Here is a 144,179-nt window from a genome sequence, read left to right on the forward strand (position 1 = left end):
CCTGAAGGCATGTTATTTTCTTTTTGTCATTTGGTACCAACTGGTGAACTACATAACTTTGAGATAGATGGAAACATTATTTTTTAACATGGTTGGCTTCAAGTCTTGATATATTAAATGAGAAGGGAACATGGAAAATGGTGGTCCCTTCCAAAGACCATCAAATCATTCTTTTAAGGGACTTTGTAGCTAAAACTTTCACTTTTTTTTTTTTTTTTCCATTTCTTTGTGAGAAACTGTCCACACACAGCTCCTTTAATCTAACGAAAGGTGATTCATCAGGGGAAAGTTCTAGGGTACTGGTGAGATACCATCTTTAAAGGATACGTTAGGACTTGCCCTCTGAGAGAAAGAACCAGAAGGAAGTTAACTGCTGAACTGCATGTCTAAGCCGGAAGACTTGTTTTCAGCTCAGAGAGTTGTGTTGGTTCAACGAAAGTATTATTCACAGGGAATGAGACTGGAAGATCCAAAAATAGTTGACTTAAGTCATTGCCTTTTTAAGTCTGAAGTCACAGATACATAATTGTATTAATTAGTGTATGGGGAAACCTTTTCTTCTCAACATGTAAAAAATTGTAGTCCTTATAGTTGTTTATAAGATTTCTAGACTTCTCCAAAGGGGAAATCTGAAAAAAAAATTACATTATAAATTATTTGGAAGTTTCTCTTTGTAGAACTAAGCCACATGTCAAACATTTCATATGTCTTATAACTCAGGCACCTACTCAAAACTTTCTCCTCTTATGTTTGATTATAAAAGAGTCCTTGAATAAGAAAATGAAGACATTTGCTGGTTTTCCCTGGGACTTTAATCAGTTGATATCTGACAGGTGCTTTTATTTTCCTGGCCTTGAAATCTTTCTGGATGAGATGTGGGAGAAATATTTGTGAATGCCCTCTTGGTTAGCAAATAAATCTTTCCTCTTTTCATTTTCTTTTCTGTATTCTTAGCTCATCATCCTCCCTTCAACACACACTCACATGCATGCCTCCAAAGTTCTTATTCCTTTTCTTCCAGTCCAGAGCAGAAAAACGCTTTCAGAGTTGGCTGACTGACTTGCAGCTGCTTATCCATGACATTGCTGAGGACACAACCTGAATGTCCTCAGGTTCCATAGCCTATGAGTACAAATGAGGTATATAGCATTAACACTTGGATTCTGCTGCTCAAAATATTTTACACTTGACTCCTGTTAGGCCCAGCAAGGCTTCCATAGGCATTCCTGGCAGTTTCCTGGGCTGTCTTGCATTTTGCTAGATTGCATCAGTGCATCTGGATATGACACCCTCTGGGGGGTCTCTAGGTCAGGGGTCCCCAATCTCTGGGTCAAGGACCAGTACTAGGAACTGGGCTGCACAGCGGGAGGTGAGTGGCAGACCAGTGAGTGAAGCTTCATCTGTATTTACAGCCACTCCCCATCACTTGCATTCCCGCCTGAGCTCAGCTTCCTGTCAGATTAATGGCAGCATTAGACCCACTCCAGTGTTCTTGCCTGGAGAATCCCAGGGATGGGGCATCCTGGTGGGCTGCCGTCTATGGGGTCGCACAGACTCGGACACAACTGAAGTGACTCAGCAGCAGCAGCAGCAGATTCTCATAGGATCATGAACCCTAACCCTAAAGTCCAGGCGGAATATCCCAAGACTGCCGCAAAACAGAAATAAAGTGCATAATAGATGTAATGAGCTTGAATTATCCCCAAACCCCTGTCCTGGTCCGTGGAAAAATTGTCTCCTGTGAAACCCAATTCTGGTGCAGAAAAGCCCGAGTACCATTGCTCTAGGCAGTTGACTTGGGCACTTCCTATGCTCAGCTGGACTGTGCTCCGCTGTTGCCTTTACCATTTCTCTCTGCCAGGCATAGCTCTACCCTAGTCCGGGGGCTGTCTCTCAATTTTCTTCTGGCTTTCCCCTCCAATCCCCTCTTTTCAGAGCAGATCAAAAAGCCAGGTTAACAAGGTTGGGTGGAAAGCCAGATGCAAGTCACCAGAACCTTTTCTTCCTTTTTAGTCTAATGTAAAAGTCCTCAGGCAAAGTCACTCACAAGAGCAGAATCTCAGATGTGTTAACAGTGGGCTTTGATCCAGTAAGGTCTCAGCCTCCAATGGGGCAATGGGATTTTGAAACTAAACAAACATTTTCTTGAGCATCTATTTTGTGCTCTACTGTGTGCTAAATACTTATCTTTGCTGTTTCATTTAATTCTCATAGTCCTCTGTATAATGCTTTTTATTGTTATTTGCATGTTAGAGATGAGAAAACTGAGGCTCAGAGAGGATAAGGAATTCACTCACCCAAGATCATAGAGCTGATGAGGGTGGAGTTAGGGTCTGGTTACAGGGTACACGCTTACTGTCTTATATGCATGCGTGTAGTGTGCTAAGTTGCTTCAGTTGGGTTGGACTCTTTGCAGGCCAGGCTCCTCTGTCCATGGGATTCTCCAGGCAAGAATACTGGAGTGGGTTGCCATGTCCTCCACCAGGACTGTCTTATACACATTGTCTTCACTCTGGATAAGAAGTTACTTTCATCGCAGTAAAATACACCTTAGCTTCTAAGAAGAAAAACTGCTCTAAAAAAAGGATGCAAACAACTTAATTTTTCTGTCACCCTAAAATCAATCAGAGTAAAGTCTATTAATTAAAAAGAAAAGATATAAATACTCCTGGCTAAAGCAGGTTAAGTGGGGTGTTTATATATCTTCATCATTATCACTACTATTTTCAACATTCACAAGAATAAATGACATAATTCATGTGAAAGTACTTAGAAAGCACCACATTATGTGAAGATTCCAATATGAGAATGAGTAAGAAATTACTTTTTTGCATGGAATTTACATGAAATTTACCTTATCCTAGTCTTGTAAATCAGTGGGCTATTTGTACAGTATTGTGAGTCGTTACCTATTAGATGAATAAACATAAACTCAGACTTTGTGGCTGCTAATCTGACACTTATGACTGACACGAAATTGTTTTAAAAGATTCTGTCCAAGGAACTTAATATTTTGCAGAAAATCTTTCCGTCTTGTTCCAGGAGCCCAAAGCCTTGAGTTGCTATTCTGTTGAATGAAATGTAATGCAAGAGAGTTAATCTTGCAATAGTTCCTGTAACTGCGACTCGGGAAAAGGAAGGGAGTGGAGCTTCAGAGACAGCCTCCGACCACAGAGAATGTGTGTGTGAGGAGGGAGGCGGGGGGCTGTGCTGAAACCGAGGTCCGGGGAGGACAGTGGCGGGGGGAGGACAGTGGGGGTGGGGGAGGACAGCGGGAGGCAGCCTCTGGCCAGACAGGCTGCTTTCCTGAGAAGGCCTTTTGTGTTGAGACCCAATATTGATAGTTTGGTTCCATTACTAACTGGTCGTTGTTAGAAAGGACGTTGTTTTCGCCTTTCCGTGCAAAATATTCTATAACAGTTTTACTTTCTTTTTAACTTCCATTGGAATGAGGAGGGATGTGTAACTTCCATTACACATTAGAGCCTGCAAGGGGCTTTCCAAAGCCGTCTCCTTTCTAGTTCTTAAACCAAGGTAAGAAACTAGGTAGTTATTCATCCTCTCTTTGGCAGAAAGAAAATACCACTGTAAGAATAAGTGACTCAGAGCAGCTGCCAGGACCTGTACATCTGTAGCTGAATCCCATCCCACCCCCACTCCCCCCCATCTCCTCTAACCCAGAGCTCTTTCACAAATTTGGGAGTACTTCCTCTGCTCCGTACACCCTGGGTTCAGTGGGTGCGGAAATGCCATGTTGAATGCTATTACAGAAAAGTGTTCATATTTTTCAGATGGCATTTAGGAAGATGGCTAACAAAAAGGAACACCGAGAGCACTAAAAATGGCGTACCTTTCCACTCTCTCAAGCTTCCTCCAGTGGTGGCTCCACCATTCTCCTAATCTCCCAGTTCAGAAAGTCATCTTTGACTACATCCCGGCCTTACCTTGCCCTATATCACGGGTCCCAACTGGTGTCATGGAGAGAATGTGGCAGATATGAATGCTGTCATGGGCATTCAGTTCAATTATTACCAAAATGGTAAAGGCTATCTGTTACTGTTACTACTTCACGCTCCTTTTTGACTGTTTTTTAAAGTCAGAGCAGACATAAACAGTGTTAGAACAAATGTGCCTGGCTTGGACATTCCTTGACTAAGGAAGGGCAGGTAGATGACAGATACTCTATGGAAATTTGAATTCATAGCACAGCTGCAGACTTCCCTTCTCTAAAGAAAAACCTGTTTTGGTCACTCACATTGACATATCTGGGCTTCCCTGGTGGCGCAGTGGTAAAGAATCTGCCTGTCAATGCAGGAGATGTAGAAGACCCGGGTTTGATCCCTGGCTTGGGAAGATCCCCTGGAGAAGGAAATGGCAACCCACTCCAGTATTCTTGCCTGGAAATTTCTATGGACAGAGGAGCCTAGCAGGCTATAGTTCATGGAGTGGCAAAGAGTCGGATATGACTGAACACGCGTGCGTGTTTTTGATGTATCTGCAAAGATGGTAGGAATAAAATTACTTCTGACACTGTAGTGTCCCCTCCCTTGGTTCTGGTTTAGAACCAACACAATGAGAGAAATGTTGAATGTCCAACCAAGTAACAATTCAAATGAATCCCACAAGAACAGGAAACCAAGTGGAAATCAAAATATAAGCTGTTTGCTAAAGTTGACATCAATAATCCCTGAAGTGAAAACAATGAAATTAGAATATTGTTTGGGTTTCCCTCCAACCTGATAACTGAACAAGAAATCAGCCTATTTTCATCATTTCCGGTTTAAGAGTTAATGAGGTGGAGAAAGTCCAACAGAAACTGGGCAGTGACGTTTGCCCCTTTGTCAATGACAAAATCATGGAGCAATTTCCTGGTCTGCAAAAACATCCCAATAAATCTCCCCTGTATACCATTAGGAAGAAGTTGTGTGGCGCTGGGTGGACTTCAGAAGGCTGCTAACCTTGGGCGGCTGGGCTGTTATCCCGCTCTTATTGCTCAGTGGAAAATTCAGCAGAATTGCTAAGTAACAGGAGACTAGGTTCAGGGCCATAAATCTGCGAGGGATGCTTGCCGACATCCCCGGTGCTTTGCAGAGTGAATTTACCAAGGTCACTCTTGCTGAGCTTCCTTTGAGTTGGAGGTTACAGCTTACTGTCAGGCCCAGAGCCAGGCTCTTAATCATCGAGGGAACCAGAAGGTGAGGGGTGGGGAGTCCGTGAATGGTACCTTGAGGCCTGGTCCCAGTGTCAAAGGGAGCCTGGGAAGAAGCCCCCTACAGAATGACAGCCCCTGGGGAGCCTTCCCACCATAGCTGAGAGCCTGCCCTGCACCTGCTGCTTTAGCTCTGTTACTCAGTCATCTGGGGACTTCCCCCGCCCATTTATTGAATCAGGTAGAAACTTCTGCCCACTGTCTTCAAAATCTTCTCATTATGCTTTAAACATCTGTACATATCTCCTAATCATTCTTGGATTTAGCCACAGCAGTCTTCACTATCTTCATTTGGGTTTCTCCCTTCTAAAGCTTAGTCACCCACTGATGAATGTCTGAGTTTCCTTCCTTTGAATTTGTTTTGGCGACAGAAATACCAAAGGGCAGGAGAGGTTGGCAGAGTGTAAAGGCGTATTTGGAGGCCCTTTGGAGGCAGCAGTGGGAGAGGGGAGGAGAGTCCAACCAAGGTAAGAAATCCAGCCAGCAGCAAGAGGGAGCTCAGTCTACCTGGGGAGGGAGGAAGGTGTCTTAGAACAGCAGCACAGCTGCAATGGAAAGGTGAGGGAGTCTGGGACTCCAGAGCCCTACATTTAATGTTTATAAATATGTGTTATTTCATTCGCTCCTCACTGAAGTGTTGCCAAATGGACAAGGCAGGCGTTAAGCATTTTTGAGGTGATAAACTGAGATTCTGAGCGATAATAAGACCTTGACCAGTAAGTCTGAACCTGTCTTACAATCATAAATTATGTTTATTTTATGCCAGGCGTGAGTAATTTCTTTGGTAAAGGCCCAGGTTAAAATATTTTAGGCCTTGCGGGCCACAGGGTCTCTGTCACAACCGCTCAACCCTGCTGTTGTAGCACAGAAGCCTCTGTAAACATCCATAGACAACACACAACATAATGCACGCAGCTGTGTTCCTGCTGAGCCTTATTAACAAAAACAGACAGGAGGTCAGATTTTGCCCATGGGCTGTAGTTGGCAGATCCTTGTTCTACGTCATAAAGTTGTAACTGACCATATGTCAAGGGTGAGGGTTCATAGACTACTAAACACTTTCTTAAGTCTGAATTCTCAAAATGCAGATAGTAAGTAATAGAGTATAAAGGAATATGACTTCACCTCAAGTGATTCAACAAGGAAAGAACCCGGGGAAGCTAGTCAATGGGCAGGTTACTGGATAGTGAGGCGACAGGAACTCAGGAGATGCCCACAGCAGATAGGGAAGGTGAGAGATGCCAACGAGCTGATTTTCTAGGTGCCTCTGCAGTGGGAGTGCCATGGGAACCTCGTGGTTCTCTCCTCAACTCTCTCCTGGGTATGCCTACATTTTCTACTCCAAGCACTTCTCCCAGAAGCTGTCACTCCCCTTTCTGATATGACACATATCCTGGAATTTGCTTCCTGGAGCCAAAATACAGGCTCTTCTCTGAGGTCAAAGCCAGATGCCTTGATGGGGAGAGGAGCTGGGTGACTTAATAGCAAAAGGTCTTTGCCTTTTGTCTACCCACTTCTGGCTCTAGTTGGGTGACCTTATTGTTTGGTGACTTTAAAAGTGGATAGATCCACTTGTCTGCCCACCTGACTGGCTAGATCTGCTAATAAGGCTAGGAGGGTACAAAGGAGAAACTCTCAGGCTAGAACTCACTCTTTGAATGTTGTACATTTCTGTTTATACTCAGAAAATGGACTTATTCTCAGGTGCCACGAGTCTCCAATTCCTTCCGTGGTCTTCAGTGTACATTTCCAGCCACATCCCATGCTCCCTGCTCCCTGCAGTTTCTGTCACCTAGCATGGCTCTCCTTTACTTCCATCCCTTCCTCTCCACTTGGCCAACCCTTGTCCCTCTTTAAGGTCCACCTCATGGCAGATTTGCTGCCTCCTTCACGGCACTTTCTCCCTTTAGCCCCTTACTGCCTGTACCTGTCGTTTAACATTTTATTTTAAGCTGCTTTATGATCCTCAGGGTTAATTAATTTTTCATGTGTATCTTGTTCTGCAATGAAAATTGAGCTACTTGGAGGCGTTGTCTGGGTTTGATCTGTGTCAACCAGCACACTGCTCTGCTTATAGTACAAACTCAGCAAACACCTGTCAGGTGGGATAAACCCACAGCTATGATCCTCTAACATGGACGGTCTCTTCGAGTTTCTCACGGCCTCTTGAGTGTCAGAACTCCTATTTAGCCAGCTCCTTTGAATTGTTGTTGTTCCTTTCTCTCTCAGAACGTGACACTAGTTCTCCCAAGCGTAGGTTGGAAGGCATGAGTGACAGCACATGAGAAATGACCCCGTGGAAACGTCGACCCTCACCTTGTCCAGGTCTAGTCAGTGTTCCGTGAAATCCATGAGAGCAGAGGCTGTGGGTCATCACTGGACCATTTCTCACCATCGTATTTCCTCCAGCTAGCAAGTGCCCGGCACATAGTAGATGCTTAATAATTATTGATGGAGTTAATAATTATTGGTTAAAGGAAAGAATGAAGGAGCGAATGTTATCTTGATCTGGTTTTGGGTCACTTTCTTGCCTTACGGGAAGGGAAGTGCTCATCATTCAGTCATGTCCGACTCTTTTTGCCACCCTGTGGACTGTAGCCCTCCAGGCTCCTCTGGAGGAGGATTTCCCAGGCAAGAATACGGTTGCCATTTCCTTCTCCAGGGGATCTTCCTGAGCCAGGGATTGAACTCATGTCTCCTACATTGTCAGGCAGGTTTTCTACCTGCTGAGCCATTGGGGAAGCCATGGGAATGGGACTGATTGTCACTGAGTGGGAGAGCTTAGCTGTCTTTCCTCTAAGAACAGCTCAGCCCTAAGTATTTTGCTCTCACATGAGGCCCATCAGACCACATGCAAGCAGAATGTTAGCTGGCAGATGCCAACCTACCAGATCCCCATGGACCAGATTAGCACTGTTCTTGAAGCTGGTAATGTACAGAGATCCAACAACTAAAGTGGCTTTCTGAGGCCACACCTCCTTATATAACCCACTAGAGCTTGCTTCGTACCTCACTGACACGTGCTCCTATGTTTATCCACTGCTGCTGTGTTCGATTCTCGTGTGCGACCCCACAGACGGCAGCCCACCAGGCTCCCCCGTCCCTGGGATTCTCCAGGCAAGAACACTGGAGTGGGTTGCCATTTCCTTCTCCAATGCAGGAAAGTGGAAAGTGAAAGCAAAGTCGCTCAGTCGTGTCCGACTCTTAGCAACCCCATGGACTGCAGCCTACCAGGCTCCTCCGCCCAGCGGATTTTCCAGGCAAGAGGACTGGAGTGGGGTGCCATTGCTTTCTCCATGTTTATCCACTAGAAGTTTGGAAATTCCTCCACAGAGTGGGTGGGTCACACATACAGTAAATGCTCAGGGGTGATGATTTGCTGTTTGACTATTAAGCAAAACTTGCTTTAAAGGCCCAAATAATATAGCAATATTATTAATGATAATATTAATTAATGGTAATTAATTAATTACCACTTAATGGTAAAATATTTCCTTTTCCTGAGTAACGCTTTCATACAAGTATTTTCCTCCTTGGGTCGTTATGTAACAATGTACTCAGAAAAAGGGTCAGCTGTATTGATTTAGTTGGCTCATGGATGCGTACATGAGCTTATCCGGTGGCTCAGACCGTGAAGAATCTGCCTGCCAAAGCAGAAGAAGCAAGAGATGTGGGTTCGATACCTGGGTCAGGAAGATCCCTGGAGAAGGGAATGGCAACCCATTCCTGAATTCTTGCCTGGAGAATTCAATGCGCAGAGGGGCCTGGCAGGCTATAGTCTATTAAGTGGCAGAGTCAGACAGGACTGAGCGAATGACATTTTCACTTTCACTTATGCATACTTACCACAAGGTGGCAGCATAGCAGCCCTTACTTGCTCATTAGGGTGACCTATCTCTCTCTCTCTCTTTTTTTTTTTTTTTTTTTGATGTATCTCTTTTAAACTGAGATAGTGAGAGTCCTCCCACCTTAAGTTTCCAAAACCTAAAAGTATATCCATATGACCTAGCTTTTAGTTAGGCAGATTTTATAATTAAACACATACTCTCATAAGTCCAAGTACTTGCACAAATATTCTCACATACACCCTCTCCCATATTCTCACATTCAAGTCTTTCCCATACTGAGAGGCTGGATATTCTGTATATTCCATCCAGCACTTAATCATGTGCAAATCATGTGTATCAATAATTATGCAACCTCTTGTGTAAGTAGGCAAAATCAATTAAATGAAACGTCTAAAGCAGTATACCAAGACTAATCCATTTCAGAGGTATTATTATTGTTATTACAAACAAGATGTGTCATGATTCTCGGCTGGAACAGGGATGGTTGCTATAGAAGGAAGGTCTGTATGAGGCTGGAGGAAAGGTGCATCGGGAAGCTGTCATCATCTTTTGGTTATAAATATCTACTGAGCACAAATTGTCCATTATTTCATTGTCTCAACAGTTGGTCCTTGCCATGTAAGAGCTTAGGATTCAATGTTATATGAATAACAGAGAAAAAAAAAAGCAGCGAGTAGGTGAAAAGGTAAGTACCATAACCATTATCTGAGAGCAAGGAGGGAAGCAAAGAAGAGAGAAGATAGTAGAAACAGCAGTATGAAATGGTCTGGTCAAAAGATCATGGGAATAATAAGAAGGAGACCCAGTCTTGTCTTGGCTCTGCCCTTCCCTGTTCTTGGCCACCTCAGTTTCCCCACGTGTAGAAGGAAGAATTGGGACTTGGGTCTGGGAAGCTTTACAGGAATTTGTTTTGTTGCTAACAGTTGATGTTAGCGATACACTTCAAAAAGAATTGTGTTGAAATAAGTTAGAGGATGCAAATTATTATTTTGCATCTCATCCTCTCCCTGTGCCCTTCAGAGAGTCACATGTATGTTAGCATATTGAAAGTCTGGAGTGAGGAAACTGGCTTAGCTTTGTCTAACCTGTCATTTCAAAGTTATTATAATTTAACCATTGAACACTTTTTTTCCCTTCACTGCACTCAAGACACAGCAGTTAACATCACATCGAATATTAATGATCTTTGATAAATAGTTTGGGAAGCAGTGACTTAGGAAGTCTTTTAAAACCTGTCCAGCTCTAGAATCTGAATCAGAAGCTCCAGAAGGGTGGAACCAAGTCTGACTTACTTACTCTTTAGCTCTACTGCTTGGTGTAAGTGACCAATAACATTTTCAAAATCAATGAAAGAATTGTGGCAAGATAGGTTTTTCCCTCTTTCTCCTAGAAAGCAAGGGCTATGTCCACCGCTCTTCTGAAGTTAGGGACATATCAAATTAGAGCAACTTCAGCTAGGGAAAGGAGACAAAGACTTCGTTTAGCATAAAAACACAGGGGGGAATTATTCTGTCTTTCTTGGTGATGTAAGTGTGATTGCCTTGAAGGTATTTGCCTCTAATTGGATTGGTTTTCCATTTCTTCCTCTGTTGTCGTGTGTGTGTGTATGTGTTAGTCACTCAGTCATATCCAACTCTTTGTGACCCCATGGACTGTAGTCCACCAGACTCCTCTGTCTTGGAATTCTCCAGGCAAGAATACTGGAGTGGGTTGCCGTGCCCTTCTCCAGGGGATCTTCCTAACCCAGGGGTTGAACCTGGATTTCCTGCATTAGCAGGCAGATTCTTTACTGCGAGTGGTAGTCTTACCTGGAACTATCTAGAAAAAAGTAAAATCAGATGGAAGGAAATGACTGACAACCCCATTCTGAAGATCACAGTGAAGAAAGGATTCCCAGGGTGGGGAAGAATTTTAAGAGACCTAGAGGCTCCCATAGTGGAAGATAAAAGAAGAGAGATTCTGGAGAAGGGAGAGCTCCCTAAAGGAGGATGACATGGTGACAGAGTGATTGCCCCCGGCAAATTAAAGAAGTTTGAGCAGCTGGTAGAATGAGCTGAATAAGACAGAGGAACTGCTCCACATGCTAATGAAATTCTGTGTGGGTTACGGTGGGTGTCCTGAGTCAGGAGTAAAGAACACAAATGTGGATTCTACCGGATTCTGAGTATGTGCGTGTTTGAAGTTAAACATTTCTCAGGGACTAGACCATTATGGTATTAAAGGCATAATAAGGGAAGGGACAAAGTGCTACAAAGCCAACTCTACTGATAGGAAAAGTACTATAGCGTGAGATTTCAGGCTGGACCCAACTAAAGACATCTGCTTCTTCCCGTGAACTCAGACACACTCTGGAAAGTGCCTGTTAAAATGCATTTTGTGGCCAGAGGAGAAATAATCCATTGATCCAGTAGTGATCATATTCACTACATTTGCTACTACTTTTGCTAGGAAGCAAAAGAGTCCTCGGTAAATTCTGTTGGGGAAAGAAAAGCTGTGAGGAGGAGGCAGTGCTGCAGGGTTGTACTGTCGAGGTCCTGGGAGTCAGGAGTCAAGGTTCAAAGGTTGGGGGGGGACTCCAAATATAAGACGTGGGAGACATCAAAATTATGTTTCATCTACTTTTACAGTTTTGTTCAGAGCAGACATAAAAAAAGATGATGTCAGGTAGAAAACAAAAGGTCTTAGAAGGCAGCCCAGGCCTCCCCATTTCTGCTTTGTATCAAATGTCCTGACCTTATTAAGTAACTTTCTTCTAATAATAAAGTATCAATGTTTGTAATGATTAAATATTTATACACATGTTTATATATTTATGTTAATTGTCCATACAAATAACAATTACTATTTTAAAAAGCTTTTTTTGATGTGTACCATTTTAAAGTCTTTACTGAATTTATTATAGTATTGATTCTGTTTTATGTGTTGTTTTTTTGGCCATGAGGCATGTAGGATCTTAGCGCCCTGACCAGGGATGGAACCCGCATCTCTTGCACTGGAAGTGAAGTCTTAACCACTGGACCACCAGGGAAGTCACTATAATTACTTTTTAAAGTTAATTAAATCAAATTCAAGGTTTAAGGTTATTCTTGTAGTTCTTCATTACTTCCTCACTTTTATTCCACCATGCTTTTTTAATAAGGAGAAAAAGGAACAGGGTAGCAATCGGCACTCTGGAATTGCATATAACTTATGCTGTTGGCATTGCTTAGTTGCTAAGTCATGTCTGACTCTTTGTGACCCCATGGACTGCAGCATGCCAGGCTTCCCTGTCCTTCCCTACCTCTGGGAGTTTGCTCAAACTTATGTCCAGTGAGTTGATGATACCATTCAACCATCTCATCCTCTGTCATCCCCTTCTCTTGCCCTCAATCTTTTCCAGCATCAGGGTCTTTTCCAGTGAGTCAGCTCTTCAAATCAGGTGGCCAAAATATTGGAGCTTCAGCTTCGCATCAGTTTTTCTAATGAATATTCAGGATTGATTTCCTTTAGGATTGACTGGTTTGATCTCCTTGCAGTCTAAGGGGCTCTCAAGAGTCTTCTCCAGCACCACAATTCAAAAGCATCAATTCTTTGGCATTCAGCCTACTTTATGATCCAACTCTCCTATCTGTACATGACCTACTATAGCATGTAATAGCTTGTAGCTTGTACTATTTCCATCAAAAGCTAGTGGACTCTGTCTAGTAATGATCTAGATTAGTAAATGTAGTGATAGACAAATCTATAGCTTACTTCCTTCTCAGTTATTTTGAGTTTTGTTACCACTTGTGTGCTCTATGGAGATAAGTCATGTACGTGAATGTCACTTAGCACCCAGTACCTGTAATACTGCAAGAAGGTTGACACTGTAAATCAAGTTCATCTTTCTAGCTGTGAAGACAGAAGATCGAATGGGAAGAATCCCTGACTGCACAGCAGTTTCAAGAAAGTTTTTGCCAGGCTGGCAGGGTTGGGGTGGGGTTGTAAAGCCCAAGGTACCTATTAGAGGGGTCCTGACTCTCACAGGAACAGGCCGGCACTAGTTCCCTGCTTCTTGGCCATCGACTGGGAGCAGCCTGCTGGAAGCGTGGTCTAGGTTTGACCGTGGCAGTGGGTCCAAGTGTCAATCAGTAAGCTATTCTCTCTGCAGCAGGAGAGCTGAGCCAGACACTTTCCTGTGTTCACACCATATACACTTATGCATATAAAAACGTACAGGAATTCCCTGGTGGTCCAATGGTTAGGACTCAGCACTTTCAATGGCATGGTCACTGGTTCGATCCCTGGTTGGGGGACTAGGATCCTGCAAGCCACAAAGAGCGGGTCAAAAATACCAACAAAAAAATCACAGATGTGTGTGTCAACTGTGGTCCATTCCTGGGGTCCCCTGTTGCCATATCCCTTGCCAAATTCTCACATTGAGATGCTTTCAGTCACCATTTAGGGTTTTCCCACCAGACTTGGTCCTGGGCTGTGGATTCTCTGGGGAAAAAGCAAGCCCCTGATGTGCTGGTTCTGTTGGGATTTTTAGGACAAGGGTCTGGTTTCCCCAGTGTGCGGAAAGGGGAGAAGGGCTGAGAGAGCACGCTGGAGTCCTGGATTAGAGGGAGGGATTTGGTAGACTCAGAGTCATGTTGGGAGAGAGTTGTGGTTGGAAGGGGCAGATGGAGCATTTGCCAGAATCAGGCCACCAACAGTCACAGAGGGTGGGCTTGTCCTTCCAGATGGAATATGGGCAAACGGAGATGGGGATGTCAGTCCATCTATCTTGATCCCTGCCAGGCACCCTTACACAACCAGGGGGCTCTCCTTTGGTGACCACTCTGTCACCAAAGAACTCCTCAGCTGCCAGCTCATATCCAAAACTCCTTTAGCTGCCATAAAGCCTTTTATTCCACAATTAGAAAAGTTTTAAAGCAGTCCTCTAGTTTACTACACTACAGTCAGTTGCCTCAGAGCTAGGTGGGTCTGTCCCTCTTTAGACCTGAAGTTATTTGGGTGTAGAAACTGTGTCTTTTTCTCATTGGTTTCCAGCACCTACAAAATGGCACAAAATTGATACCCAATAAGTTTTCTGTTGAATTGAATGGCACCAAATAGACGCAGATACTTCTGGGAGAAGTACCATAGCAACCAAGATGGAATCACACCAGAGTGGATAAATACCTGGGTGTGTAACACGGTGAATTCAAGTCTCAACTGTAGGACCTTCCACCTCTAAGACTGTGGATGGATGCTTTACCCTCTCTGAATGGTCATTTCCTTCTTATAAAATGAAGCCAAAGCTCCTTTCCCTAATAAACTCAGTATTCCTATGAGTATTAAATGATAAAGGACTTTGAAATGTAAAATTAATGGATAAAGTTACATTACTTTTTGTTTGTTTGTTTTGGGGAGTACTTGTGCTCAGCTGCATTCAACTCTTGTGACCCTATGGACTGTAGCCCATCAGGCTCCTCTGTCCATGGAATTCTCCAGGCAAGAGTACTGGAATGGGTTGCCATTTCCTACTCCAGGGATCTTCCAGACGCAGGGATTGAACCCACGTCTGCTGGGTCTCCTGAATTGGCAGGCAGGCTCTTTACCGGCTGAGCAACGAGGGAAGCCTGGGCAGGGGGAGTACTTAGGACTTAGTTCAAAGGTAGCCGGTGCTTGGAGCCAGGAGAGCACATGGAGAGAGTGGTTTTAAGGATACTCAAGTCCTCCTGGGGACCGAGGCATTTTAGGCCTTGCAACACTGTAATTGCCAGTTGCAGGAAATTCTAGATTAAAAAAAAAAGTAACTTTATTATACAAAGCATGAAGTAATCCATGGCTCACATCTTAATAGGCAGTTTCCCTGGTAGCTTTTATGCTTTTTATAAACAGGAATGAATGCTATTGACTCAATATACTTGCTTTAATAATAAATCCTATAAACAACATAGCCGCCCTTTATTGCTGGAGAATGGTGTTTGACTGAAGTAACCTACTGTTGTTTGGCTCTTTATAGTTTACAAAGTGTTTTAATGTACATTACCATTTCTATTCCTCACAATTACTCTGAAAAAGGAACAGTTTTCATGACATTAGTACTTCGTAGATGTTAAAGGAATTTGATAAGAAAAAAATCAGATGGTGGTTAAAAGTTTGAGATCAGATAGACCTGGTTTAATCCAGGGTTTTGCAACATGCTAACTGTATGACCTTGGAAAATAAATAACTTATCTCAGGCCCAGTTTCTTTTTCTGCAAAATGGAGGCTTAACTATAACGCAGATATTTTTGAGGTAAGCACAATAGCTTCCCATTCAGATTTCAGAGGACAAAGGATCTTGATTTGGGGATGAGCGTCAAGGACTTTCCCAAGTAGCGGTGCTGACATTAGATTAGCTGACATTAGATGAGGCATGTGAAGTTCTTAGCACAGAGACTGTCACATACTAAGCACTCAATAAATATTCAATATTAGCTTTACAAATAGCTTACAAAGTGTTTCACATACTTCACCCACTCCTCCCAATAACCTCATAGAGCTTCTCTTCACAAATGAAGAAACTAACACTCAGGGAGCTTATCATTTGCCCCGGTCACATACCAGTCCAGTGTCACAGCCGGATCTTACACCCAGCTCAGCTAGTTCTCTAGCTGTGACCACTGTGTGTCCCAGTCACAGAAGCTCGTCATCAGCTGTAGTTATTTTTAAGAAAGTAGACCATGGGGGAAGGGTATCAAGCAGTATGATGAGCCTACTAAAGAACGAGAAGATCCTTTGCAAAGGATGAGTAAAGGTAAATGGAGAAGACTCTAGTTTCTATCATCTCTTTTCTTCAGCTTCCATGAGCAGATCTATGATCTGAGAGTATTACTAAGACTTTTATAAATTCCTTCAACCCAGGTACTTGATCATTTGTGGCACATATGAGAATTTAGAGAAAATGAATCCTTTTGGTCAGTTGATATTTTGAGCAGCATTTAATTACATTTCTTTTCTGTCATAGAAGTTTTTTTATTACTAAAAATTTTAAAAACGACATAGAAAACCTCTAAGACAGGTAACAATATAAGTGATGTTCTTTTCTGGACCCAAGCTCTATTATCGTCTCAATGTCTTTGAGCATTCCTTTCCTTTTTCGACTGTGTGCAATTCTATCCTGGTTTGAAATCCAGCTTTACACTTTTGGGAGGTGTTTTTGTATAGCAGTGACTGGGAGATTATCTTTGTTGGTTCGGGTGGAGTTTTAAGGGTCACGTTAACATAATGATATGTGCAGATATCCAGGGCAAGTTAACTCAGGTGTGGGAGACTCACAGTGCATCCCGAACACAGGGAGAGGAGGCTGCCATGAAGAGAGGAGCTGTGGAAGGGGCTTCCCTGTGAGTGTGGCTCAGGGTCCCTGGGAAAGACAGGTCACGTTGTTCCCACGTGGGGTGACAACATGGTGAGGGGAAACACCATGAACCCCGACTACTAAGTAAGATTGGGAAGGTGAGGTGAACAGAAAGAACATGAGGACAAAGAAGCTGTAGAATTTGCTTTGACTCCCTAAAGAGAAAAAGATGTGCGATAAGCCTTTAAGTCAAGGAACTCCTTAGCAGACAATCAGATAAGACTTACTGTTAGAGAGGACAAGAAGGTAGGAAAAGAAGGTCATCCACTGTCCCACTCACCTCATCATTCATTCCTTCCTTCTCGTGCCCAGAAAGAATGTTTAAATACCTGCTCTAGACGCAACCTGTCCCCAGGTGGTTCTTTTTAGGAGGAAATGATGACACAGTCCCCATCCGTAGAGAAGGTATAACAAACCTGCTCAGGGATTGGAGAGCATGTAGACAGCAATAAACCTGGTGTCATTTTTGCTGAGGAGCCATAAAGTCAAAAGAAGGATGACAGTCAGGGGAGGGTAAACTTCAAATATGCTTGCAGTTTGCCTAAGGTGTCTGTGTGTGGAACTTTCATAAGTTTAATGCTCAGGAAAATGCCTGGTCCACAGCCCTGGGGAGGGAGTCTCACGTTAGTGTCCCTCAGTGATGTCCTTCAGTTGATTGGGTTTTGCCCTTGCCTGGGCTCCGTGGTGATTTGTGACCTACTAAATCCTATGTGTAGACAGTTCTGGCAAACCTAAATTCACTACAGGAAGAATCCTCATTCCTGAAAAGGCCTGCTCATGATGACTTAATGGACACAGCAGTAGCAGGAGGCCAGAAGTCGTTAGGATGCTTGGACTATGGTGCTAAGAGCTCAGAACTTTGAGGGCCATTTGGAGCTCCCCATATTTCACTTCAGCAAGAGGTGCTTACCTACGTTTTGCCTGAAAGGTCCTTTGTCAGCATTAGCTTGTGGTGTGGAGAAGTCCATACACTTGGAACCGTGTATTGTTCAACTCAACAGACACCTGATGGATTGAATAGAGGCCGAACAGAAGGGCTTCCAGCTGTCTTCTCCTCTCCAATGACTTTCTGTGCCTCAAACCGAATACTTGAGTTGACATCATGCCCAGGTTTAACTGTTAGCCATATATTTTCTAGATAAGTGACATTAGCTCCCCTTTTGGATTTCAAAGACAGAAAAGGATCTTGAATTCAGGATGAGGCCCTGAGGACCTTCTTAAGTAGTGCTGACAGGTCTCCGGATGAGTTAAGGGTATTCCTGATATTAGGGGCTGAGCAGTCTAGCCTCACAAGTGTGTGCACTCACTACCAAATCTTACGAGGCCTTTTGGTAACGATAATATTTTGTTATGTTTTTAAGATGTCTTCTTGGGTGGCCAGAATATTAGCCATCAGCCTGGGCCTGTATAATTACAAACTCCAAGGCTTTCATGTTAAAACAGAAATCAAAGTCAAAACAGGATCTATTTCCTATAGTCCCATTCCCTTCTTCAGTCTCCTGCTTACCTATTTCCATTGCACTCAGTCACTAGTGCTACTTAAATCATGAAGACCAGTGAGATTTGAAGGCCACTGAGATCTGTGCCCACCTATATTCTGTATTTTGGCACGAGCGATTCCAGGAGCTTATGTTAGATTCGGATCTCCTTATAATTAGGCCACTGTCTCTATGTCTGCAAGGCTTTTTACAGGATTTAGGGGAAAAAAAGGAATGAGTATGCTATGAAGATTATTCAGCTCCCTTCACCACTCACATGCAAGTCCCCACCTAGTGACCAAATGATTTGCAAGTGAGCTATGAAGAGACCTGCCCTGTTAGAGGTTTGAAAGTATGTATAAGGATATTTTGCAAGAGCAGCAGAACAGAAACAAGTTCAAAAGGACAGAGGAAACACGCTCCAAATCTGTGGCAAACAAGATTTCGCTGAAATTTACAGGATTCCTTGGATATGTCTTTGATTCATGCACTGATTTCCCAACACTTTGAAACTATTTCAAGTCCTGTTTAAAGAAACAAAAACTTTTTTTCTGGAATAAAAAGTAAATTATTCTACTTTTATAGACAAACTGAAAAATGACTATTGCTTAAGTTTGTTTTCTTAAGTCGAGTGCTTCTTTTTTCTTTTAGTTGTGGGGGGGGAGGATGATTAAAAGAAACTACATCTTTTTCTTTCTCTTTTTCTTTCTCTGCCACCTCCCACGCCCTTTTATTTTAACTGAAAATGGAAAACATACTTTGTGATTTAGCCAAAGGAAGTTAGGGACGAGTCTTTGGGGAGAGGAAGCAGTGCAACCGGTTACCATGTTAATCTTCCGTTATAGAGGTCGGGCTGGGAGCCAGATTTGCTGCTTATAGCAGATGAACAGAATGGGAATGGTTAAAAAAAAATCCCCCCAATTCTCAGATCTGTTTCTATAGGCCAGCTTAATATGTTTTCTAGCATCGTCCTTCTCCTTCACACATATTAAATACCTAAAGCAACTGGAGATGAATGTCAGAGTATTAGATACGATAATCCTCCTCCTTTTCTCTCCTTCAGTAACTGTCTCTGTGTTAGGAGAAGCACACTGACTGAAACCGCCCACCCTGGCCAGGCATCATAGTAACCATTTGCATGAGTTATTTTATGACAGGAGGTCCTAGCAAGGAACACAGACCTAACAAGCCACCACCAGCCGGAAGAGTTCAGGAAAGGTCAAAAGGAGATGCCACGTGTCCTACCACCTCCCAGAATCCTTCTTGCTGCCATCCATCTCAGCTGAGCAATGTGTGTGCCACCAGGAAGGACCCTGAGTCAAATGATTGGCCAGAGAAAACCTGGAAACTAATCCCATCACCATAAAACCCGAGACTGTGAGCCCCATGGCAAAGCAGTCCTCCTGGGTTCCCTTACCCTCCTGCTTTCTACCAGAGCAAGTGAAAGTCGCTCGGTCTTGTCTGATGCTTTGCGATCCCATGGACTATACAGTCCATGGAATTCTCCAGGCCAGAATACTGTGGGTAGCCTTTCCCTATTCCAGGGGATCTTCCAAACCCAGGGATCAAACCCAGGTCTCCTGCATTGCAGGCGATTCTTTACCAGCTGAGCCACAAAGGAAGCCCCTTCCCAGTCAAGTCTCTTGCTTTGTCAGCATGTGTCTCCTTGGACAATTCATTTCCGAGTGTTAGACAAGAGGTCGTTTTGGGGCCCTGGAAGAGGCTCCCCTTCTTGTATCATCTGTGTAATCATGGCCGTGAGCCACCTCAAAATTGTACATCTTTGTTAATGTTTCTGCACAGTTCTCTCCACTTGGTCTCTGCCTTGATTTTCCTATCTGTTAATGGGAACAATAAAAGGCTCTTAAGGGAGTATTAAGAATACAATATAATGAAGATATTAGTGTGACATGGAAGTTAGGATTTGGGTTAATTATGGGGAAAGGTGCTTCCCATTTTTCATTTGATTCTAGGCTCAGTTATTGGTTTTACTGTCTTTGAAATTCCTCTTTTCATCAGACTTTGATGCATATATTCCTTTGATTGTTCAGTAGCTCAGTCGTGTCCATCTCTTTGTGACCCCGTGGACTGCATCACACCAGGCTTCACTGTCCTTCATTATCTCCTGGAGTTTGTGCAAACTCATGTCCATTGAGTCAGTGATGCCATCCAACCATCTCATCCTCTGTTGCCTGTTTCTCCTTCTGCCCTCAATCTTTTCCTGCATCAGTGTCTTTTCCAATGAGTTGGCTTTTTGCATCAGGTGGTCAAAGTATTGGGGCTTCAGCTTCACTGTCAGTCTTTCTAATGAATATTCAGAGTTGATGTCCTTTGCTGCTGCTGCTGCTAAGTCGCTTCAGTCGTGTCCGACTCTTAGCGACCCCATGGACTGCGGGCTACCAGGCTCCTCCATCCATGGGATTTTCCAGGCAACAGTACTGGAGTGGGTTGCCATTGCCTGACTTATTTGATCTCCTTGCAGTCCGAGGGACTCTTGAGTCTTCTTCAGGACCACAATTCAAACGCATCAATCCTTTGGCACTCAGCCTTTTTTATGGTCTGACTCTCAGCTTCATACATGGCTACTGGAAAAGCCATAGCTTTGACTCTATGGATCTTTGTCATCAGAGTGACAAAGGTTTTTGTCTTTGATTTTTAATACACTGTCTAGGTTTGTCATAGCTTTCCTTCCAAGCAGAAAGCATCTTTTATGTATAAGTCTCTGTGTGTATATATTTATATATCATATGGATATGATTAATGACTATTTTGGAATTTCCATTGTATTGATATTATTTAAAACCATGAGGCTGGATGAGATCACGTAGGGCCCAGGCCAATAGTTCTTAACCTTGACGGTCCATGAGAATCACTGCGAGAGCTTGAAGCATGTGTGGATGACTGGGCCTCATCCTAGATCAACTGTGGTCTTAGATTATAAGGCTGGGGCTCAGCCCCAGCACTGGGAATTTTTAAAAGCTCTCCAAGGTATTCTAACATAAACCAGGGTTGAAAATCACTGACCTTGAGAGTGAGTGTAGATGGAGAAAGGAAGAGACCTGCTTCCTGCTGCCCTTCAGTGTTTAGAGATCAGGAAGTTGGGAGGAACCAGCAAAGGAGACTGAGTAGGAGCTGACAGGGAGGTAAGGAGAATGTTGTGTCCTGGAAGTTAAATGAAGAAACTGATTCCGGAAGGAGACAGTGATCAACTGTGGAATGTGCTGCTCAGAGATTAAGATAAAGAATGAGCAAGGATCACTGGACTAGGTAACGAGGAGGTCACTGGTGACTGACAGGGGCATTTTGATGCGGTGGGACTGAAGCCTGATTCTCTTGTTCTAGAGCACACGAGGGGAGTGGAGTTGGAAGCAGTGAATGGGGTAGAGAGGAGTGAGGTGGAAGCTGGGACTGGGACTGAAGGCTCAAGGGACAGAGTTTTGAGAGATATGCGATTTTCCCGGTGGTTAAGACTGTGCCCTTCCAACAGCAGGGGCTTGGGTTTGATCCCTTGTTGGATAAATAAGATCCCCCTTGCTGTGCAGCCAAAAAAAAAGACGCATTACAACATATTTGAAGGTGATTATAGGAGGGAGAAAAACTGTTGATGCTAGAGAGAGACGTGATGGCTGTAAGAGTGAAGTCCCTGAGAAGTCCCGAGAGGGTGGGGTACATGGCACAAGGGGTGGGGCTCCAGTCCTAGTTCACTCCGTGTGTGCGCAAAGAAGGCAGAGTACATGTATACCCGTGAGGATGCCCTGGCAGACTTTGGAAGTGGGAGTGTGTAGAAGGTAATTTTATTCTCGGTGTTGGAACTTTTGGAGATTTGGAACATACTAGATTGGTAAATTCTTGGAGGAGGTCATGGCAACCCACTCCAGGATTCTTGCCTGGAGCATCTCATGGACAGAGGAGCCTGGCGGGCTACAGTCCATAGGGTCGCAAGAGTTGGACACCACTGAAGCAATTTAGCATAGCATAGATTAGTAAACTACATAGTCTGACAATCTGCAAACTTGTAGCCTTTAGAGGCACACAAATAGCATGGTAGAGAAACAGAATGTAACAAGACACTATGTTAATATAATCAAATATCTTACAGATATTTAAAATTATGTTTTAGAAGAATGTTCATTAAGTGGGAAATGTCTTTAACATAGTGTTAAATGAAAAAGGCGTATTTCCCCAGAGTATGAATAGTATGCTCCAAATTTAAAAGAATACTTATGTGTATTTATACAACGAAAAAGATAGCAAAACTTCATCAGTTCTATCTGGATGGTGGGATTATGGGTAAATTTTATTTGTATTTTTCAATATATTATTAACTTCATATGAAGATTACATGTTTAGAAAAAACAAATAATACAAAGCACAATGTACTCAAAATGAAAATTTAAAAAAATACAAGATACAAAAATAGGACTGTTTTTTTCCACTTCACAGTTGTTGTTCACAACGGAAGTATAAATGTTTAAAATTTGACTCTACAGATTGGATTAAGGTTTACAATGAAGTCACACCTCACAGGAAATATACTCATAGGTCCTGGTTTGGATTATTCACTGAAAATATTTTCATGACTAAATTAGTACCCAGATCAGTTATCTTGCATCTCAGAAAGGAATTGTAATCAAATCTATCATAAATCAAACTCTAGATTGTAATGGAGCATTGAATTCTTTAAAATTTTTGTTTGTTGATAAAAAATGTTCAGAGTAATTGTTACCTTTGCCAACCAAGGGTGTTTCTATTTCCTCCTCTTCCTACAGTTATGATGCTTTTCTGAGATCCTCTCTTGTGTCCTCATTTTTGTTCAGACTGTGGCACTACTTCTAGAATAGTTCAGTTCAGTTCAGTTACTTAGTCACGTTTGACTCTTTGCAACCCCATGAATCGCAGCACGCCAGGCCTCCCTGTCCATCACCAGCTCCTGGGGTTCACTCAGACTCACATCCATCAAGTCGGTGATGCCATCCAGCCATCTCATCCTCTGTCATCCCCTTCTCCTCCTGCCCCAGTCCCTCCCAGCATCAGAGTCTTTTCCAATGAGTCAACTCTTCACATGAGGTGGCCAAAATACTGGAGTTTCAGCTTTAGCATCATTCCTTCCAAAGAACACCCAGGACTGATCTCCTTCAGAATGGACTGGTTGGATCTCCTTGCAGTCCAAGGGACTCTCAAGAGTCTTCTCCAACACCACAGTTCAAAAGCATCAATTCTTCAGCGCTCAGCTTTCTTCACAGTCCAACTCTCACATCCATACATGACTACTGGAAAAACCATAGCCTTGACTAGACGGACCTTTGTTGGCAAAGTAATGTCTCTGCTTTTCAATATGCTATCTAGGTTGGTCATAACTTTTCTTCCAAGGAGTAAGCGTCTTTTAATTTCATGGCTGCAGTCACCATCTGCAGTGATTTTGGAGCCCCCCAAAATAAAGTCTGACACTGTTTCCACTGTTCCCCCATCTATTTCCCATGAAGTGATGGGAAATAGAGTAGTTAGGTGCCCACAATTAAGAGGCAGAACTTCTCAATGCCATAATCTTTGGTAGTAAAATGGTGCCAGCACTCCAAACTGAGCTCCCAAGTTTACATCATTGTAATGTGTCAATCATGATGACCAGCTGGTTGCTGGATGTCACCAGCTTTTGGTGGCCTGATGCTTGTAAGCAATGAACAGTCCTTCTACCCAGGATATGGTCTAATTGATACTCTACAACAGAATCCAAATAAGTTACAAGAACATGCCATAGAGGTGAGAATAGTTGTCTACGTGGACAGAAAGGTCTTTGGAGAACTGACTGGAGAAAAAGTACTATAAAACATGACTGATTGGCACAGGATAGAGTCACAGAGAAGGAAAAATAATGGCAACCTCCAGTAAAATGAGTTGTGCTCCTCTTTGTCCCTTCTGTAGATTCAGAAAGGGTTAGAGACCTGCTATTGGACATGGAAAAGTTTCAGGTCAACAGTCAGCAGTTATGGTATGGTGCCATAGATCCTTCAAAGATGGCACCTGTAATAAATCATAGACTGATTGTTGCCATCATGGAGCCAGCATTTCGTGGATGACATCAAACAGGATAGCAGGGCAACTCCAAAGCCTGAATCAATAATTAGCATGCACCTCCAAGAGAGATAAGTTCCTCTTGTTTTTTTTTCTCGCAAAGATCACTTAGAAAAATCAGTATGGGGACTTCCCTGGTGGTCCAGTGGTTAAGACTTTGCTTTCCAATGTAGAGGGTGTAGGTTCAATCCCTGGCTGGGTAGTTAAGATCCCATATACCTGATTTGCCAAAAAACCAAACCTTAGAACAGACACAATATTGTAACAAAGACTTTAAAAATGGTCCATGTCAAAAAAAAAAAAAAGCTTTAAAAAAATCAGTGCAAATTTAATGTTGGCTACATGGGTACCATAAAATACATTGTAATACACATGTACATATTCTATTATATATTATGGCCTTACATGAGAATATAGAATATATTCTTACAGAATTCTGTAAGTGTAGAAGATGGAGAACAAGTGGAGCCTCGCAGATGTACTATCAGAGGATAAATATTACTTGGCGAGTTCAAAGGCACTGAGCTCTGTGCTTAGTGCTGCCATCAAAGCTGATTGCGGTCGTTGCTGCCAGCAGGCCCCTCCGCACCAGCAGGTGCCAGGCACGGAGAGCACCACTCCCTCAGACATTGACCCCGTGTTAGGGAAAATGCTGACGCGTTATGTTTACTCCAGGAACGAACAGGGAGGCGCATGCCCTCCTCCCCGAGGAGCAGCCCACGTACCATAAAGGTTTTATAGCTGTTCAGATAGACTTCAGGTTCATTCCTTCCAGATTCATTCATGGGGAGGGAGAAGGCGAGGGAGGGGATGGTAACAGTAGGGCAATGTTTAACTCAACAGATTCCAACGTCTCAGCGGTGAAGATGATCAAACCCCTAGCTCCCCACCCTGTTGGCTCTACAAAGAGCAAACGTCAAGGGTGGGCACCCTGCCAGATGTTCCAGCCAGCGGCTGAACTGAAACAGACCTGCCCTGGGAAGGGAGGCAGAGAAATAGGGCCAAGGAAACCTAAGAAGGAAAAAAAGGCAAACTAGCCGTATAGCTTTGCCACTGACCTATTTATGAGTTTGTTAAGGTGAGAATTAGACTATATCTGACATGTTATTGCTATTACTATTATTATAGTTTTATTAGCTAAAATGTATTATGTGCTAGACATCAGGTTAAGCATGTACATGCACTTTCTCATCTGTTCTGCTTACCCTGTGAGCTAGGTTCTATTATTACCTCCATTTTATAGAAGAGGTTGAATAATTTACTGTATAGTGGAAGAATGAAAGTAGATCTGTTAAATGTGATTAAAACTTGAGGTGTGTGGTATCAAGATTCACGAAACAGTGGTGTTCCTAAGGTTACTTTAAGTTGTAGGTCCTTTGGATGGAAAGAAGTCACTCTTTCAGCTACTGAGCACTTTACAAAAATTATTAATTCATTTTTCCCTCGAATAGAGTAGATACTAATTTTTGTGTTTTAAGGTAGTGTCACAAATTGAATTTAGGTTTGCCTGAACCCAAAACCTCCCTGTTTTTATCCCCTGGAGGAGGAAAATGGCAACCCACTCCAGTATTCTTGGCGAGAAAATCCCATGGACAGAGAAGCCTGGCGCTACAGTCCAAAGTGTCTCAAAGAGTCAGACATGACTGAGGGATTAAGCACATAACACCTTACTGGGAGGCAAGGTGTTATGAAAGGAATGCAAAGGAATAGCCATTTTCATTTAAAATGGTGGAGTGATGCACGCCATGAGGAGGCACATTTGTAGACAGCTCAAAACTCATTTTAAGCGGCTGATGAAACTCTTTCTCATGATTACTTATGAGAAATGCCGCTTGATTTGAAGTTCACTGTCTGAAGCTGCTGCTATTGCTGCTGCGTCATGTCAGTCGTGTCCCACTCTTTGCCACGCCATAGACGGCAGCCCACCAGGCTCCCCTGTCCCTGGGATTCTCCAGGCAAGAACACTGGAGTGAGTCTCCATTTCCTTCTCCAATGCGTGAAAGTGAAGAGTGAAAGTGAAGTCGCTCAGTCCTGTCCGACTCTTTGCGACCCCATGGACTGCAGCCTATCAGGCTCCTCCGTCCATGTCCATGGGATTCTCCAGGCAAGAGTACTGGAGGGGGTTGCCATTGCCTTCTCTGTTGAAGCTGCTAATAAACTATAAAAAAATCTTTAGATACATAGAAGAGAAGGAATACCAAGCCTAGTTTGAAATCGTAAGTTGTTAGTTTACAAAACACTTTCTTAAACTTTGCAATGGTTCTGGCAGTCCAGTTTATGATTTCCCAGTCTCCTTTCTTTTTTTACAATGAGGAAGCCAACACCAATCCATAAATATTTATTACATTGTGATTATAGCAGCGGCTACCATTTGTGCATCCAAGTCTTTACAGGCCTTGTCTTGTTGGCCTTCACAACCACACGGTGGGGCAGACAGCCTTTCATGAGCATCGAGGAAACTGGGCTTCACAGTGGGTTTGTGGCTTGCCCAAGGGCAGAAAGGTAATAACTGAAAACCAGGATTTATCGAGCTTGGCCAGTATTCTTTTTCTTACCATAGACCGGTTTTTCCCTCAGGGGTCAAAGCAAAAAAAAGTTGGATAATCAACCTCTTAATACTTGAAAGTCAGCTGGAGAATGTGAAACACTTAGAGATAATGCTGATTTCTTTACCTGAGCTTACATCTATTGCAACAAAGGCAGAGAGCAAATGACTTATTCATGTTAGATCAAACAAGTTCGTATTAGAATATTAAAATTTCTGTTTCAATTTTCAATTCTTTGATCTTAATATCTTTAGGTTTCCCTAAAGACATGTTTCTGTAATAAAAGATGAAGAAAATATGACAGATTAGAAAAAAACAAAGTGAGGGGAGAGAAAACAAGGGGAAATAAAAGCACAGGAGGGCAAAGCCAAAGAAGCAAGTGCATTAAAATGAAGAGACGAGAGCAAGTAACCAGCATTTATACTTTGGTTTCCCAAGGGAAAACCTAGGCACAGAGAGATGAAAGAATTTATCCTATGAATGATTTACCAGTGAGAGTTCTCTTGGGCCTCTTCCTGAATTGCCCTAAACCTAGCTTCAAAACAAGATTCCAAGTTTCCAGCATTTAAATGAGCACAGGATAAGGTTTAAAATTCCAATGAACATTCTGGTCCTTATCCTTCTAGAAAGGCATACATTTTAATGACCATCTACTTCATTGCTTCTGAAGCCTGGTTCCCCCGTGGTCTGTAGGTAGAAATACTTAGCCTGTTCCTTGGGCTCAGCGCCATTCCAGATGTTTAAAATAGTTTGTTGCTGTGGTTCAGTCGCTAAGTCATGTCCAATTCTTTGCGATCCCATGGGTCTGCATGACAGGTCCTCTGTCCTCCACTATCTCCTGGTGTTTGCTCAAATTCATATCCACTGAGTTGGTGATGCCATCCAACCATCTCATCCTCTGTTGTCCCCTTCTCCTCCTGCCTTCAATCTTTCCCAGCATCAGGGTCTTTTCCAATGAGTTGGCTCTTCACATCAGGTGGCCAAAGTATTGGAGCTTCAGCATCGGTCCTTCCAATGAATATTCAGGGTTGATTTTCTTTAGGATTGACTTGTTCAATCTCCTTGCAGGCCCAGGGGCTCTGAAGAGTCTTCTCCAGCACCACAGTTTGAAAGCATCAGTTCTTCAGCACTCAGCCTTTTTTATTATCTGAGTCTCACATCCGTACATGACTACTGGAAAAAACATAGCTTTGACTATACGGACCTTTGTTGGCAAAGTGATGTCTCTGCTTTTTAATATGTTATCTAGGTTTGTCATAGATTTCCTTTCAAAGAGCCAGTGTCTTTTAATTTCATGGCTGTGGTCACTGTCTGCAATGATTTTGGAGCCCAAGAAAATAAAATCTGTCACTTCAGTTTGGATTTTGATTAAAGTAAAAGTGTCAATTGCTCAGTCATGTCTGACTCTTTGAGACTCTGTGGACTGTAGCTTCCTAGGCTCCTCTGTCCATGGAATTCTCCAGGTAAGAATACTGGAATGGGTAGCCATTCCCTTCTCCAGGGGATCTTCCCAATCCAGGGACTGAACCTGGGTCTCCATTACAGGCAGATTCTTTACCACCTGAGTCAGAAGGGAAGAAAATAGAATCTGTCACTGCAGTTAGGATTTTGATGAAAGCAAATAAGAGGGCATTCTTATTTCCATTGGTCTACATTGCATTGTGGGTGGTTCTTATACTGTTTGCTGTCATTTCTATATACTAAAACCAAGCACCTTCCCTAAGCGACCCTTGTTAAACCATGACTTCTCAAAAATAGCACCAAAACAAAGCTGAGTTTATTCCTGTTGCAGTAAGGGAGAACACGACCTTGAGAGAGTCTTACGTGGCAGCTCAGAGTAGACTGCCCTCAGAGGGCAAAGTGGGGATATTTATGAGGTTTTGGAGTCTAGTTTAAGGCAGGTCTTTTAGTCTCAGGGCTTGAGTAGGGTTTGGTAAGGATCATGATATAATAATCTAGAACCAGAAACTATAATAAAGCAAGGATTTTATAGCTGGAGATTCAATGAGTCTTAGAGATAAACTACTGCTTGATGCTACCTATTGAAGAATTGAACCATCTGATATTAATTTAAGTAATTTCAGCTGACTTATTGGAAAAGACCCTGATGCTGGGAAAGATTGAGGGCATGAGGAGAAAGGGGCAACAGAGAATGAGATGGTTGGATGGCATCACCAAATCAATGTCCATGAGTTTGAGCAAACTCCAGGAAATGGTGAAGGACAGGGAAGCCTGGCATGCTACAGTCCATGGGGTCTCAAAGAGTCGGATGCAACTTATCGACTGAACAACAACAGGGGTGTTCTTAAAATGAACAATACAGTTTATTTGCAACATTTATGTTCCTAAGCAAGAGTCTCTCAAAATATTAAAGCCATGTTAATGACTACTGTTGTTTAGTCGCTAAGTCGTCTGACTCTTTTGTGACCCCATGGACGATAGCCCACCAGGCTCCTCTGTCCATGGGATTTTCCAGGCAAGAATACTGGAACAGGTAACCATTTCCTTCTCCAGGGGATCTTCCCAACCTAGAGATTGAACCCACCTGTGTCTCCTGCATTGGCAGGCAGATTCTTTACCACTGAGCTACCTGGGAAGCCCTAATGAATATTGGGGAACAGTAAAATTATGTTGATGTAGGTAGTAAGCTGTGTGGCTGTAAATTGTGTTGCTTCTCAGTATCTCACTTTGTGGTCATTGTTCAGTCTAATCTACAAGGTAGACCATTAGTATCAAGGCATTGGACCAGTCTGAGAATTGTTGTTTTACTCATCATGCCTGTGGGTTTCCTTGTTCTTTTTGATGGATCATGTAACGGACGTCACAAGACACATAGAATAATCATTTGATAATAGTTATATAGCAGCATTTAAGAAATGACAATCACACCTCTAAACATTGCAATATGGAGCACTTCTCAGCCAGGAGCCAAGGGCACCCAAGTTAAACAAAGAGAAGAGAGCCTAGCCCCAATCTGAAGGGCCCAGGAAACTAGATAATTAGCCAGATTAGCTACCTTCATGATTATTTGCTTTCTAATTTTTTTGAAATATTACAGATTCTAGAGAGGTCTATAGAGATCTAACATTTTCCCCCTAAAATAGTACATGTTTACCTTCACGAGGCCAATGTTATATCTAAAGCGGCTCTATTCTGATCCAGCATCTGCCAGATTTCATGAACCTTCCAGGCAAGGAATTCTGTGGATTGACATTGTTGAATTCTCTCCTGCATTTTCTGAACTACAACAGGTAAAATTTTTGCAAGTTTCCATTTGAGGTGGCCTGGTACTTCTATGCAGCCACTCTCAGAGTGCCAGAGATTATCTTTGTGCAGTTCATTACTGGATTTCTCCCAGTATCCTCTTCTGACTCTGGACGCAATGACTGATGTTCTATACAAAGCCTCTTTGAACACCCTCCTCCCCAAGATTTAGTCTCTCAGTTCCGCATTAAGGCTGGAATCTTAGTGGTGCGGTTGTCTGGTATAAAAAGTAGCAGGGATTTACCTTGGTCTCCATGTAATCTCTTTTTCTATGAGCCCCTACCTTTATATAGCCATCTCCTTCAGAAGCATTAGAGCACACAGAAGCTCTTTAGTTTGTTAATCATTCTGAATTGGGGTTCCGGTTGAGGGTTAAGAGCTCTTATTTATAAAGTTTTCCAGAGTCATGCACTATCTGAAAGCATAGCTACTGGCAGTGGAAACTTTCCTTTTGTTTCTAGCTAGCTTTCACAGAGAAGGCAATGGCACCCCACTCCAGTACTCTTGCCTGGAAAATCCCTTGGACGGAGGGGCCTGGTGGGCTGCAGTCCATGGGGTCACTAAGAGTCGGACACGACTGAGTGACTTCACTTTCACTTTTCACTTTCATGCATTGGAGAAGGAAATGGCAACTCACTCCAGTGTTCTTGCCTGGAGAATCCCAGGGACGGGGAAGCCTGGTGGGCTGCCGTCTATGGGGTCGCACAGAGTTGGACAGGACTGATGTAACTTAGCAGCAGCAGCAGCAGCAGCTGTCAAGCTCTAGTGAGTGCACCATGCTTTTCCATCTGAGGAGACTTTGCTTCTGGTAAGGAGTGATAGTTTCACCTAATATTTTGCTGTATCAGTGTTAAGATATGACCCATTAGCAAACAATCTTGAATCTGGGTTTTCTAAAGGAGTATCTAATAAATCTGTGTATGGCATAGACAGTTTATGAACAGATGTTAAACAGTCATGGATTTTCTGTTTTTGGTAGTAGAAGAAAAATAACAGAATTTTACAGTGCTGCAATGACACCTAGAAATATATGAGGGAGAAAATAGGATTTCATATGCAGTAGGCCTATTTGCTAAGAAGTGTGTATTTCAGTAAGGAGAAAGCATGTGCAGCATGAAGGACCATCACATTTAAAGCATACCCTAAAACCAAGTTGGTAGATGTCTCTACTGGTCTAGCTGCTGTGATTATTGAGAAGATAGGTAGGCCTATGCCCTGGGTCAAGAAGGGGAGGTTAGTAAGCTATTGATCTCCCATAATTTCCATAGAGTTGAGTCAGAATGCCAAGAGCCTGCCCAGATAAGTAAGAAGGTTTATGACAATTATATTGGCCCAGAATGGGAGGCTGTTGGAGAACTCATTTTAAGTAGATCCAGTCCTGTTTAGTGGAGAAGGCAATGGCACCCCACTCCAGTACTTTTGCCTGGAAAATCCCACGGACAGAGGAGCCTGGTAGGCTGCAGACCATGGGGTTGCTGAGTCGGACATGACTGAAGCAACTTAGCAGCAGCAGCAGTCTTGTTTAGATTCCAAGGGAGGAGGTTTGGTTACTGAGAATGTGGTCAAGTTCTGTAATGGAGGGTAAATTAGAAAAGTTAAGACTCCATTACACTTGAGTCAGTGAGATGGAAGAATCTTGCCAAGCATCTCTGGCCTAGTAAAATTTTGAATGACCTGTAATTGGTTAGGAAGAAGGGATTAACGTCCTTGGGATAACTTATATCCTAGATCAGGGCATGACTTTTGCTTCTTCTGTAAAGGACCAGGTAATAAATATCTTAGACTTTGTGGGGGTGTATAGTCTCTGTTACAACTGTTTAAATTGTTGAACAGTTAAAGTAACCATGAAAGTGAAAGTGTTAGCTGCTCAGTTGTGCCTGACTCTTTGTTACCCCATGAACTGTAGCTTGCCAGGCTCCTCTGTGTGGGTTGCCATTTCCTTCTCCAGGGGATTTTCTGAATCCAAGGATCAAACTTGGGTCTCCTGCATTGCAGACAGAGTCTTCACCATCTGAAGCCCCTAAAGTAACCATAAACAATATATAAATGGGTATGACCATTTCCAAAAAAATTGTTATTTACCAAGGAAGGTAGCAGGATGGATTTGGTTCGTAGCTCTAGTTGGCCAATCCTTGTCCTACATAATGAAGTAACTGACAACATTTTACCTTCTTGTGGGAAATATGCCTTTACTAAACTAGAACAGCAAATAGATGGAGACAGTCTTAGCGTTTACCTCTTTTCAGAACACAGCAAAAAGTTTTATACATACTACAAAGGAGTAGGACAATGGGGAAAGTTAAGGTCCTTGTGGACCTGGTTGATGATTTATGGAAAATGGCAGACTTCTCCTCAGGACATGGCTCTGAGACAGTTCAGGTGAGATGAGGAAGCCCTGAGAATGTGATCATAGACTTCTTGTCAATCTGGTAGGTATGTGGGGGACTTTGAGCTAATTCTGAAAGAACATTGAGCAATAAAGAAATATCTCAAGTATCAAAGAGTATACCTGTTAAATTTGTATGGAATAAAGGTACAGACTTTTGGTGTTTCTCTGAAAGTGATGTCCAACCTGCCCTCCACTTTCTTTTGTAAAAGATGGAGGCCTGTCAGTGTCTGCACAGAGCATTGAGAGACACAACTGTTGTTTGAACGACTCTCCCCTCTTGGCCATGGAAGATGGTGCCAGAGAGGCAATACAGAAAATCCATGCCCTAGGATAGTTCAGTAGATGAAGGAATGGAAAGGGAATTTATCTTCTGGTTTTCTCCCATTTCCTGTCTCTTATGGGTTTAAGCTCTCTCCTTGGTGTTAACTTCTTCACATTTCTGGGTTTTGTTAACAGGTCTTTTCAACAGCTATTAGGGGAACTAGCATCATACCCTAAAACATCCTTCCTCCAAGCTTGAAAGTAGAGGAGGAGCCAGAGACTGGGTGCAGGATTCAGACAGTAGAATGTCACACAGTATGGTGTGGCTGAGGGTCTGCGGTGGGGGTCACAGGTGACACTGGAAGAATATGAGGAAACACACAAAATTATCTAAGACAAGACATTATCAGGCTTCTGATTATAATTTACTAGCCAGATCTGTGTCATGTGGACACACTAAATGCGTCGGAATATGAGTAGCTTCCCTGGAGCTGAGCACATGGCTGACTCTTCAAAAATCTGGATTTAAGTAAAAAGGATGTTGTTGTTTAGTCGCTAAGTTGTGTCCAAACCTTTGTGACCCCATGGACTGTAGCTTGCCTGACTCCTCTGTCCATGTGATTTCCTGGGAAATAATCCTGGAGTTGGTTGCCATTTTCTTCTCCAGGGGATCTTCCCAACCCAGGGATTGAACTTGTGTTTCCTACATGGGGAGGTAGATTCTCTACTGCTGAGCCACCAGGGAAACCATGGATAAGATAATAGGGGAATTGACGTTGGGTAGGTGTGCCAGACAGGGATTTTTCAATGGGCAATATTAACCAATTTTCCTAAATGTAAGAAAACGAAATTTGTTGGAAGAAAGTCAGTAGTCGGTGTCGGATAAATGTTTGTTGAATGGATGATTGTATTTGAGTGGGGCTGTATGTTTCCAGTTGTCCATTTCTTGCTAGTGCCAGCATATTATGTGAATCTCCTATAAACCCAACTTAAATAGTCAGCTGTGCATAGAGAAACCCTCAGTGGGCATAACCTGGGTTGCGGAAGCCATGGCCCTTTAAAAGAGATATGTGTCTTCTGGTACTTTTTGTATGTCATTTGAAAGCCAATGCCATGTTACTATAGAATCAAAGAAAAAGACAGTCAATGGGGGAAACCGAGGCCCTTGGAGCTAAGAGGTATGTCTGGGATCATGTAGCTACTGAGCAGCAGAATTAGTGGACTTTTCATAAAGAAAATGTCAGCATACTTCCTTTTGCTAAAGCAAGATAAAAATAAAAATGATTTTACAAATACAGTTAGTGAGCCCCGACATGTGGGTGTACATTTTAAAATTCCCCAAAGGCATAACGTCCTTGTCTGCGTAGTTTCAGAGAGTGTTTTACATTTCTGTCATTCTGGGTGCCATGACACCATCAGGATGGCCGTGACAGCTAAGAAAACACAGAAGACACGTAATTCGGAAAAAGATTCAGTCACAACAAAGGCTGGCTCTCCTTATCAGCGTGAACCCAAGAACCCAGGGAGCACCCCAAAATATACATCGATGATGACTCTGTGAGTCACTGTATGACTCACAGCTCAATGACCGCTACAAAACAGAAACTTGAATAATTTACTGCCCAGGCCAAAAGGACTTGAAAGAACTTTCCCACCCACCATATGAGTGATATATCAAATTAGGGATAAGGCGCCATCCCTTTCTTCTTCTTGAAGTGGATTGATTCTCTCTCTTTGTGTGTCTCCCCCGAGACACAGAGCCAGATAAGCCTCTGGTTTCGCTAATAATCTCTCAGCGAACCCTTCTATTCCTGTACCTGCCTCCTTGGGCTTGCTCTGCACAGAAAGCTAACCCATAAGAGTGCCTCAGCACACAAAAATGTACTTCATCACTCCACAGAGCAAGATGGCTTCTTGGATCAGCGTTTTATGCCTCCCCTCCCTTGACTGTGACACTAAACAGACCCATAATAAACCGTCCTCAACTGCACAAGTAAGAAATGATTCTCAGGGCCAAGGCGGCTTGCTCTCCAAAACTGTTCCCCTTACTTGTATGAATCAAGGACCCAGTGATCACACTTTGGGGACACAGATAAGATTAGAGGAGAGGCTCATTGCTCTAAAGGAATGAAGCCTTTTAGTCTCCAGCACCTTCTCAACAGGGCTGCAGCTGTACTCACGTGATCTTTGTGCTTGGGTCCCTGCAATTCCTGCTTTTCCCAGGAGAGTTCTGAGGTCAGTGGCCTGGGTTCACATGGGCAGGTCCTCACAGAAGCCGCAATGTACATGCTGAAGCGCCTTTCTCTGGCCGGTACCTGACTCCAACCAGGCCATCTTCCAGGGCTTGGCTGTGCCCATCCAAGTAGCAATGGTGACACAGACCTTCTGGTGTCAGGGGGCTGTCTGGCATCTGGATTTTCTCTCATGTAGAAGAGAGCCCTTTAAAAAATAGTCTCCTACAGTCATAGAGTAAGTATCCCCTGGTTTGGGCACAATGGGTGCTTTTCAAGGAAACACTCCAGGGCGAGAGTGTGCTTGTCTCACCCCATTGCTTCATTCCACACTAATAGAAAGTTTTTTTTTTTTTTTTTTTTGGCCAGCTTTTTATATTGACAAATAAAATTGTGAGATATTTAAGGTGTACTTTGCGATGATTTGATATAGACACGCATTGTGAAAGGATTCCGTCCATCCAGCTAACACATTCGTCACCACACATATTTTGGTGAGAACATTTAAGTTCTACTTTCTTAGTAAATTTCAATTATATGAGGCAATGTTACGAACAGTAGTCACCATGTTGTACATCAGATCCTCAGAACCTTTTCATCTTATAGCTGAAAATCTGTTTTTCCCCTGTTTTTCCCTTCCTCACAACACCTGGCAACAACTTTTCTATTAAAAAGTTGGGCTGAAAAAGAAGAACCATATTTAAGCGATACCACAAAGTGTTTAGTTTTCTCTGTCTGGTTTATTTCACTTAGCATTGTGTCCTCAAGTTCCATCCATGTTGTCACCTTTTTTTTTGTTTTTAATGACTGAATGATGTTCCATTGTATATACACATCACATCTTCCTTATCCATTCAGCCATTGATAGACATTTAGGTTGTTTCTTAAAAATCTCTTAATGGCACCAGGAAGGCATTTTCTATGTGAGTTCTTATGCTGCTTGGGGGTTATTAGAGCTAAAGTATGATTCTCTCTGATGAAGGGGCCTCCCTGGCTTGCTTGCATCCCCAAGACTGTTCAAGTGATCCTGCAGATGAGAAGCTGTTGTATCAGTATTTTCCTAAAGAGAAAAATACACTAAAAAGTTGAAAGGAAAACTGTTACTTTGGTGAGGGCAGCCCTGGAGCAGGTGGCCAGGATTTCTTCCTTCACTGAGATCTCCTTCCCATCCTTCAGTTCAGTTCAGTTCAGTCTCTCAGTCGTGTCCGACTCTTTGTAACCCCATGAATTGCAGCACGCCAGGCCTCCCTGTCCATCAACCAACTCCCGGAGTTCACTCAGACTCATGTCCATCGAGTCAGTGATGCCATCCAGCCATCTCATCCTCTGTCGTCCCCTTCTCCTCCTGCCCCCAATCCCTCCCAGCATCAGAGTCTTTTCCAATGAATCAACTCTTCGCATGAGGTAGCCAAAGTATCTCTCCTTAAATCAGCATCAATTCAATTCCTCCTTAAGCTAGGTGCAGAGGTGCGGAGATAAACACTGAGTAAAACAGGAACAAGAAGAACTAAAGAAGTGAGGCAAGTCATCTGTTGAGAGTAGGTCGACCCAGTGAAACTAAAACGAAGTTCAAGTTCAAAAAGCAGGAGTGCCTAGAGTCAAGAGCTTGGGCAATTGTCAAGGTTGAAGCTGAGGTTTCTGAGTTTTATCTATCTTGGTTTAGATCAGAACATACATTTTCCTGTTGAAATACTAAATAATATCTTCACATAGTTGGCTTGGTAGAATTCGCTTTCTAAATCACAACATTTTAATTTATAATTTAAATGCAATCCTCATCAAAATTCCAGTGCTTTTTGAGGGGTGCAGAAATTGACAAGCTGATCTTAAAATGCATATGGAAATGCAACGGAACTTGAATAGCCAAAACAATCTTAAAAATGAATAGCAAAATGGGAAGACTCACTCTTCCTGACTTTAAAACTTTTTACAAAGCTACAGAATCAAAACAGTATAGTACTGGCATGAAGATAGAAATATAGAATCCAGGAATAAAGCTTTAAACATGTGATCAACTGATTTTTGACAAGAGTGCCGACTATTCACTGCGAAGAGTAGTCTTTTTAACAAGTGGTGCTGCAACAACTGGATATTCACATGTGAAAGAAGAATGTTGGACTCCCATCTTACACTGCAAACAACAATTAACTGAATTAGACACCTAAAGGTATAAGGTAAAATCACAACGCTTTTAGAGGAAAACACATTAGGAAGTCTTCATAACTTTGGATTATGCAATGATTTCTTAGTTATGACACTAAAAGCACAAGTGGGAAAAGAAAAGTAAAGCTTAATTGGACCTTAATAGAATTTAAAAATATTTGTACTGCAGAGGAACACCATCAAAAAAAAGTGAAAAGAATGCACAGAACTGGAGAAAATATCTGCAAATCATATATATTCAGTATCCAGAATATATAAAAAAAGCTATGCAGATGACACCACCCTTATGGCAGAAAGTGAAGAGGAACTCAAAAGCCTCTTGATGAAAGTGAAGGTGGAGAGTGAAAAAGTTGGCTTAAAGCTCAACATTCAGAAAACAAAGATCATGGCATCCGGTCCCACCCCTTCATGGGAAATAGATGGGGAAACAGTGGAAACAGTGTCAGACTTTATTTTTCTGGGTTCCAAAATCACTACAGATGGTGACTGCAGCCATGAAATTAAAAGACGCTTACTCCTTGGAAGGAAAGTTATGACCAACCTAGATAGCATATTCAAAAGCAGAGACATTACTTTGCCAACAAAGGTTCGTCTAGTCAAGGCTATGGTTTTTCCTGTGGTCATGTATGGATGTGAGAGTTGGACTGTGAAGAAGGCTGAGTGCTGAAGAATTGATGCTTTTGAACTGTGGTGTTGGAGAAGACTCTTGAGAGTCCCTTGGACTGCAAGGAGATCAACCAGTCCATTCTGAAGGAGATCAGTCCTGGGTGTTCTTTGGCAGGAATGATGCTAAAGCTGAAACTCCAGTACTTTGGCCACCTCATGCGAAGAGTTGACTCATTGGAAAAGACTCTGATGCTGGGAGGGATTGGGGGCAGGAGGAAAAGGGGACGAAAGAGGATGAGATGGCTGGATGGCATCACTGGCTCGATGGACATGAGTCTGAGTGAACTCCCGGAGTTGGTGATGGACAGGGAGGCCTGGTGTGCTGCGATTCATGGGGTCACAAAGAGTCGGACACGACTGAGCGACTGATCTGATCTGATCTGATCACAAATTATCAATAAAGGGCAACCTAATTAAACATGGGCAAATTATTTAATATACATTTCTCCAGTGATACACAAATGGCCAATAGGCACATGAAAAAATACTTAGTATTTTTTCCATGTCTCACCAGAGACATGGAAATAAAAGTGTGAGATACCACTTTATATTCACTAGGATGGTTATGATAAAAAAAAAAAAAAGAACAATAACAGTGTAGACAAGTAATAGAGGAATTGGAATCCTCATACACTGCTGTAAAATTCTTGTAGTGGCTGCCATGGTTAACAACTTGGGCATTCCTCAAAATTTAAGCGTAGAGTAACTATGCTGCTGCTGCTGCTAAGTCACTTCAGTCGTGTCCAACTCTGTGCGATCCCATAGACAGCAGCCCACCAGGCTCCCCCGTCCCAACTATATGACCCAGCAATTCCATTCCTGGTTATCTACCCCCAAAGTAATGAAATCTATACAAAAATGAGCTCAAATGTTCATAACAGCATTATTCATCAAGACCAAAACGTAGAAACAACTGAAATGGTCATTAACGCACAAATGGGTAAGCAAAACATGATGTATCCATACAATGGAAGAGGAATAAAGTACTGATACATGGGACAACATGGATGAACCTTGAAAACATTATTCAAAGTGAAAGGAACAGATACAAAAAAATGTATTGTATGATTCCATATTTATGAAATGTCCAGAATACAGAAATCCATAGAGATGGAACGTGTATTAGTGTTTGCGTAGGTCAGTTGGGAGAGGGGAAACAGGGAGTGACTGCTAATGGGTATGAGGCTTTTTTTGAGGGGGTGACAAAATGTTCTAAAATTAGATTAAGGTGATTTTTACTCAACTTCACAAAAATAGAAAGTCATTGGATGATGCACTTTGGATGGGTAGGTTTTATGGCATGGAAGTTTTATCTAATAAAGCTGTTAAAAGTAAATGAATAAGTAAAAAATAAAGTGAAAGTACACTATAATTTTGGCAAATATTTAGAATTTTTCTTTGCTTTATCACAGTATATACATATTTTGTGATTATTAATTTTTAAAAGGGAACATACTATAGATTCTATTCCAACATTTAGAAAATTCTGTTATGTAATGAGCATTTTTCTCAGGTCAATATATACTGATTTCAACATTTATAAAAGTCACAAATTAATCCATTCATTGGTATTACATCAGAGAAGGCAATGGCACCCCACTCCAGTACTCTTGCCTGGAAAATCCCATGGATGGAAGAGCCTGGTAGGCTGCAGTCCATGGGTCATAGCTTATTTTAATATGTAGTTTTTGATGAACATTTAGGTGACTTCTAATTATTTTTAAACAAAGAACACACCAGTGAATATCTTTATACATTTATCTTTGAGTAATTTTGTACTTCCAAAGTATATTTCCTTAAACTAGGATTGTCTTCAAAGTTATTTTTATGAGAAACTGGGAAAGACCTAATTAGGTGCTATGTACCATTTTAAATCGGAAGTTCTCCATATTTACATTTTAACTCTGGAACTTTGTCCATTACCTGAAACTTTTCTTTAAATACATAAAATTATCTTCTTGGAAAGGGAAGAGATTTTTTCCATATCCATGAATACTCTCACTCTCCTAGAATATAAATACAATCATTATACATTATCTGTCTAATTTATATTTTGGAAATATCTAGCAAAAAAATTGTTAGCCTTAAGAGTTAAAGCCCAAAGCCCTGATATTAATCTTAAACCATACAGTATTTCCTGTATAATTTATATTTTATGGTGCTAAATTGACAATATCCTTTATATATTTTCTTTTAAATTACTTTTCTTCATTTTTAGTTATTTCAGCTCTGAGTATTTCAGTTCTAGTATAAAGAATCAAATCTAGAAGCAGAAAAGTTGTAAGACATGTTCTTCTGCCAAGTTTCTAATTGTGATCCAGAAAACTTCAACTTAATGTATGAGTAATTAATGTTTATTCTATTGTATATTGTATATAATTTTGTCATAAAATTCCTGCAACAGGGGAATGACCAGGAGAGAGATATGAGCTGTTCTATGGTCAGATGTACTATTCATCTGCTCTCTAGTCATGCTACAGCCAGTTTCAGATTTTATCCAGGAAACGCCTGATGTTGTGACCTGGCAGCAACAAGGGATTTTTTTTTTTTTTTTTTTACTGTTTTCATAGTTTTACCTTTTCAGAATGTCATATAATTGGATTTATAAAATATATAACCTTATTCAAAATGCCTTCTTCCACTTAGGAATATATAAAGTTCATCAATACCTTTGGCAACTTGGTATCTCATCCCTTTTTATCAATGAATAATATTACAGTGTGTGGGTGTACTAGCTTATTAACTCATTCACCCATTGAAGGATATCTTGGTAATTTCCGGTTTGGGCAACTATGAATCGAGTTACTATAAGCATTCAGATGCAGGTTTTTGTGTGGACAAAAGTTTTTAAATAAGTTCAGTAAAAATCAAGGAGCAAGATCTCTGAATGATAAGATAATACTTCATAATCAATAACCAAATTGTCTTCCTAACTGGTTATGCCATTTGACATTTCTACTAGCAATGAATGTGTGAGTGTTCCTGTTGCTCTACATTTTCTCTAGAATTGGCATTTTCAACTATCTGGATTTTAACCATTTTAATAGGTACATGTGTGGTAAATATTTATTGTTTTAATTTGCAGCTCTCCAATGACAAATGATGTTGAACATCTGTTGATATACTTACTTACTATCTGTATATCTTTTTTAATGAGTCATCTGTTCAGAAAATTGCCTATTTAAAAAATAGGCTTAAATTTTTAGAATAGTTTTAGATTTATAGAAATATGTAGATACAAAGTAGAGAGGGTTCCTATAAATGCCCTCTCCTCCCCCATCAATTCTGTCTTTCTCTATTTTAGTATGTTGCATTAGTGAGGTACATTTGTTACATTATGAACCAATATTGACACATTATTATTAATTATAATGTTTGAGTTCTATAAAATACAAGAGAAATTATCCCACAATTAACAATTTGTTGTTGTCAATGAGCTGAAGCATGCTATTATTATGAAAATGCAAGTTCTGGGCTGCAAGCTCCACAGGGTGCATTTAGACCCTATTTCGTGAAAAGACACAAGGGAACAAATTACACTAGATGAGTTTCTCTTTGGAGAGACTCATTTATTCACAGAAAACAAAGAGTATTACTGTTATCTGAGAACCAGGAAATAATACCAATCTTTTGGGTTCTCCTACTTTTGTCAGGCATGAATGGACAATAGCTTTGTGTCTTGACTCAGAGGAATGGCATGAATCATTAGGACAACAATGATGCCTGTCATCACATCAGGACCTGCATTAACGGTGATCACCTAAATAGTTAACATCATTTCTTTGTAGCACTGACATAATGACCCTGGCTTATATTGATGGAATATTAAATTGCATGTTCTAATCCTTCCACTATTGGTTGGACCTATTCTTTTTTTTTTTTAATGTGAAATCCCATTTTTAAAAATATTTATTTATTTGGCTTAGTTGTGGCACATGAAGATCTTCACTGCAGGATGTGGGATCTAGTTCCCTGACCAAGGCTGGACCCTAGCCCCTCTGTATTGGGAGCACAGAGTCCTAGTCACTGGACCACCAGGGAAGGTTCTGGACCTATTCTTGATTTAAACACAGACATTGATCTTTAGAAGATCCCTTCTCCAGGGGATCTTCCCGACCCAGGGTTTGAACCCAGGTCTCCTGCACTGCAGGCAAATTCTTTACCTTCTGAGCCACCAGGAGTGGCTGGTGGGTTAGTTTCTGTGCTCTGCTGTGCTTAGTTATTGAGTCGTATTTAACAATTTGCAGCCCCATGGATTGCACCCCGTCAGGCTCCTCTGTCCATAGGGATTCTCCAGGCAAGAATACTGGAATGTGTGGCCATGCCCTCCTCCAGGGGATCTTCCCAACCCGGGGATCGAACCCAGGTCGCCTGCATTGCAGGCAGATTTCTTTACCATCTGAGCCACCAGGGAAGCCCAAGAATACTGGCATGGGTAGCCTATCCCTTCTCCAGGGGATCTTCCCTACCCAGGAATTGAACCAGGGTCTCCTGCATTGCAGGCAGATTCTTTATCAGCTGAGCTACCAGAGAAGCCCATTTAGAAGACAAATCTATCCTATTAGCTACATACTGATCAGAATTGTGAATCTTAGAACTGGTCGTTAGGAAGCACTTGAGCCCCCTAGGAAATAAAGTTTTCTACTTGGATAGAGTGACTTTGGACTTGATATTAATTTTTATTACTGATTTCCATCAATAGAAACAGGGACTTCTGAGGAAGAAAAGAACTGTCTTGCTTAGAATGTAGGGCAGGTAGGCAAGCAAGTCTGAGCATCTTAGTGGCTATTTGTTGGGTTCTACTCTTATTAACTCTTGAGAAAAACCACCCAAGAAAACTCAAGGCACAGAAAATATATAGCACTGTGCTTGGGATTAATGACCTACTTTCATCTTCTGTTCTGGCTCCCATGTGCCATTTTTAAGCTCCCATTCTCCAAGAAACCACAGAGGGAAAAGAGGCACACAGGTACAAATTCTAGAAGTCTCATTATGTTCTGAAGAATAAATTAATCCACTAGGTTGCCAAGAGCCTCCAGTGTTTTCCACTGGGTGTAAAAGGGTTTACTCTGGTTTCTGACTGCCTTGGTCCTTTATAAGATCAGTTTTCTTAACAGTATCTCTTTCCTTAGCATGGGGCTATCCCTAAACAATACAGTTTTCCTTTGCCCAGGAAACTGCAGCTATTTTGATATTCTCCAGAACTCTTGTCTCCCTGTCTCCTTCACTTGTTGCTTGGGAAAGGAAAAGCAATTTCCTTCCTTGGGGAACCCTAATCTTTATTTGTATTTCTATTTTGAATCAGAACTGAGTAAGTTTTGTTACGTTGTCACTCACTGTAACAAAGACAGAAGAAGGAACACTCTCTATGTACCTTTGGGGAGAGGGAAGTGTGGCCAGGGGAAATTAATTGTTTGACATAGACTGGAAGCACAGAAACCATCTCACTGTATCATTTGTTGTCAATACCTTTCTTCATTCCTTTTGTTGATTAGACGTTTTCTTTATGTACTACAGCCCGGGATTTCTGCAGTGGGAGATTCTCTTTCTGATAGTCTTGGTGTTCCTTTGGTCTTTTGGTAAAGGCATTTGACCTAATCATGATAAGCTGGTGAGTTGGCTTCATCTATAGAGTGGAACAGGGACTGTTGGCTGAGAAAAGTATGAATGCTGAAGCTGAGGGCAGAGTTGGCTCATGGAACATTTTATCTGTCCTCTGAGTTTCTTGTCCCAGTACATCAACAAATTTGTTTTTGTTTAAAGACTTTCCCACACAAGTGTCTGCCAAGTTGAGAAGACTGCTTTTTGAGATTGATCTTGGTTTTCTTGGAACAAGAGCTGAGATCATATAATAAGCTCAATTGGTCTTAGTGAGTAAAAGTTGGGAGATTTTATTTCCATATACATCAGCCAGATCTGGGCATAGAATAAAAAAGGTCTGGACACTAGGTGGGTATGGGTGGGAAATGCAAGGAGAGAACTAGTGAAAGGAGGCTTTCATGTCTGTCTGCTTTTCCCACTTGTTTTTAAAACTGTTTAGGTCACTCGGAAATAGGGTACTGAGCTTGTAATGTTCCATACTGAGACTGCTGTTGGTCATACTCGTATATGATTTAAATTAGGCTCTGCTGTGCGTGGTCAGTATTGTCCAACTCTTTACGACCCCATGGCCTGCAGCCCACCAGGCTCTGTTGTCCATAGAATTTTCCAGGCAAGAATACTGGAGTGGATTGCCATTTCTGCTCCAGGGAATCTTCCCAACCCAGGGATCAAACTAGTTTATTAGAAAAGAGTCTTTACATTTCTGATCTCTGGATTGGTAGAGATACTGTCAATACACAAAGAAGTTCCAAAGTGTCCTCTTAGAGTTAGACTAGAAGACTCCTTTCCTTTGAGGCATAAAAACCACTCCACTGTGATAATCCCACTTGCTGGGAGCTCCTTAAAAAAAAAAAGGCTATAAAAAATGTAATTTAGTGGACATAAATTAGACTGTTCTTAGTGAAAGCAGGAGATAAGTATCACGGTAAGATCACATTGTGTGCTGGGTTGTTATTTGAAAAGGGACATGGAATCTGATGGGCTGGGAAATGGCTCGGCCTTGATGAAGGAAGGCATTGATGGATCATTATGGGATGCCATGTGTTCCTTGAGATTGGTTTGCGGCTTTAAGCCACATGGAAGTTGAATGAGAGGAACGAGAGGAACTTGGAAGTTTATCAGAGACAGAAGTGTAGGGGATTACAGTGGCCATGGTGAATGTGAACCCTAGCATAGGCTTTCAGAGAGGAAATGGATGTCTGCCATGCCCACAATCAAAGAGCAGCATTGCCTGGAGAACTTACTAATGTCTGCAAATCCCAGCCAAATGTCTGATAGCACTTTGAGGTTGGAGGGTGTATATATAAACACACACACTCCTTTCCTGACTACTCTTGACTACTCTATGACGAAGAATAAGTAAGATGGAAACTGAGAGTCTAGATGTCAGTCAGAAACTTGCTTGTTAGTTGCTCATTTGTGTCCAATTCTTTGCAATACTTTGGACTGTAGCCCACCAGGTTCCTCTGTCCATGGGGTTTTTCAGGCAAGAATACTGGAGTGGGTAGCCATTTCCTTCTTTGGGGAATCTTCCTGACCCAGAGATCAAACCTGCATTTCCTGCATTGCAGGTGGATTCTTTACCACTGAGCCTTAAAAGGGCGGCTTAATGCTAATACTTAATACTTGGAAAGACTGATCTAGCCAGCCCCAGGCCACTGCTGCTCCTCTGTAGGCTGTCCTCTAAATCATCTGGCATAGAGAAGCATTGCTGGCTCCCAGAGGAAGAGAATGAAAAAAAAAAAAAAAAGACGCTGATTTCTACATGTCTAATTCCTCTCCCAGACTCATCAAATTGTGTAACTCACTGTATATCCACCATGAAAAGTAAGGGGTATGCCAACAAACCAGAAGTACTTGGAAAAAAAATCCTTCCTCAAAGCAATGAGAGAAGTGGGGAGGATGTATTTCTTCCTTTTAATAAGTTCTCTTGGCATCAGATCAGATCAGTCACTCAGTCGTGTCCGACTCTTTGCGACCCCATGAATCGCAGCACGCCAGGCCTCCCTGTCCATCACCAACTCCCAGAGTTCACCCAGACTTACGTCCATCGAGTCAGTGATGCCATCCAGCCATCTCATCCTCTGTCGTCCCCTTCTCCTCCCGCCCCAATCCCTCCCAGCATCAGAGTCTTTTCCAATGAGTCAACTCTTTCGCATGAGGTGGCCAAAATACTGGAGTTTCAGCTTTAGCATCATTCCTTCCAAAGAACACCCAGGACTGATCTCCTTCAGAATGGACTGGTTGGATCTCTTTGCAGTCCAAGGGACTCTCAAGAGTCTTCTCCAACACCACAGTTCAAAAGCATCAATTCTTCGGCACTCAGCCTTCTTCACAGGCCAACTCTCACATCCATCCATGACCACAGGAAAAACCATAGCCTTGACTAGATGAACCTTTGTTGACAAAGTAATGTCTCTGCTTTTGAATATGCTATCTAGGTTGGTCATAACTTTTCTTCCAAGGAGTAAGCATCTTTTAATTTCATGGCTGCAGTCACCATCTGTAGTGATTTTGGAGCCCAGAAAAATCAAGTCTGACACTGTTTCCACTGTTTCCCCACCTATTTCCCATGAAGTGATGGGACCGGATGCCATGATCTTCGTTTTCTGAATGCTGAGCTTTAAGCCAACTTTTTCACTCTCCACTTTCACTTTCATCAAGAGGCTTTTGAGTTCCTCTTCACTTTCTGCCATAAGGGTGGTGTCATCTGCATATCTGAGGTTATTGATATTTCTCCCGGCAATCTTGATTCCAGTTTGTGTTTCTTCCAGTCCAGCGTTTCTCATGATGTACTCTGCATATAAGTTAAATAAACAGGGTGACAATATACAGCCTTGATGAACTCCTTTTCACACGGGCATTTGGGGACTTCTCTGCTGGTCTAATGGTTAGAGCTTCGCCTTCCAAAGCAGAGGATATGGGCTTGATCCCTGGTCGAAGATCTAAGATCCTACATGCCTCATGGCCAAAAATTGAAACTTAAAAAGAGAAGCAATATTGTGGTATACCAGTGTTTTCATGATTGACAACATCAGCAGTAAGAAAATTATGTCTGCTTTGGGGACTATAGCATGAGAACAGAGAAAATAAATGTTTAAAAAGTAATCATTTCCTCAGCATTGTTAGTGTTTTCAGAATGCCAGAAGGTGTTCTGATTACATTAATCCATGAAAGCAATGCAAGAAAAAAAAGTTATGAGAATAAGATAAGTTCATATATTATCAAAGAATAGGAGCTGGTCAGTCAGGAGACATTTTTGAACACTCACAGCTCATAAAGAGTTTGTGACCTAATGGAAAAGACAGAAACCAACCAATGCAAAAGAAATAGACATTTGCAAGTACAAAATTTTATTGTTAAGTCAATGAAGGTTAAGTCAGTGTTTTTGCTAGCAGGCAGGGTTAACCAGGCAGAGTTTCCAAAGAAAGTGAATCTTGATCTGTGATGACGAAGAGGTGGGGAATGTGGAAACAGTGGCCTTGAGTTTCCAGGCATATGGTGAAAATCCATAGAAGCATGCTAGAGAGTTGCTGATGTCATCCAAGGTTGAAAGTGAAGTATTATGATGCTGCTGCCGCTGCTGCTGTTGATGGAAAGAAGATAAACACTGTGACAGACGCCCACAATATTTTTGGCAAGAAATAAAATTCCGTTTAGTATGAGGCATTTCAAGGGAATGACCTTTAGCTTGCACATATGGCATATTTTTGGCTCATTGCTGAACTATGGGGTTTGGGATCTATACAAATATGGAAGGCATCAGCTGAAATGCAATACATAGTTTCTTGGTCAATGGAATTGACAAAGTGAAAACTGCAACAGTTCCCCACCTAATGTGTTGAAACAACAGAAATAACACCCAAAATACCAGCAAGGGCTTTCCCCCCGAAAAAGAGAAAATGAGAAAAGCACTAAGACATATGCTAAAGGTTACCTGTATTGTTACTTCTAATTCTCTTTTCAGTCTGAAATCAAATGCATAGTTTCTTCAATGTGATAAGAGAAATCCTTCTGTTTGTTCACTAAAATCAAAGAGACAGTGAGGGTCAATGAGATATCCCCAGGCAAGTTCTCATGTAGATCTTCTAACTTCTACTATTATCACAATAAAGACCTACTACACATACATGATTTCTTACTTTTAACTTATTTTCCTTTCAATTTACCCAGTTCAAGGCTACTGATAAATAGTCCTACAATACTTATTCTTTGCCAATCTGAATTGTTAAAATAATTTTCTATTCTCTATAATAGGTGAGTTCATTAGCCTAATAGTCAAAATTATATATAAGGTGGGCCTATTTTTCTCTTTTTCTTTCCTTATTCTTTTTTTGTTTTGTTTTGTTTTTTGGAAGCTTGAGGTCTTTTAATTGACAATTCTCCATATACACAGATACCCTCTTAGCTCTTCTCCAGTGTAAGTAAAGTATGAGCACTTAACTCTCGTTTCTCAACAGGACAAGATGGGCCTATCTTTTTTTTTTTTTTTACTTTAATTCCCTTACTTCATAATTCAAATTCTCCTGTATGATTACCCGTACTGATTTACTCATTGTTTCTCTAAATAGCTCATTGAACTTTTTCGTCACTACATCTTTGGTCACTCTAGTCTCTCTTATCCCACCCCTCCCTCTGTCTACCTCCTTCCCTAAGTACAGATGCAGCTAAAATCTACCTTCTGCATGAAATTCTCTCTCAATACTGCAGTCAGGTTTTCTTTTTACTGTATGTACTGCTTATGCATCTTAGATCAGCTATCAACTTATGCCTATAGCGAGAAAAGTGGAGCCTTATGAATAGACATGGTCTGTGGATGGGACCATTCCCAGAGAAGGAGGAAGTCGTCACTGGTTACAGGGCCACTTCTGGAAAGATAGCCTCATGTATGCAGTCTTTTGACTCCTACTTGGCCACATAAAAATGAGCCTTAGGCCCGGAACTCTTCTTTACCAAGACATGAGGAATCCTCACAGCCTGTGCTGGGCTTGTCACCTTGTGTCGGAATATCTTTCCCTGTTTTGGACCTTTATTCTGTTTAGTTCAGTTCAGTTCAGTTGCTCAGTTGTGCCTGAGTCTTTGCGACCCCATGGACTGCAGCACACCAGGCTTCCTTGTCCATTACTACCTCCTGAATCTTGCTCAAACTCATGTCCATTGAGTTGGTGATGCCATGTTTAAGCATGTATCAGAGGGCACCACTACTATATTTGTCTCTGTGGGGAGGGGGCAGAATCCTTCATTCTAGGCACAGGAGAAGTGCCTGTAGGTTGGTCACTCTATGGTGGTTGCCTGCAGGGGTCCTCTGGCCATGGGGGACAAGTGCCCATTACCAAAGCTGACCTTCCTTGTTCTGCTCTTCTCTGTGTGAGTAATGAGGTGTTCCATAGTGACTCTGATACCAAGATGCAGTTGGCAGAAGTGTTTGGACTCCTACTCCTGGTGATAGGCAACAAGTGTCACTTGCTTGACAGTTACCAAAAAAAAAAAAAAAAATGTCTAATGTGAATGATACAAAAAATAAAGCCAAAAACCAAAATGTATGGGTTGCCCTGGTATAAAGCCTACAACCTGCGGGAAATGTGTTTTTCTTGACCTGAGTTCCAGGACTTTGATTTTAACGATTACATTTCCTGGTAGATGAAGATTCGAGGATGAACCAGATCAAGGGTGAAAGGCAGATGGCAGCTGTACTACTTTGCTGAGTCATATTCTAAAGCAGGGTATCTAATAAGCAAAGGAAAAGAATAGATACCAAGGCGTCAACAATCATTCTAGAAAATAGGTTTTGAAAACAAACGTGCCTACGGCAGGAAGTCTCACTTTCCAATCATTCATACTATACAGCATCTCTGAAAACTAAGGCAGGTAGGGTAACAGTCTGCAATCATTCTCAGACACTTTGCCAAGTGATTTTGCAATAACGTTTAAGGAATTTTAAAAATTAGTCTTTAGTTTGAAGGCTCCTTTTGTGTGGTTAAAATACCATTTTGGGGGAAAACTAAGTTCCAATGGGAAAAGAATGTAGTTTGGGTTATGGGTCAAGTTGGGAGTATCGGGTAAAGGAAGAAGGAATGATGTCACAGTGAAGCAAACTTAATTCAGGAAAAAAATGCCTCAGTTCCCAGAATATTTGCTAGGGAAAGGTGGAAAGAAGAGAGGGATCTACCCACACAAATTTTGCTGGCTTACACTTGATATGCCTAAAGGATGAGTTATAACAATAACAGTTAGTATCAGATGTGCAGTTGGAATCAACTTTTGATGATAAAAATATAAGAATATAAAGATTTCCTCCATAGTTTGTATTAGTTTTTATGGTTTAACTCTTTTTACATTTAAATCTTTGATCCATCTGGAATTAATTTTGTTGTAGTATGTGAGGTTGGTATCCAATTTAACTAATTTCCAACTGTAATTCAGTTATCTTAATAATAACTATTAAATAAGCAATCATTTCCCCACTGATTCAAACTGACATTTATAATAACAAAATAACCCCTTATGTCTATTGTAGTCTACTATCAGCCTTTCTAGAATATTACTGTGATATTTTCTATCACACTTTATTTCTCTGTTTATACATGAATTAGAATTAAACTCATGCTTAGTCACTTCAGTCGTGTCTGACTCTTTGTGACCCCATGGACGGTAACCCACCAGGCTCCTCTATCCATGGGAATTTTCAGGCAGGGATACCAGAGTGGGTTGCTGTGCCCTCCTCCAGGGGATCTTCCTCCCAGGGACTGAACCTGTGTCTCCTGCATTGCAGGCAGAATCTTTTACCTCTGATCCACCAGGGAAGCCCTAGAATTATGCTATGGTAGGCAAAATAATGCTGTCTCCCAGATGGCCACATCCTGTCCCCTGGTACCTATGAGTGCTGCTGCTGCTGCTAAGTCGCGTCAGTCGTGCCCGACTCTGTGCGACCCCATACGGCAGCCCACCAGGCTCCCCCGTCCCTGGGATTCTCCAGGCAAGAACACTGGACTGGGTTGCCATTTCCTCCTCCAATGCATAAAAGTGAAAAGTGAAAGTGAAGTCGCTCAGTTGTGTCCGACTCTTAGCGACCCCATGGACTGCAGCCTCCCAGGCTCCTCTGTCCATGGGATTTTCCAGGCAAGAGTAGTGGAGTGGGGTGCCATTGCCTTCTCTGGTACCTATGAGTATGTCACCATAAAAGGGATTTTGCCAACATGAAAATGGTAAGGACCTTGAGATTTTTCTTAGATCATCTGAATGGGCAAAATCCAACCCCAAATGTCCTTGAAATTAGAGAAACTCTTCCGTCTGTGTTCAGAGTAAGAGATAAATGTGACTACAGAAAAATGATTAGAGAGATGCAACATTGTTGGCTTTGAAGATAGAAGCAGGGGACCAGGAGCCAAGGAAAGCGATGGCCTTTAGAAGGTGGAAAAGCTAAGGAAATGAATTCTCCCTAGAACCTCTAGAGAGGAACACAGATCTGCCCCCACCTTGATTTTAACCCAGGAAGGTCCACTTCAGACTTCTGACCTCCAGAGGTAAAACAAATCTGTGTTGTTTGAGTTTGTGATAATTCTTTATAGAAGCAATAGGAAATGAATACATGTGCAATTTTAATGTTTTAATATCAGGCAGAACTAGTTTAACCCTGCGCCCATAGCTTAAAAAAAATTTTTGTCTAGTCAACATCTGTCACCATAAATTAGTTACAATTTTTTTTCTTGTGAGGACAACTTTTAAGAGTTGCTCTTTAGCCACTTTCAAACACAATATAGTATTATTAACTACAGTCACCATGCTGTACATTATATCACTATGACTTACTTATTTTGAAACTGAAAGTTGTACCTTTTGACTCCTTCATCCATTTTTGTCCCCCACCCCCACCCCACTTCTCCTCATTCTGGGAGCTACCAATAGCTTCCGTGTACCTGTGAGTTTGTTTTATTTTTGGTTAGAAGTAGAAGTATTGGAGAAGGAAATGGCACCCCACTCCAGTGTTCTTGCCTGGAGAATCCCAGGGACGGGGGAGCCTGGTGGGCTTCCGTCTATGGGGTCGCACAGAGTCGGACACGACTGAAGCGACTTAGCAGCAGCAGCAGCAGCAGAAGTGAAATGATACGTATTTGTTTTTCTCAGTCTGACTTACTTCACTTAATAAAATGCCCTTGAAGTCCATCTTTTGTCACAGATGGCAACACTGCCTTCATTTTTATGGCGATAACATTCCACTGTGTTTGTATGTTTCACTGATCTGTTTGTCTGTTTTTACACCAATGCCATACTGTTTTGATGATTATGGCAACACTGCCTTCATTTTTATGGCGATAACATTCCACTGTGTTTGTATGTTTCACTGATCTGTTTGTCTGTTTTTACACCAATGCCATACTGTTTTGATGATTATGGCAACACTGCCTTCATTTTTATGGCGATAACATTCCACTGTGTTTGTATGCTTCACTGATCTGCTTGTCTGTTTTTACACCAATGCCATACTGTTTTGATGATTATAGTTGGAAACCAGGGAGCGTGATGCTTCCACCTGTGTCCTTTCCTAAGATTGCTTGGAATATTTGGGGTCTTCAGTGGTTTTACACAAATTTTAGGATTGTTCTATTTTAATGAAAAATGCCATTGAAATTTTCATAGGAATTGTATTGAATCTTTACATAGCTTTGAGGAGTTTGGGCATTTTGTTAATAGTAATCCTTCCAATCCATGAGCATGGAATATCTTTCCATTTGTTAGTGTCTTCAATATTTTTCATTAATGTCTGATTTCCAGTGTACAGGTCTTTCAGATCCTTGGTTAAATTTATTTACAGATAGTTTATTCTTTTTGAGGGGATTGTAAATGAGATTTTTTTTTAAAAATGTCTCTTTCTGATAGTTTGTTATTAGTATATAAAAACATGACCCATGTTTGCATATTAATTTTGTAAATTGCAACTTTACTTAATTTCTCTATTTTTCTAACAGCAACTAATAACTGCTCATAACTTACTTTTCCTCTGAATTAGTAATGGTGTGGAGAAGCAGATCAAGAACATCCATCATATGCTATGACTTACATAAATTATACGTTTTTATTGTAATATAGGCATTATCATTTGGATACATTTGTTACAGCAATTTAGCCTACCCTAATTATAACCTTACATTACTATGCTGTTGGGCAGTTTGTTTTCATCAACAACAGGTGTTTAATTATATCAAATTTTTTTTCAGCACATGTAAAATTATCAAATTATTTTTTGTTGTATTCATATGGTGGTTGTTATTAATATACTTTCTAATATGAAATCTTGAATTTCTAGAATACTCCTCAGTTGGCCATGGTATATTATTCTTTTAATATGCTATGGATTCTGTCTGAAATATTTTGGATATTTGCAAATCCAAAATTTTCTTGTATTGTTCTTTTCAGTTTTGGTGTCAGTCTAATAAATTGAATTGAATGGATTGCCTTCCATGGTAGGCAAATTATAAGATGACCACACTTCTGGTATTCTTGCTCCTGTGCAATCTCCATTTCTTGAATGTGGATTGAATTTATAGACTTATTTCTATTGAATCAGACATGGAAGTAGCCATGGAAAGTTATTTCCAAGATTAGGTTCTTAAAATAATGTATCTTCCATGTTGTACACTCTCTCAGGTTCTCCTATTGGGAGAATTCAGCTGCTATGTCATGAGACAATCCCATGGAGAAGCCATCACGAGTGAACTTGGAAGTAGATCTTCTGGGGTCCACCAAAAGCCGTGTGAATGAGCTTGGTAATAGACGCCCCTCCAGCTGAACCTCAAGGTGACTACAGCCCTTGCCAACACCTTGAGTATAGCCTGGTGAGATATCCTGACCCAGAACCATCCAGGTAAGCTACTCCTAGGTTTCTAACCATCAGAAACTGTGAGATAATAAAGTTTGTTGTTTGCAATTACTAAGTTTTGAGGCAGTGTCTTAAGCAACAATGGATAACTCATGCACCTTCTTTTTATATATTCTGAGTAAGTTTAAGTAATACAAGAGTTACCTGTTTTTTAAAGCTCTGGTTCTAATTTCCTATGAAAACTTCTTACTGTGGTGCTTTCTTGTGATTTTAGTTTTAGAGTAGTAAGGTTTACCAATTTTTCTTGGTTTATTAGTTGTAATAGTATGTTCTGACAGAGTCAGAATTAAGAGGTATCTTTTGAGTTATCCCTATTTAAAACAAATTCTTTAATGCAATTTAACTTCCTCCTTACCACTCCATGGTTCTTGGTCTTTATTATTATTTCCATAGGTTTCAGATAAAACATATTACGTTTATAAGGCTTCCCTTGTAGCTCAGTCGGTAAAGAATCTGCCTGCAGTGCAGAAGACCTGGGTTTGATCCCTGGGTCGGGAAGATCCCCTGGAGAAGGAAATAGCAACCCACTCTAGTATCCTTGCCTGGAAAATCTCATCAACAGAAGAGTCTGGTGGGCTGCAGTCCATGGGATTGCAAAGACTCGGGCACGACTGGGCGACTAACACTTACTTATTACGTTTATACGTTGTATGTTTATTTAAAATAATATAAATCTACATTGTTTTGTTTTAAAAATATTTATTTACTTATCTGGCTGCATTGGGTCTTAGTTGCAGCATGCAGATCTTTAGTCTCAGCATGCAAACTCTTAGTTGTGGCACGTGGGACATATTCCTTGACCAGGATCGAACCGGGGCCCCTGCATTGGGAGCACAGAGTTTTACCCCAGGACCACCAGGGAAGTCTCTACATTCAGTTTTTAATAACTATTTTCCAAGTGTTTTTACTATTTAATAATTATTTAATGGTGGCTTGAACACGTACAAAAGTAGGCAGAACAATATAATGAACACATACCCATATCTTGCCCCAACAGCCATGAATCCACGGTGAATTCTAGACTTTTCACTCTCCCATCCACTCCCTATATTATTTTGAAACAAATCCAAGATATCATATTTCATTCATAAAAATTTCAATATGTATCCTTAAATGTCAGAACTTTAACAATAACCATAGAGACATTATCAAAACTGAAAAATTAATACCTTAATTTTCTCTATCACTCAGTATTTACATTTTTGGTTATTTCATAAAAGTCGTGTATTCTTTGCCATTTCTATAGTTTTTCAATTTGAGCATGTTATATGAATGAAATCATACAGTGTACAATTTGGGGGGATTGGCTTTTTTAACTTAGCATAATTTCCTTGCGATTCATCTAGGCTGTCATGTGTGACAATAGTTTGTTTCTTTTACTAGCTAAGTAGTATTCCATAGTATGGATATACCACAGTTTCTTGGACCATTCACCCATTGAAGATCATCTGGGTTGTTTTTAGTTTTTGGCTATTTAAATAAAGCTATGATGAACATTTGTGTACAGGTTTGTATGAACACAAGTTTTCACTTTTCTGGGATAAATGCCCAAGTGTGTAGTCCTGCCCAAGTGCTGGGTCCTATGGTAACTGCATGTTTAATTATATTCGATCTTTACCTTTTAATTGGTATAATGAGATCATTTATACCTAAGGTAATTATTGGTATGTTAAGACTGAAGTCTGCCATTTGTTACCTGTTTTCTGTTTGTTTCCTTGTTTCTTAATCCTCTCCTCTCTGTTTGCCTTTCTATGTATTACTTGCACATATTTTCAGAACACCATTTGAAATTATTTTTAATGTTTTTGAGTATATCTCTTAGTTTAATTTTCTTAGTGGTTGCTCTGCGTATTACCATATGCATATGTGACATCACATTCTAGTGTCAACATTTTGCAACTTCAAAGGAAGTGTGGAAATCTTATTTTCATTTAGGTTTCTTTACTTTGCCCATGTTTAAATATCTTAAATGTCATATAGTGTTATGATTTTTCTTTCCAGTCATCAAAAATGATTTCTAAAGCTCATGAGGAGAAAGGTAGACTCTTGTAGGTATACATAGTCTTGGGTTTTTTAAGTTGAAGTATAGTTTATTTACAATATTATGTTAGTTTCAGATGATTCAGTACTTGTATAGATTGTACTCCATTAAAAATTATTATAAAATAATGGCTATAATTCCCTGTGCCGTACAACGTATCCTTTTTGCTTATCTATTTTATACTAGTAGTTGGTATCTCTTAATTCCATACCCCTATCTTGCTGCTCCCCTCTTCCTTCTTTCCACTAATAACCACTAGTTCATTTTCTATATCTGTGAGTCTGTTTCTGTTTTGCTATATACATAGTTTTTCATGAATCCATGTGTAAATGATATACAGTATTTATATTTCTCTGTCAGACTTATTTCACTAGGCATAATACTCTCTAGGTACATTCACACTGAAGGAAACAGCAGGATTTCATTTCTATGGCTAATATATTCATATCTTACAATAGTCAAGATGTGGAAAGAACTTAGTGTCTTCAACAGATGAAAGATAAGAAAATGTGATATATATCATATATATCAGTTCAGTTCAGTTCAGTTCAGTCGCTCAGTCGTGTTCGACTCTTTGTGACCCTATGAATCGCAGCACGCCAGGCCTCCCTGTCCATCACCAACTCCCAGAGTTCACTCAGACTCCTGTCCATCGAGTCAGTGACGCCATCCAGCCATCTCATCCTCTGTCGTCCCCTTCTCCTCCTGCCCCCTATCCCCCCCCAGCATCAGAGTCTTTTCCAATGAGTCAGCTCTTCATAGATAGATCGATCTATCTGTATGTGTATACCTGTTTCCTCATTACTCGGGAGTAATGGAGTACACAAAAACTCATAGGTTCCACGCAGCAAAAAGAGAAATTTTTCCTATCTTTGTCCCCGGTTGGAAGCACGAAAGTGCCAGTGCTAACCTTCTACCTACTTATTGCACATTTTTCCCCCGGAAGCTGTGGTCTCTGAATGCATGAAAGGAGATGGGCAACAGAAAAAGATGTAGAATATTTCTCTAGCTGCTTCAGAAATCTTGGTCTATGTAACAAAGAAATTGTTATAGAATTTTTCAAATTCATGTTGAATTTGGGCCCTGAATCATAGGGCAGGAAGTGGAAGGAGTTTGGCATGTATTTTTACTCTTTTTTAATTTTAGTTGGACTTCTATTTCATTGGATGTCTGGGTATGCCTCCATTGTCATCAGGGGAATTACATAATTTTTCAGAGTCCTATGTTTTCAAATATTTTCCTATCAAACTACAATTTTAAGGACTAATTAATTCCCCCTAGTAATTGACTCATAAAAATCATGTCCCATGATAACCAGAGGTTTCGATAGGTATGAAACAATCAGGATTATATAAGGACTTAGTAAAACTCAAAGTCAAAGAAAGCAGATTGTTTGCTAATTGTAACCTTGTAGGAGACGTAAAAATTGCCATTAGGACTTTAGAAACATGGACAGTCTATCACAACAGCCCATTTTTAACTCAAGAAGGCCTAGCAGTCTAGGGACCTTATGGCCAGGGATTGCTGTACCTTCAGAGATCTGAGGTGGCAGAAACTGGGCAGAGGTTGGGTTGATCAGCATGGCGAGACAGCAAACTCCCAGTGTGCTGGCATGTACTCAAGAGACTAGGGTCACCACTTTAAGCTTTAAATTAGATTAAACACAGGATGTACTGATCTGACAGATCGATGCAGATGATTAGCTAACTGTGAAGAGTAATGAGCTTACCAGGTGGTGCTAGTAGTAAAGAATCCGCCTGCCAGTGCAGGAGATACTAGAGATGTGGGTTCAGTCCCTGGGTTGGGAAGATCCCCTGGAGGAGGAAATGGCAACCCACTCCAGTATTCTTGCTTGGGCTGTCCCATGGACAGCGAAGCCTGATGGGCTGTAGTCCATGAGATCACAAAGAGTCAGACACGACTGAGCAACTGAGCATGCACTAAGAGTAACATCATGACTTTTTTCAGTTCAACATTTATCTTTTAAAAATACATGTATATTCTTTAACATATATGTATATATGAATTTGTATACACATGCAGGTACACGCACTCAGAGTCTCTGAATTAGTTTCAGTGAAATCTGCATCAGTGCAGAGGTACTCTCGGAGTGCCTTCAATAAAAAAGTCACTGTGTATTATGCGATAACATTGAACAGACTCCAGACAGCCTCTTATCTTAGATATACAACGACGTAGCATAACTCAAGCCTAAAGGAGAAGTTAAAGCATTAGGTAACGGTAGCAACAGTAGCATGTTAGTGAAGTAATAACTCTCTTGGAGGATAACCCAGGATGGGTTTTATTGAATTCAGTTTATTTAGCTGGGATAAACCCAGATAGGCATCTCATTTACAAGAAGGTACTAGCAAGAGGGCAGGTTATTACAAGCACATTTAGAAGATAAGCAATAGGAAAATCGAATAAAATCAGAGATCAGGAAGGGAGCAGAAGTGGTTCCTGGTTCAGCCTCTTGCCTTGGACAGGTCTATATTTACTCCAGCTAAGAACAATAGTAATTGCCTTCTCAGACATCCATGGGGATGAATGGTGTGTGAGCTCTCTTAGGAACGTGTGAGTTATCCTTGTTGACAAGCTTACTTTGTGGCTAATTGAAGTTTCTTTTTCTCGCAACTTAAGTGCATTTTCTTTGTTTCTCTGTTCTCTGAAGAGTTAGAATAATTATTCAGTGTTTCTTCATAATAATTTTTAAAATGTGACAATAGTTGCTATCCCTTAGCTTTTCCAGCTTCCCATACAAATTAACTGTAAAATTGGATTGATGCTGTTTTTCTACCCATTTAATTAGTGTTTTTACTGTTTTCAAGGGTTGTTGTCTTCCTTCCTTTTTCCTTTCCTTCCTTTCTTCCTTCCTCCCTTTTTGCAGACTAGGAAAAAAAAATGTCAAAGCCTTCCTTTCTTTCCTTTTCAAATTTAAATATAACAGATATTTACTTGGTTATTTTGATAAGTGAGCCTTTGTTCTTAACGCTGCTGCCAACATGAGTAGCTGCATGGACTCTACTCCTTGGAGTAACTCCTGAATCTTAAGGTCTTAACACAGCTTTGTCCGAGACATCAGACAAAAAATGTGACTAGCGGAAACACTTGGTTGACCATTCTAGTTAGTGGTTTTGGTTCCAGAAGTATACTTGATGACACAGAAGAGCATGTTCCAGCTGAGCTGTCCTTGCAGTGACGTGTGTCATTGCAGGCCCAGAGGACTGAGTTTTATATATTGATAAATATTGATCAGTTAAAGGTGTGTCCCTCCACTCACCATTGCCTTCTGCTCTTGTGTGTGGTTCCCCACGTGAATGTATGTGTGGATGTGTGTGTGTGTGTGTGTGTTAAGAGTGGTAGTGGTACACAGGAAAAATGCATACATAAATGAAATATTGTGATGTATTAACTGAAAAATTTTTGTTTCTGGTATTTCATTTTTACCTAGACTTCTCTTCCGTCCCTCAAGGACTTGGGTTCTCTCTAAAGCTGCTTTCTCTTGAATAAACCTTTATTTGGAAGTTGGTTTTCTAAAAAGCAAAGTCTGTCTATACACCATCTAACTTCTTTGAATGCTTCATCTTTCCTCCTGTCCCATTCAAGCTCTTTCTTCTAAAGATTATGTTTCTGAATCAGAAAATATTCATTAAGTGTCTCTGAAAGCTACTGTGCATGACACTGAGGATGGCAGAAAATAAATACAAAGGGATACTCTCTTCTAAGACCTCACAGTCAGGGGGATGAGAAATACATGCACAGATAACTCTGGGTGGAGTGGGTGAAGTATCTTAGTTAAGAAGAAAAGTGTTATTATTAGTTACATTAGATGTAGACCTATCCAAGGAAGTTTAGGCGGTAGTCATATATGTTCATTTTTTAAAATCTTCTTTCTTTTCTTAAAATCTTATAAAATCAAATTAGTCACTGCTTCCACCAAATTATCCATTAACTCAAAAAACAAACAACTGTTATCATTTACATATCATAAAATTTACCCATCTAAAGTATACAACGGAGAAGGCAATGGCACCCCACTCCAGTACTCTTGCCTGGAAAATCCCATGGACGGAGGACCCTGGTGGGCTGCAGTCCATGGGGTCGCTAAGAGTCAGACACGACTGAGCGACTTCACTTTCACTTTTCACTTTCATGCATTGGAGAAGGAAATGGCAACCCACTTCAGTGTTCTTGCCTGGAGAATCCCAGGGATGGGAGAGCCTGGTGGGCTGCCGTCTATGGGGTCGCACAGAGTCGGACACGACTGAAGCGACTTAGCAGCAGCAGCAGCAGAATCACACAATATGTTTCTTTCTTTCTTTTTCATTGGCCTCTCTCACTTGGCATTTGTTGTTGTTGTTCAGCCGCTAAGTCATGTCTGACTCTTTGTGATGCTATAGACTGCAGCATACCGTGCTTCCCTTCCTTCACTATCTCCTGGAGCTGTAGTGTGTATTAGTATTTTATTGCTGTTTAGATTGCTGAATAACATCCAACTCTGGCTATCCCAGATTTTATTCAGCTATTTGCCCATCTATTCACTTAGTAATCTTCATTTTCTTTCTCCCTCCTCCCAATACAGAGTGCAATAGAAGATTACGGCATCAACCATTTTAGAATCCCGTCTCTTATTTTAGAATCCCACCTGTTATTTTTCTAGGAGAATCTGACTGAAGTCTTTAAGAACTGTTAGCACATCAGGTTGTCTCTGTGTAGGTGGGAAGCAGGTGTGGGGCATCCCAGAAAGTTCTCACCCACTTTTCATTTTGGATTTGAAGGTTTAAAAAAAAAAAGAGTCTGATTCTATTAGTAAATTTACCTTTTAGATAGAGGAATACACTCTGATGTCTGGGGACGGGGCATCAATTCAAGTCACCAGAACACATCATCACCACACGAATGCCTTTGCTGAGCTGGTTACCTTTCAGTGACCGCCGTGCCCATTATCAGCCATATTCAAGTTTTGTGGTATGTGGTATGCACTCAAAATTTTAAGGTGTTAGAGACATTTCCTTCTTTCAGTGTGAGGCAGGGTGACCCAGCGTCTCTGAAAGGTAAATACGAAGCCTCTCTCTCGTTCGAAAGAGTTATTGAGCCATGTTTACAGTGGGTCCCCTTTGTCTGCAGTGCACATACTTCACATTTTCTTGAAAGGAATGGGCTACCTGCCAATGACATTTCACAGTTCTCAAAGCGCACGGTTTCTTCAGGAATATAATTCCTCATCTGCTCTGCCCTTTCCCTTTGAGTTTTATGTTTCATCCTTGCTCTGTGCAACGCACCAATCAACACACATTCAGGCAACTCCTCATTTCTACTTCCTTTGATGACCTTGAAGCTCTTCATCTGGCCAGTCGATCCCGCCTGGAGGAATGTGGTGGGATGGGCCTCTGCCGTGGAGCTGGAAGCCCGGCTGGCTCTGTACTGTGTTATAATTCCTCCCTCCTCTTCATGGCACCCCTTCCTTTCCCATCTTAAAACAAAAAAACAAAACGAGACAAAGCAAATCCCCAAGGATATGAATAGCTTGAAGTAAACTAAATTGGTCATTGTTATTACCGGAGAACTTCACACCGAATGCAAGCGATAATCTGCTTATACACATTGCATTCTCTTACACAGTCCCTTCTCTTTCATCACTCTTCTCCTCTGCTGGGCAAACGGAGGAGTTCAACCTTCTCATTCCCACCGTTTTGTACTCATGAAAAGAAGTCAACAGAGCTTCCTTTTGTTTTGCTCTTGTTTGTGGGCTTCCATCTGGGTCCCAGCATAGGGCTACCAGCTGGAGGGCACTTTTGCGGGTAACCGCATAGAGGGAGCTCTCGTGTTTTATATGCAGAACTTGGGCTTTCTCACCGCAGTGCATGAATCCCAGGAGAGTGATTCTGTAAAAAAGCAAATCAGTTTTCCTCTGAAGCATCCAAATGGTACTGGAGATCCTATCAAAGTTGAGGGAGAGGTTATGGCAAATTGACCAGCATCCCTTTACTGAGAATGTAATTAGATGAAAAACCAGCCACTAGAACCCTACAGTCAATATAGTGAGTTAAGGCTCCTCAGAGGCAACCAGGAAATACAGAACAAGCAGTGTATCTTCTGTGGGCATCATTTTCCTTATTTTCAGGGAAAATTACACCTTCCATATTTTTCCTCCACCTCCTATTTCAGAAAGTATCCAAAATCCCCAAGTCAGAGCTTTATTAAGAATGAGCCTATGTTATTAAAAGTGATTTTGGAAAAAAAAATTATAAATACAAATATGAATGAACAACTTTCCTGGATATTTTGAATTTGCAAAAGGACTCTGATGCTTTGCTATGGAAGCCCTTCTTATATAAATTTGAAGACACAGAGGATCTCCAAATGGGATCCCTGACTCATGCTGGAAGTAAAGAATCAGAGCATTTTACAGTATTCTAATGGACATTTTAATGTTTTTCATCTGTTCTTAATTTGAGATAGACATAATCTCTTCTAGGCTAGAAGATAGTTTTAGTATTATTTTTAGTTGTTAGTAAAATCTTCTCAATGCTTTGGCTCCCAACTAGAACTAAGAAATATGGAGCAAAAGCTAGACAGTCAGCTGAATAATGAAGTCAGGTCAAATCAGTTCAGCCTTCTTTATGTCTCAGCTGCAGGCGAGGCACTGAGTTGAGCATCACAGCGGACAGAAGGATGGGGAAGGAACAGATGTTTACCTCAGGGAGCTGGGAGGCTAGTTAGGAACCTAAGATGGCACAGCACTTCAGCCCAACATGTGAAGAAGATGCACGTAAAAATGTTTGTGTGGGTTCAGTTTATGGTAACCTAGGAAACATAAATGCCATAAAGACAAAGGAGGAGTTAAAAAAAACATGCACTTAGAAATGAAAATCCCTCTAAGATCAGTGACCAGTCTTCTTTTTATATTAGTCACAAAGCAGCAAGCTTTCATCTTCTCTTCTCCGCCACAGTGGGCGCTTGGGTTACATTTTTAGGATGAGCAGAAGCTTATGAGAGCCAGACAGAAACAGTGGGACTGATTTCACTTCTCTCCCAAACATGACTGCAAGACGAGGTTGGACTGTTAAAAAAAATTTTAGACACATTTTTGTGGTTTGGGTTTGAATTAATCTACACAATTGCTTTTAGAGTTAACTGTTTTGATGCAAATGCTGTGGATCCTAAGAAATAAAAGGACTATAAGCTAATTGATCCAATTCCTTGCTTTCAAATAGATAATGTGTTTTTTTTATTCCTTAGTTGAGGAGCATTATCCAGAGGTTACATGTATTACCTAAAGTTGCAAGCACAGGAAGTCTAGGTTCCTGTCCTTAGACTCTCAAGAGAGCTCTTCCACCTTACCACCTCTCGTAGATGAGAAAAGAAAACCGCAAAATTACTGTGAGTTGGTAGAAAACTCTCATTTTTGTTTGTATTTTTGTGCCTATCAATTTATACCTTTATTTATAAAATAGTACTGTTTTGGAAACCTTTGTTGCTCTCTGTTATCACTGTTTATTTAAGATTTATATCACATCAATTTCCAAAAAATTTAAAAAATTTGTTGCAATTGTATGCACACGCTAAGTCTCTTTAGTTGTGTCCAAATCTTTGTGACCCCAAGGACAGTAGCCTGCCAGGCTCCTCTGTCCATGGGATTCTCCCACTGGAGTGGGTTGCCGCTTCCTTCTCCAGAGGATCTTCCCAATCCAGGGATCTCTTATGTCTCCTGCGTTGGCCGGCGGGTTCTTTATCACCAGGGCCACCTGGGTGCTAGTGTTGTATACACATTACAGAATAAAACACCTTTTTGTTTTCCCCTAAATCACAGAAATAGTTAGCAGGCATCCATGTGTTTTATTTTTTTTAAGATTTTTTTTTTGATGTGGATAACTTTTTTTTTTTTCCCAAAAAAAGAGTCTTTATTGAATTTTTTTACTATGTTGTTTCTGCTTTCTGTTTTAAATTTTTGGCCCCAGGCATATGGGATCTTAACTCCCCGTGCATGCTCAGTCGCTTCAGTCATGTCTGACTCTTCACCACCCTATGGAGTATAGCCTGCCAGGCTCCTCTGTCCATGGGATTCTCCAGGCAAGAATACTGGAGTGGGTTGCCATGCCCTCCTCTAGGGGATCTTCCTGGCTCAGGGATCAAACCCTAGTCTCATGTCTCCTGCATTGGCAGGAGGGTTCTTTATCACCAGTGCCACCTGGGAAGCCCTTAGTTCCCTGACCAGGGATGAAACCCGCACTCCCGCATTGGAAGGCAAAGTGTTAACCCTGGGCTGCTAGGGAAGTCTCGTGCATGTATTTTAGAAGGATGAAGGTAGATTTTTCTGAACCTGTAACACTAGCGGGAGAGTTTCTCTTTTGCGGGAGGGGGTGGTCTCCAAAGCATGTCTCTAATAGTTTTTAGACTACCTTTTCAGCAGCTTTTCAGCCACAAAATTGTGAGCAATGGATCTAATCCTATGTGAATCAAGCAAAATATAGAATGTTTATAAGATGCTTTGAACACTATTGAATGCTGTAGCAATGTAAGGTATTATGATTACACCAATTCTTGGCTCCTTTCTCTATTTATTTAAGGGTTACACAGACCTTGTTTAATACCTCAACATCCTTCCAGTTGAGTCAAGCACAGACATACTTTAGCCACTTGAGGTTAAATACTAAACCCAGTGCAGAGCAGGGTCTCCAGCCTCCCCCTGCCTCTCACCTTTCAGGTTCTGTTCTGGAAATGGGCCCAGCAGTGATGTGTGAGAATTTATTCCTTTGGGTTTATTTGTTTTGCTTTTTTATTTGGCAGCTGTGGTCACTGACTGGCTTCCTTTTTTTTTTTAGGATGAATCTTTTCTATTCCTTTATGATTGGGTGACAAAAATTAGACAAAAATGCCAAAATGAACAACCCAGAAAGCTCATCAAGTTTCCTGGATCGTTACGAAAAAAAAAAAAAAACCCAACCTACCAATAACTTGGAGTTCTGAACATAATTGGTTGGTTCCCAGAAGTACAATAAAAGGAAACCAGAAGTATTTTGGTCCCCGGTTGTTTTTGAATCAATCTGTTTTTTTTTTTTTTCAGACTTTGAAGGTCACAGAATCAAATCATGTGGAGCCACAGGAGGGAGATTCCACCTTTCCATCGGTCTTCCCACCCACTTTTTCTCCCCATTTCTGTTAGAAGTGAGGTTGTGCTGGATTTAAGCAGAACATTGCTCAGAATTTCCAGCGGTTTCCAATCAAAGCAGGTCACAATGAAAGGTGTCCTGGAAGTTACTAGACGAGAAGCAATAGTGATAAGTAAAGCAGCTCTTGAAACCTTCAGTGTGTAGCCTTGGGAATTCTCCTGGTACACAGGCTGGGGAACTCTGCTAGTCTCAGGAGGGAACCCAAGGAAGAACAGCCCATACTCATATCTCCAAGTAAGCCAGGGTGCTTTAAATCTGAAATAATGACTGTGAGGCGCAGAACCATGGGGGCATGGGATTAGATTTATGTAGAAAGTGGATAATTAAACTGGAGTTTTAGACACACACAGGAAGGTGAAAGAAGAGGAAAGAATGACAGCTATTATTTTCTAGTGATCTAATCTAGAGAGCCTCAGTGTTTTCATTATAACATGACCACTAGAGAATACAGGAAAAAAAAACAATTGGTATATTTCATGGCAAATGCAGTTACATAAATAATGTAAATTTCCTACCCTGATTTTTTGTTCTTTTTATTTCTTATTAAAAAATTCTTTTTATTTCATACTTCTATCAAAAGATTTAATTTTACTCTGCAGGTTAGTCAGTAATATATCTTTTATTATTGCATAATGTAAACAATTTCATATTGCTTATATTTCTTTTTCTTAGGATTTAGTGAATAGCAAAGAAATATTTTTCTAATGAATAAACTTGTTGCACAATTCCAGAAACCTCCCCTCAATGTGTCATACATCCAACTGGTACACCTAAGCACAAGTGAAAAACTGTAATATCTGAAGTAAGAATTAAGATATATCAACTGCCAACTATGTGCAAGGCATTGTATTGGGTGCTATATATTAGATATTCCATTCAATCCTCAAAACAACCCTCAAAGCTGACTATTTCCCACATGCATATAAGAAAGTGGGTTCAATAAAATAAAATTTAAAAAAAAGTGGGTTCAGGAAGATCTTACCCAAGTCTTATAGTTAGTAAGTGTCAAAGCTGCTGCTGGAGCTGAGCTCACTCTAATTTCAAAGTCCTAATTCTTTCCCCTTATCATCATGCCAGGATTGTACTGGAAGTCCTGAAAGCTAGAGCAAGAGACCTCTCACTAGCTTATACAACTTAGCTTTCTCAAGAGCATCTGCAGAAAGAAACCAATTCTAACAAATGTAGATAGATCTGGGTTGTGGAGTTAGGTAATCTTTTGCCCCCTGTTGTTGTTTAGTTGCTAAGTCATGTCCCACTCTCTGCAACCCCATGGACTGCAGCACACCAGGCTTCCCTGTCCTTCACTACCTCCTGGAACTTGCTCGAGGAGCAAGCTCATGTCCATTAAGTCAGTGATGCCATCCAACCATCTCATCCTCTGTTGCCTCCTTCTCCTTCTGCCTTCAGTCTTTCCCAGCATCAGGGTCTTTTCCAATGAGTCAGCTCTTCGTATCAGGTAGCCAAAGTATTGGAGCTTCAGCTTCAGTACCAGTCCTTCCAGTGAATATTCAGGGTTGATTTTCTTCACCCTCCAGACAACTGTGCCTTGGATTTTTCTGGGGGATAGGACATTCCCAATAATAGAAGTTGAAATAGGTCCTTAAAGGGGGTCTTGATGTTTGCAAGTTTGTCTGGGGAACAAAATGGGGAGGGCAGGGCAGGACAGTTGAGGTAAGATTGCAAGGGAGTATCTTTGAATGCATCTAAGAGAGGATTCAGCAGAAGGGAAGGGGTGTCAGGCATGGTGAATCTGATTCAGCAAAGGCAAATTAAGCTACAGTTGGAAAGAAGGTGCAGTTGTAACCATGACCATGACCATCTTGGTTTTTCTAGAAACTGTCCTGACCCCACTGCTCTGGAGGGTTCTGTACATTCTGGAGTTGGAAGGGCTATCTGTGTGAGATATCTATTTCAGATACTTGGATTCAATAACGAAGGATCCTCGGTTGGTTGAATCACTTCAGAATTGACACTTTAAGGAAAACAGCCATGTTCCAACAAGAAGGCCAACTAAGCTCTCCTATAACATAAAGTTTATAGATAGTCAAGGCACTTTGCCTCAATTCAGGAAGTCTCTGAAGAGTCATCCCAGCTTCAGACATCCTGAAGGATCAGATGATGCTCAAGGAATACTATTTGAGCCAGCCTTCCAGTGCCTCTCAGCCCAGGCTCCCCTGACATGCTGCCCTCTAGCAGGGGAGCCTGGGGGTGGAGATACTACTCTTCTCATTTTACAGCCAAGTAATGAGTAGCCCTGGGTTGGGAAGATCCTCTGCAAAAGGTAATGGCAACCCACTCCAGTATTCTTGCCTAGAGAATCCTGTGGACAGAACAGCCTGGTGGGCTACAGTCCTTGGGGTCACAGTCAGACACGACTGAGTGACTAACACTTTCAATTTCACTGAGTAGCCAAGTGGCCTGATGATTGAGATGCATACCCAAGAGTTGGTTCTAGATCAGGGGAGGCCTGGATCCTTGTGTCCAGCTGTAGGGGTGGCAGTCAAGACTCAGTCTACACTGATTCACAACAATGTCTGAAACATCCCCAGGGACTTCAACAAATAGGGCCGAATAGAGACAAGGTTCTTGTAAAGGGGATGGATTCCTTCTATGCAGATGGGGGCCATGAGCCCATAGAGTTGGTCATTAATGTTATGTCTGTATCAACCAGGGAGCCCTAGAGTTACTTTTGTAGATGGGTAATGAGAATCTAGTATAGCATGGCTGGTGTATAGCAAGTAAATGTTAGATCTTGTAGAATCACACTACTTTAGCCAGGTAGGTTGGGCAAAAGTCCCTAATAGCTGTGCCTACCCAGATCCCTCCACACCTGGCTTGACTATTTCCCAGTTAAGGTTCATGGAGAGGTGCTCAAGTCAGCTGCCAGTTGTGTAGAGTGGTAGACAGTTGTCACTTAAATGTGCTGTGAAGTCAGGCTCGATGACTATCCATCGAGCAGCTTGTCCTGACCCTGCTTTCTCTCTCAGGTTGACGAGATAGCCAGAGACAAAGCCTTGGAGGTGAGTAGTGTAGCTATGGAGCCATGAAGCAGCCCTGGGGAGTGTTGTGAAGCTAGTGAGAAGAGGCACTAGTACATGTGCTGATGGGGTGTGCGGTTCCTGAGGAAAGTGTGCCAGGGTGAATCAACCTAGACACCAGCCCTGCCAGGTGTCCCTGAGCCCAGCTTCCCAGGTCTCCTCAGTTCCTCCCCAGAAATGCCCTTGGCTTGTTGACCTTCATGCTCTGCCTGCCTAGACTGAAGTCCCAGCAGGTGGTGGGAAGACCTATGTCAGCTGACCAAGCCTTTATCCCCTCAGCTCTTCAACTCCAGCAAAATGGCTGGTGCATGAACCCTTTCAATGGCATGGTGAAGCCTAGGGACTCCTTATCAGAATCATGTTGGTTTTTTTAATAGTTTTATTTATTTGTTTATTGGCTACGCTGGGGCTTCATTGCTGCGTGGGCTTTTTTCTCTAGTTGTGGAGAGTGGGGGCTGCTCTCTGGTTGCAGTGCGTGGACCTCTCATTGTGGTGGCTTCTCTGGTTGTGGAGCATGGGATCTAGGTCATACGGGCTTCAGCAGTTGTGACTCCCAGGCTCTAGAGCACAGGCTCAACAGTTGTGGCACACGGGCATAGTTGCTCCACGGCATGTGGCATCTTCTTCCCCATGCTCCTGCACTGGCAGGCGGATTCTTTACCACTGAGCCAGCAGGGAAGCCCCGGAATCATATTTTTAAATGAATAGAATATTATACTCAGGGTTACAAAGGAAGCCAATTACCTGGAAATATAGTCTGAAATATTTGTAGGGATTTCAAAAAATAATTAGGGCCAGGTGGAGGTAAGGATTTTGAATGAGGGCTAGGTTTTTTTCTCTGCAGGTAGGAACCTGCACAATCAAAATGCCTAAAAGTTAAATTTGTGATATTAAAATGTATATGCTTCATTAATAATATAATAAATAACAAGACTTAATAGCAGGCTTAATAATTACCATAATTCCAAATAATGATGAGCATAAAGGGTATTTGAGATGTTTGTTACAATGTGACTTGAAAAATTTGTGATTTCTATTGGTGACAAAGTCACAGACACTGTAATACTAATAGAGTATGTTGCCTACATTCATAATTGGGAGAAACACTAAATTTCAATGAAAGGGAATGAAAACAAATACGTAGTTTTCAATAGACCACATAAATTCTGTCTATGGACCTCGGTTAAGACCCCATACGTTATGTGTTTGGAAAATGGAAAATGCCTTTAGGAAGTCATGTGCCTGGTTTTGGGAACACCAATATCACCGAGCTACAGTGTCCCCAGTTTATGTAATAATGACAAGGCAATGCCCAGCCCCATTGCAGAGCCAGTCTGTGGACACGTGAAATTAGTTATCTCCAAAGTCGTGGAGGGTTGAGCAGATGCAGATGGGGAAAGGCGCCAGGGCCAGGCACAAATTCTGTGCCATTTATGGGGGGCAAAGGAAAGCTGTAGTAGTTCTTTAGAATGGAGCCATACCACAAACTAGATAGCTGAACAAGACTAATTTCGGGCAATTGCTATGAAGACTAGCAATGAGGAAAGAAAGCAATGACCCCAGTTTGAGCACAGAGTAGAGGGCTGGGAAGTACATGGCCTTGGGACTAGAGTCCCAGTTCCACCCTTGACAGCTGGTGACTTTGAATAAGTGAAAAAAAAAGTCCTCCACTTTTTATTACTAATCCCCACTGTTAAAATGGGACTAATACATTTGGCCACCTGATACGAAGAAGTGACTCATTGGAAAAGACCCTAATGCTGGGAAAGACTGAAGGCAGGAGGAGAAGGGGACAATAGGGGATGAGATGGTTGGATGGAATCACTAACTCGCTGGACATGAGTTTGAGCAGGCTCTGGGAGTTGGTGATGGACAGGGAAGCCTGGCGTGCTGCAGTCCATGGGTTGCAAAGAGTCAGACATGACTGGGCGACTGAACTGAACGGAACTGAATACCTCACAAGGTTTCTGTGATGAACTCATACAGGAAACAGCTTCTCTGGTAGCTCAGATGGTAAAGAATCTACCTGCAATGCAGGAGACCTGGGTCTCCTGGTCTCCCCTGGAGAAAGAAATGGCAGCCCACTCCAGTATTCTTGCCTGGAGAATTCCATGGACAGAGGAGCCTGACAGGCTCCATTCCATGGGATCTCAAAGAGTCAGACAGGACTGAGTGCTTAACACTTTCACTTTTCACTTTCACACAGGCATATATGGGAAGGCCTGCTGGGGAAACCATAAAGCCTGAACACATTTTTGTTTTTCTCCTGTTAACTCTACTCCAAATCACTGGGCAGCGGTCTCAATGCGGTGCTCTCACTGCCATTTGCAAGCGGAGACAAGTCCCCTGTGGTGGTTGTCACTTTGCCCTCTCTGGGGGCCTTGCGGTGGCTGGCGGCTCTGCTAAACTGACTGACTGGAGCACCCCAGGGCCGGTGAAGGTGACTTTGGTTCTCCTGAGAGTGCTGTGCCCCTGTTTTTCTGAGGAAACCCCTCTGACCTCCTATTCCTCTGGCTTCCCTTGCCTCCTCTGGTGCTGGCTTCTGTCCAAGGCCCTGGGGTGGAGGTGAGGGGCGGGCACCCTGGCCGCGTGGGTCAAGGAGAGAATGGACTGGCGGGCGGGAGAGGGGAGAGGCTCTAATCCTATGGCTGCCTCCCCCAGGTCTGTGGGGTGTGCTTTCCATGGACAGAACAGCAGCCAGAGCCCACGGAATAAAGTATATTGAAGTCATTCGGCTTTGAAGACTTCCTGTATACTTTTAAGCCACCCATGACATCATTTCTCTGGGCGGCTCAGAACAATAGGCGGGGGAGAGCTGAGATGAACCAAATCCACAAAGCTGCCCAGAACAGAGAGAGAGAAAGAGAGAGAAAGGTCGAAACAGAAACTGCCACGGTTGACGTGGACATTCCCGACCTAACTGGGAAAGAACTGGCCCCCGAGTGTTCAAAGATGGCCCCTCGGCCTAGCGCCCCCGCACGCCCACGCGGAGCCCTGACCCCTTTCTGTGGGACAACAACAGCAGACACACAGGGAAAGTCATGTGACTCCCAAACGGTTCATCCATCCAAGTTCAATAAATTAGCAGCCAAAATTTTTAATCAGATATTTAATCTTTCCTCCCTGTAAGGGAGATTGAGTGTTTACTGTGGCTCTTGGCCAGGTTAATCTCAGAGAAGAAAGATTGCGTGCCGTGAGTCCTTGGTGCTGGGAGGGCCTGGAGAAGTCACTTTTGCCTGTGGAGCCTCCCCCCGCCCCCCACCACCTAGTCACAAGGTTAGCTTGTCTACCTTGTCTCCTGTAACTCTCTGCCCTTGTGGCAGGGCTGACGAGTGACCAGACAAGGCATTTGCACATCTTACAAACACGTTCAGATGGGACAAGCCACATAAAGAACTGCAGAAATCAATACAGGAACCGTTTTGTATGATGCCTGTTCTTTACCCCCTCTCTTCTCCTTTCCTCCCTGACCTTTTCTGCTCTTCTTCTCTGCACCCTCCCACCTCCTGAAAGCCCGAATTGACCCCAAGGAGGAGATGGTCTTGGCAGAATCCTGCCAGGGAGCTCCTAACTTGGGTAGAAGGAGTTACCTAGTTTATGAGTAAGTAACTGATATTTGCATTGCTAACTATGGTTAAAATGTATTAATTCATTCAACCAATAGTGATTGAGTGGCGGATGCTCTTCTACGTTCCTGAGACAAATCGAAGAACAAAAGACGCAAAAATATCTTCATGTAGCTTAAACTCTAATAGTGGGACACAGATACTTAACAATGAACATAACAAACAAATCATATAGTTAGAAGATGACAAATGCTATGAAGAAAAGAAATGCACCAGATAAAGTGGGCTGGGCGTGTGTGTGTGTGTGTGTGTGTGTGTGAATATTACTTTGGAAAATGATTCATTGCAATATTCCCTTGGTGGAGCCCTGAGAATGCTATTAATACTTCAGTGGGATATTAATAAATGCCATGGAGATGGGGTAAGGAGTTGGCTCCATGGTGTAGGTGTGTAAACTGAGTCAGGGAGAGAGGTGAGAAGCAGAGACATTTTGGAGGCTATTTTAGTAGCTACAAAAAAACTTATGAAATCTGAAATCAGCTGTGAGTAAAAATGGAATTGAAAAGCCATGCAGCAGAGACACTGAAGGGGAGGAGAGGAAATAGCCTGGCCCTGGCTGGACAGGACAGAGCAGCAGAAAAAAGAATCAAGCTGTTAAGTGTCTAGACTTTTCTATGTGTCCTGGTGACTATGAGAATGAATGGACTTTTCCTCCAGATGTGAAAGTCAAGAGAGGCATGTTTGGGGAATTTGTCAAGTTTTCAGATACAGACATATATTTATAGTTGTGATGGATAAAACTACCAGAGTGATAGAAAAAGTAGCAAGTGATGGATACTAAGAAGTGTCTGAGAAGTAGGAGAGAATATAGAATACTGCTGTATCTCAGGAGTATGGCAAACTGCTTTTAAACCAGAGCTTCTTAAACTTTGCTCCTGCTAGAATCATCTGGGGAGATGTAGACATTCCAGTCTCCAGGCTACACCCCATGCTAGTTACATCAGAATCCCTGGGGGTGGGACCCAAGAATCAGTAGTTTTAAAAGCTCTCCAGATGATGGCGATTTGTGGTCAATGCTGAGAACTAGTGTTTTAAAGCAGGAAGAATGGATAATAGCTGCAGAGAGATGAAGATGGATGAGGGTGAAAAAGAATGGTTAAATCTGGAGCTGAGGAGAGCATTAACAGTTCTTTCCGGAGTGGATTGCTACTTAACATGTGACCCCCAGACCATAACAGCAGCATCACCTCAGCGCTTTCTAGAAATGCGTGACCTCAGAACTACTTACTTAGTCCAAATCTGCACTTTAACAAGATTCCCAGGTATAAGAAAATACTGATGTTTGAGGGCCTACCCTAGTCCAACTAAATCAGACTCTTAAAGGTGGGGTCCAGGTTGCAGTATTTAAAAATTACTTCCCAGTGATTTTAACATTTATACTGTATTGAGGACCACTGATCTGGAGCAGGGCTTCTCAGACTGTAATGTACATGTGAGTCATATGGGTCTTATTAAAATGCAGATTCTGGATTAGTAGATCTGGGGTGGAGACTGGATCTTGCATTGGTGACACTTCCCAGGTGAGATGCTGCTGGTTCACAGACCACTCACCTCTGGAGCAGTAGTTCTTATGTGTCTCTGGACAAAGACATAAATATCACCTGAGAAGTTGTTGGAAATAACATTCTTATCCCTAATCCAAACTTAATCAGAAATTTAGAGTTGAGACTCAGAAATCTGTTTTAACAAACCATCTCAGTGTTAAAGAGTGAATGAGTAATCAGACAATGGCATAGGAAGGTCTGTTACCCACCCCTACTCCCCACCTCCCTGAAATTGGTGGTAACTGGAATAAGGAAGCTAGAACTCTTCTATCTGTAAGGTGAAATTTCTCCAGTGTAGGGCTTCCCTGGTGGCTCAGATGGTAAAGTGTCTGCCTGCAATGTGGGAGATGCGGGTTTGATCCCTGGGTCGGGAAGAGCCTCTGAAGAAGGAAATGGCAACCCACTCCAGTACTCTTGCCTGGAAAATTCCATGGACAAAGGAGCCTGGTAGGCTACAGTCCATGGGGTTGCAAAGATTCGGACACAACTTAGCGACTTCACTTTCTTTTTTTTCTTTTCTCCAGTGTGGCTGGAAGGAAGCACATCAAAATTCCCCTGAAGAGTTGTCAAATACCCGTCATGCTCAGAACCTGCTGCTTATCGCCTCGCTGACCCCCACACTCCTGCAACCTTCCCCTGAAGGTGTGTTCAAGGCCAGGGGAGTTGTGTGCAGGTGAAAAGCCAGCTGCAAGGGAGTCCCCAGAGGAAGAGGAGTATAAGATGTTGGAGAGAACAGCCAGCTAATGGCTCAGAGCCCAGAGCAAGGGGACAAAAACAGATTCACAATCTAAGGAAGAGGGATTCATTTTGAAAAGGAAAATGAAACCTGCATCTTCTGAGAAGATTGGAAGCAAGTGGGTGAAAATAAGGACAGCTTTGGAAGCAGAGAGAAGAGTATGCTAAAAAGCAAAGTGAAAGTAACTGTCATTGTTGACCAATTCCTTGTCAGCCATTAGGCTTATAGTTTTACACACAGGAAGCCTAACCATCACAAAAACCCTAAAGGGTAGATTTCCAGTCTGTTGTTGCTGTGAAGACAGTCTGGCCAAAATGGGGTTAGTAACTTTCCTGCTGTCACACAGATAGCAAATGAGGGAGCTGAGACTGACTCCTGCTCTTTCTGGTACCAAGGCCCGTAGTCTTTGCACTCAATGATATTGGGGTAGAGATTGGGAAAGTTAAGGGAGTTTTTACTGGATGTTTTTTATTGTTGGCGCAATAGGTGTTGAAATTAAAACCCATGACTTGAAAGGTCAGGGCACAGGCGAATCAGAGTAAGGAATTTGGGTTTCCCCTTTTATGAATTACAGTCAGACCTTTATCATTAACTGTGAAACTTCCTAATCTTAGACTTTTTTCCTTTTCCTTGTTTGTAAAATAAAGGATTTGGATTATCCGGACCCTAGAGTTCTAAGTATTTACAAAACCCCAAGATTTGAAGATGCTGTGAGTGTGGAGTGTAACAGAGCATCAGTATGAGATGAGTTTAAGAACCAAGAAGCAGCACTGGGAGCCCCCGGAAGGTAGAGAGCACACTGAGTCCTCAGAGTTGGGTGACTTGCTGCTGTGAATCAGTGAAAGGGTCTACATGAAGAAGTTAGCTGGAGAGGAGATGATTGCTGGAGAAAAGTCCAAAAGCACTTTGAGGACATGAGGCCAGCTCAAAGCTGGGGTGTTGGAATGGTGGGCAAGTCAGGAGTATAAAGGTGACCCGGTTTGCTAGTTAAACCTATGCTGAAATGCCTGCTCAGAGAGCTTGGGTTCCCGGTGAGAACAAATGAGATACAGAGGGATTGATGGAAGGAGAAAGAATAAAAGTGTGAATGGGCTGGAAGTCAAAGGAGGTCAAACTGCAGAGGAGAAATGATATCCAAAGAAATAGTGGATGCTCTGGAAAAACCACTTTCTGATTCTAACATGGGAGATTTTACCAAATGGTCTGTACAAATTCTTCTATCTCTACCTAATATTTTATGATGCCACTGAACTTTTGGTGAATATACGACTTCCTTACCACCTAAAGAAAGTTTCACAAGGAGATCTAAGCTTTAGTTTGGAAATGCCTCTCTTTTTTGAAGATTTTAAGCAGGTCACTAAAGCATATCACTTTGTGAGGAAACATCTTATGTTATTTCCTTTTATTTTTTGAAAAAGTGATAAATAATAAAGACTGAGTGATGACAAATTAGCAAGCCACTTCTTCATTTTAGGCAACAGATCCACAACTTTTGAATGAAAATGTTACAACCTTTGCATCATTGCCTTGTATGAAACATACAATCTTTCAATCCTTCTAAACATTCTTTCCCAGATCTTTGATTGCCACAGCCTAATTTTGTTTGTTCACATGACACTTAATTAAGATGATAAATATCATATCATGTCTGTAGACATTCTTTTATCTTGACATTAAATCAACAGTGGTGACAAAGAACAGGTCGAGCCATAATGGATCTCTTCTACCATGGAATTACCCAAGACAGAGTAATAGAATCATCAGACACTGCACTCATTATTGTGAAACTTTGTTCATCATGATTGCTTCCGAAAACTCCATTATGGAAAAACATTTCCTCTGAGTCTCCTTGGTTTGCAAAAAGAAAGGTATCAAATGTACCATTTTTATTTTTAGTGCCTCTGTCAACAAAGGCAAAACAAAAGTGAGGAATTAAATGACATCTGGAAAATTTGACCTGTGGTGTCAACGAAATGGAAACGTGCTGTCCGTTAGATCCTTCTGCCTTTTTGAACATTAGGGTTTGTTTGTTTGTTTCCTTCCTCCCTTTGCCTCTCTACCTCCCTCTGTCAGTTCTTTGATTAATTACCTTAAGTTTTCATTAATTTCTTCATCAAGTATTTGTTGAGATCTACTCTTGCAGCTGCTGTGCAAGGCACGGGAGTTTTAGCAGGTTTGATGAGAGCAATGCTGAGCTTTCATTTGGATTTAGTCTAATGAAGAAGACAGATATTAAATAATTATAATGATGAGGGTTATTTTTAAGACAAATACAAGGTATGATGAGAGTGTCAGGCAGCTATAAAACAAACTCTTAAGTTTTATGGGAGATCTCTCTGGAAAAGGGACATATAAATTATTTATGAAGGGATAATGAATATGTGAAAGTGTCAGTCACTCAATCGTGTATGACTCTTTGCAACCCCATGGACTGTAGCTTGCCAGGCTCCTCTGTCCATGGGTTTCTCCAGGCAAGAATACTGAAGTGGGTAGCCATTCCCTTCTCCAGGGAATCTTCCCAATCCAGGTATCAAATCCAGGTCTCCTATATTGCAGGCAAAGTCTTTACCATTTGAACCACCAGGGAAGCTCCTAATGAATACGTGAATGCAAGGCAAATATCCTAAATTGAGAGAATATTTGCAATGGTCCACATGTGTGAGAGAGAGATCACAGCACGTTTGAAGAACACTGAAAGTATTTTAATAATGCTGGAACATAAAGCGGAAATTGAGGAATAGTGAGAAATGGTGCTGGAGGAGTGGGAAGGATAAGACTGTGTAGAGCCAGCAGCCCTCATTGCATCTGGGGGCTAATATGATCAGATTTGTGTTGAGAGAATCACTCTGGTGACAGTGTAAAGAATGAGAGGCAAATGTCAAAAGTGGAGGGAAAAGACTTATGTTTCAGCCATAAGGAATGAATAGAGTCTAGACCTATCCTTTCCCTGTAAACAATAAGAAAAATGGACAAAATATAGGAAACAACTATTTTCAGATGTTTCACAACAGGCAGCACAGGATTGCAATCACTGAGAAAAGGAAAACAGATGATGTAAGGCCTGTCATCATTAAAGTATTCTGTCTGGAGGTAATTTCCAGTCTTAGGTGTAGGAAGCATGAACTCAAATAGAGCTCAGCAATCTTTCAAAATTCCAGCAAGCTGAAGCATTTAGAATTTTGAGGGCAGAGTATGCAATAAGACAGAGTTATTCAGAAGAGTCCCAGAAATAGGCATAGAAATTCCTTGAACTTTGGCTGAACATCAGAACACACATATATAGGGTAAAATCCATGAGGTCAAGACAGGGTAAATCTCAAGGAAAGCATTATTACTGGAGAACTGTGGTACAAGTAATTTCTACAGCTCAAACAGTGTTATGAATTATTCTAATTCCCTTCAACCAAGAGGAGAGAACGTATTAAATTCTTGAAGCATTTAATGGAGACGCCAGAATAGTGGTACCTTGGAAGTGGGGCTAAATTCACTCCAGATAAAGTACTTTACTTACATCTACCATAAAAGAATTTAAAAATAAGCCTCAAAAAACTAAACCACATTATAAATAACCCTCTACCAGAAAAAGTCAAACAATCCTAAAAACAATGCAAAATCTAGCACTCAGTACATATTCAAAATGTCCAGCAACTATTCAGCAATTGCTAGACTTATAAAGAAGTGAAAAATGTGACCCATAGCCAGGAAAAAGAAGTAAATAGAGACAGACATAGAAATAACAAGTAAAATAGATTTAGCAAAGATATTAAAATAAGTATTATAAATACTTATGAAGTATAGAGTATAAAGGAAAGTATAAGATATAATGTTATAAAATGTTATAAATTATGAAAAAGAGTATACCAATGCACATGCTTCTGTCTTTAGAACTTAGAAGAACAAAAGCAATTAAACCTGAAGTAAGTAGAAGAAAGGAAATAGAAGCAATAGAATTAAAAAATAGGAAAATAGTAGAGAAAAAAAAGAATGAAGCTAAAAGCTGGTAATTTGAAAAACCAATAAAATTAAAATGCTAAGTAGACTGACTACAAAGAAAAACAGACATCTCTACAGATCTTATAGGTATTAAAAATAATAAGTATATATTTTGAAAAATCTGTCAATAAACTGAAAAACTTGGATGAAAATAAAAAATTCTTTAAAGACAGTTTATAAAAATTGACTCAAGAAGAAATAGAAAATTTGAAGAGCCCTATATGTATTAACGAAACAGAATTAATAATGGAAAACTTTCAAACAAACACACACAATCTCAACCCAAATGTTTCTCCTAGTGTATTATATTCAAATTTAAAGAAGAAACACCAATTCTATACAAACTAATTCAGAAAAAAGAAGGAAACACTATGAAAATAATTTTTGAGAACAGATTTACTCTTCTACCAAAATCAGATTAAGATATTACAGAAATGGGAAAACTAAAGACCCATATACCACACAGACATGACTATAAAAATACTTAAAATATATTAGCAATATAGAATCCAATAACGTATAAAATGATGCCATGCCCATTTGGCATAAAACTCTCAGCAAGCTAGGAATAGAAGGGAACTCTCTTAGCCTGAAACTGATAGAATATCTACGAAGAACCTACAACTGACATCATGATTAATTCGGAAAAACAAAATGATCTCTTGGTAGTTTTGGGCAAGGATGCCCACTCTTACTATTTATACTCAAGATTATGCTAGAGAGTCTAGTCACTGCAAAAAGGCAAAAAAAGAAACAGAAGGCACATAAAGAAAGAAAGAATTCTCTTTTTATTTGCAAATAATATGATTATGTTTGAAACAATAGAGTCTATAAAAAATTACAGAACCAATAAATGAATTTATCAAGTTTGTGGAATGCAAAGTCAATATTCAAAAATCAACTGTACTTTTACACACCAGCAATGAACAACTGTAAATAGAAATTAAAAGTATCATGTGAAAGAGTATCAAAAAGTATGAAATACTTAGGAATAAACTTTACAAAATAAGTACAGAATCTTTACAATGAAAAACATAAAACATTGCTGGGAGAAGATAGAAAGTGAAAATGAAAGCTACTCAGTCCTGTCTAACTCTTTGCGACCCCACGGACTGTAGTCCATGGAATTCTCCAGGACAGAATACTGGACCATGGATAGCTTTTCCCTTCTCCAGGGGATCTTCCCAACCCAGGGACTGAACTCAGGGCTCCCACATTGCAGGTGGAGAAAATAGAGAAAATCTAAATAAGTTAACAGATAAACCATGTTTGTGAGTAGGAAGGCTTGGTATTTTTAGGATATCTTCTCCACAATATGATCTGATTAATGCAGTCCCAGTTAACAAAAACTATAGTTTTTGCATATAAAAATTAGAAAACTTTTGGAGAAAAATAGATAAAAATCTTTATAATCTTTGGGTGGCCAAAGATTTCAAAAAGCGTGAATCATCAGAGAAAATTAAAACTTCTACTTTTTGGAAACATTGTCAAGAATATAAAAGTTTAAAGACTGTGAGAAAATATTCACTTGTGTATATTTAGCTGCCAAAGGAATTGTATCCAGACTACATAAAAAACTTAAAATTCAATAAGTAGACAACCCGAAGGTGACGAAAAGTGGATGGATTTGAAAGATGTCTGAAAATGGAAGAATCTTGTACTCTTCCTTTCATCTGAGTGAACACATCTAATATTTCAAAAATATTAAAATATTTTTATATTATTTTAGAGTAGAAAGAAGGCTTCTTGAATATTTGGTGAGGATGGAGAGATAATTCATTCAGAAAATAAGAAGTGATCTTTATTGATGATTATAATGAGCTCTGAAGGACCCAGTGATGAAGGATTTTATTTTCTTGGGCTCCAAAATCACTGCTGATGGTGACTGCAGCCATAAAATCAAATAATGCTTGCTCCTTGGAAGGAAAGTATGACAAACCTAGACAGCACATAAAACGCAAAGACGTCTCTTTGCCAACAAAGGTCCATATAGTCAAAGTAGTCATGTACAGAAGTGAGAGTTGGACCATAAAGAAGGCTGAGCACAGAAGAATTGATGCTTTCAAACTGTGGTGCTGGAGAACTCTTGAGAGTCCCTTAGGCTGCTAGGAGATCAAACTAGTCAGTCCTAAAGGAAATCAACCCTGAATATTCACTGGAAGGACTGATGCTGAAATTGAAGCTCCAATACTTTAGCCACCTGATACAAAGAGCCGACTAACGGGAAGACACCCTGATGCCGGAAAAGATTAAGGGCAGGATGAGAAGTGGGTGGCAGAGGATGAGATGGCTGGATGACATCATCGACTCAATGGACATGAGTTTGAGAGAACTCTGGGAGATGGTGAAGGACAGGGAGGCCTGGCATGCTGCAGTCTATGGTGTCGCAAAGAGGCAGACAAGACTCTATTTGGGCCTTCTGTCTTTAATCCTCAAAGTTTTAGTTCATTTTATTTATTTTTTCTCTTGTAAATTTAAGAAAAAGAAACTATCATTCATTCATTAGTTTTAATAGATTTATTTTTCTGATGTGGGGCCTATCCTCTGAGTTTACTGTATTCTGTGACATCTTCCATATTATTAGGAGAGTATTTCTGGAAAAGCTATAGAAATCTGTTTTCTATGATATATCTTGCTCCCAACATCAAAGGCATCAGAAGAAGCAACAAGAACTGACCCTCTCTCCCTAATTTCCATTGGTTCAAGGTAGAATTTTACATGGAATGACATAATGACTCATGTTTCTCTTCTCTCTTTGCTCCAAGTGGCACGTGGATTTACATACTATGGTAATCTACTTATTTACACTATTCATGTATTTTATATTATCTTGTAGTGTTATTTGGTTATATGTATTTTACAGCATTATATGTTCTTTACGAGCAGAGATTTGTTTCATTTTTCTTTATAAACCACTACCCCCAACATTAGTGCCAGGGACAGAGTAAACACTTTAAAAATCACCATTTTCATGTACAGATGCAGTTGAAAACACCAGCAATTTCCCATAAAATCTGTTTTTCCCAAAATTCTTTGCACTTCAGTCCTGCAGGATCTATTTCTAGGTATTTATGATTCAGAATCATAAAAAATATGGAGGAAAATTTTTGTCATCAAAGCGTTTCAAACATCAAATTAACTCTCCTCAACTTGGTTTTTCTCTAACATCCTAACGCTGTTGATCATTATCCCAGCCAATAAAAGTCTCTTCCTCTGCATCTTCTTAAAGTTGTTCTAACAGACAAAGTTTTCTGAGAAAAAGCTAGAACTGGGATCCAATTTGTCAGGCTCTGAGGTTTACATCACTCTTTGGTGTGGTGCCCAGAAAAATACATTTTGCTTCAAAGAACTGACACAGCTTCCAGAACAGCGAAGGGGCACATGCTGAGAGACTTTTGGTGGTTTCTGACAGCTGGACCAGACACATCCCTTCCTTGAAGAGTCTATATTGTTTTATGAGCGTATGATCTCTGTGTATGAATATCTTCCAGATTAAAAATTCATGAAGATGTAAATTCCCCCCCTCCAAAAAGGGGAAAGAAATAGCAGGTAGATGGAGTTCCTCATGTCACCTCCACTACCTCAGGCTCTAGTCTTCATCTGTACTTTATTTCTTTTTTACATATTAAACCCCCCACTTTCTTACAGGCTCCCAAAGAACTCGAGAGAAACCACTTCCCCGCCTCCTACTGTTTCTTGATGTCATCTTCTCTCATCCTCCCCCATTTCTCCTGCAGAGATTCAAAATCTGAACCTCTGTGATGTCATATCACTCTAACTTTCTCACCAAAGGTGTGGCCAGTTAAAAAACACAGCAAATCCTTCATTCTAGTTAAAAGCCAGTATTTGAAATTTGCCCTTCATCCCAGATGTAGTAATGCATGAGTCCATGTAAGTCTTCCTTGTTTATAGTTATGGAGCAACAAATAGAATGTTCATTATTCAAATCCACCAATATTTTGTTAGATACATGGATCTTTCTCCTCTTCAGTTTTTTTTTTTTTATTGTGTATGCTCATAAGTGAAAACAAACAAACAAACAAACAGATTTGAAGGCATGGTTTGCAGTTTCTTTTTCTTCTTAATAGGTAGCATTGTATAGTAAGAATTGGTCAACTGTACTGGCTTCCCCTGCTGGTCCTGCATGGACTGGTTGGAATGATCTGTGGCAACATATTTCTGAATCACCCTACCTTATGTAAAATGGGGACGATAATCAGGTTCTCATAAGACTGAACAAGAGCAAGGTGGGTGGGGATATGTCTTTTGCCTAACATAGTGCTCTAGACTTTCAATAAATACGAGCTCCTTCCCAGCCCACCTTCTCTTCTCCATTTACTTCCTCTGCATCAGTAGTGAAGCGTCTCAAATCCGGGCAATCTTAGATTAGAGCAAACACAGTAAACACATACCCTGCAACTGAGCAGTAAGTCAGCTGTGACCAGATCGGTTCTCGGTGCGCATCACACTCTGCCTCAGTTTGCTTTACACTCAAACTTGTCTTATAAAGACTCCCAATGGGAGGCAAACTTCAGGTCGAGCCCCAGAATTTGCCATCATTTAGACTCACACTGCTTATCCAGTGCTGTCTCTTCTCATGGATCCCTTTCAACAAGGCAGGCAATCTTTTCTGTCGCATGAACGTGAGCATTGCATGAGATCTTTCTGAGTGTTTGCATCTGTTGCTGGTAATGCCTGAAATGCCTCACTCCTCTTCTCTATTTTTCTAAGTCCTTGTCACTCCTGAACTTTGTCCAGTGCTGTCCTATACTGCAAATCGCATACATAACTTTAAACTTTCTGGTAGGCATATCTAAAAATCGAGCATAATTGATTTCAGAGATTTTTTATATAATTCAATATATCAAAAATACTATTTCAACTTATGATCAATGAGATATTCTACACTGTGGGTTTTTTGACTAAATCTTCAAAATCCAGTGTCTATTTTATACTTACAAAGTACATTTCAATTTGGCCTTACCACATTGCAAGTGCTAATAGCCACATATAGCAAGTAGCCACTGTGCTTGACTGCAGGTCTAATCAGTCAGGTTCAGCCCATCTTTTAACTCTATAGACATGACGCCTTACAGTTTTGAAGACTGGTTTACAAAACACTTTCAATATACTGTCTTCAGTGGCCTTCAGAGCAGTGCCTGTGAGGATGGAATGAATTTTTGTTACCATTTCAGAGAAAAGGTAAAGAAACCACACACAGTTACCAAGACTATAAGACATTGGGTAACATACAGAGAACTGTACGAAAGTGAAAGAATTCATCCTTGAATACAGGACTTGAAGTTCCGATACCCAGTAACAAATTGCTTCTTGAAAACTGTATTTGCCTAGACTTTATTTTCCCATAAATCATCTCACAAAAATTAATCTCCACAAATCCATCTGGAGGTAGTTTAATTTCATTTATTTATGATTTTTTTTGGCGTATAGTTGCATTACAATGTTGGGTTAGTTTCTGCTATGCAATGAAGCGAATCACCAAAAGGAATTAAATTGGGTCATTTGAAGAGAACTACAAGTCTAGAGTTTGTCATCCATAATATCATTTATTTTTGAAAATTTATGCTGAAGCTACAAAACCCAAAAGGCACCCACATTTACCAGTTTCTTGTAACTTTTTCTTTTCCTTTTTACTAAACAGATATATACTAAGTGCTGTATTCTGCACTTGATTTTTTGACAATGTGTTTAGTATATTATTATACAAAGAGATTCTTGTGTATAATTTGGAAGGTTTGCCTTATTCTTTGTAGCTGTGGTTTCCAGTATCTGTATTCCATGGTCTGAATCTGTAATGCTTTAATAACTAGTCCTACTAAGGAGCATTCAGGGTGTTTTCAGTCTTTGGCTATGACAAGTATTAATGACATCGTAGTCAATAAACTTGTGCATGCCTCATTTCACCATTGAATATAACTACAGTATACCAACATTTCTGGGTCAAAGTATATGTACATTTGAAAATTGGGGTGAAATATTTCTAAACTTCCCTTAAAAAAGGTTTAATGACTTTCACTCACACTCGACATGTAAGCACTTATATCTTCATGCTGTGAAAACTCAGTGTGCTGTGAACTTGCGTTGGTGAGTTCGGGCATCTTTTCACATGTTCAAGTGTCATTTGCATTAATTTTTCTGAAGCTTGACCATTTGTGTCTGTATCCTATACTGTGTTCCTATTGAATTGTTATTATTTTCTTTTTAATTAAAAGAGCTCTCTAAATTTCAGGGAAATTATGAGGGGAGATGTGATATTTTGACTTTGGATTATTTTTAAAAAAGATTTTGCTTTTGCTTTGTTGTTGTGTTTGTTATTTTATATGTCTAATTTATGAATCTTTTCTTTCATGGCTTTTGGGTTTTGTATCATGCTTTAGAATTTTAGTGGTATGTGTCCAAGTTTAATTTTCTTTTCAGATGATTACTCAGTAACTCAATGCCATTATTAAATAATCTACCTTTTCTTTACGGATTTAACCTGCTACCCAAGTTATGTGATTTACCTTGGATTTTTATGTTTATTTTTGAATTTTGGTTTTTCCTTTCACTGATCTGTCCTTGCACTAGTATCACATGATTTAATATCCACTAAAGCTTATCCCCTCACTATTATCCCTCCTTCCCTGATTTCTTTTGGATTCTCATGTATATTTACTTGTTTCCGTATGAAGCTTATTGGCTTAAAAGAACACTTCTGTATTTTATTGGGATTACCTTTTATTATCAGCCTATGTTTTGGAGAAGGATTAGGAAAATCATCTATATGTAATGAGGCTTACCTCCCAACGGTACACTTTTTCATTTGTTAAATTCTTCTTCTGTCTTTCAGTAATGTTTTAAAGTTTTATTTTCATATACTTATTACCTATTTTTCTAGATGTTTTATATTTTTGTTTCTACTGTAAAGAGAATCTTTTCTTCCATTATGACTGTTTAAGACATTTTATGATAGAAAATTTCAAACACATCAAAATTAGAGAAAATAGGATTGTGACGCTCCTTGTGCTCATCACCTCATTTCAGTAATTTTCAACTTATGGCCAGTTTTATTCCATCCAACCCCCTCCTTCCATCCTCCCCTACTCGGATTATTGTGAAGTAAATCCAGATTTCATGCCATTTCACCTGTAAATATTTAAGTATGTATCTCTAAAAGATAGTAACTTGAAAAAATATCCTACCATAAAAATTTTGTATCTCAAATATTTTACAATAATTTAATATCGTCAAGATATTTCTTTGTCTTTAAAGTCTTTTCTGGGTCATTTGAGTTAGATTCCAAATAAAATCTGTATATCACTATTGTCTGAAATGTTTCAAGTTTATTTTAATGTATAGGGTTGTCCTCTAGCTGTTTTTTACCTTGCACATCTTTTGTTGAAGTAATTGAACCATTTTTCTTGTTGAGATTCCCATAATTTGGATTTTGCTGGTTGGCTCCCGGTGGAGTTATCATATTCCTTTATTCCTCTGCATTTCCTATAGATTGGTGATTAGTGCTAGAGATGTGATTAAATTCAAGTTGGATTTTTGAGAAGGAAGACTGTATAACATCTGGTTTTCTTTTTGTGGTTTTAGAAGACACTGATAGTTATCTTCTGTGTCTATTGTTTCATTAAGGCTTGCAAATGGTGATATTCTACTTAGATCAGTTTTCTCCATTTATTAGATTGGGTGACTTCTAAACAGAGGTACTTCCCTCATCAACTATTTGTATGTATACTGAGGTACAATAACTTGAGGTGCATTCTTTTGAGAAAGGCAGAATATATATGTCATTCTCTCCATTTATTAGTTTTCAAAACACTAATATCTTAGCATCTGTCAAGGGCGACCAGCGAGAAATGTTCTGTTTCATTTTGTATCATGATGAATACATGGTTTTTAAACATGTTTGATGTGCTTTAGTCCATTGAAGTTATTATCTTTATTGAGGTTCAAATCATTCTATCTTTAGCCATTGGCAATCCATGGACTTTGGCTCTTGCACTCTTTAGACATGATAAAAATCACTGATAACTTTTTACTTTCTTGTACAAAAAGATGCTCCAGGCTTATCTTGTGCATTTCCTGCCCCAGATCCAAAAATGGACATTTTCCCAAGAATCTCTGGTTACTTTTAGTGGGAAATTATTTTTAGAGACTACAGTCTGGACATTAAGGGTGCTTACTGGTATTGTGTGGCCATCATTTGTAGCCCTTTTTGGTAGATAGAGCTGGGAAATGTGTGCATGTGGGTGTTTCAAAGATTAACTTTATCATGAGTTTATATAAGTACTTCCAGCTCAAACTCAGGTCTACAGGGCTTATACTCAACCTCATTGATATTAAATCTATATCTCCTTTCTTCCTTGCTAAATATTCTGATTTCAGTAGGGAGCTTAATACCACAAAACGAGAGAAGGACAAGAGTCTAGGTGCATGTAAAAGAGTGTTTATAATTACTGCACAGAATTTGAGCTAGGTTAGGAAGAGGTCTTCCCCGGTGGCTCAGGGGGAAAGAATCCACCTGCATTGCAGAAGACTCAGAAGATGTGAGTTCTATCCCTGGGTTGGGACGATCCTCTGGAGGAGGAAAGGGCAACCCACTCCAGTATTCTTGCCAGAAAAATTTCATGGACAGCAGAGCTTGATGGTGTGCAATCCACAGCGTCGCAAAGAGTCAGACATGACTGAAGCGACTGAACACAGCACAGCACAGGAAGGAAGATGAGGGAGATGATGGGATGCAGGTGTTGGCTAATGCTATGGTGGGAATCATTTTGCAATATATAAATGTTGCAACATTGTATACCTTCAACTTCAGTTCCGTTCAGTTCAGTTCAGTCCAGTCCCTCAGTCCTGTCTGACAATGCTATATGTCAACTAAATCTCACTGTAGCTGGGAAGAAAAAATGAGAGAGATGAACAGTCACGACATTGACAGTATTGTGCAGGTCTCAGTGGGAAAGAATGAAAAAGTATTGAAATCAAAAGAAGAGAGTGAGCCAAAAAGTTTGGGGGTGGTGGCCAGAGAGGTGGTGTGATTGGGGCAATTGTAAAGCCTGGGGTGTTGGCTTGAGGGTGAGGGGCTAAGGACAGGAGGAAGTGTTTCCTGGATGAGAAGAGGTGGAAGAACAAATTGGCCAAGATACCAGAAGAATCACCCTTGTGGATCGTGAAACATTAAGAATTACGACAGGAGCACTGGAGAAAGTGACAGTGGGCAAAACAAAACCATCAGGAACTGAGAGGACCGAACTGGGAGTGGCAGGCAAAGGCAACAGCGAGGAGGGTGGGGGTCTGAGCCTGGAAACTGAAAGTCGAGCCTGGGAGTTTTAAGAAAGACCCGTGAAAGGTGCTTAGGAAATGGTGCTCAGAGCCGGGGAATCCTTTTCCCCCACCACAGGCCTCACAGCAGAAGGTGGCAGGGGAAGCCTGCCCTCCCAAGGGGCTGCAGGCACAGTGCGTCCTCGGGAGAAGAGCCAGTTCTGTGAGAGCCAGAAGCTGCAAGTACTTTCGGACATGAGGCTACAAACTTGAGGATTTTGCTGGAAAACTGGCTTTCCATTTCAGTCCAAAGGGCAACAGTGAAAAGGTTTCAAAATCTGGAGAGGGATGAGATATGGTCTCGGGGTGGGAGGGGGTGCAAAAAAGGCATGAAAGTGACGTTGCTCAGTCGTGTCCAACTCTTTGTGACCCCATGGACTGTAGCCTATCAGGCTCCTTCGTCCACTGGATTTTCCAGCCAAGAGTGCTGGAGTGGATTGCCCTTTCCTTCACCAGGGGATCTTCCTGACCCAGGAATCGAACCCGTGTCTCCCTCATTGCGGGCAGACGCTTTACCGTCTAACCCATCGGGGTGGGGAGGGTGGGGGTGGTGGGGGGAAGGCATATGAGTGGTGGTTCAGGCGTCCTGTGTCTCTTGTGATGAATGCAAAAACAGATGAAAGCATAATAAAATGATTCCTATTGGTCCCTTGTCACATGATGTTGGCAAGGCTCTTAGAGTAGTAGGGAGCGTGGGCAGAGAGGGCTGAGAGCCTTGCTACCAGCAGCCAGTTCTGGACCTTCTTGCCCGCCGCCTCTGGTGGTGGTAGTGGTGGTGGTATGGGGACAGGCACCAAGGAGGAAAGGGATGGTCTTATCCAGAGCACCAGGGGTTCGAGGGTTCTCTCTCTTTTTTTTTTTTTTAAAGAGGGATAAACTTTATCTTGAAAAATAAAATACCTGCAGCAAAGTGCACAAGTCTTTGGGGTTTTGGCTCATAAATGAATAGTTTCGTTCACCAACAACCAGGTGTTAAAACGGAGCATTACCAGTGTCCCTTGCCTAAGATGGTTAATTTTTCTAATAAATAATTAAGTCTAGGAAGATGGGGTACACCGTACAGAGGAATTAACTTTGTTGCCAATTAAAGCCTATGTCTATAGGCTTTAGTAGTGATAGCATATTCAAAAGCAGAGACATTACTTTGCCAACAAAGGTCCGTCTAGTCAAGGCTATGGTTTTTCCTGTGGTCATGGATGGATGTGAGAGTTGGACTGTGAAGAAGGCTGAGTGCTGAAGAATTGATGCTTTTGAACTGCGGTGTTGGAGAAGACTCTTGAGAGTCCCTCGGACTGCAAGGAGATCCATCCAGTCCATTCTGAAGGAGATCAGCCCTGGGATTTCTTTGGAAGGAATGATGCTAAAGCTGAAACTCCAGTGCTTTGGCCACCTCATGTGAAGAGTTGACTCATTGGAAAAGACTCTGATTCTGGGAGGGATTGGGGGAAAGAGGAGAAGGGGACGACAGAGGATGAGATGGCTGGATGGCATCACTGACTCGATGGACATGAGTCTGAGTGAACTCCGGGAGCTGGTGATGGATAGGGAGGCCTGCGATTCATGGGGTCGCAAAGAGTCGGACACGACTGAGCGACTGATCCGATCTGATCTGAGTGCGTGAACACTATTTTACAAGTAAAGCAAGACACAGAGAACAAAGTTGATTTGTGCCTTTACCAAGTTATTGATAGGTCAGGAAACGTTCAAAGCTAAATAGCAAGGATTCACATTTCTACAAAAAAAAAAAACACATTATATGGATCTAATCATTTGAATCATATCATGATGGATTGAAACTAGTGAGTCTTAAAAGCCTTGAAACAGATCCTAGTATTTACAAGTCTTAGCATTTGATATCTTTTTTAAAAAATGCCTCCAAAATGTGTATGAAGGAAATGACAATAGTATGTGAAAATGAATCTGGGACAACTGTTAAATGCTTGGGGAAAAATAAAACAAAATCAAAATTATATACCTATTGGGTTGGCAAAAAAGTTCTTTTTGGTTTTCTGTAACAGCATGTGGAAAACCCCAAATGAACTTTTTTGGCCAACCTAGTACTTTTATCCCATCACACATATTCAGCTGACTTATTAAATTTTAAAAAATCTTAAAAGAAGCAGAAAATACATAAGGCACTTTCTTATCTGATATTAGAAAGAGAATGGCTTTCCTAAACACAAAGAGAAAAGAACCAAATGCTGGAAAACATTTAACTTTATGACAGGTTGAATTTATACATTAAATAAATTAACATTGATAAAAGCAAAGAATAACTGAAAATAAATATGTGAAACATATATGACTAACAGATATAATATCCTTAACAAAAATAAAGTACAAATCAGAAAAAAGATGTACAGCTTACCAGAAAAACTGGCAAAAAATGTAGGTAAATAATTCACAAAGGAAGAAATATAGCCCCTAAATATATAAAAATACTTATTTCAACTTTACTTGTAATCAAAGAAGTGTAAATGAAAATGTTCTCCCCACTGAAATGGTAGAAATTAATACTCAATGTTAATAAGGTGAGAAGGAATGAACAAGCTTGTGTTTTGCTGATGGGAACTTATTCCAGCACCTCTGAAGGGCAATTTGGCAATGTATAGCCAAATCTTGGGCTTCCCTGGTGGTTCAGACGGTAAAGAATCTGCCTGCAAAGAAAGAGACCCAAGTTTGATCTCTGGAGATTAATCCCCTGAAGAAGGGAATGGCTACCCGCTCCAGTATTCTTGCCTGGAGAATTCCTTGGACAGAGGGGCCTGGGGGGCTACAGTCCATGGAGTCACAAAGAGTCAGATGCAGTTGAGTGACTAACACTTTTCTCACCTTAAGAAAGAAGGAAGTATAGAGCAATGATGCTGAGATCAGGAACTACTGAATTAAAAAAAAAAAAAAATCACTACATAATGATCAAAGGATCAATCCAAGAAGAAGATATAACAATTATAAATATATATGCACCCAACACAGGAGCACCACAGTACGTAAGACAAATGCTAACAAGTATGAAAGGAGAAATTAACAATAACACAATAATAGTGGGAGACTTTAATACCCCACTTACACCTATGGATAGATCAACTAAACAGAAAATTAACAAGGAAACACAAACTTTAAACGATACAATAGACTAGTTAGACCTAATTGATATCTATAGGTCATTTCATCCCAAAACAATGAATTTCACCTTTTTCTCAAGCACACATGGAACCTTCTCCAGGATAGATCACATCCTGGGCCATAAAGCTAGCCTTGGTAAATTCAAAAAAATAGAAATCATTCCAAGCATTTTTTCTGACCACAATGCAGTAAGATTAGATCTCAATTACAGGAGAAAAACTATTAAAAATTCCAACATATGGAGGCTGAACAACACGCTGCTGAATAACCAACAAATCACAGAAGAAATCAAAAAAAGAAATCAAAATTTGCATAGAAACGAATGAAAATGAAAACACAACAACCCAAAACCTGTGGGACACGGTAAAAGCAGTCCTAAGGGGAAAGTTCATAGCAATACAGGCACACCTCAAGAAACAAGAAAAAGTCAAATAAATAACCTAACTCTACACCTAAAGCAACTAGAAAAGGAAGAAATGAAGAACCCCAGGGTTAGTAGAAGGAAAGAAATCTTAAAAATTAGAGCAGAAATAAATGCAAAGAAGAAACAAAAGAGACCATAGCAAAAATCAACAAAACCAAAAGCTGGTTCTTTGAAAGGATAAATAAAATTGGCAAACCATTAGCCAGACTCATCAAGAAACAAAGGGAGAAAAATCAAATCAACAAAATTAGAAACGAAAATGGAGAGATCACAACAGACAACACAGAAATACAAAGGATCATAAGAGACTACTATCAACAATTATATGCCAATAAAATGGACAACGTGGAAGAAATGGACAAATTCTTAGAAAAGTACAACTTTCCAAAACTGGACCAGGAAGAAATAGAAAATCTTAACAGACCCATCACAAGCATGGAAATTGAAACTGTAATAAAAAATCTTCCAGCAAACAAAAGCCCCGGTCCAGACGGCTTCACAGCTGAATTCTACCAAAAATTTAGAGAAGAGCTCACACCTATCCTGCTCAAACTCTTCCAGAAAATTGCAGAGGAAGGTAAACTTCCAAACTCATTCTATGAGGCCACCATCACCCTAATACCAAAACCTGACAAAGATCCCACAAAAAAAGAAAACTACAGGCCAATATCACTGATGAACATAGATGCAAAAATCCTTAACAAAATTCTAGCAATCAGAATCCAACAACACATTAAAAAGATCATACACCATGATCAAGTGGGCTTTATCCCAGGGATGCAAGGATTCTTCAATATCCGCAAATCAATCAATGTAATACACCACATTAACAAATTGAAAAATAAAACCATATGATTATCTCAATAGATGCAGAGAAAGCCTTTGACAAAATTCAACATCCATTTATGATAAAAACTCTCCAGAAAGCAGGAATAGAAGGAACATACCTCAACATAATAAAAGCTATATATGACAAACCCACTGCAAACATTATCCTCAATGGTGAAAAATTGAAAGCATTTCCTCTAAAGTCAGGAACAAGACAAGGGTGCCCACTTTCACCATTACTATTCAACATAGTTTTGGAAGTTTTGGCCACAGCAATCAGAGCAGAAAAAGAAATAAAAGGAATCCAAATTGGAAAAGAAGAAGTAAAACTCTCACTATTTGCAGATGACATGATCCTCTACATAGAAAACCCTAAAGAGTCCACCAGAAAATTACTAGAAATAATCAATGACTACAGTAAAGTTGCAGGATATAAAATCAACACACAGAAATCCCTGGCATTCCTATACACTAATAATGAGAAAACAGAAAGAGAAATTAAGGAAACAATTCCATTCACCATTGCAACGGAAAGAATAAAATACTTAGGAATATATCTACCTAAAGAAACTAAAGACCTATATATAGAAAACTATAAAACACTGGTGAAAGAAATCAAAGAGGACACTAATAGATGGAGAAATATACCATGTTCATGGATTGGAAGAATCAATATAGTGAAAATGAGTATACTACCCAAAGCAATTTATAGATTCAACGCAATCCCTATCAAGCTACCAACAGTATTCTTCACAGAGCTAGAACAAATAATTTCACAATTTGTATGGAAATACAAAAAACCTTGAATAGCCAAAGCGATCTTGAGAAAGAAGAATGGAACTGAGGAATCAACCTACCTGACTTCAGGCTCTACTACAAAGCCACAGTTATCAAGACAGTATGGTACTGGCACAAAGACAGAAATATTGATCAATGGAATAAAATAGAAAGCCCAGAGATAAATCCACGCACATATGGACACCTTATCTTCGACAAAGGAGGCAAGAATATACAATGGATTAAAGACAATCTCTTTAACAAGTGGTGCTGGGAAATCTGGTCAACCACTTGTAAAAAGAATGAAACTGACCACTTTCTAACACCATACACAAAAATAAACTCAAAATGGATTAAAGATCTCAACGTAAGACCAGAAACTATAAAACTCCTAGAGGAGAACATAGGCAAAACACTCTCTGACATACATCACAGCAGGATCCTCTATGACCCACCTCCCAGAATATTGGAAATAAAAGCAAAAATAAACAAATGGGACCTAATTAACCTTAAAAGCTTCTGCACATCAAAGGAAACTATTAGCAAGGTGAAAAGACAGCCTTCAGAATGGGAGAAAATAATAGCAAATGAAGCAACCGACAAACAACTAATCTCAAAAAATATACAAGCAACTCCTACAGCTCAACTCCAGAAAAATAAACGATCCAATCAAAAAATGGGCCAAAGAACTAAATAGACATTTCTCCAAAAAGACATACAGATGGCTAACAAACACATGAAAAGATGCTCAACATCACTCATTATCAGAGAAATGCAAATCAAAACCACTATGAGGTACCATTTCACACCAGTCAGAATGGCTGTGATCCAAAAGTCTACAAATAATAAATGCTGGAGAGGGTGTGGAGAAAAGGGAACCCTCTTACACTGTTGGTGGAATGCAAACTAGTACAGCCACTATGGAGAAACTGTGGAGATTCCTTAAAAACTGGAAATAGAACTGCCTTATGATCCAGCAACCCCACTGCTGGGCATACACACTGAGGAAACCAGAAGGGAAAGAGACACGTGTACCCCAATGTTCATCGCAGCACTGTTTATAATAGCCAAGACATGGAAGCAACCTAGATGTCCATCAGCAGATGAATGGATAAGAAAGCTGTGGTACATATACACAATGGAGTATTACTCAGCCATTAAAAAGAATACATTTGAATCAGTTCTAATGAGGTGGATGAAACTGGAGCCTATTATACAGAGTGAAGTAAGCCAGAAGGAAAAACATAAATACAGTATACTAACGCATATATATGGAATTTAGAAAGATGGTAACAATAACCCGGTGTAAAGTAGACAGCAAAAGAGACACTGATGTATAGAACAGTCTTATGGACTCTGTGGGAGAGGGAGAGGGTGGGAAGATTTGGGAGAATGGCAATGAAACATGTAAAATATCATGTAGGAAACGAGTTGCCAGTCCAGGTTCGATGCATGATGCTGGATGCTTGGGGCTGGTGCACTGGGACGGCCCAGAGGGATGGTATGGGGAGGGGAGGAGGAGGAGGGTTCGGGATGGGGAACACATGTATACCTGTGGCGGATTCATTTTGATATTTGGCAAAACTAATACAATTATGTAAAGTTTAAAAATAAAATAAAATTGGAAGAATAAAAAAAAAAAACAAACCTCAATAGAATAAATATAGAAGATGATTCTGTAAAGAAAATAGCACTATGGGGGAGAAAAACCCAAAAAATTGATTCAAAGAACAACTACCCGAAAGGCACTAAAATAAAGATGGAATATATAACAACACATACGGAAAAGGTGATAAAATTGTAACAGAGCTTTATGTAAAATTCTTTGATATTAAATTTGAATAACACACATTTCAAGGAAAGTAAAAGCAGCCAAAATTAACTCAGTAACAAGTAGACTAATAACTGTGGGGGAAATGAGAAATGTATTAAAGAAATAATTCAGAAGGCTTTATGCTAGACAGTTTTTCTGGTGAAGCTTCTTCAAACTGTCAAGGAACAGAAAATTTCAGTGCTATTTTATTTCAGAATATTATAAATCTTCAAATCACTTTATGAAACTTATATATGCCAAAACCAAATCTAAAAAAAAAAGTTTAAAAAGAATTGCATTTGATTATAAACCTAAAAATCCCCCAACAAAACTCAACTCTATACCATTGTATACTACACTCCAACATGCAACTTTATTAATATTAGGAAGATGATGGATTCAGTGAGTAAAATACAAATGTAAAAATGTGACATATGATGAAATATAACATCTACTTCTAAAAACCAAAACTCTGGAAGATCTGGATTAAACTGATACTTCCTTAATATGGTTAAGAATATTTATCTGAAACCTGAGTTTGCAAATAAGCTGAATATGGGCCATTGTTGTAAATGTTTTTGTTTTGGCCGCTGTAATTTGGGGAAATGATTTTAGTTATAAGCAATTTATAATTGAGAGATTTCATATAAAAATCATATGTTTTCCCTTATGTGAAAAAAAAATTTAGGATCAAGGTTAGGATTTTCAGTGTGAAAAAAATGGCAGCTCTGTTAGTGGTAGGTCCACATTTTCACTGTTAAGCTTGAGCATCTCCTGAATGCTCCATTCAGAAGGAGCCTTCTCCTGTTTGTCATGGTTTCCACAAATCTCTCTATTCCAGCATTAAACTTAACAACAAAAATCGCACTTGGCATTATAATCTACGAAGTTATTGTCATTCTTCTTAGGAATATATGAAATATGTCATCTTACCTGGAGAATCCCATGGACAGAGGAACCTGGCAGCCTACAGTCCACGGGGTCTCAAAGAGTCAGACACGACTGAAGCAACTGAGCTTTAGTCACAGCACACACGTCACCATTACTACGTAACTTTTGTGGCCAATGGAAGAGATAAGAACTCAAAAAAGGGTAGAACTACTGGTAAGAAAAAAAGTCAAAATGTAATCATTCCAGTTGGAATGACTACATGTTAACATACACATACCAGCTGTAGGCTTGTAATAATAAGAGTTAAATAAACTGATTAGAAGATAAATATTTCTAAAGTTAGTAACTACATTTTGTATCCCAGCAACCTCTAGTTAAATAACACAATGACAAAATTATATTTATAACAGCAACAAAACTTTAAAGTACAAGAAATGCATGGAAACAATATGAAAAAACTATAAAAGTTTTTTGAGATATAAAAGATTTGAGTAAATGGACAATTCTCTGAAAATTGTAAAAATGTTGATTCTTCCCATTTGAATTTATTTGGTTTTAACATTATCCCAATAAAAATTCTAAAGAGCTTTTTCCTAGAATGTGAAAAATTTCAATAAAGCGCATCTGGGAATGTAAACAAGTAGAGTAGAAAGAACTTCTGAAGAAGCTGTTTAAAGTGGAAGCACCTTAAAAATGTTCATTACCTTTTCCCTAATAATTTCAATTCTAGTAATGTATTTCATTACTGGATGAAGCGCAGGCTGGAAGCAAGATTGCTGGGAGAAATATCAATAACCTCAGATACGCAGATGACACCACCCTTATGGCAGAAAGTGAAGAAGAACTAAACAGCCTCTTGATGAAAGTGAAAAAGTTGGCTTAAAACTCAACATTCAAAAAACTAAGATCATGGCGTCTGGTCCCATCACTTCATGGCAAATAGATAGGGAAACAATGGAAACAGAGAGAGACTTTATTTTGGGGGGCTCCAAAATCACTGCAGATGGTGACTGCAGCCATGAAATTGAAAGACACTTGCTCCTTGGAAGAAAAGCTATGACCAACCTAGACAGCATATTAAAGAGCAAAGACTTTACTTTGCCAACAAAGGTCCATCTAGTCAAAACTATGGTTTTTCCAGTAGTCATGTATGGATGTGAGAGTTGCACTATAAAGAAAGCTGAGCCCTGAAGAATTGACGTTTTTGAACTGTGGTGTTGGAGAAGACTCTTCAGAGTCCCTTGGACTGCAAGGAGAATCAACCCATCAATCCTAAAGGAAATCAGTCCTGAATATTCATTGGGAGGACTGAGGCTGAAGCTGAAATGCCAGTACTTTGCCCACCTGATGAGAAGAACTGACTCATCGGAAGAGACCCTGATGTTGGGAAATATTGAAGGCAGGAGGAGAAGGGGACAACAGAGGATGAGACGGTTGGATGGCATCACTGACACAATGGACTTGAGTTTGAGCAGGCTCCAGGTGTTGGTGATGGACAGGAAAGCCTGGCGCGCTGCAGTCCTTGGGGTTGCAAACAGTTGGATATGGCTGAGCGACTGAACTGAACTAAATGTATTTTAATAAAATAATATGAAATATGAATAAAAATTTATAAGATGCTCATCACTGCATTATTTATGATATTGAAAAATTAGGGCTATTAAAAACATCCTTCCCTAATATGGAAATAGTATGTAAAATATGGTTAATTCATATCATAGACTAATAAACATTCACTGAATGTCATGTTTGTGAACCATTTTTGTGACACAGGATAAGGTTCATGATATAATGCTTTGAATTGATAAAAATAAGCAAGTTATAAAAGTAAATTCAGCACAATCTCAGTTGTTTAAAAAATCTCAGGGTGGGAGAATTATAGGTGATTTTTGTTTTCCATATGTTATAGATTTCTAATTTTCGTAAAAAGAGGATGTATTTTATAATTAGAAAAGAATGCAACAGTTTTTACCTTCTCAAGGGAAACATATTTTTTAACCAAGATATACCCTTAGTTGGCTTCCTGGGTGGATCAGTGGTAAAGAATCCACTTGCTAATGCAGAAGATGTAGGAGACACGGGTTCTGTCCCTGGGTTGGGAAGATCCCCTGAAGGAGGAAATGGCAACTGACTCCAATATTCTCTCTGGGAAGTCCCATGGACAGAGGAGCCTGGTGGGCTATATAGTTTATGGGGTCTCAAAAAGTTGGACGTGACTAAGCACTCACCCAAGCACCCTCAGTAATGGGTTGATGTTTTTGGACAAAGGCACAGAACACACTTCAGTGGGGGCTGTCTGTATTTGCTTTTCACTTTCTACCTTTTCTGTTTGTGGATATTCTGTGTAAGAGCTAATTAAGGAAGATCAGCGTTGATCTATATTGATTTTCACTGAACAGAGTCTATTCCTTATGAGGTCAAATGAGAAAGGACTGTTTATATATAATGCACATCCCCTTGTCAATACAGCTCCATATTCTGGAATATTAGCTCCAACTTTTGTATTTTTAATAAGATCCTATCTCCCTCATAGTCTAGCAACTGCTGGATCATTTAAAGACCAACCTGTACTGTTGACAAGAGCACAGATGATTACTGTGAAAAAAACCTGAGCTGTCCCTGATCCCATAACAAAAATGGCTTCAAAGCAGTTTATTGGGCCAAATTCAGAGCCTCTATGAACCCTAGGAGTACTGAGTTACCAATTTTCCTGAGCTGTTAGAATTTTGTTTGCTGTTAGCAATATAAAACTGTTTCACTTTTTTTCTTTTTTAAGCACAATTTGATTTTTAGAAGAATATGTGTATGTTATATTAATAAAAGTATCCAAAGAGGAAAACAACAAAAGTATGTTTGAGGAAAAAAATTTAGAAAGAACATGTGTCAGCATGTAGACTTTGATTTTAGGTGAGTGATTATCAAACAAGAGTGTTTTATAATACATATATACGGAATCTATAAAAATGGCACCGATGAATCTGTTTGCAGGGCAGGAATAGAGACTCAGACAGAGAGAACAGACATTATGGACACACCAGGGAAAGGAGAGGGTGGGATGAACTGAGAGAGTAGCGTTGAGATATATACATTATCGTGTGTAAAATAGCTGGCTAGTGGGAAGCAGCTGTATCACACAGGGAGCTCACCTGCTGCTCTGTGAAGACCTAGAGTGATGGGTTGGGGTGGGAGTCGGAAGGGAGGTTCAAGAGGGAGGGGACATATGTATACCTATGACCGATTCATGTTGATGTGTGGCAGAAACCAACACAACATTGTAAAGCAATTATCCTCCAATTAAAAATAAATAAATTAAAAAAATAATAATAACAATTAAAGTTACCACTGCCCTGTAAACAAACAAACAAAAAACACTGATTTTTCTTTTTTCTTCTTTCTGGAGATTTTTACTTCCAAGCATATAATTTCTGTGTTTTGTTTTCTCTCAGGAGTTGAGCAGAGTAATGGATACTCTGTATCAAACTTAACACTGGATAACCATGCTGTCTTAATGGGTAGGGTAGGGTAAGACATTATTAAATCCAAAAGACACTTCTTTTTTTAAGATGCAGGCTTTATTTTTTTGTATTGAATTTTTTATTTTGTATTGAAGTATAGCCAATTAACAATGTTGTGATAGTTTCAGGGGGACAGCAAAGGGACTCAGCCTTGCATATACATGTATCCATTCTCCCCCAAACTCCCCTCCCATCCAGCCTTCCACATGATATTGAACAGAGCTCCCTGTGCTATACAGTAGGTCCTTGTTGGTTATCCATTTTACATATAGCAGTGTGTACATGTCCATCTGAAACCCCTATCTCCTCCTCCCATCCTCCCCCACCACCCCACAACCCTAAGTTCATTCTCTAAGTCTGTGGGTCTGTTTCTGCTTTGTAAATAAGTTCATTTCTATCATGTCTGAAAGACACTGCTGATCATCATCATTTTAATATGAAGGTAAATATCTGTTTAAGCTGCAGGTGTTGTGGTATATTGTGAATTTTGTTGTTGCAAAAAATTTCATTCAAAAGAACTCTTTTGTCACAGTCTCTGTAGAGTCTATGCTCTGTTTATAAGGGCATTGAATTTACTTTGCAGCCATAGCCTAATCATAATTTCATGTGCAGTAAAAGCTTTAACATTATCCTTTAAATTATGAGTAAAGAGGGAAAAAATTCCATTTTGTGAAAAATAAAGGAACTTCTGGTGGGCTGCAGTCCATGGGGTCGCACAGAGTCGGACACGACTGAAGCAACTTAGCAGCAGCAGCAGCAGCATACATAGTCATAAGCCACAAGATTCCTTTTTTTCCCCCAATTTCACTTCTTTCACAATGGAAATTATAAAGTTGGTAATATAAACTCTTTCAAGAGCATCATAATTACTAAACTTGGGAATTCAAGGATTTGATTGCGATCAGGTGAGTGCTATGTACTCTATGAATCTGATCCAAGTCATGCACAGATAATCAGTCTTATAATGCTGACTTTCATTTCTCAGCTCGGTGACATTGGTCAAGACTTTGATCATTTTGTGCTTTTCAGCCTGCACTATACGTAAATTGAAGAGCTCCTTGGGTATTCTACCAAGGATGGCAAATAGTTTCTTTACATAAGCCAACTTTGAGTGAATCATAGAGGCTGGAGAGCTCTGGAAGAAGAATAATAAGACTAGGTATGTCTGGGCTCAGCTAGAAATTGCTGAGTTTGATTAGTTATGCCTGCCTTGAACAGAAACTAAGAAAATGTGTATCCTTACCCCCATATATTTGTCAACCCTAGTTTAGACAATCTGGAAAATTTATTTCAGATTTAACATTATTTCATTCTAGTTTAGGATTTTAATTTTCTACTTTGGACTCCGGGCTTTTCTTTGCAAAATAGTGCATTTAGGTGGATGAAACTGGAGCCTATTATACAGAGTGAAGTAAGCCAGAAAGAAAAACATCAATACAGTATACTAACGCGTGTATATGGAATTTAGAAAGATGGTTACAATAACCTTGTATACGAGACAGCAAAAGAGACACTGATGTATAGATCAGTCTTATGGACTCTGTGGGAGAGGGAGAGGGTGGGATGACTTGGGAGAATGGCATTGAAACATGTATAATATCATATATGGAACGAGTCGCCAGTCCAGGTTCGATGCACAATACTGGATGCTTGGGGCTGGTGCACTGGGATGACCCAGAGGGATGGTACAGGGAGGGAGGAGGGAGGAGGGTTTAGGATGGGGAACACATGTATACCTGTGGCGGATTCATGTTGATATATGGCAAAACCAATACCATATTGTAAAGTTAAAAAATAAAATTAAAAAAATAAATATATAAAAAATAGTGCATTTATTAGGTTACATAAGATCTTTTTAAAGGCAAAAATTTATAGAGTGCCTGTAGCCATTTAAAGGAAGGAGAATTCTGCTTTATTTATATATAAATAACATTTTAATGAACCAAAGTAGTTAATTATGTAACATTACACCAGGGGTGTTTGAAATATAGATTAAACTTTTTTTTCCTCCATCAACTTTCGTATACTTAATGAACCATTTTTCGTGGACATAGATCATACATTATTGAAGAATCCAAGGACTAATACTAAGGGGGAAATGATTGTTACTGCACATGTCTCTCAGGAGAAGGCAATGGCACCCCCACTCCAGTACTCTTGCCTGGAAAATCCCATGGATGGAGGAGCCTGGTGGGCTGCAGTCCGTGGGGTCGCAAAGAGTCAGACATGACTGAGCAACTTCACTTTTACTTTTCATTTTCATGCATTGGAGAAGGACATGGCAACCCACTCCAGTGTTCTTGCCTGGAGAATCCCAGGGATGGGGGAGCCTGGTGGGCTGCAGTCCATGGGGTCGCACAGAGTCGGACACGACTGAAGCGACTTAGCAGCAGCAGCAGCAGCAGCACATGTCTCTCAGTGGGTAGATTTCCTTGATCTGTGTAACTTTATTATGAAGGGAGTTACTTGAAGGTATTCAGATGTATAGGATTTCACAGAGTTTTTTTTTTTTGGTAAATCATGACAATTTGTGATACTTAGGGACTGACCCATTTGAGGTAATTTGGGGAGAAAACCCACTGTCAGATGTAACTAGATTCTTCTTTGACATTTTACTCCAAGCTTTTTTTCTGTGCTGATACATGTGACTGCCTTTGTGTTTGCGTCTCCAGTAGGTCAGAGCCAGCACTGTCGGCCCTTCGGGAGTGACTTCCTTCCAGGCATATATCTGTTTTATCTGGTGATATTTGGTTGAGGGAAAAGGAGTCAATTAACAAAATGTGAATAATAGAAATAGAAGTTTTACTAGATTTCTGCCAGGAAACTTTGCATCCTCCGGTGGTATTAGCAACAGAAACATTAAAGAAAAACCAAGATAACATAGACCATGTTCAATATTCCCCATTCTTGACTTGGAAATTTAACACAATTATTGAGTATTTACACGTGACCCTATGAAATATTGGAATAACATGGGAGGTGATGTCAGAGACTATAAGGATAAGAAAATCAAATCCTATACTTCTAATTTAAAACAAGTGTACATGGAATTATTAAACTGCTTTTAATGACTCTAACAATCTCCGGGAGTCTTTAAAAAATATGTAGTTTCAAGCTTCTTGCAAAAGAAGCTTCTTGCTTTCACTTCTTAAAGAAGACTTGTATTTGTTTCTCTTGTTCATTTGAAATATATTTCCCATGAATGCTCACTGACAGATAAGCAAAATGTATTATATACTTACAATGGAATATTATTCCACCTTGAGAAAGAGGGAAATTCTGACAGATGCTCCAGCATGGATGAACCTTGAATATATTATGCTACATGAAACAAGCCTGTCAGAAAAGACAAATACTGCATGATTCCATTTACGTGAGAGACCTGGAGCAGTCAGACTCATGGGGATAGAAAGCAAAATGGTGGCTACCAGGGGCCGAGGGGAGACAGGAACGGGGAGCCATTGTTTAATGGGTGCAGAGTTTCTGTTTGCGAAGATAGAAAAGTTCTGGAGATGGATGGTCGTGATGGTTGCACAAAGATGTGAATGCATTTATTTTTTTTGTTTTTTTTTTTTTTTTTGTTTTATTTTTATTTTTTAATTTCCAAATAGATTTATTTATTTATTTATTAAATTTTATTTTATTTTTAAACTTTACAATATTGTATTAGTTTTGCCAAATATCGAAATGAATCCGCCACAGGTATACCTATGTTCCCCATCCTGAACCCTCCTCCCTCCTCCCTCCCCATACCCTCCTTCTGGGTCGTCCCAGTGCACCAGCCCCAAGCATCCAGTATCGTGCATTGAACCTGGACTGGTGACTCGTTTCATACATGATATTATACATGTTTCAATGCCATTCTCCCAAATCATCCCACCCTCTCCTTCTCCCTCAGAGCCCATAAGACTGATCTATACATCAGTGTCTCTTTTGCTGTCTCGTACACAGGGTTATTGTTACCATCTTTCTAAATTCCATATATATGCGTTAGTATACTGTATTGGTGTTTTTCTTTCTGGCTTATGGAAGCAACCTAGATGCCCATCAGCAGATGAATGGATAAGAAAGCTGTGGTACATATACACAATGGAGTATTACTCAGCCATTAAAAAGAATACATTTGAATCAGTGAATGCATTTAATACCACTAAGCTGTGTGCTTAAAAATGGTTAAAATGGTAAATTTTGCACTGTGTATATTTTGCTACCATAAAAAACACTTTCTAACCAAACAATACTACTATGAACAAGGCTAAGAAACCGATTTCCTCACAAGCAGTAAGAAAATTCTACCTGAGAGATGACAGTGATGTAAGGGGAAGAGCAGGAGCCTGGATGGTGCAGAGGGCTCTCTTGTGGGCTATCAGCTTTGTAATTAGCTAACATTACCTAGCCTGGCCAAACCTGTTTCCTCATCTATCAAGTGAGTAAGGTGAGAGGAAGGGCATAATTTCTACAATACTTGTTATTTGACCTCAGATTGAGAACCAAAGTTATCCTCAACTTGAAATATTCTACTCCTCTCCTTTGCAAGCAAATGCAAGTACCAACAATGGAGGGTTTTGAGAATGTAGAGTATTTCCTGTACCCGTCATCCCTTCCCTCCTAGAAACTGTCCACGACATAGAAACCCAATTCCCCTCCAGATTTAAAAGTGCAATTCTTCAGGTACCTGATAAGATGGAAGCAAGAAAATCATGCTATTATATTTTATATGAATACATTCCAAGCTGTACTTCATTTTTTAAAATTTATTTTTAGTTGAAGGATAATTGCTTTACAACATTGGTTTCATTTCTGCCATACATTAACATGAATTAGCCATACGTATACACACGTCGCCTTCCTGTTGAACCTCCCTCCCATGTCCCACCCTTTTCCAACCCCTCCGGGTTGTTACAGAGCCTCAGAGTCCCCAGAGTCATAGTGCAAATTTCCATTGGCTATCTAGTTTACTTACGCTAGTGTATGTGCGTCCATGCTCCTCTCTCCATTCATCTCACCCTCTCCTTCCTCCCCCCGGCCCATGTCCATAAGTCTGTTCTTTATGTCTGCATCTCATACTTCATTTTTAGAGTGTTATATTCAGACCCCTACATTTAGGCTCCTTATACAAAAGTAAATATCGAGGCAATATTTATTGGTCCACAGCTCCCTAAGCAGATCAGATATTTCAGCTCAGGAGCGGCATTTAATTGGCAAGCTCCATGTTACCAGCTAAATAGTTGGGCATCCTCAGTAGGCCTGCACACCAAGAGAGCTTTCAAGGCCAGTCTGGAGGCAAACAACATCCAGGAATGAATTGCCTGAAACTATCTCAATTGTAGGAGAAGTCTGTCTTAAGGGAATACGTATTGTTCTCAAAAATGCCACAATACCAGTAGGAAACAAACAGTGGACTCAGAAGCAAGGAACTTCAGACTAAACAAGCAGTCCGTGACCATCCAGGTTCCTGGGAGATACACATCCAAGATGGAATAGTCCTGCTGCAAGCTTATGGGTCATCTACCTCTTGGAGATAGACTGGTCGTGGATGACATTTGCTCTCATGCCCCACAGGAGGCTGCCAACTGTTATCATAGATCATCCACTAGAGGGTGACAACCACATATGCTTAGGGATGGACGGCTATTCCGTCGACCTGGTACCTAGGCACATTCCAAAGTCCTGAGTAGTGTCTTGAAGGGCATCAGCCTAAGTGGTTGCACTTTCACTTCTAGAACCTCCATCTCTCTAGAATGGAGGAGAGCAGAGAAACTGTGTTTTTTCCCTCACATTTATGAGCTGGGTTGGACTTAGCAAAGAAAATTTGATAGATTTTTTTTTTCAGACTTAGCCTAAAAAAAAAAGAATAGTTTTTTGTTTTGTTTGTTTTTAAGCAGGATCACCTCTCATCAACTTAGATGGGAGCGGTCCCTAACAGTTGGGAGGAGCTCCTGCTGGCCATTATTGGTGATCTTCTCTGGATAGTGCTGTGGATCTTTGTGACAGTTTCAGTAAGTAGTTTCAGAGGTTATTTGGTTTTTTCAACTGTAAAATGTGGGCTACATACTATAAACTTTAAAGTAAAAATTCTTTTTTTGTTTTGTTTTGTTTTTAAAATTGGGTTGCTTTTTTTTTTTTTATTTTATTTTATTTTTTAAATTTACAATATTGTATTGGTTTTGCCATATATCAAAATGAATCTGCCACAGGTATACATGTGTTCCCCATCCTGAACCATCCTCCCTCCTCCCTCCCCATACCATCCCTCTGGGTCGTCCCAGTGCACCAGCCCCAAGCATCCAGTATCGTGCATCGAACCTGGACTGGCGACTCGTTCCATATATGATATTATACATGTTTCAATGCCATTCTCCCAAATCTCCCCACCCTCTCCCTCTCCCACAGAGTCCAAAAGGCTGTTCTATACATCAGTGTCTCTTTTGCTGTCTCGTATACAGGGTTATTGTTACCATCTTTCTAAATTCCATATATGTGTGTTAGTATACTGTATTGGTGTTTTTCTTTCTGGCTTTCACTCTGTATAATAGGCTCCAGTTTCATCCACCTCATTAGAACTGATTCAAATGTATTCTTTTTAACGGCTGAGTAATATTCCATTGTGTATATGTACCACAGTTTTCTTATCCATTCATCTGCTGATGAACATCTAGGTTGCTTCCATGTCCTGGCTATTATAAACAGTGCTGCGATGAACATTGGGGTACACGTGTCTCTTTCAATTCTGGTTTCCTCGGTGTGTATGCCAGCAGTGAGATTGCTGGGTCATAAGGCAGTTCTATTTCCAGTAAGGAATCTCCACACTGTTCTCCATAGTGGCTGTACTAGTTTGCATTCCCACCAACAGTGTAAGAGGGTTCCCTTTTCTCCACACCCTCTCCAGCATTTATTGCTTGTAGACTTTTGGATCGCAGCCATTCTGACTGGCATGAAATGGTACCTCATAGTGGTTTAGATTTGCATTTCTCTGATAATGAGTGATGTTGAGCATCTTTTCATGTGTTTGTTAGCCATCTGTATGTCTTCTTTGGAGAAATGTCTATTTAGTTCTTTGGCCCATTTTTTGATTGGGTCATTTATTTTTCTGGAATTGAGCTGTAGGAGTTGCTTGTGTATTTTTGAGATTAGTTGTTTGTCAGTTGCTTCATTTGCTATTATTTTATCCCATTCTGAAGGCTGTCTTTTCACCTTGCTTATAGTTTCCTTTGTTGTACAGAAGCTTTTAAGTTTAATTAGGTCCCATTTGTTTATTTTTGCTTTTATTTCCAATATTCTGGGAGGTGGGTCATAGAGGATCCTGCTGTGATGTATGTCGGAGAGTATTTTGCCTAAAAATTCTTAAAGTAAAAACTTCTTTGATTAGAAGGTTTTGTCCTTTTCTAGCTGGTATCATACTATACTACAATGTGTGAGATAAGTTAGCCAGTCGGAGTCTTAGTGGTATGTGGGAGTGGAATTCTGGATTACCTATTTGAGAAACAGTAACCATTCAATGGACACCCAGGCAGCAGTCTCAAGCCCATGGCAGATACCACAGACACTTTCGAATACTTGTGTTCAGATATATTCTTACTTGTGTTCCTCTCTAGCCATGCTCAGGGAGCATTTAAGCAGTTCTTCACAGAGCTCAGGGCCTTGTCCTTCACATCCCACAAAAATGTTTCTAGGACTTTTCAGATTATGTGTGTCTAAGTCTTCTGTATACTACTCAGACAAACGACTGAGTACTCTTTAAAAAAGGAGAAAGAACGGTGGCCTTTATAGCAGGCCTGAGTATAAGCTCCTGTGTTAACTGCTTTTATAGCTCTTCCCAGTGCTTCACTCAGGGCTATGTACATGATAAGTACATATGTTGGTTACATAATCCACAATAATTTTAAACAAGAAAATCCATCATCAATTAAATGATGTGTTTACGATGCTCCTTGACACTTCCTTCAGTTTAAACAGAAACCAAATTGGTTTCCTATTATCTGGGACTTTGGTGGAGTATCTATGCCTGTTCATCAATGCTCCTCCTTGCCTTTGTGGTTAGTGTTTTTAGGAAGCAGTGTTTATCGTAGACTACAGCCAGACAGACCTAGGTTCAGTGGGTTTACATTGCTGGGTTTTATAAGGATTAAAGACAAATATATGTATAGTGCCTGGCACAGACAGATAAATTTTGTGTATTTGCTATTGTTTCTAGCTGTATTAGAATGATAATAATAATAGGTATATTGGAAAGCTACATAGAAGACGCAGAGACAAGATGGTAGGATAAGCGTGGCACACATCTGAGTTAGGCCAGTCTGGTTATTTTGCAAATTCTCTTTCAGCAAATATTTGTCCAGTACTTTCAATAAGGAGCACTGTTTCAGGCATTAGGGGCCGAGTGGAAAATAAGACAAAGTTCCTGCTCTGATGGACATTACCTGCTGGCTTCATTGTTATCGAGAGACCAGCAGTGCACTTAGTAAAATAATCTTTTTTTTTTTTTTTTTGGTTGTGCTGAGTCTTCACTGCTGCGTGGGCTTTTTATCTAGTTGCGGTTAAGCAGAGGCTACCTTCAGTTGCAGGGTGTGGGCTTCTCATTGCAGTGGCTTCTCTTGTTCTGCAGCACAGGCACTAGGGAGTGCAGGCTTCAGTGAGTGGCACATGGATCGAACAGTTGCGGCTCCTGGGCTCTACAGCACAGGCTCAATAGTTGTGGCACACGGACTTAGTTGCTCTGCAGCATATGAGATCATCCTGGATCAGGGATCAAACCCATGTCTCCTGCATTGGCAAGCAGATTCTTTGTCACTGAGCCAACAGGGAAGCTCCAGAAAGAGAATTTTTAATTGCACCTTTTTTAAAAAAAAAAAAAATAATAGCTTTATTGGGATATAATTCACCTATTTAAAGCTTATAATTCAATGATTTTTAATATAGTCAGAGTTGTTCATCCACCACTACAATCAATTCTACAACATTTTCAGCACCCCAAAGAGAAACTCTATACTCTTTTAAGTATCAATACTTATTCCTCCCTTCTTTCTACCCCACCCCGCTTTAAGGCAACCATTAATTCTAAAGGAGATCAGCCCTGGGATTTCTTTGGAAGGAATGATGCTGAAGCTGAAACTCCAGTACTTTGGCCACCTCATGCAAAGAGTTGACTCATTGGAAAAGACTCTGATGCTGGGAGGGATTGGGGGCAGGAGGAAAAGGGGATGACAGAGGATGAGATGGCTGGATGGCATCACTGACTCGATGGACGTGAGTTTGAGTGAACTCCGGGAGTTGGTGATGGACAGTGAGGCCTGGCGTGCTGCAATTCATGGGGTCACAAAGAGTCGGACATGACTGAGAAACTGAACTGAACTGAACTGAATTTATTTCCCATCTCTATCGATTTTCTTATTCTGGACATTTTACATAAATGGAATCATACAATGTGTGTTTGTTTTGTAGCTGGCTTCTATCACTTAGCATAACGTTTCCAAGGTTCATCCATGTTGTAGCATATATCAGTACTTAGTCCTTTTTTTATGGCTGAGAACTTTTACAAAGTCTCCTTAATGCATATTAAATACTAATAAGTAGATGGACTGATGCAGTTTTTTCTCCGCATCTACAGGGTCCTGTCTTGCTTTCTCCCTCACACTCCTCTTCCCCCGCCCTAGAAAGGGCTTTCTCTCCTAATCTCTTTTGAAGGCGACTACATTCCTGCTGCTGCTACATATTCCAGCTTTAACTTTAACATGTACGGAAATTTGGAGCATGTGGCACCTACTTTTGCAATGACAGGAAATCTGGTTTCTGTCCTTTATTTCTTCCCAGTCCTCTCATTTTGCATCTGTGCACCCTCCAAATGTAATGGCGCCAGGATCCTCTGAAGAACTTTGTAGAATTGGCCTTAGAATGGAAGCTTCAAAATAATATACACGAACCAGCCAAAGGAGAAAGTGAAGAAAATCAAGAATGACAGCCAGGGAAGTTTCCCCCAAATTGGGACAGACTGGTTGTTCCTTATTCCTACAGCCTGATGGATTGAACATTTCCCCCCAAGGGCTTGGTACCATCTAGGACCTGAAGATACTGTTGCAATTTTTTCCTAGTGAACTGGAGACTCTATTTCACTCTCACTTCCTCTCTTCTGGGTTTGGCCCATGCAAAGCCCACCGATAAGTTATAAATGACTTATCAAGCATTAGCGTTTAGAGTAGACGGCTCCATAAATACCTACTTGGCCTCATTAAAAAGCTACAGTGATTAAAGAGAATGATTAGTGTGGTGCCAGAGGGGAAAGGAGAAAATCCAACATCTGACTCCAGCCTGGCCAGACCTCTTCTCGGGGGCAGACCATTCGTGTCCTGGAGGAAGGAGGATCTGGCCTGCGCGCCGCGAAACAGAACTCTGGGGGCGGCATGAGAGGAACCTCCACACTGGGGCCTGTCATGGAAAGAGTTATGGAAAGTGCACACGTTCTCAGAGACGATTACCCTCTTGGCCTCCGCGCCTCCTTCCCAACCTCCCCTTCCACTCCCTGTTGCGCCCCCTCCCCCCTCTCTCCTGGAATTGAAAACATTATTAAAACAGGGAAACCTATAACGGGTATGAAATGACCCTCAAATGACTGCTTAATTACATCCAAAGGAAAGCCGCGGGGTGGGGGTGGGGGGCTACAAATAACCAGGAACTGTTCCGGCTGTCACTGAAGAGGAGCCTGCGCGTGAGTCATGAGGCCTGAATTAGCCACGAAGTGTTGCGCTTCCACCCCGGCCCCTCGCGCCCCGGCGTTCCAGGTCGGGGACCAGGCGGCGGGGGCGCCCCCTCCAGAGGCGTTTGTTGTTGCTCCGGAGGGCGCAGGAACCCGGCGGGCCCGGCTCCCCACCCCCCGCCCCAGGACAGGCAGCCCCGAGCCGTCGGTGGGGGAAGTCTCCCAGGCTGCACAGGAGACAGGCTGACTGAAGGAGCGCAGCCAGTGCGGCTGCAGATAAGTTAATGTACACAGAGAGGATGTAAATTACCACGACCCTCGGCAGCAGGACACTGGCCAGGGCCCTGTCAGGCAGAGGACAAGCGTCGGCGGCGGGGCCCGGGCGGGGGGCGGGGGGCGGGGGTTGCTGACATCCACTCCGAGAGATGGAGCCGCCAGGCGGCCCGGCCGGGGAGGACCTTTCGGAGCCAGACTTTTCCTTGAAAACAGCTGCGTGTCCCTGACACCTCCAAACGAATGCATTTTTAATCAGGGGAATTAGCTCGAGGCGTCCCATATTTTTCCCAGCCCCCCTTGTCTCGCAGCCCCGTCCCCTCGTCCTCGCCTGGGTTTAGCGACTGGCGGTCCCATTGGGTTTCTTTATCTTCCCTGCGGTCCCCCTGCGGCTCCCACGCGCTCCAGATCCCCGGCCACCTTTGAAAGCCTCCCATCCCCGCCCCCATCCTCCTCCTCCTCCCGGTCCTCTCCAGGGCAACTTGCGCCCCCACCCTTCCCTGTGTTTATTCAGTGACATCACAGCCCCTGGCGCTTCGAGGCTCAGAGAAAATAGTGCAGAAAGGCAAACAGGAAAGCCGGCTGGTCGCAGGCACAGGGTGAGGTTCGGTGCAACTGAGGCGGGACGCACGTGCGCGTCCACTTCTGTTGCAGCTCAGCTCCTTAAAACATCAAGTCCTTGTGACCTTGCTTCCCGGGCATATAACCCATGTCACTTTTAGGGGAAATCTCGTGCGAGCCTCTTAGGTGATTTACGGCTTTGGAATAGGGAAGGCAAGAAAAAGTAAAAAGAAACCGGGGGAATTAACTTTAATACTATTATTTAACTCAGTATATCCAAAATATGCTTTCCACACATAACCAATATAAAAAATTATTAATGAGGTATTTTATGTTCTTTTGGTTACCCTAAGTCTTTGAAATCCAGTTTGTGCTTTATGCTAACAGCACATCTCAGTTTAGACACTAGTTTTCCATTGGAAATACTTGATCTGTATTCAGAGTTCATAAAACTTGCAGTGGGAAAAGTGGATTCACACACTCAAGTTGTTTCTAACATACTAAAATGTTTCCCAATAACTGAATTCAGTATTAGATTTTTGATTTTAAATTAATTTGAATTAAATAAAATTGAATTTAAATTAACTTCAAAACTCTCAATCACACATTTCAAGTTCTTAATAGTCAGTGCAGTTAGCAGTTACCATATTCAACACCAGATATAGTTACTTAACCTCTCCAAGTTTTGCTTCTGTTATTATCATGAAATGGAGATTATTCTAACGTAAGATTTTTGTAAGAATTAAATTTGGAAGAGCAATGTGTACAAAGCTCTCAGCACAGGGCCTGGTACGTGGAAAGTGCTTCGTAATGAAGGCCACTCTGAGGGTTATTTCTCTTCCCCACGTCGGCAATTGCCCCTCTGTCATCCTTAAGCCCCATGTGACGTACTGCTTCCCTCCAGCTCTTAGGGAAAGGTTGTTAAATGAATTTATGCTAAGCTGCCAAAAATGACCAGAGTATTCAAAGACGCACGCGCCCTCCTGTCTCTCCTTACTCGACAACATTCCCTCACCCCTGGTGTACCTACAGCTTCATTTATCATTCATGTATGAATCACTCCCAACTCTGTAAGTAAAACACAGATCTTCAGAGCTGTATATCCAACTACCTAGGAAAGGATTGACTGAGATTTTCCAAACATATTTTTAACTCAACCCACCAAGACCTGAATTCGTTATTATCATCCCTAAAGTGACTCTCCTGGGCTCTCCTGTTGGCGTGGTGCTGTCATCCATTCATGCCTGATGCCTCAGCCAAAAATCTGACAGCCATCCTAAGCTTTTCTCTCTCCATCGTTCCCCTCACCCCAGATCCTTAGTCAGTCACCAAGACCTACCGATTTTCCCTCCTAAATAGCTCCCCAATCCATATATGTCTCTGAGTCTTCAAGGCCACCGTCATCCTTCACTTGGATACTGTAACTGGTCTTTCTGCCTCTACTTTTGTCTGCTTTTAATCCATTCTCAGCATTTCAATGAGAATGATTTTCCTAGAGGTGAATCTGATTGTTCAATAAAGTGAAGTATTAGTTGCTCAGTAGTGTCCGACTCTTTGTGACCCCATGGACTGTAGCCCACCAGGCTCCTCTGTCCATGGAATTCTCCAGGCAAGAATACTGGAGTGGATTGCCATGTCCTTCTCCAAGGGATCTTCCTGATCCGGGGATCAAACCTGGGTCTCTTGCATTACAGGCAGATTTGTCTTTTAACCATCTGGGCTACCAGGGAAGACCCCTGATTGTCCAATAGCTCTGCTTAAACCCTTAAACGACTTTGAACTTGTCAAATGGACCTATGAGGCCCTTCACAAACTTGTCCTGCTTACCTCTTTTTCAGTTCAGTTTAGTTCAGTCGCTCAGTCGCGTCCAACTCTTTTCAACCCCACAGATTGCAGCATGCCAGGCCTCCCTGTCCATCACCAACTCCCGGAGTTTACTCAAGCTCATGTCCAGTGAGTCGGTGATGCCATCCAACAATCTCATCCTCTGTTGTCCCCTTCTCCTCCCACCTTCAATCTTTCCTAGCATCAGGGTCTTTTCAAATGAGTCAGTTTTTTGCATCAGGTGGCCAGAGTATTGGAGTTTCAGCTTCAGCATCAGTCCTCCCAATGAATATTCAGGACTGATTTCCTTTAGGATGGACTGGTTGGATCTCCTGGCAGTCCAAGGGACTCTTAGAGTCTTCTCCAACACCACAGTTCAAAAGCATCAATTCTTCAGTGCTCAGCTTTCTTTATAGTCCAACTCTCACATCCATACATGACTACTAGAAAAACCATAGTTTGACTAGATGGACCTTTGTTGGCAAAGTAATGTCTCTGCTTTTTAATAAGCTGTCTAGGTCGGTCATAGCTTTTCTTCCAAGGAGTAAGTGTATTTTAATCTCATGACTGTAGTCACCATCTGCAGTGATTTTGGAGCCCCGCCCCCCACCAAAAAATAAAGTCTGTCACTGTTTCCATTGTTTCCCCATCTATTTGCCATTAAGTGATGGGACCAGATACCATGATCTTAGTTTTCTGAATGTTGAGTTTTAAGCCAATTTTTTCACTCACCCTCTTTCATCAAGAGGCTCTTTAGTTCCTCTTCACTTTCTGCCATAAGGGTGGTGTCATCGACATATCTGAGGTTATTGATATTTCTCCCAGCAATCTTGATTTCAGCTTGTGCTTCATCCCGCCCAGCATTTCTCATGATGTACTCTGCATATAAGTTAAATAAGCAGAGTGACAATATGCAGTCTTGACGTACTCCTTCCCCTATTTGAAACCGGTCTGTTGTTCCATGTCCAGTTTTAACTGTTGCTTCCTGACCTGCATATAGACTTCTTAAGAGGCAAGTCAGGTGGTCTGGTACTCCCATCTCTTGAAGAATTTTCCACAGTTTGTTGTGATCCCCACAGTCAAAGGCTTTGGTGTAGTCAATAAAGCAGAAGTAGATGTTTTTCTGGAACTGTCTTGTTTTTTTGATGATCCAAAGGATGTTGGCAATTTGATCTCTGGTTCCTCTGCCTTTTCTAAATCCAGCCTGAATATCTCAAAGTTCACGGTTCATGTACTGTTGAAGCCTGGCTTGGAGAATTTTGAGCATTACTTTACTAGCGTGTGAAATGAGTGCAATTGTCTAGTAGTTTGAACATTCTTTGGCATTGTCTTTCTTTGGGATTGGAATGAAAACTGACCTTTTCCAATCCTGTGGCCACTGCAGAGTTTTCCAAATTTGCTGGCATATGTCTTTTATTAATATGCTGGTCACGTATGGATGTGAGAGTTGGACTGTGAAGAAAGCTGAGTGCCGAAGAATTGATGCTTTTGAACTGTGGTGTTGGAAAAGACTCTTGAGAGTCCCTTGGACTGCAAGGAGATCCAACCAGTCCATTCTGAAGGAGATCAGCCCTGGGTGTTCTTTGGAAGGAATGATGCTAAAGCTGAAACTCCAGTACTTTGGCCACCTCATGCAAAGAGTCGACTTATTGGAAAAGACTCTGATGCTGGGAGGGATTGGGGGCAGGAGGAGAAGGGGACGACAGAGGATGAGATGGCTGGATGGCATCACTGACTCAATGGACGTGAGTCTGAGTGAACTCCGGGAGTTGGCGATGGACAGAGAGGCCTGGCGTGCTGCGTTTCATGGGGTCGCAAAGAGTTAGACACGACTGAGCAACTGAACTGAACTGAACTGAATAACCTTTACCACCTCCACCTCCCCATTCTAGCCACCCTGAACATCTTTCAGTTCTTTGGCTTCCCAAGTGGCTCAGTGGTAAAGAATCTGCCTGCAATACAGGAGCATTGCGGGAGATGAGTTTGATCTCTGGGTTGAGACGATCTCCTACAGTAGGAAATGGCAACCTGGTCCAGTATCATTGCCTGGGAAATCCCACGGACGGAGGAGCGTGGCAAGCTGCAGTCCATGGCGTCGCAAAGACTGAGTGACTTAACAGAAACAACAACGCACCGTATTCCCTGATGGAGGAGCTCCAACACATGTGGGCTGTGGCTGGTTGCTTCATATTCATGTATATTCTACAAGTCATGTCTCCGTTCTGAGAAGGTATTTTACATACATGGCTAGAAATTTCATCCTGTTTTGCCATGTGCCAACCTGACTGCTCTATTTAACTCTATTTCAGAGAGTCCCTCTGTTCTGGACTCCCAATTAGAAAATGCCCCCTCTTCTCAAAAATCTACACATGACACCTCAAGAAATCTTTTAGGGTGCTAAGCCTTTAGGTCACTTAACCTGCACACTGACTATCATTTATTGTGTCTGTTTCCTTTCCACAGCACCAATTTTTATAAAGTTTCCTTTGTTTCCCTTTGACTATAGAAACTAGCCATGATACATTGGCGCTAGGACTGTCTATGGCTTGTGAAAGTTTTGCTCAAAGGAGCGTTGATGTTGGAGCTGTAAGAAAAACAAAGATTCTACCTTGTAAAATTGAGGCTAAGAGGGGAATGCTTACAAATGGTAGGTGTCTGGATGCCAGGCAGGAGCAGCAATAGAACCTTTGAAAACCAGTCCAGAGCCTAACAAGGTCTGCTAGCGTGCTGGGCAGGCGTCACTGGCTAGCTGGCTTTTCTCCATACCTCTCATCTTCCCATTCCTCTCCTCGCATCTCCCAGACACACAGAGGGTGAGGAGTCAGCATTTGTGCTGCCACTGGAGCCGGACGGGCAACATGAGATTGGTAGATCAGGGTAATGATGGGTAGGTATTTTCCCAGCGGCCCAAAGTGAGCAGGATTTGTATGTCTGGTTTCTGCCTCTAACACCTCCAGGCCTAGGGGTGGATTCCCAGTGATCTCCTCCCATCAAAGAGCTTGATCCCTGGAAAGGCGAGTGAAGATGAAACCTCAGCTCTTTGTCTGGCTCCAGGATAAAGCTATGTGAAACTGTCAAAGAAAATATCACGTTCCCCTGGAAAGCTGTAAATTCCTTTGGCTTTAGGTCCAGGGGGGTTGTCATGGAATTCAACACAGATCATTAGCTTTAAGGTTCTAGAACTCAAGGCCAAGTCTACCGTGTAAGCCTCTTTATATAACACCAAGTGTAATAGCTTCAAGTAATGCTTAGCAAATGCTCTTTAATTACTGCTCAAGATGAAGACAATGAAATAACCTGGCATTTATTATGTATTTGCCTACTGAGGCACATTTCATCAGTTTGAGTGGAGGTGTTGATAACTTTAGTCAAAGAGACTACAGATTTAAAAAATAAGGAATAATTATAAATACTGTTGTAATAGAATATGGCTGAAAATCTTCAGAAAGAAATGGAGAATCCCAAATATTTATTTGTTGGTTAGCTGATTGACTTCTTTTTGCTAGATTCTTTAGATATGGAAGTAGTATTAACATTAAATTCATGCTGCAAAATTTAGATGGGAAAGTTTAGAAGTTACCATGATTGAAAACTCCCTTCCTCTTTAAAGCTTTGGTAAGTAGGAATGATAGATGCTTAAATAATGTTTTTTCCAAAGCTCCTTCTTTCATTGTTGTGTTGTGGTCAGAAATAAAGAAAATTTTTAAGAAAATAAATTTTGATCACCCATAGCTGCATCACTAACTATATCTTACTGGTCTTTTTGTGCTACATTCAGCATTTTGATTTTCTAATGGTTATTTTACCCATAACAATTAAATATCCATATTTAACAAGTATTTTCCCCATGTTGTTTTAAGTCTTTGTGAATATTACTTTTAACATCTACAGACTGTACTATTACTTAGATTTGCCTCACTTACTTAACCACTCACCTAATATTGATTATTTGGGTTATTTTATTTTAAAATAAGAATTTTCAAAATATTCACTTCTGGGTAAATTTTCACTTGTTTTATAGTAATGGCAATATTTAATGTACATATGGTAATAGTTTATCTTAATGTGTATCCTGTGGGCAAAAATTAAAAGAACCAGAAATTTTGTGCTAAAATCTCATGAAAATCAGCATAATACAAAAAGCCATCAATCAGTTTCACAGAGCTTCTGGTTTCACAAATGGTGGCCTTTTCAAATAGAGATTTTTTTGTTCCTCTGAAGGAGGATCCAGATAACTAAGCAGTCTTAGGAGAGATGCGATATAGAAGCATGACAAGGGAGAAAACCAGTGTAGATGACCATGACGTGTCCCCTAAAGGTGACATTTAAACCAGGACCCAGAGGATGAGGAGATGTTGAGAACCCCAGTTATCCAGGCATACTCAAATCCTTTGGGGAGGGACAGGTAACAGTGGATAAAAGCTTTCTGGAAAGCAATATGGTAATATTTAAAGTGAAAGTGAAATCGCTCAGTCGTGTCCAACTCTTTGCGACCCCATGGACTGTAGCCTACAGTCTTCTCAGTCTATGGAATTTTCTAAGCAAGAACACTGGACTGGGTTGCCATTTCCTTCTCCAGGGGATCGTCCCGACCCAGGGATCGAACCCGGGTCTCCTGCATTGCAGGCAGACGTTATACCATCTGAGCCACCAGGGAAGCCCAGTAATAACATGTGAGGAGATTCTTAAATATGTTTCTATCTTTTTAAGAGAAGCAGATATTCCAAAGTAATCAAAAAGGATTAAAAAAAGATAAACTAAGATAATCATCTTGGGGCTTTCCCAGTGGCTCAGCAGTAAAGAATCCACCTACAGTGTAGGAGATGCAGGAGATGCGGGTTTGATCCCTGGGTCTTGAAGATCCTCTGGAGGAGGGCATGGCAACCCACTCCCGTATTCTTGTCTGGAGAATCCCATGGACAGGGGTGTTTGGCTGGCTACAGTCCATAGGGTCACAAAGAGTCAGACATGACTGATGCTACTTAGCACTCAAGATGTATCTTAACAGGATTTGTAATAGAGAAAAAAGAAAGAGTTTATATGTCTAAAACCCAGAAGTTGGCTGTGCACATGTCTACAATAGAATGTGTGCATCATTAAAGAGTATGCTTAGAATGATGGAAAATTAGTGAGAAGAATGATCTGGAATAAAAGACACATAACTAAACACAAGATTTGAATTGGTTTCCCGGGAAAAAAATCCAGCGAAAAGTCATTTGGGGTCAACTAAGAAAATTTGAATATGAACTGAATATTAAATGACATTGGGGAATAATCACTAATATTCTATTGTGGTATTGCTATAGCAATTCTGTGGGAGAATGTTACTTATAGGGGATGCATATTGAAATATTTAGGGTTGAGATACCATGATTAATGTAATTTATTTTAAAAATATTTCTACAAAAAGATACATGTGTATATATATGTGAAAGTATACACATACACACATATATAGATAAATAAAGCAAATATGGCAAAGTATTCATAATTATTAAACCTAAGTGGAAGTCATGTAGGTATTCATTGTATTTATCTTTTGATTTTTGTATGTGTTTGAAAATTTTCACAACAAGGAAATGCATTGTGTAGCTCTATTTAGAAAGCCAGAAAATATGTCATAATGGTACAGTGATTATATTGAAATAGTAGATTTATGGGTGATTGCTATTTCCTGCTTTATACTTGGGTGCATTTTCCAGAATGGATATATTTTATTTTTATTGTCAATAATTAAAGCCATATTCTACTAAGCACTTATTGGGCTCTATGCTTCGCATGAATTATTCTATTTAATTCTTACAGCAAGTCTAAGAAGCTGGCATTATTTCTCCCTTTTTATACCTGAGGAGACTGATATTTAAAGCGACTATATGCATGCTCACTGATATGTGGCTATAGTAAGATTTAACCTCAGCACAAATTATGCTTTCAAATTCAAATTTAACTTTCAAAAAATTTAGTAAAATAGGAGGAAACTATATACATAACTGGAGAAAGCAATGGCAACCCACTCCAATACTCTTGCCTGGCAAATCCCATGGAAGGAGGAGCCTGGTAGGCTGCAGTCCATAGGGTCGCTAAGAGTCAGACACGACTGAGCGACTTCACTTTCACTTTTCACTTTCATGCATTGGAGAAGGAAATGGCAACCCGCTCCAGTGTTCTTGCCTGGAGAATCCCAGGGACGGGGGAGCCTGGTGGGCTGCTGTCTCTGGGGTCGCACAGAGTCGGACCCGACTGAAGCGATTTAGCAGCAGCAGCAGTATATACATAACTGGAGATTTCACCCTAGAGGCAAAGTGAAAGTGAAAGTGAAGTCGCTCAGTCGTGCCCAACTCTTTGCAACCCCATGGACAGTAACCTGCATCAAGCTCCTCCGTCCATGGGATTTTCAAGGCAAGAGTACTGGAGTGGGTTGCCATTTCCTTCTCCAGGGAATCTTCGCAACCCAGGGATCTAACCCAGGTCTCTCTCATTGTAGAGTAGTGATATGGATTTGGATCCTTTCTCAACCCAGGGATCAAACCCATGTTTCTTAAGTTTCTGCATTGGCAGGCAGCTTCTTTACCACTAGCACCACCTGGGAAGCCCCATCTAGAAGAATACTTATAACATCTATAATTTTCCACATACATTATAGATGTTTACAACAAAAATCTATAGTTTTGATGTCTGGCCTTTTGACCTTTTAGGATTTGATTGATTATTATGAAAACATCTTTTAGTGACATTTGTTTTTATTTTATTAATTACATTAGTGACATTTTATTTTTGTGACATCTTATTTTTTTGGTTTTTGTTTTTGCTATAATTGCAAAGGATAAGAATAGCAAATTCCTGCTGGTTTCTTTTTTAATGTTTATTTTTATTTATTTATTTGGCTGTGATGGGGCTTCATTGTAGCATGAGGGATCTTTTGTGGCATATAGGATCCAATTCCCTGATTGGGGACTGAAACTGGGCCCCATGGCTCACTTTGCAAATCTGTCATCCTATTCCTTATTTTCAACATTTTAATCCAGGCACAGGCAACACAGTAGAAACTACTATGAATTAATATTGAATGGATGACTGGCTATTGAGAAAACCTGTTCTTTTTTGTGTAATTTCTTATCACTAGCATGAAATAGTCAAGAAATTGCCCTTGTTGTGAAAACTTCAGCTCAGTAACTTAGAGGTAAAGAAAATTGGCACAAGAACATTAATTTTTCATTTGGACAGAATGTCTAAACTTTGAGCAGTTTACCCATCCTTGTTGTAAAACTTTAAAGATCAAGTTTATTTTGGAAATTCTGCTACAGCCTCAAGTATCATGTTACCAATAGCACAGCATCAGGGGAAAACTGAAAAGGCCAACATTCTATTTCCGAATACACATCTCTATTGTTTTAAAGCTCACAGTGTTTGCTTTACTAATTCGGAGAAGATCACAAATTACAATTTAGTTTAGTGTTTTAACATTTTGCTTTTCCAAGGTAACCTTCTTATTACCAATGTCATTGCTGACTATCACAGGAATAATAACCTCATACCTTGAATGTGAATAAATTGAGTGAGCTGAACAGTCTTTGACTAGGATTGACTACCTTCAAACTTCTCTGCATTTGTCTGTTTCTTGTTACCGATATAAGCAATGATGTAAATGTGCCCATTTAGGGGTAAGCAAGCAAGCAAGAGAGCTAGCTAAGATCTCCTACAGAGAGTGCATATAGAATCAGGTTGTGTGTGTGTGTGTGTGTGTGCGTGTGTGTGCGTGCAGGGGGCTAAAGTCATAGGATCTCATTGGGATACCCTAAAGTTTGTGCAACCAAGAAAAGAGTCAGCTTCCCTGGCAAAAAAAACACCACACAAAAGTTACACAGCATTCTTGGAAGGATAAATTTGTAGCTCTGGGGACACCAGAAGCCAGTGATTGGCAGCAGAAAATAATGGCTTGTGATTAATGGTTGGAAGCCTTCTGATAAGGGCCTTAGATACCAAAACATCAGAGGAATGTATGACAAATATGGTTCCAATATATTTAATCTTACAAACCATAATAATATGAGCTTGGTAAGGCTTATTTGAATTGTTTCTCTTATCTCTTTGTCTTGAAGATTTAAATTAAATTTATTTTCTTGACTTGAATTAGTGTGATTTCTTTAAAAATATTTTTACTCTGTAAATTAGTATATTGTGAGGGTTAATTTTATGTATCAACTTGACTGGACTGAGGGCCATCCAGATAGCAGCTAAAACATTATTTCTGGATTTGTCTGCAAAAATGTATCTGGAAGAGGTTGGCATTTGAATCGATAGACTGAATAAAGAAAGATAATCACTCTGCCCAATGCAAGCAGGCATCAAACAATTCAATGAGCACCAACAAAACCAAAAGGCAGAGGAAGGGAAAATTCTATCTCTTTCTCTTCTGCCCTCAAACATTGATGTTCTTGGTTCACAGACCTTGGGACTGCATTATAATTATACCAATTATAATACCAGCAGCTTTCCTGGTTCTTCAGCTTGCAGAGGGCAGATCATGTAGCCTCTTAGCTGCCATCATCATGGAAACCAGTTCCTATGATAAATCGCTCTCTCTCTCTGCAAGGCAGGAGGAGACAACAGAGGATGAGATGGTTGGATGGCATCACCGACTCAATGGCCATGAGTTTGAGCAAGCTCCGGGAGATGGTGAAGAACAGGAAAGCCTGATGTTCTGCAGTCCGTGGGGTTGCAAAGAGTCAGACACAACTGAACAACAAATACATACATACTGTATATATATACATGTGTGTATACACACACACACACACACATGTCCGATTAGTTCTGTTTCTCTGGAGAACACTGACTAACCCATTGAGTGGTAGTTCTAACACTAAACTGAATGCAGTAACGACTATAAAGAAATAAATGTCATGATACGTCCTCAAGGAACTTACAGTGAAGTTGGTGGGGTCAAAAGAACATGAAATAATGATTAGTGTGTGGTTAGATTAGTCAGTGAAAGCTACTGAACAGCGACTAATGAATCTTGCTTGTTGATTCATGTCATTTGTTCATTCACTGTAAAACACTTCCTGAATTCCAAATGGCAGCAGGTGATTATGCTAGTGAGGAATGTCCATTCTTCTCAGAACTTCACTAGTTATGCAGAAGCCACCTAATCCACCCTTTGCATTTGGGTTGGCAGGTTTTTTTATCTCTATTTTTTTTAATTTCCATTTCCCCAGGCTTAAAGGTAGTTGTGGAATGTGGCTTTCCTTTTCAGAAAATCCAGTGCCAGCATTGTTCCCTCAGAGTAGCAATTTGCAGGCTTAGAGATTTTAGTTTAGTGCTGGCCATTATTATTTGTTTTCACAGTGAGAAAATCGAAGTCATTTAGCACTGGTTCAAGGTTCCATGGTGAGGGCACAAGACCCCATGCCTGAACTCACTAACAAACTTGAACCATAATTCCTGAGCATTGGTTATGCCAGGAGATGAGATGGGGTCCAAGTCACACCATCACCATTCAGAGAAACTTGCCAAACAGACTTTAAATGCTTGACGTTGATCCCATTTCCTCATTTCTCAGCCTGGAATTATACATAGCTTATTTTCTTGTCTTGCTTAAAATATTACCCTGCATGATCATGGGCCCTGGGATTGTAGCGTCACCTAAATGTCCTCTAAATCCACAGATCTGTTCTTGGTTCTCATTTTACTGGAATTATCTGAGCAGCTGACGTGGTTAATCAATCCCTCCTCCTTAAAGTACTTCCTTAACTACACCTCTGGGGCCTCACAGCCTCTGTTTTCCTACTACCAGACTGGCTGTTCCTTTCCACTGCTGGTTCTTCATCATCTTCCCAACCTCCTAACAATTGATGTTAAATCAAGCTCATGATTGTTCCTCCAGATTTTTTTTATAATTAATTCAGTTTTTCCCACCTCAAGAAATGGCAACTCCTTCCTTCTAGTTGCTCAGGCTAACAGCTTGGGGTCATCTTTGGCTCCTCTTTCCTTTCACATTCCCCATCCTCTCTGTCAGGAAATTCTGTCGACTTTTTCTTGGAAATGTATCCAGAATATGACGCCTTCCACCTACTTCCACCCTAGCCAAGCTCCCACGATTCCTTCCTCTATGATAGCCGTAGTTTACTCCCTGCTTCTTCCTTGCACCTCTAAAGTCTACCCATAGCACAGCAGGTGCTGTGTAGGTGTCCAGTTGCTCGGTCATGTCGGACTCTTTGTGAGCCCATGGACTGTAGGCCTCCAGGCTCCTCAGTCCACAGAATTCTCCAGGCAAGAGTACTGGAGTGGGTAGCCATTCCCTTCTCCAGGGGATCTTCCTGACCCAGGGATCAAAACCAGGTCTCCTGCATTGCAGGAAGATTCTTTACCATCTGAGCCACCAGGGAAGCCCCTAACACAGCAGAGTGGGCTTTTAAAATAATTCATCTCTGTGCTCAAAACTCTCCAATAGTCCCTTCATCTTACTCAGGGTAAAAGGCAGACTCTTTGCAATGCTTTACAAGACCTTCTGTGACCTGGTACCTACCACTTCTTTGGTTTTGTCTCCTTCTATTCTTTTGACTCTAATACCTTTCCAGTCACATGACTGCTGTCTGTTTCTCTGACCGTCCAGGAATGCTCCTAACTTGAAAATTTATATGAACTGTTCCCCTTGCCTGCGATACTCTGCCTTCATGGAGCCACATGACTGACTCCCACACCTCCTTCAGGTCTTGCTCAAGCATCCCTTAATCAGAGAAGGCTTCCCCACCCAACTTAAAATTGCAACTACATTCCCCATCCCAGAACCCTCTTCCCTTTCTTTTCAATTGTTTCCCATTGTACATATCATCTTTTGAGACATTGTTTTGTTTGTTGATGCTCTCAATTCTGTCCACAAAACATAGACTCCATGTGGCAGAGAAATTTTTGTCTGCCTTCTTTTTAACTGCTATATGGCTGGTGCTTAGAACAATGTTTGCCACATAGTAGATAGACATAAAAATGTTGATAAATATTTTTGAATGGCCAGATCTTACTCCAAGGCCATGATGCAAGCCTCAAGTGAAGCTCAAACCCAAGGCTTTTGAGGAAATTGTCTCCATGACCACATAACCACTTATACGACTCCACAGAGTAGTACTCTCTGTACTCCAGAGAACAAGAAGCTGAATTGATTTGCTCTATTTTACTTTGACTCCCTTGTACATCAGATGCTTATTTAATGTATACAGCATGTCCTTGTATAATGAGACAGCTGTCCCTTCCCATTTACTTGGCTCTGTTCTCCCTCTATCATATGGTTTCTTCACTATAGAATAGTCAGTTCCATTTTAAAGAGTGAAACTATCTTACTAAAACATGGAGAAATCTTAGAGTTGGTCTGTATATCAGAGGTAACTATGAGGCAGTGAGACTGAAGCAGAATTTTTTAGTTATAAAAAGCAAATTATGGGACTTCCTGGTGGTTCAGTGGTTAAAAATCTGCCTTCCAAGGCAGGGGGTGCACTTTGATCCCTGGTGGGGGAGCTAGGATCCCACATGCCAGACGCAGACAGAGATAAATAAGTATTTAAAAAATAAATAAATGAAAAATAAAATTAAAAACAAATTATTTGAAAAACCATGGAGCCATTTTTTTTTTCTTACTCTTGATCTTAAGCAAATGGGGATGGTTAAGAATTTTATTATCACCAAATTCAGGTTAATCAAAAAGGAAGAATGAGTAGTGAGTTAGGGTAGGAATGGAATGGGACTTACAGATAGATGAAGGTGTAAGTTAGGTTTATTAATTGCTTATTTAGGATCCCGAAATGCTTCAAAATACAACATGTAAATATCTGGTATGTTCTGCTTTGGGGAAGTTCTCAATTCTACCCTTATTCTCTATGTCAAATCTCAAATCTCCAAGGCAGAAAAATAGCCAGGACATACTGGTAATATATAAGCCTGATGATGTAGTCTAATGGAATGGTTTCTACTGGTCACACACTAGCCAGTTTCTGCTATGATAATGCACACAGTCACTCATAGTACTTTGATGTAGCTTGGCTCACTGACCATGATTTATATAACTTGTAGTTTCTGACTAGTTTATCTCAGTCCTTTAATTATCCAAGCCTTCCTTACCATTTTCACCTGTGTTTTGTCTCCTAGTCTAAGACTTCTCTTTTCATTTTTTAACCCTCTGAGGAAACATGGGCCAGTTAACATCACCATAGATCACGTCAGTTGCTATGCCCTTTCTCCAGATTCTGTTTGAGGCAATCCAAACATCTATAGTCTTTCGGCAAAGTTAAGTTTCCAGAAAGCCTTGTCCTTCTCACTCTTTTGAACACCTGTAGCCCCAATACTGCTTGTAAGAGCACACAATATAAAGTAAGTCCCCAAATAATTTAGACTTTCACTTAAATTTCATAGCCTGCCCTCACCACCACCCCCTATCCCCACCTCTAGTCTTCCTGTTTCATCTAAGAGGGAAGAGAAAATAGCTAAGAAACAGGTATAGGTTACAGCTCAGGGACATAGACCAACTAAAAGACAGAAAGTGAAAGTCACTCAGTCGTGTCTGACTCTTTGCAACCCCATGGACTGTACAGTCCATGGAATTCTCCAGGCCAGAATGCTGTAGTGGGTAGCCTTTCCTTTCTCCAGGGCATCTTCACAACCCAGGGATTGAACCCAGGTCTCCCACATTGCAGGCAGATTCTTTACCAGCTGAGCCACAAGAGAAGCCCAAAAGACTGAGGTTTTATAAAAAGATTATAGAATGTTTCCCTTGCCCCACCACTACCAAAAAGTGAAGGAGAATAAAGACCTTATCAGACAAACAAAAACTCCAATCTAGAGGCTTCTGAAACTGCTGTAGCTTGTTGGGTTTTAGGGACATTTGGCAGACTGTAAAGATTTAGCCTATCTAGGTGTGAAGAGACTTTGCCACTTTGCTAAATGTGAAAAAAGTAATGATAGGGCCTGGTTAGGAAAAGTAAATGGTATGATTTATCAGTATGGAGTGAAGACTACCGTTTATTGCTGGGTGACTAATTCTGAACTAGGTGTTTAACATGTCAAATTATTTCCTTCTTTCCTTCCTCCCATCCATCCTTCCTTCCTTCCTTTCTTCTTTTCTGCCTGCCTTCTTTCCTACCTCCTCTCTCCCCACCTCCCTTCTTCTCTCCCTTCCCTCCTGTATACACAGTCACTGAGTGGTCTGATACATATCACTGAAGACACCATGTCCTCAAAGGGTCTACAGTCTGGTGGAGGAAAGTTACTGGTATACGAGAGTCCAGTGTGGTGAGATCCACGTGCCTCTGCTAGGGAGATTACAAAGTACTGTGGCAGCACATGAGACAGGCACACAGCCAACCTTGTGGGCACAGGGAAGGCTCCCATAAGAGGTACCTAAGTTGGATCTGAAGGATGAGTAGTGATTAGTCAGATAGGAGAGGGGGAGCCAGGGAGAGGGAAGCAGATTCCAGGCAGAGAGAACAACCTCTGTGAAAGCCCAGAGATGAGTGAAAGTCAACACAACTCACTGTAGAGAGAACTCATAGTGCCAGGATATGTATGAAGAGTGAAGATGATGCTTGGGTGGTAAGAAAAGATGCGATCCTGGCTGGCCAGGGAGGAGATATCCTGGGGGTAGTGAGTAGCCATTTAGAAAGGGGAGTGAACCAAGCAGACCTCCTCTTTCCAAAGACGGATGGAGTGTGGAGAATAGGCCAACATTAGGGACCGGAAGCATTTATAATGATCTAAGTGTGAAATGGCACTCAAACTAGAGATGGTGATGGCTAAAAGCTGGAATCAAAGGATGAAATTTCGAGATCTTTTTTATTTGAGAGTGATGATGGAACAGGAGAAATTAGAGAGACATCTAAGGTTTTTTGGCAACACATGATGACATCTTTAACTGAGGAGAAAACAGCTCTGTGAGGTTAGAGGGAAGAAAGATGATCATTTCAGTTTGGAACATTTGGTTTTGAAAAGCCTGTGGGAGATTGGAGAGAGTGTATGAATGTGAAACTAAGTAAAGATTTTTGGGCAGGAAAGAAAAGACCTGGAAGTTGTTGGCAAAAAGGTAGTGATTAAAGTGGGAGATTTATTTTTACAACAACCATTAAGGCGGCTATTTCTCTCCTTGTTTTCAGAGGTGGAAAGCAAGATTTGGAGAGCATTAATTCGGAGAGGGTTTGCTCAAAATCCGAGAATCACGGAGCCAGGATTTTTAACCTGTGTATTTCTATTCCACACCACTGTTTTGGGGGTAAAGGCACATTTTCTGAGTAATCTGATTATATTACTCTTGTGGGATTTTCTTTTCTCTTCCACATCTGAGATTTCTGGAAAACAGTTCTACTTGTCACAGGACATCCCTTAGAGTAACGTTGCCATTCACAGCTCAAAAACTCCTTTGCAAAGGCTAAGGTAAAACACATTCGTGTCTTTGTGGGAATTTCCTTTCATCTGGACAGAATGATCCCAATGATACTTGATCTCTGAAAGCATCCCAGAATGTCTCTCTGAGCCGGACATGCAGTGGATGATGAACCTTGGCATTACATTGATCACTCGCCCTCTTGTGCAGTAACATGACATTGGACACATCCGACAAGCCACGGCAGAAGCAGACACTCCTTTCACTTGCTGATGCTCTGTATTTGGCTGCCGCATACGTGGGACATCCAGTGATGTTACCTGTCTTCTCCTCATGGGATTCCCTCATCTCTGTCAACCTGACCCTCAAATTCCATCTGCTTTATGTCCAGATAGCCCCAGAGTTGAGCCTTTTCTTATTTCCCATTCAGAAGGGAGCTGGATGCTCACTGTGGTGACCTCATCTCTCTTGGCATTCCCTCCTCCCCTCCTTCTCCCAGACACTGTCGTTTTCGTTTGCATGGCCTCAGGGGTCTTCGACTGTGGAGGGACCTGCTCCATAGCTGACACCAAGGCTCAAGCTCTAACCTCTCGCACTTTCTCATATAACATCTCATCTGCTGGTGGAGACATTTGTTTGTGATTACAGGCTGCACACAATACCATCGCACAAGGCCTTATGTTATGGCCCAGCGCCATGAGAAAACACATTAGTAATTTTTTATGACCCTAGTACAACCATGCAGGATTTCCCTAAAACAGAAAACATGAAGGGATTTTATTGTCTTGCACTATTAGCCATCCCTTATGGCTGATGCATGTATATTAGAACTAACAGAACACAGGACTCTCCAGACATTTTGGGTTGAGAGGTTTCTGACTCTAATTAGTGAACACCCCTTGTTTATCTGTTCTGGGGGACATAAAACACGCAAGGAAATTACAAACAAAAGGCATAGAGGTCTTGAATGTGTCTCCTGGTATATTAACTTACTCCTGGGCTTAAACAAGGTTCTCTTAGAAAGTCACTTCTGAAAGGAACGGTGAAATGATAGAAATTGAAAGAGACTAGTGAATTCTCAGGGATCCGCCCTGCTCCTTGTTGAAAAATAGCCTACAGAATGGACTTCCCATTAGACCAGGGCAGGATCTCACTCTCTGGGGTGGGCTTTGTCTCTGTCTCTCTCTCTCTCTCTCACACACATCATCATCATCATCACCATCATCTAATCAAAATGTCCAAAAAAAGAATAGTGGACTTTTATTTGGCCTCAAGAATAAATACACACAATTCCTATTTTTAAAAAAGCCAATCTATTTTTGGCCCTGTTAATGGTATTCAATGTCCACCCAGGAGTTTTTGATAAGCTAGCAGGAGATAACTTGAGAGGTTCTAGTCCTCTTAGAGAACCGCACTGCAACATTTTAACTACTTTTCTGTGAAGGACAAAATCAATTTGAATCTGGCAGCTCTTAGAAGCCACTCCACCCAGCTGGGAGTGTGTTCCCAGGGGTCCAGGGGGTGAAGATAAGTCAGCCAAGAGTATGAGAAGACAACACACACCACAGAGGAAGTGGAAAAACCCTCCCAGAAAAGGGTTTAAATTAGAAAAAATAATGTTGCCTTTTGGATATAGAATACTAGTAGTTGGCAGGATGGTGCCAACTCTTTAAACTCCACATAAACGTGTGATGGCTGCCTTTCCAAACTATGCATCAGCCTTCACAACTATGCTTCCCACTGAGGGGCAGACAAAGGGTGAGTACCTGGCTGAGCACTTCTGTATTAAGAGCCATGGGAAAAACACCGTAGACAAAGCAGAATAACAAAGCACAGTAATGTTTGGGTTTCACAGTGACTGTGCTATGGTTATAGTAACAAATGCGCCAAGGTTCAAACATATTTAACCTCCCTTTAAAAAAAAAAGTAATATATTTGTGAGATACTCCGGGAGAAAGCTGTTTATGGCATGTCACTCCTAACAGAAGGGGAAAGATGAGTTTGCAAGCCACACCTCACCCATGGCCTTCCCTGGGCTTGAGTGTTTTCACCTGTTGCACACGGCTCCCATGGGGTACTTTGGGCTCACACTTCGCGCAAAATGGCACCAATAGGGAATGTTGAAGGCCCTTAAAGTATCAGACTGATCTGCATATCACTTTTTTCATATTTGGACTGGACTCCTCTATGTTGCCATTTCTACACATTAGTTTTACTGGAGGCTATGCTCTGAATGCTCTTCTGTATCTGCTGAAAGGTGTTTTTTATCTAACCAAGCAAACATTGGAAAGGAGCTCAGATCAGTCAGCCCCTCCAGCACCTCATGGGGAGATTCCGCCAGCAGGAGGAACTGGGATTACCTCAGGAACTAACCCCGGAGATTAGGCTTCAGGCCACCCATGCCCTTGCATGTCTTTTTCCTTGGAGAAAGATCATTTCCAGTGTGATCCATTGGACCAGTAAGTAAAGTAGGTAGAGACTCACTCGTTAGTCCCGTTGTGAAGGAGAGAGGGCTGCACATTTAGTCAGTGGTGAGGCTGGTTTCCACGGCGGACACAGATGCAATGTGTGGCAATTTGATCTTGACGGTGTTGTAATGAATACAATGTGTTCAGTGCTTACTGGACAGGGTGATGCCTCTGAAAAGCATCATCGGGAACTCATGACTGGAAGCATATTTCATTAGTGTTGGGCTCCTTGTAGCTCAGTTTCAGATGGTGTCATCAGCGAACAGCATGCGCTGATTGGCATGTTTTCTTAAGTTCAGTTATTGTTTAAGAGATGTGGAAGAAAAAACTCTGCTTGCAGCTCTTACCTAAGATTCACAGAACTTGCTCAATTTGCAAATGCTCTTTCGGTGGTTGACTTTTGCCTGCTCCTCTCTGCTCCCCAGGTTTGGCTATTCATAGAGAATTAAATCACTGAAGTCCAGCCTTCTCAGGTTTCCCTCCCCACAGGGAGGGCAGATTTAGAGTGGTTATAAGAAAATCAATTCATCCCTAATCAGGTGACCCAGAGAGACCCAAAGTGCTCCTCCCCCTTCCTTTTACAATCTTTCCAATAAGACTTCTTTGCTTTTTTTTTATCCTTAGGTGGAGAGCTCTCTTAGAGAGTTCACACAGTGAGTGTGGTTTGTGCATTCAATATTAAGATCTAATCATTGCCTCTTGAGAGCTGAAAAATGAAAACACTGGATAGGAGCCCACCTTCTGGCTTCATGCTTGTCAAGAACAGGATCTATTAGCCTTTTAAAGAAATACTGATAATAAAAAGCAGACTAAGTGAGCTATGTGAATTGGCATCTAATCAATTATTTTCTGAGCTTTCCCTCACTTTAGTTACTCAGAGCCGTGTGAGCAAACAAGATTTTACTGTTCCAAGCCCTCTTGCTTTCCACAGAGCTTGAATAATATATAAGCCTGTGTGTGTGTGTGTATGTGCGCTCATGCGCTTACTCACTCAATCGTGTCCAACTCTTTGCAGCCCCACAGACTTTAGCTTGCCAGGTTCCTCTGTCCGTGGGATTTTTCCAGGCAAGAATACTGGAGTGGGTTGCCATTTCCTTCTCCAGGGGATCTTCCCAACCCAGGGATTGAACTCCCGTCTCCTGGTTCTCCTGCATTGGCAGGCAGATTCTTTACTACTGTGCCACCTGTGCATACCCCTACTCTCTTTTGAGATATTTTACTATCATCACCATCATCATCAGAGGAAAGGTTGTATTCCCTTTAATTAAAGGGTATACAAGTCAGAAATGACCCCTGCAACCCCGCATTCCCCAGGCATCAAGAGGTGCGAGGCTAGAGTGTCCCCTTGCCCACCAGCTGGGTGGTGGTGGGAGGATGGAGACAGCTGCTGGGACTGGCTGCTTTTTTCCCCCCACATTAGTTCCTCATTGTGTTCAACCTAGAAACTTTGGATATGAACAACATCATGTGCTTGAAATAATACTCTTTTTTTTTTTTTTTCACTTCTTAAACCTTTTGCCCTCCATTTGATTTATTTCTCCTGGGCTAAAATTGGACTCATCCTGAACATCAGTCTTTGGCTTGGTCGACATGCCAGCATTTGGAGGGTCTTTTCTTCGCTAGCTGGTTGCATCAAATGCTCTGGTTTGCCCTTGCTTGTCCTGCCTCATCTACACCTCACCCTCTCTCCTGCTCTCTTCACACTCAATCTCTACCCTTTGACTTCTAGAACATATATTACTGGAAGAAGAAATGTATCTCTGACTTGCCCAGTCAGTTCAGTCAGTTCAGTCGCTCAGTCGTGTCCGACTCTTTGCGACCCCATGAATCGCAGCACGCCAGGCCTCCCTGTCCATCACCAACTCCCGGAGTTCACCCAGACTCACGTCCATCGAGTCAGTGATGCCATCCAGCCGTCTCATCCTCTGTCGTCCCCTTCTCCTCCTGCCCCCAGTCCCTCCCAGCATCAGAGCCAGAGTGCTGGCCAATTCTTTATTTAGCGTGGGTGGGCCTGGCCTGGGGGGAGGTGCTTGCCAGGCGGTGGAAGAGTGATGTTGGCTTTCTCTGGTCGTCTCCGGCCCCCACCCGGGAGGTGTCCCGAAGCACTGATTTAACTTGGAGACGTCATCTTTGTTAACCCTTCAGGGGAGTGGGGTAATGCCAAAAGAAGTCACGAGAAAAAGGCAACTTGAGGGTAAATGGTCATTTAAAAGGATTTCTATTTTTCTGTTAAAGAAAAAAAAGCTCCTTTTCAACCTTGGAGTTGAGATAGGTGTGATGAGTACTGTTGGCTAGACTCTGCCACAAAAATGCTTCTTTTGAGAAAAAGGTAGAGGATTATCTGAAGCATTGAGTATCTCAAGTTTGGATTTTCTTAAAATTAGATTGGGAAAAATTCATTTCTGCATGGAGCGTGCATTCGAGAATAACCTTAAATGCAGGCGTTTCCAGGCCTGATTTGCAATCCTGTTGGGTGATTCCAGACAGTACTTGACCCTGGGGGTTGTAGGCACCAGGAATGATGTTACCAGTTGTCTGTTTTGTTAGAAGCTAGAGTTGAACTTGGGAGCGTGAATAATGCTAACTCAATTTTCCCCTTCCTTCAGCCAACTGCTGAAGTCACTAAGGCCTCTCATAGGATAAACATGTCTGTCAGTTTGTTCCCAGGAATGCTCCTATGCTTTACCTTGCAATATTAATTTGCTCCTTTCCTTACTTTCCTCTGGCCCTTGACACCTTTCCTCTCCACTCTTTATGTAATTAAACCTAAATCCAAAGCCATGGGTTCTTCTGGGAATCTCTCCACATATGAAACAGCTCAGTCAGGGTCTCCATAAACTGAAACAGAGCTTTTCATTCTCTGTTTTCAGGGACTGGGTTGCCTGTTTCTGGTGCTTAGTCACTGTTCCTATTTGTTGTTGTTTAGTTGCTAAGTCATGTCCGACTCTTACCTCCCCATCGACGACCCCATGGCCTGCCAGGCTCCTCTGTCCATGGGATTCAGGCAAGAATACTGCAGTGAATTGCCACTTCCTCCTCCGGGGCATCTTGCTGACCCAGGGATTGAACCCATGTCTCCTGAACTGGCAGGTGGATTCTTTTCTACTGAGCGAGCCATCAGGGAACTCCCATTATTCCCATAGAAGAAAGCAATTTTTAATGTTTTATTTTTTATATTTTAATATAAAAATTCAGAAATCTGAATAAATACCCACATTTTCAAAGAACTCAAGCCTTCCTTTTCCCCAGTTCCTCCACATGGGCAACCAACATTTATGGACAGCATTTTAGGAGGCAGCTGCTCTGCTGGGCCTTCACTGACACTGTTTTCTTTAATCCTCACCACCAACCTTTAGCATGGGTCGGAAGGATCTCCGGAGAAGGAAATGGCAACCCCCTCTAGTATTCTTGCCTGGGAAATCCATGGACAGAGGAGCCTGGCGGGCTACAGTCCCTGGGGTCTCAGAGAGTCGGACACAACTTAGTGACTAAACAACATCACTCAGGGCAGGTTCTCAGTGAATGTGTTAATGTGCATAACCTTTTGGAAGAGTTATTAACCTAACAAGAGGGCTGAGAAAACCAAGGCCCAAAGTAATTAAGTGATTTGTCCAACATACTGAGGTTTGACCAAACTTGCCCTCTATCCAGCCCAATGCTGTCTTTGTCATCTGCATGTTGGTTAGTAAAAGCCACCATCCAGCTGGTACCATAAACGGGTCTGCTTGACGCGCTGTCTCATTGCTTCAGGAAGGCACGGTGCTATTTACGGAGAGAACACGGATGACAGGCTGCTGTGGTGTTTTGCCTCTTGGCCTCTGGAATGCAGCCTACAGCATTCGCTCCAGAAAACCTCACACAGATCTGTGTTTGCACAAAGGGGTCCAAAGGCTTAATTATTTTTTGGGAACTCTACTATTTGTCCTTTGCTAACCAGGTCATCCTTCAGACAGAAAAAAATGCTGTGTGTGACCCAGCCAAGGCTGCTGCTCAATGGGGTTGACCACAGGCCAGAAACTCAGAGCCCTGCCCGCGGGCCTGAGCATGTCCAGAAAGTGAGCTGACAGAAAGCAGTTCTCTGTGTGCGCCCTGCACGCGTCTCTCTCCCCTGCGCCTTTGTTCAAGCTAAAGAGTTACCAAAGGCAAAGCCTACCTGAGCCTTGTTGACGGGTGGTTGCACTGAACTGAATGAGAATAGGGCAACCTATCTCTTCTGACACAAATAGGCACGACAGAATCCAGCCTGGCCTAGATGTTCTGTGACTTGCAGCGTTTCAATATGCATGTTTCCAGCACTGTCATGGCAGCCGCCGCATCTATCTCTCTTGGGAGGTGGATGTAGGAGTGCCTTTCAGCAAAAAGTTGAAAATTTCAACATTGGGTTTTTCTTCTTTCCCAACAATTATTTTGTGGATATGTTTACATGACTAAGATTCTTGCTCAAAAGCCCCAAAGCACTGGAGAATAAATGACAAAGGGCCCAAGGAGTGGTCCCCTTCCTTCTACAGCAGTGTGTTCTATGGGACCCCTTCAGTGTCCATAAGAAAGGCACAGACTGAGCTGCTTGATCATTGAGCCCATCAGAGCCATCAGCCATGCTGATCCTGGAAACAGAGAGTCATTCAGAGTCAAGTCGGGTGTTCGTCTTTCATTCGACAGACACTCGTTTATCTTCATGGCATGTAGAGCAGTGTGCTGGGTAGAGGTGGACTCATTAGCAGGCTGCCTCCCGCTCTCCAGGTCAGTCAACACCAATCAAGGAATCCCTGTGCTCCAGAAGGTGCTCCAGTTCCCAAAGACAGCAGGATGTCAGTCAGCATCCTCTAGTCGATCCAGACCTGATTCATTTGTCTTTAGATATCAGCAGAACTACCATTTGAGGGACTTCCCTGGTGGTCCAGTGACTAAGACTTCACCTTCCAATGCAGGGGGTGTAGGTTTCGTCCCTGGTCAGGGAGCGAAGATCCCACATGCCTCGTGGGCAAAAAAAAACAAAACATAAAACAGAAGCCATAATGTGACAAATTCAATAAAGACTTTAAAATGGTCCATATAGAACCTATTTGCAGGGCAGCAATGGAGATGCAGACATAGAGAGCAGACTTAGGGATATGTGCAGTGGGGAAAGAAGAGAGGATGGGGCAAATGGAGAGACTAGCATGAAAACACACCCTACCATATGTCAAATAGACAGCCAGTGGGAATTTGCTGTACGGCTCAGTGAACTCAAACCGGGGCTCTGTAACAACCTAGAGGGGTGGGAAGGGGTATAGGTGGGAGGGATTTTCAAGAGGGAGGGGACATATGTATACCTATGGTTGACTCATGTTGATGTATGGCACAAACCAGCATAGTACTGTAATGCAATTATCCTTCAATTAAAAGTAAATACATTAAAAAGTAATTAATTTAAAAATCTATACTTAGAGTGGCAATAATCATGGACTGGCAAGTCTTCTCATGAAATCAACACAGATTTATCCTTTCTTACATGTAGAAATCCTCAGTGTCTTCTCCTTAAAAAAAAACAAACAAAAAAACCAAACTTCAGTTTATTTGAAAGACCACACACACAGCTACCCATTTGTAGAAGTTGCTGCAATAAATCAAATGGGAGGATGCATTGGAAGGGCTTCCTATGCGTATGTCCTCAGTAAATGAGAGCTTCTATTATTACCCTTGTCACATCATCATTACTGTCATCATTATTTCACTTTTTTGTTGCCTTTACCCAGGAATTAAATCAAAGACAGCTGAGAGCTCTAGAGCTAAAAACCTCCTCTTTGTACCTTGACACACACTTTTTGAGAAGTGAAGCCTAGTTTGCCTCCGTTTTTAAGCTGAAGACATACTTATTTGTTTATTTTTGGCTTACTGGGGCTTCGTTGTGGCAATCGGGGCTTCTCTTGTTGCAGAGCACCGGCTCTAGGGCACATGGGCTTCAGTAGTTGTGGCATACAGGCTTAGTTGCTGTGGCATGGAGGGTCTTCCTGGACTAGGGATCAAACCAGTGTCCCCTGCATTACAGGGTGGAGTCCGAACCACCAGGGAAGCCCTAAACTGAAGACTTTTAGAGGAGCAGTGACGGGCACCTCATTTTAGTGTCTTTGTCAAGGATCCTGAGAAATCCACTCAAAGAGTCGATGCTGCATCCCCTGTGTCTTCTTTACACCAGAACTTGGAAGTGGGGAGAGGGGAACCAACAGTTATTGAAAGTTGTCAAGTTCTGGCTCTTGCACCTATGTTATGGGCCAAATTGCATTCCCCTAACCTGATGGAGCTAGTGGTAAATAACCCTCCTGCCAATGCAGGAGACATAAGAGACACAGGTTTGATCCCTAGGTGGGGAAGATCCCCTGCAGAAGGAAATGGCACCCACTTCAGTACTCTTGTTTGGAGAATCCCATGGACAGAGGAGCTTGATGGGCTATAGTCTATAGGGTCACAAAGAGTCAGACAGGACTGAAGTGACTTAGAATGCAAAATTCATATGCTGAAACTCTAACTTCTACTATCTCTGAATGTGACTGTGTTTGGAGACAGAATCTGTTAAAAAAAAAGTAAATGAGTTAAAATGAGGTTGTTTTAGGAAGGCCTCTAATCCAACCTGCCTGGTCTCCTACAAAGAAAAGATTAGGACACATGGGGAAAGCCATGTGAAGATTTGGGGAAAAACAACCCTCTGCCAGCAAGGAGAGAGGCCTTGAAGGAACCCACTCTGCCTGACACCTTGCTCCAGGACGTCTGGCCTCCAGAATTGTGAGAAAATACATTTTCGTTGTTTAAGCCACCCAGTCTGTGGTATTTGTTATGGCAGCCCAAGCACACTAATACAACCTATGTCATCTCATTGATGCCTCTGCACAAACCAATGTGTTATTATCACCAATCTGTAGATAAGAAAACTGATGATTTGAGAGGAAAGTAAGTTGTCCACCATCTTACAGGTGGTCAAATAGCTTGGCCAGATTTTGAATCCAGTTCTGCTAGAGAATATTTGACATATGGTAGTATTTTAATAAGTATTAACACTTATTATTTCCTGTTACCACTGGCTTCAGGAAGATAGTATCCAGTTGAAGTAAGCACACTACTTGGAGATGAAGCTGATAGCTTATATAGATTAATAGAGGCCCACAGAGCAGGAGAGAAACACGTTGGCTTGCTTATAGGAAAAGCAAGAGCCCAAGTTCCATAAATATTATTCAAAGGCAGCATGAAGTAAAGCTTAGCTTTTTATAAGCCATGGATTGTTACAGGAGCCTCCAAGAAATGAAGTTTTAGATGTCAAATATGCATTGATTTACAGACAGAACAAGAGGCATCTTGGTGGGAATACGTTCTCTAAGGTGTTAAGGTGCGTTTACACTCACTTTAAAACCAAGGAGGCTTTTCCAAATAAGATCTTTAAAGTCTTTGTCCTAGTGAGTCAAAGATAGCCCTTAAAACATGGCCAAAGATAAAAGTTTATGTTCACAATTATTTTAAACCAAGAAATTACTCTCTGGCTTCTCAATCATATTTCTATTCCTTGTATATCTCATCAAAGCATTTTGATTAGAACAAGTCACTGAGGACAGAAGCCAACATAAATACTTGAGTTTAAATTACTACAGAGAAGGGACCACAGTTTCAGTCAGGCCCAAGTTATGGGGACTTTTCATGATTCTAGGAGATTCTAGTATTTATGGAATTGGCTTGCATGTCGATTTTTTTCTTTCCTGATTTATTTCTGATTTCCAAAGTCAGCCATGAATTTCTTAGTCTATCTTGTCAAGTTCTTTCTCGAAAGTTCCAGCCAGTTGATGGTTTGAGTTTCCTTGGAGCCCATTAATTCCTGTCCCTTGGCCTGAAGCCAGTGGCCTCTGCTGTCTGGCCCTGTTGCTCATGTGGGCCACATGAGACCCAGAGGTGCTGGCCAGCTCCACTGCTTCTCCTCTGCTTCCAGAATGGACCAGGCGAGGTTGCAGTCAAAAGGAAATAAGGCTAAGCTACACATCTACCCAACCCACTCCAGTACTCTTGTCTGGAAACTCCCATGGTCAGAGGAACCTTGTGGGCTGCAGTCCATGGGGTTGTGAAGAGTCGGACATGACTGAGCAACTTCACTTTCACTTTTTACTTTCATGCATTGGAGAAGGAGATGGCAACCCACTCCAGTGTTCTTGCCTGGAGAATCCCAGGGACGGGGGAGCCTGGTGGGCTGCCATCTATGGGGTTGCACAGAGTCAGACACGACTGAAGCAACTTGGCAGCAGCAGCACACATCTACCCACAAATCTAATCATTGTTCATCTCCTCTGGGCTGGCCAGGAAACATCATGGAGTGAGAAGAGGAAGGAAAAAAGATAGAGTGAGGGAAAGAAAACTTGAGAAAGATTTAAAGAGAAGAAGGAAGAAAAAATCAGCAGAGGAGAGAGGAGAGGACTTACAGGACACTGTGGCCAGACGCCCTGGCGAGCTACCTCCCCCTCTGCGCAAACTTTTAAAAAACTTATCCACCACTTTCTGATTTGGGGCGATAGCCGCCGCCTCCGTTTGTGCCTTCCAGGGCCCAAGAGTTCCCCACTTTGCCCCCAAAGCCTCTCAAAGTGTTGCCTAAGCCTGAAAAAGATAAAAAGTTTTTTAAACAGTGGAGCTTTTAAAACAGACTGCATGCACAATATGCAGAGCGTGCTCCTTGGAGAAAACCCCCTCAGGGGGGTCTCACCCAGGCTAAGAGAAAAGCCAAACGGTAAGGGGATTTAGCAACAATATTAACCCTTGACGAGGTTACTCCAATTCCAACGGGAGTGGCTGGCCCCCTACCTGAGGGCATTGTAGGACTTGTGCTAGGGCGTAGCTCGCTTTCTCAAAAAAAAAAAAAAAAAAAAAGAAAGAAAGAAAATAAATAAATAAGTAAATGAAAAGAAAAAGAAAATTTCGGTGGTGCATGGTGTAGTAGATTCTGATTATATTGAGAAATTAAAGTTTTGTTCTCACCGCCTACTAAAACTGTGCAAATTAATAAAGGTCAAAGAGTAACACAGCTTTTGCTTTTTACCTTATTATCAGACAAGAAAAAACCTTGACTTCTCAGGCTAGGAGCCACAGAACATTTGGATTTAGTGATCTAGCCTTTTGGGTGCAGAAAATTACAGCTCCAAGGCCTTTAAAAGATCTTTTAATTCAAGAAAATAAAATGTCAGGGCTATTAGACACAAGAACAGACGTCTCTTAACATTGCTGGAAAAGACTGGCCCAGTTCCTGGCCCACACATACTACTAAAAATGAGTTGGTGGGATTAGAGAAAGTGATATGCGGGGTGAGAGTGTAGTGGGTTTTAGTTAAGGAAAGAATTTACTTAGCCTAAGGTCTAACGTGATTAATATCAAAGGTCAATTCTATATATTCATTAATGTGTGTAAGGGCAGGGGATATGGAGACTTAGCAACAAACATTGGCTCAACAAATGAAAAACCCTTCACCAACACAATTTCTAATTAGCCCATTATACTTATACTAATAGTTTTCTAACTTTTCTAAGGAACCTGTTTTTAGAAGGTTTAAAGCATCTTGTGCCTCTCACGGTTGGGAGGCTGTGAGCGATCACATGTGGCGGACAAGCCTGTCAGGCAGGCCAGAGAACCTTCAGAGGAGTTTGTAGGTTAAAACACTCTTATCACGCCCAGGAATTATTATAAACTGGAGCTCTAAGTTAACTCCTTCTCCAAAAGAGGTGGTGGGGGACAGCCCCCTGTAAAGTCAGAGGTGTAGGTAAGAGCACAAAGTAGTAAAGTAGGCAGGCTCTGGTTATGGGGGTAGATGCTCGAGGAGTTCCAGGGGGACTCCTGAGGCTCGATCCCGCCTTTGCGTATGTCGAGCCTCCTTCCTCATGACCTTTGTCACGGGCGGAGTACCTCACTCTGGCCCCCAACATCGTGCACAGGTTTTGGAGATGGACAGAGTCAGCTCAAACCCCAACTGCCACTTACAAGTCATGTGACACTGGATGTCTTGCTTAATCACCTGGGCTTCCGTTTCCTCATTTAAGTGGAGATAACAACTCTACTTTAGGGCTTCCCACATGGCTCAGTGGTAAAGAATCCACCTGCCAATGCAGGTGACTCAGCTTCAGTCCCTGGATAGGGAAGATCCCCTAGAGGAGGAAATGGCAACCCACTTCAGTATTCTTGTCTGGGAATTCCAAGGGGAGAAGATCCTGGCAGGCTAGGGTCCATGGAGTCTCAAAGAGTCGGATACAACTTAGTGACTAAACAACAACCACCACCACCTTGCAGGTTAGTGGAAAAGGTTAAATGAAATAACATAGGTGAAGCATCTAGGAAAATGTTTGGCAGAAAATAGGCACTTAATAAATGAAGATTATAAACAGAAGTCTGAAGACCTCTCCTAATATAACTTCCAGTGCGTTCTGTGTGGTTGAGATTTTATTTTTGACGTGACAAAGCTGGCCTGTGTTTCTCCAGAGGAGAAATGCCACGGCGGCCTGATGTGCAAATGGGACTTAACCTCTCAGAAGACCCGAGAGTCCCCACGGAGGCCATTCTCCATGTGTTTCAAACTTGGTGTATCATCCACCAAGCATGTTCCCTCCGGAAAAGCAGGAGACCGCCCAACGTTTGGGAAGCATCTGAACTTTTTGGGAACTGTCCCATCAAAACTGGAGTTGTCTGGGTTTTGACCACTGGGGCCAATATTCTTTTCTGTCTGGGCTTTTAAAAGAGATCAGAACATTTATTCCCAGTTCTCTATGTCATTAGAAGCTCTTAAGCATGAAGACTAATTTCAACCAGAATTTTGTGGGTAGCAGAGATGAGTAACGTGAGAAAATGAATGAGGAGATTGGCATTCACTGGGGGGACATGAGGGACTCCAAGGAGAAAAATAAAAGCTAACTTCGTCAGCTGACCCAAAGTGGAGGGGTTTTATGTTATGTGATGGTTCCCAGTGTTCTGTTTTGAATCTCTCCTTCCTTGCATGAGTTAGAATTGGAATGATTTGGGTTTGAATTCTATTTCCAACATTTATCAGGTGAGTTGACTTCTTCCTACCTCCCCAAGCCTCATTTCCTCATTTGCAACATGAAAATATTAGTAAGTACTCAGTAGGATTGACATTCATTCATTCACCCAACAGCATTGACTCTGGCACAAACACTCAAGAAATGGTAGCTCCCCAAAAGCTTCTGTGAAACCCTCATAATCCCTTGTTCCTAGGTTTCAAGGAATACTTCACATTTGCACTACAACTTTTTTTCTATTTTTCTCATGAATATGTTCTCACCTTTTATTTAAAAAATGCATGTGACCCTTTAGAGTCCTCGGAGAAAAACTGTAAACAGAAGAATGTGAATCCTTCTAAAACAAGTATTACTGAAACTCACTAAAATGTTTGGCCCATTCCTTGTGGTTCTCGATTCACTTGAATTGACATACGTGAAAAAAATGCAACTTAACTACATCCAAATATTATCAAGTGCCACTATACCGTTGAATGTCTTGATATTCAGTCACCATGAGAGAAGTGTGGCCAGTGACCAGGTGCACAGGATCCCAGGAGACTCCCCTGGCCCAGGGCCACAAAGGGCTCTAGTACCTTCTAGTACCTTCTCCACACTGCACTTCCTCCAGCAGAGTGCATGCAACCATGATGCCTTCATAGAGCCTATGACTTTTCAGAGGTTTTAATACTTCCCCTAAATAGAATAGGTGGCTCAGTGGTAAAGAATCTGTCTGCCAGTGTAGGAGACAAAGGAGACGTGGGTTCAATCCCTGAGTCAGGAAGATACCCTGGAGAAAGAAATGGCAACACACTCCACTATCTTATCTGTGGACAGAGGAGCCTGGTGGGCTACAGTTCATGGAGTCACAAAGAGTCGGACGTGACTGAGGCCACACACGCACCAAATAATATTCTCTGCCTCATAAATAATCCTGTTTGTGAGTCGTGTCTTTTTGTTTCTCCCCCATTTTGATTGTTGATCCCCTTTTCTTTCAGAGTCCTGAGTGCTCTCCTGATTTCGCCCGTGACTGACTCTTGCACTACTCTGAAGAAAACTATGATTTGAGTGAATACCACACATTGCTTTCATTAATATGTCACTTTAAATTCAAAATCTCAAATCCAAATCAAAAGTTGGATCTCTTAACATTGTTCATACTTTAGGAAATTCTGAGGGCTGGGAATAATTTTTCTCATGGGCCAAACACACACACACACATACACACACACATACCCTGCAACTGATTCTACTGATTCCCAACACTTTTTTAAACCTCCTCACCATGACATATGTAGCACACTCTCTTCAGTGGTGTTTCTCCTTGGGGTGATGATCGTGGGTGGGTGAGGCCATGTGCAGTTTGGAAAACTACTTCCTCCCACCTCACCATACTGAGAATCACATTTCCCACAGCATCGAGAGAATAGGATTTCTTCTGCCGGCTCTGATGGCTTTATTGAGAAAAGCTTGTCTAGAATTGTCATGCTTTGAAGTGAAGCTTAATCTGTTCTGGAGATAAAGGGTCCTACTGGAAACCTTTTTGGAGGGCTTGCTGGACTAGCTACCCTCAGCATCCCAGGTCCAGCCATGGCCTTTCTGCTGTCATTCTGTGCCCACCGCAGGGAGCTGGTGCCAGGTCAGTGGTGTGTCCCTGGATGGCATCAGGAATCTTCCCAGTGCCTCCACTCCACAGGAGCAAAGAGAAAGACCACTAGACAAGAGCTTGGGTTTTCCTTATGAAACACAATGATCTGCAAAGAGACTTTATAGCGGGAGTGGAATAAAAACAAACGAAAAATGTTTTCCTTAGAGTCGTACCATCAGAGTTCAAATTTCCCCAAAGCAAAATAAATCAGGGAGGCTTATTATAGAGGTAATGAGACAAAGCAACACTCTTTGGAAACAACTCCGAGAATGGCATGGTTCCTGGATTTGGGTAAATGGTCACCTATGAGATTGGTGAGTGACATCATTTATGGCCCCCTCCTGTCCTCATTGCCTCCGAAAGAAGAACAAAACTAACATTAAAAAATGATATATTGTTATTACTTGCCATGTCAGGAAGGAGAGTGAAAGTGCAGGAAACAAAAAAAGAGGAAAGGGAGTAACCAATATAATATCCAGGGACTTGAACAGAAACCTCATTTTCCAGGAGAGGAAAGCACTAACCAGCCCCACACGTGGGATGGAAGTCTCCAGGCTTACAAGTTTGGAGTGGCAGTAGCTTCTCAGATCCTGCTTTTTCAAGGCCAGTGAGGCTTTCCTTCTGATAGACTTAACTAAGCTAATTGTACTATGTTTTCACTTAGAAGGAAAGGGCAGTGTTTTACCAGGAAGATGGTCTTTTTGACTGTCTGTGTTGACCTAATCTCCTCTATTCTGTTCACTACCAGTCTCTGGAAGGTGTTTCCTCTCAGCCTGGAGTTATAGGTACAATAGCAGAGAAGACAGGGAAAAAACGTCCTGTTATATAATTAAAACCGTGGCCAAATGCAATGTAACTTTCCGTGAATACATGCCACTAACAGAACAGTAAAAGACTAGTCTTGTCCACATATTGAAGTTACTTTTTCATATTTGTATTTTTTTTTCATATTTGTATTTTATATTGGAGTATACCTGATCACCAATGTTGTGATAGTTTCAAGTGTACCACTGCCGGACTCAATCGTACATATACATATACCCGTTCTCCCCAAACCCCCGACTCGTCCAGGCTGCCACACAACATTAAGCAGAGTCCCCTGTGCTGTACAGTAGGTCCTTGTTGGTTATCCATTTTAAATATAGCAGTGTGTACACATCGACCCCAAGCCTTCACTGTATTAACAGCTGCCACCGATACTATCTGATCCAGTTTCCCATTACAGCTATGCTATGCAATGCTAAGTCACTTCAGTCGTGTCCAACTCTGTGTGACCCCATAGACAGCAGCCCACCGGGCTCCCCCGTCCCTGGGATTCTGCAGGCAAGAACACTGGAGTGGGTTGCCATTTCCTTCTCCAATGCATGAAAGTGAAAAGAGAAAGTGAAGTCGCTCAGTCGTGTCCGACTCTTAGTGACCCCATGGACTGCAGCCCACCAGGCTCCTCCATCCATGGGATTTTCCAGGCAAGAGTACTGGAGTGGGGTGCCATTGTTCTCCCACTACAGCAAAATTCCATATTTATGAATTGGATTTGGAATTAAGGTCATTCAGTTCTTTAGCAGTTATTGGTAATCAAGACTAAGGAAACATTACAAGAATTGGGAAGAAATTCAAGGATGCTATAAATTCCACCATAGAACCAGTCTATTTGCTCAAAGAGCAAGACAATCTCTGCCTATCACAGAATGATGGGAGAGGAAAACAGCCAGGGAACAGGGTGGATAAGGAAATCTGAGTGTCTTAGCATTCTGTTAGAGTCACGTTTGGGGATTTTGCTGCTAACCTGGCGGTATTGCTAATCAGAAACAACTACTGCTGAGCGGAATCGTGAGTGCCTAGGGAGTTTGCCCACCGCAGGGGACAGAGTCTGCCAGGCGTGTCCCCACGGCCGAGCCGGGCCGATCGGAAACAGGTGCATGGTCACGGTCACTTGCCTTCTGTGAAAACAGTGTTCTGTGAAGTGCGATATGAACATATCATATTTCTCCAAGAGCAGGCTCTGTCTTGCAGACTTCATCTAACTAATTCTCACTGCATCCCTGGAAAGCAGAACATGAATGGGAATCTGATTTGTTTATCTGTGTCTGGCAAAGTTTGTGGTTTTTCAATAGGAAAATGTGAATTTCCCTGAAAGCAACAACAACCAAAAAACAGCTATACGGCAAAGATAGGGAAATGTTAAGGAGTCTTTGGCAGATGTTATAAAACAGTAGGGTCATAAATGATAATGAGAAATTAAAATGTAAAGAAAAAGGGTTTTGGAAAAGGTAACAGAGGGCCCGATTGTGGTTGTGCAGAAATTTCAGGTGCTTTGGGCTTCCCTTGTGGTTCAGCTGGTAAAGAATCCGCCTGCAATGCGGGAGACCTGGGTTCAATCCCTGGGTCAAGAAGATCCCTTGGAGAAGGGAAGGGCTTACCCACTCCAGTAGCCTGGAGAATTCTCCATTCTGGCCTGGAGAATTCCACGGACTGTGTAGTCCATGGAGTCTCAAAGAATCAAACAGGACTGAGTGACTTTCCCTTGAGAGAGAGAATGGGCAGCTGATCCTATGACAATTCTTATGCATTTAGGCATTATTTGCCCCCAAAAAGTTACTATCCCTTGAGATTTGGTTGAAGAGTCATTCTCTGTCCTGTTTTAATGGAAGCATCTTGGTATTTATTAGTAACAGCAGCTGTCCTGTAGTGGGCACTTACACAGCCTGGCCTGACTCATTACATATGGTTCCTTCAATGACTCCATAGCTTTTGCATTCTCCTTTTCCTCATCTGACAACATGGACATAAAATGACGTTCTTAAGTCACAGGGATGGTGAAAGTCAGGCCTAGCAGTCAGATTCAATTCTGTCTGCTGGCCAAGCAGTACCCATTGCTGGGTACCCATTGCTGGTACCCATTGCCTCATGGTGCATCTGCTCAGGACAGCAGTTAAATAAGGAGAAAAACTTCAATCTGAAGTTAGAGTCTAAACTTTTGACTCAAACACAGGCCCTGGATGGAGCAGAGGAATGACAGGAGAGGAAAAAATTCGTGTGCAATAATAGCATAGTGTAACTTGGGTCCTTCCTTTAGTGGAAGGAAGAGAGTGAGTAACAGAGTCAGAGAAGGGCCACGTTGTCAATGGGGGCCCAGGACATTCCCGACCTGGGCTGTGTAACCCATTGTGACGTCACCCACTTGGGTCTGACTGGCACTGACTTGGTCACCAGCATGGTCTTGGTGGTCTCGGTCAGCCACGGGACACTTTTCCCCTCAGCGATAGAATTTTTTTACATACTTGCCCTGTCTGTTTCTCACAGAGCTCTGCATTCTCCCCGTGTTGACTCATGACTTGAGTTATTACAGTCTCTCCCTGCCGAGGACCTTGACCCAGGCTGCTGAAAGGGCTGAACTAGAAGGCGACGGAAAAGTTCCTTGCCCTCAGTGACACGTCCACAGGCAGCCCTCCTACCCAGGTCCCTATTCAGGTTTCTCTGGTCAGAATTGCTCCTCTCTGAAGGTGGCTCTGCCAGGAGCTTGTGTGGTGGCGAAACCTCAGGGT

General features: G+C 41.3%; 1 long non-coding RNA gene across 2 annotated transcripts; it reads left to right on the forward strand.

The window, feature by feature from the left end:
* Positions 1-5,596: 5,596 nt before the first annotated feature.
* Positions 5,597-74,461, forward strand: LOC138985403 (uncharacterized). Of its 2 annotated transcripts, none has more exons than XR_011462455.1 (3): positions 5,597-5,676; positions 52,719-52,935; positions 72,897-74,461. It is a non-coding gene; the product is annotated as an uncharacterized lncRNA (long non-coding RNA). The 2 variants fall into 2 exon arrangements; XR_011462456.1 differs by lacking the exon at positions 72,897-74,461 and adding an exon at positions 64,059-64,674.
* The last annotated feature ends 69,718 nt before the right edge of the window (positions 74,462-144,179 follow it).

The sequence above is a fragment of the Bos mutus genome, chromosome 24, assembly GCF_027580195.1.
Source record: "Bos mutus isolate GX-2022 chromosome 24, NWIPB_WYAK_1.1, whole genome shotgun sequence".
Taxonomy (NCBI): domain Eukaryota; kingdom Metazoa; phylum Chordata; class Mammalia; order Artiodactyla; family Bovidae; genus Bos; species Bos mutus.